The sequence below is a fragment of the Malania oleifera genome, chromosome 5 (genome assembly GCF_029873635.1).
Source record: "Malania oleifera isolate guangnan ecotype guangnan chromosome 5, ASM2987363v1, whole genome shotgun sequence".
NCBI classification, from domain to species: domain Eukaryota; kingdom Viridiplantae; phylum Streptophyta; class Magnoliopsida; order Santalales; family Ximeniaceae; genus Malania; species Malania oleifera.
This window is the reverse complement of record NC_080421.1, coordinates 107,491,293-107,609,681: the sequence shown is the minus strand read 5'-3', so window position 1 is coordinate 107,609,681 and position 118,389 is coordinate 107,491,293. Positions and strand designations below refer to the sequence as shown.

Genomic DNA, 118,389 nt, shown 5'->3' with positions numbered 1-118,389 from the left:
GGAGATTAAAAATATACCCTCTTTAAGAGGTAAACAATTACTATCTCTTCTGGAGATTAAATATAATGTCTCTTCGGGAGACTTATCTCTTTGGGAGATTGGTATATATATATATAGGCAGTATAGAAATAAAACCAGCCATTGAGGTGGTATTAATAAAAATAAATAAAATCGTCCATTAAGGCGGTATATATATAAATATATCAGTTGAGTAGAACATCGTTGTAACGTCCCGACCCTCTACGTGGGCTCAGAGTGCTACTAATCCATTCATTTACCTAATAATCTATATTCTAATGTCATGTACGTAGCAGAAAATATAATTATAATCCTCAATCATATTATACCAGAGTTTTCCTATACCTATCTACCAACCATAATAAATGAATCATCCATATCAGTTGGGTAGAGCATTGTTGTAACGCCCCGACCCTCTACGTGGGCTCAGAGTACTACTAATCCATTCATTTATCTAATAATCTATATTCCAATATCATGTACGTAGCAGAAAACATAATTATAATCCTCAATCATATTATACCAGAGTTTTCCTATACCTATCTACCAACCATAATAAATTAATCATCCACCTGTATTCAAAATATATACATATCCCTAAAAACATCCAGTATTCACAACCATTCCTTTCTTATCAACCTTAAAACATAAGACATAAAACATAAAATATTTACATTCCTAAAAATATTATTAAAATGTTTATACCCTTTTTCTTATATCTCCCAGAAATGTTATAAAACCTCGAGCTCTCTAAGCTCGATCTCGAGGAGGTCCTGAAAAAGATGAATTCATATTTGAGTGAGACACGTCTCAGTAAGGGAAGAAACGGTATATTAAAATAGCGTGTGGCTAACATGAGGTTCATAAATATCATTTTAATAACACTTGCAAAACGTTATCACAAACACTAAAATCATTCTCTAAGCCTAATCAAACACATGCAAAATATTTAATCCCATGAGATTACCCAAGGATAGGGGTGATTACCCGCTCATACAAGTAGTACCCCTATGCTCTGATACATTTGGTAACCCAAAGGTCGCTACTGAAGCATACCAGGGCACTCACCTTACTCAGTAAGCCCTCAAGTATTATATTAATCTCGTACTCACACAGTTCAAACAAAGGTTTACCAACGAAGAACCCAAGGATAGGAAAATCTACTTGCCCATACAAGTAGGTTCTCTTTGCCCTAATGTGTTATGCAACTATTGCTACATCTGATACAACTAGCGCACTCACCTTTCTCAGTGTTAATCTCAGCAGCAGTGAAGTATCAGCAACAACAGAATAATAAACTGATTTTGTTATCTGTAACAGCAATAGTTAAGTTGTTTGCTTAATTTAGTTATTATAGTTATTTTAGATGATTAGTTATCAATTTTTTTCTGTTTTAAATTGTTGTACATATACCTTTGTAAGCTCTCGAGCAATATACTATAGTACAGCAATCAAGAATGCTTTCATAAATTTTACATGGTATCAGAGAATTGAAGAATTCTGATTTCGAGTTTCTTCAAGATTTTTCAATGGCTTCTGCTACTGGTTCATCGCAGACAACATCTACTTCTAATTCTTCACAATCTGTGTCCAATCCAAGCACAACATTGGCGGATGAATATGCTAATAATCCTTATTTTCTTCTTGCGAATGAGAATCCAGGTTTTGTTCTTACATCTCAACCTCTTACAGGTCCAAAAAATTATATGAGTTGGGCTAGATCAGTGTTCTTGGCCTTGAGTTCCAGGAACAAGTATGGATTTGTGAATGGTTCGATCACATAACTAGATCCTTCTTCTCCTTTATTCAATTCTTGGAGTTGCTGCAACACTACAGTTCTTTCTTGGCTACCCAATTCTTTGAGTATGGAATTGAAAGCTAGTGTGATGTATATCAATAATGCAAAAGATTCATGGTTTGATCTTAAGGATAGACTTTCACAAGGTAATACACCACGATTGTTTGAACTTGAGAAATAAATCTCTCATCTTTCACAAGGATCACTCTCAGTAAGTTCTTATTTTACAAAGTTCAATACTTTATGGGATGAGTTTGTCAGTTATCAACCTTTTACCTTCTATTCTTACGCTTGTATTTGTGGATCCAAGGCTTCTCAATTGGATGTTCAACACAAGGAACATATTTTCAGGTTCTTGATGAGCTTAAATGATAGTTATAGCAATCTTATTGGTTAAATACTGCTAATAGAACCATTTCCTTCATTAAGCAAAGTTTGCTTTTTGGTTCTACAAGAAGAAAAAAGGAGAAATATTGGTCATGGCATTACTAGTTATAATCTTGAAGCAACTGTTGCTGCAATGTTTGTTAACCCCAACAAAGGACAATTTCAGCATTTCAATGGTGGTAAAGGAGGAGGGCATTCTAAGAAAGAAAGACCAATCTGTACCTATTGTGGTTTAACAGGTCATATAGCTGATAAATGCTATAAGCTTCATGGTTATCCTCCAAGGTACACACTTAAAGGAGGTCACAAAATTATGGCTAACCAAGTGGTTGGTTTGTTGCCCCAAATTGATCTTTAATCAGAAATCATGCCTCAGACACAATGACTTTCATCAAATATTTTTGGTGGTCCTTGGAAGCCAGACTTTACACAACAACAGCCTTCCTCTGCACAATGTCCAATTACTCAGGATCAATGTGAGCAGTTGCTTACTTTTTTGAGAAGTCATTCAATAATTAGATCAGGATTTGGTACTCAAGCTTCTCATCAAACTACATCTGTTTCAGCTCCCATTGCATCTTCTTAATCTTCTTTCCATGTTTGCAGCAGTTCTACTCCTTCTTTTTCATCTAATTTTTCAAGTAACCCCTTTTGGTTTCAATCAAATCTATCTCATTCCATATTTTCTGCTCCATCTCTTCATATACATGACTCTAAATCCAATAATTCGATCATAGATACTAGAGCTACTGGCCATATGGTCCATTCTATTTCTCAATTGACCTCTGTTACTTCTATTGTACAAACTTATGTCTATTTGCCAAATGGGGAAAAGGCCTTAGTCACACACATAGGCACAGTACAAATTTCTTCTACTCTCATCCTCACCGATGTTCCATGTGTTCCTACATTTAGTTTTAATTTGATTTCAGTTAGTAAACTTACCAAAAATCTTCATTGTTGCCTTATATTTCTTGATAATTGTTGTTTCATTCAGGACCATGCTCTATGGAGCACGATTGGACTGGGTAAAGAATACAATGGGTTATATTTGTTGCAAGATTCTATTGTGCATACTGCCCTTGCTGTCAATCATACTCATGCTAGTTATTCTTCTTTAGAATTATGGCATAATAGGCTAGGTCATCCTTCTTATTCCAAGTTTTCTTTGCTTAAAGATGATCTTAATGTAAATATTTCCAATAAACCAAAATGTTGTGATGTTTGTCATTTCTCTAAACAGAAAAGATTACCTTTTGCTTGTAGTAGTAATGCTTCAAATAAACCTTTTAAGCTAATACATTGTGATTTATGGGGTCCTTTTGCTACTTGTACTCTTGAAGATTTTAGATATTTTCTATCAATTGTGGATGATTTTACTAGGTGTACTTGGGTTTATCTAGTTAAGCAAAAATCTGATACTCAGTTTCTTCTTTCCCAATTTGCTGCTTTAGTTAAAACACAATTTAATACCACAAGTCAGACCATCAGGAGTGACAATGGCACTGAATTTATTCTTAAATATTTTTTTTCATAAAAATGGAATTTTACATTAGTTGGGTTGTGTTGATACTCCTCAACAAAATGCAATTGTTGAGAGGAAGCATCAACAACATATACTCAATATTGCAAGAGCATTGTTATTTCAATCCAAAGTGCCATTGAGCTATTGGGGTGATTGCATATTGACTGCTGTTTATTTACTCAACAGGATTCCTTCTAAATCTTTAGGCAATAAGAGTCCTTTTGAGCTTCTTTTCAACAAGTCTCCTTCTTATTCTCATTTGAAATGTTTTGGTTGTGTATGTTTTGCTTCTACTCTCTCTCGCAATAGGCACAAGTTTGCTCCCAGGGCTAGAAAGTGTGTGTTTCTAGGCTACCCTCATCGTATTAAAGGATATAAGCTTTTGGATATTGAAACTGATTCTATTTTCAAATCCAGAGATGTTGAATTTTATGAACATATCTTTCCTTTTAAAAAATCTGTTAATCCTTCTATTTCTTATTTGGATAATTTTGTTTTCCCTCATTCTACATTTGGATCTTATGATATTAATTTTATTCTTGTTTCTCCTTCTATTTCTTCACAATCTACTTGTAAGAACTCAAACCGTAATATATGAATTTAAATAATTAAGAGAAGGGTAAAATTGGAATTTAAGTAGGCTTCGTCGATGAAGGCTTAGTAGTTCTCGACGATGAATTTCAGGTGCTCATCGATGAGGAGAAGCCGAGAGGTTTTGGGAAACTAGGAATCTCAGGCTTATTGACGAGGTCACTGCTTCGTCAACGAGGTGTCTACATAGACTCGTCGACGAGGACAACTGAATCAAAGGTGCTATAAATATCAGTTTCCATTACTTCTTAGTTAAGAAATCTCATTTTCTCTCACTATCTCTCTAGAAACTCATCCTACACTCTCTCTCTCTAGATTTCTTCATCGTACGTCGCTGGAATCGTTGATCCAAAGTTACCACGAGGATCGTGGAAGGATTCTCTACAAGTTCTATGGATCGGATTTTCGGTTGGAGCATTTTCAGGTTTTGGCTCAAAATCGAGGTAAGGCTTGGTTTTCATTTTCGTTCTGGTAGTTTGGTAGAGAACATAGTTGTGAGTATTTTATGTACTGTGTTTTGTAGGTTTTGGAACTCGGTTCGCTGTTTAGGGGCCTTGGAGTTTGGGATTTGCCATTTGGGGGAAAGGTAAGGAGATTTGGTTCATGTGAGTTATTTTTGAAATCGAACTCGGTGTAACTGTGGTCCACGGTCCTGTGTGCATTTTGGTTACTCATTTGGGGGGATCTAACGGGTAAAACTATGGATTTTTCATGATTACAGTTTTGGGAAAAGGGGGGTATTGGGTTGCATCCCTGGTTTTTTTGGAAAAACTGTATGTATATGATGATTTATACTGTGTAAAAGGGATGGTTGTGCCTTGAATTTATTTAAACTGTATATGTTTGGAAAACCATGATTTTAGATTACCAAATGGGTGTGATATGTTTGGTTATATAAGCATGCATAGTTGTGTTTTGTAGAAAGCAATTGGAACTAGGTTCTGAGTTGTTCCAGATACTGAGAGTGTCTAACTCTATATCCGAGGGCATATGAAATTGCTAGGCCATGTTTGACAAGAGTGTATGGCTTTATATTGGAGGGCGTGAGCCTTACCGGCTGATCACTGAAGGGTGTGGATCCACCAGTTTGCTTCGGTATGATGCCATGGGAGCCTGGGGCTATGCCATGTGCTGATGGCGCTGCGTATTGTGGGTCAGCTACGAGTTGATGTAGAGTATCGTGGGCCGGCTTCGAGCTAAAGGGTGTGACGACACCAGGTTGCTTGATCATGTGTGTGTGTGTGTGCTTGTATGCACTGCTGTGAAATTATTACTGAAACTGCATTTAACTGTGTATGTGTTATGTATCATGATAACACTCGAATGCCACACACCGATATAACCTATATTCTTCCTTACTAAGAGGTGTCTCACCCCTGCTGTACGTATATGTTTTCAAGTCGTTTGGGTAACTGGAGCTAGCTTCTTGGTCTAGGGGCGTAGTGGTTAGTATACTGCGGATAGTGCTTGGGTAAGTGCTAGAACTTATGTTCTCAGGTTGTCATTTTGGGGTATGGTTGATAACTGGGTTTATGTGTTGTGTTATGGAGCTTGGACTCCTGTTGTATAGACTCTGGTATGGTACTATTTGTATATATATATATATATACATAGAAAAACCTTTTTCTAGTGCATATGTGATTTGAATGTGGATGTGTATTGGGTGCCTAGGAACCCCACGGGGTCAGACCCTCATTCATTGTACTGTATCTTTGGATGATTTGTTGGATACAAGGACAAGTTAGGTTACTTTTTCAACCCTGGGTCCCATTTTTGGGTTCAGGGTGTGATAGCTTGGTATCAGAGCTAACCAGGTTGTTAGGTCTTGTGGACTTGGTTAGGCTCAACTATGTGTACACACAAGAGCATAGGAGGTTAGATGTGGGTAGAGTTGGTTGAGGGTTGTTCCGTTGCTAGATCGGGACTTGTCGGCGGTATTCCATGTTTTTCCTAGAATGACGATTTCAGTAAAAGTAAGGCAAACCATTGATGACTTTCGTGTCAGTGTGATAGGACAAACCTGGACCTGACAAGTGATAGTTAACATGATTTGTGTTAGATAATTGTGTTAACAGTACATGTTGTAGGAGTCTTGATAGATCTTTATTGTGTTTTCAGAATGGAGCCCAAGGATAATAACTTGGAGAGTAGCTCCGAGGAGATGGCAAGCGATGAGTCTCCTTCCGTGCCTCGAGGTTTGACAAGGCAGCTCCTGCGGGAGATTGGGCAGAGTGTTAGGAGATGTGAACATTCTCCTACGTCTGCAGGGTGCACCATTGAGAGGTCCACACGCATGCATCCTCTGACGTTCTCTAGGGGACATAACCCAATTATAGCAGAGGACTGGGTCGAGAAGATTAAGAGGATCTTGGAGGTCCTACACTACACAGATAGGCAGAGTGTTCTTTATGCTACCTTCCAGTTATCTAGGGAGGCAGAGCGATGGTGGACTACCGTGAGTTTGTTGGAGAAGTAGAGAGTCGGCGTCTCTGATATGTCTTGGAACCGTTTCAAGGAGGTGTTCTTCGAAAGATACTTCCAGACCTCCACTCGCGATGTGCAAGCGGATGAGTTTTATGCTCTTTCGTAGGGAGATATGACAGTGCAGGGGTACGCTGCTCGATATATAGAGTTATCTCGCTTCGCTCCATGTTTAATCTCAAGCGAGTACGAGAAGACTTAGAGATTTGAGAAGGGTTTGAGGAAGGATATCCACAGGTTAGTGGGTATGCTTTAGATCCACGAGTTCTTGGTTTTGGTGGATAAGGCCACAGTGATCGAGACCGGCATCCGAGAGGATGAGGTGGATCAGGAGTCAAAGAAGAGGACAGTACCTTCTGATTCTCAGTCGGGATCTTGTCAGGGATCGTGGAAGAAGAGGAACAAGGGCCCGGGTTACCGTCAGAATACCGAGAGCCAAGGTACGCAGGCGAGTCAAATGCAGGATCGTTGTACCACGTGCCTTAGATGGCACGAGGGCGAGTGCTGGTCATTTTGGGGTAATTACTACAACTGTGCCCAGTCAGGCCACATGGCTCGCGATTGTCGTGTACCGAAGCGAGATAGGCTTGCATTTAGTGTGAACTAGGGTAGCAATCTGATATCTCGGAGAACTATCCCAGCGAATACAGCTCAGACCAAAGTATACTCTCTTACTCCAGCGGATGTTGAACATACAGGGAGCGTAGTAACAGGTACCTTATTATTACTTTCAAATAAAGCTTCTGTTTTGTTTGATTCTGGTGCGACCCATTCTTTTGTATCTGTGAGTTTTGTTAAACTGTGTGGCGTTGAGACCCAAGTCATGAACGAGGTATTATTTGTTGCTACACCATCTGGGAGTATATCATTCTATAGGAGGATGTTAGCAAACTGCCAGTGTTAATTCAGGGAAGGCTGCTACCGGTGAATTTTATGGTATACGATATGTAGGGGTTCGATGTCATTCTGGGGATGGATTGGTTGTTTTCCTGTTATGCTGTAATCGACTGTCGTAGGAAGGTAGTAGTTTTCAGACCTCCTAGGAGCAGGAGTATGAATTTGTGGGATCGTGTGTGCATTCGACGCCACAGGTTCTATCGGCATTGCAGGCGAGGAGGTTACTCTTGGACGGGTGTCAAGGGTACCTAGCTTGTGTGAAGGAACCGCTGCGGGATGAGTTAAGACTTGAGGATATTCGAGTAGTCAGTGAGTTCCTGGATGTGTTTCTAGAAGATTTACTGGATTTGCCTCTGGATCGTGAGGTGGAGTTTGCGATAGAGTTGTTGCGTAACAAGACACCGATCTCTAAAGCTCCATACCGGATGGCTCCAGCAGAACTTCAGGAATTGAAGGAGCAGTTGCAGGAATTGCTGGACAGGGGCTTTATTTGACCGAGTGTTTCGCCCTAGGGAGCTCCAGTGCTGTTTGTGAAGAAGAAGGAAGGGTCGATGTGTATGTGCATTGATTACCGTGAGATCAACAAAGTGACTGTGAAGAACTGTTACCCGTTCCCTCACCTTGATGATCTCTTTGATCAGCTTTAGGGAACATGGGTCTTTTCGAAGATCGACCTATGGTCAGGGTATCATCAGGTGAGGGTTCGATCTGAGGATATTGTAAAGACTACTTTCCGAACCAGATATGACCACTATAAGTTCTTGGTTATACCATTTGGGTTGACCAATGCTCTAGCAGTCTTCATGGATCTGATGAATAGGGTTTTCCATGAGTACCTAGACAGATTTGTAGGGGTGTTTATCGATGATATTATGGTATACTCGAGGAGTTCGGAAGAGCATGAAAGCCATCTAAGGTTAGTATTACAGATTCTACGAGAGAAGAAGTTGTATGCTAAGCTGAAGAAGCATGAAGTTTGGTTGAATCAAATTGCATTCTTAGGTCATGTGGTATCTGGAGATTGTATCTCAGTTGATCCTAGCAAGATCGAAGTGATGGTTGGCTGGGTGAGGCCGAAGAATGTGTAGGAGGTTTGGAGTTTTTTGGGACTGGCGGGTTATTATCATCTGTTCGTGGAAGGTTTCTCTAAACTGTCTGGGCCTTTGACTCAATTAACCAGAAAGGGATTGAAGTTTGAGTAAACCAGTGATTGCGAGCAGTGTTTTCAGGAGTTGAAACACTGGCTGGTTACTGCTCCGATTTTGACCATTCCTTCGGGGAATGATAGTATTGTGATTTATAACGACACGTCTCTGAAAGGTCTGGGGTGTGTGCTTATGCAGCAGGGTAAAGTAGTAGTGTATGCTTCTCGAAAACTAAAAGATTATGAGAAGAATTACCCTACGCATGATTTGGAGTTGGCTGCTGTTGTATGTGCACTGAAGATTTGGAGACACTATTTGTATGGAGTGCAATGCAAGATTTTCACTGATCACAAAAGCATCAGATACTTTTTTCACGCAGAAGGAGTTGAATATGCGGCAGAGACGGTGGGTTGAGTTGATTAAGGACTACGATTGCACCATTTGTTATCACTTGGGGAAAACTAATGTGGTGGCTAATGCGTTGAGTTGGAAGTCAGAGCATGCGACAATATCTGCAGTTGTAGCTCAGCATCATATCAGACGGGATCTGGAAAGCCTTGGTATGGAGTTGGTGTGGGTTGATCATCAGGCTTGTATTTCTAGTTTGGTGGTCCAGCCGACTTTGTTTGAACGTATTAAAGTTGCGCAAGCTAGTGATGCAGAGTTGGTTGAAACTGTGGACAAAGTGCAGCAGGGTTTGGCTACGGAGTTCAACATCTCAGAGGAAGGTGTGTTGAGATTTGGAACCAAACTATGTGTTCTGAATGATGACAAGATTAGAAGGACAATTCTGGAGGAAGCACATTGTTCTGTATTTACGGTACATCCTAGTAGCATGAAGATGTATTGTGACTTGCACGAGACCTTCTGGTGGTCTGGTATAAAGAGGCAGTTTGTTCAGTTCATGGAGCAGTATCTGGCGTGTCAGCAGGCGAAAGCTGAACATCAGAGGTCAGTAAGGTTGTTGTAGACTTTGCCTATTCCGGTATGGAAATGGGAGCACATTTCCATGGACTTCATTACTGGATTTCTGCCAGCTCTTCATGGGCAGAATGCCGTTTGGGTGATTGTGGATAGATTGACAAAATCTACACATTTCATACCGATGAACGTTAGTTACCTTTGGAGTAAGCTAGCAGACATGTATATGCATGAGATAGTTAGAATGCACGGGGTACCAGTGTCCATTGTATCATATCAAGACCTAAGGTTTACTTCTTGATTCTAGACGAGCTTACAGGAAGCATTGGGGATGAAACTTACTTTTAGTACAGCGTTCCACCCCCAGACTTATAGACAATCAAAGAGGACAATACAGATCTTGGAGAATATGTTGCGGGCTTGTGCGTTAGACTTCAGTGGTAGCTGGTTACAGTTTATGCCACTGGTGGAGTTCGCCTATAACAATAGCTTCCAAGCTAGTATCGAGATGACATCGTTCGAGGCTTTGTATGGTCGGAGGTGTCGATCTCCTCTGATGAGATTGGTGAACGTTAGGTGTTAGGACCTGAACTTGTTCAGCAGGTGTCTGAGAAGGTAGGTTTGATCCGGGATAGGATTAAATCGACTCAAAGTCGGCAGAAGAGTTATGCGGATGTTCACCGTCGTGAGTTGGAGTTTGAGGTGGGGGGTAAGGTATTTCTGCGAATCGCTCCGATGAAAGGAGTGATGAGATTTGGAAAGAAGGGAAAGTTGTGCCCGAGATACATTGAACCATTCGAGGTTCTTGAGCGAGTGGGTCCGCTAGCATACAAGATTGCACTACTCCCAGCACTCTCGAGGGTCCACGATGTGTTTCACGTATCCATGTTGAGGAGGTACGTGTTGGATCCTTCACATGTTATTACTATGAGGATGTGGAAATTGGGGATACTTTAGCGTATGAGGAGATACCTATTCAGGTTCTATACCATAAAGTTCAGAAGTTACGTATCAAGGACATATCTTTGGTGAAGGTATTGTGGCAAAATCACGAGGTTGAGAAAGCTTCTTGGGAATTGGAAGCAGATATGCCAGAAGTATCCACAGTTGTTATGAGTTATGTACATTACCCTACTTTATATTGGAATAGGTGGTTAGTCTTGAGGAATGTGTGTATTTGTGAACTTATGAGACTATTTATGTTTGTAACTACGATATTCCTCTGCCATAAGTAAGGGTATGTATATATTGTGATGGGGTTGCGTTGTAGTAGTCGCCAGTTTCGTTCTAAAGTTGTGTGTTTGTGTTTGAGTTTATAAATCAGAGATCAAATTTCGAGGACGAAATTTTTGTAAGGAGGGGAGGTTGTAAGAACCCAAACCGTAATATATGAATTTAAATAATTAAGAGAAGGGTAAAATTGGAATTTAAGCAGGCTTTGTCGATGAAGCCAGAGTTCGTCGATCAAGGCTTAGTAGTTCTCGGGGACGAATTTCAGGTGCTCATTGATGAGGAGAAGCCGAGAGGTTTTGGGAAACCGGGAATCTCAGGATCATTGACGAGGTCACCGCTTCGTCGACGAGGTGTCTACATGGAATCGTCGATGAGGACAGCTGAATCAAAGGTGCTGTAAATATCAATTTCCATTACTTCTCAGCTAAGAAATCTCATTTTCTTTCTCTATCTCTCTAGAAACTCATCATGCACTTTCTCTCTCTAGATTTCTTCGTCGTACGTCGCTGGAATCGTTGATTCGAAGTTACCACGAGGATCGTGGAAGGATTCTCTACAAGTTCTACGGATCGGATTTTCGGTTCGGGCATTTTTGAGTTTTGGCTCAAAATCGAGGTAAGGCTCAATTTTCATTTCCGTTCTAGTAGTTTGGTAGAGAACAGAGTCGTGAGTATTTTCTGTACTGTGTTTTATAGGTTTTGGAACTCGGTTCATTGTTTAGGGGCCTTGGAGTTCGGGATTTGCCATTTGAGGGAAAGGTAATGGGATTTAGTTTATGTCGGTTATTTTTGAAATCAGACTCGGTGGAACTGTGGTCCACGGTCTTGTGTGCATTTTGTTTACTCATTTAGGGGGATCTAACGAATAAAACTATGGGTTTTTCATGATTACAGTTTTGGGAAAAAAGGGGTATTGGGTTGCATCCATGGTTTTGTTGGAAAAACCGTATGTATATGATGATTTATACTGTGTAAAAGGGATGGTCATGCCTTGATTTTATTTAAACTGTATATGTTTTGGAAACCATGATTTTAGATAACCAAATGAGTGTGGTATGTTTGGTTATATGAGCATACATAGTTATGTTTTGTGGAATGCAATTGGAACTGGAATCTGAGTTGTTCCAGGTACTGAGAGTGTCCGGCTCTATATCCGTGGGCGTATGAAATTGCTAGGCCATGTTTGGCAAGAGTGTCTAGATCTATATCCGAGGGCGTGAGCCTTACTGGCTAATCACCGAAGGGTGTGGATCCACCAGTTTGCGCTGGTACAATGCCATGGGGGCCCGGGGCTACACCATGTGTCGGTGGCGCCGCATATCGTGGGTCAGCTACGGGCTAACGCCGGGTATCGCGGGCCGGCTTCAGGCCAAAGGGTGTGACGACACCAGGTTGATTGATCATGTGTGTGTGTGCATGTATGCACTGCTGTGAAATTAGTACTGAAACTGCATTTAACTGTGTATGTGTTGTGTACCATGATAACACTCGAATGCCACACACCGATATAACCTGTATTCTTCCTTACTGAGAGGTGTCTCACCCCTGCTATATGTACATGTTTTCAGGTCCTTTGGGTAACTGGAGCTAGCTTCTTGGTGTAGGGGCATAGTAGTTAGTATACCGCGGAATAGCGCTTGAGTAAGTGCTAGGACTTGTGTTCTCGGGTTATCATTTTGGGGTATGGTTGATAAACGGGTTTATGTGTTGTGTTATGGAGCTTGGACTCTTGCTGTATAGACTCTGGTATGGTACTATTTGTATATATGTATATACATAGAAAAACCTTTTTTCGCTGCATATGTGATTTGTATGTGGATGTGTATTGGGTGCCTGGGAACCCCACAGAGTCGGACCCTCATTCATTGTATTGTATCTTTGGATGATTTGTTGGATACAGGGACAGGTTAGGTTATTTTTTCACCCCTGGGTCCCATTTCTAGGTTCAGGGCGTGACACTACTGCTTCTCAATCCACTTTACCTATAGATTTTGAAAATCATAGCTCTTCCATTGAACATAATTCTTCTAACCTTGATTCAGAAAATTCTAGTTCTTAAGCAAATATTCCTATTAACCTTGATCCTACAGATACTCCATCTTTTCCTTCTATTCTTCTTGTTCCTTCTTTAAGAAGGTCTCTTAGATCTCATCATCCTCCTTCTTACTTGTCAGAATATTCTTGTAAACTTGTCAGTAACAAACCTGCTCTTGGTTTACCATATGACATTTCTACTGGTATAAGCTATTCTTGCCTTGGCCCCTCCTTTCATTCCTTTGTAATGGCTGTTAATTCTACACCCTCAGAACCTGCTTCTTTTCATCAAGTAGTTCAATTTTTTGAGTGGAGAGAAGCCATGGACAAAGAGATTGCTGCTTTGGAACTTAATAGCACATGGACTCTTACTACATTACCTCTAGGTAAATCTCCCATTGGTTGCAAATGGGTGTACATAATTAAATATCATCCTGATGGTTCCATTGAAAGGTATAAGGCTCCTTTGGTTGCCAAAGGTTTCACTCAACAACTTGGCTTAGATTACTTAGACACCTTTTCTCCTGTTGCCAAGTCTATTTTAGTACGGATAGTGCTTGCATTAGCTGCTGTGAAAGGGTGGTATTTACATCAACTGGATGTAATAACGCTTTTCTTCATGGGGAGTTAATTGAGGATGTATACATGTCTTTTCCACCAGGCTTTCACAGCAAGGTAGAGCATCTTGTGTGCAAATTAAATAAAAGTCTTTATGGATGATGGGGATCAACATGCCTTATGTATCCCTTTTACTGATATGATGACACATAGACGACCTCCCGATGTCCACCCCTTTGCTAACATGGTGACATGTGGACGACCTCCAGATGTTTACTATTGTTTATATCTATTTTGCAGAAACACATGAGATTAATTGAAGATCTTCTACTTCTTTGATAGAAGACTTTTTTTATGTGAAGACTTTTCTATTGTGTTAATTTATATTTTTCGTGGATATGTTATTTCAAGATTATTAGGTGCTTGAAGACCATACTTGAAGACCCAAGTGAAGTATTGAAGCAAAGTCCAACTTAAAACCCATGTGGGCCCCACATGGCTCCAATGGGTCCCACATGGTTTTGGTCTTCCTTTTGGAATATGTTAAATTTCAAATTTGAATTGTAATAATGCAAGACAACTAAGTTTGACTTGTGTGCTTATAAATTGGAGTTCCTTATTTTTTAGTAAGTATTAATTGTGTTTGGTTAATAGTTGTTGAAAGTTGTTGAGAGTTGTTGAGTATTTAGTGCTTTGTCTCCCAGGCTATGCCTATAAATAGCCTTCTTATTTTAAGAACAAGATACATGAAGTTGAAGTTGAATATTGAAGAAGCATCTCTTTGCTTGAGCTTAAAGTTTGTTCCTCTCCTTGTGAGGGAGTAGTGTGAGGCTACGACGTTCTCTCCGGAGATCAAGTGGTGAGATACCACTAAATTATCCAATGACTCCATCAACCCCTCCTCCATCTAATACTCTCATGACCCCCATCAACACCACACGGCCAGCATCTTTATACACCCACACGACGATCATCATCTACACTTCATTGTTGCGTTCATCTTGTGATTCAAATCTTGTACGAAGGACCTATGGTGTGATCTAACTACGTGTGGAACAACGTCAAGTCATCCAAACCAATCTCTTGGTAACTTCACGACTTATGTTTGAATCCTTTGCTATATTTAGTGAACCCTTGCTAGTAGATTAAAATCACATCTTTGAATAACCCATTTGATCCATAGATTGCAATATTGGTACTTGCTAGTTAAAATCAATTGTGTGAATATTAGTTTGCTAACATAGAACTTTTATTCTTGAATATTTGTAATAACAACTTTTCAGCATATAACTTGATTCCTTTGTGAAAGATCCAATTGGGACTTAATTGCTGGACAAGTCATACACTTTTTGAAAATCCTTGAACATGTGAAATAAAGTATGTTTTATTGTGTTTATGTTCGGATAATTAAATTCTTAAATTAAAGTGTTTAAGTGTATGTGCTTGTGTGAGGGTTGAATCGTAGGACATAGGTCGACCATTCCCGTCCTACATCAATGGACTCAAGCAGGCTTCAAGGCAATGGTTTGAAAAATTTTTACCACAATTTTGCAGATGGGATTTGTTCAATCAAAGTCTGATTATTCATTATTCACTCACACGTCTGGTTGTTCTTTCACAGTGCTACTGGTTTATGCAGATGATATTTTGATTACTGGTAACAATCCTACTTGTGTTGATAATTTGAAGCATGTTCTTGATGCTAAATTTGGTTTGAATAATTTGGGATCATTATGATATTTTCTAGGCCTTGAAGTGGCAAGAACTGATGAAGGGATAGTTTAAATAAGAGAAAATATGCACTAGAAATTCTGAATGATACAGGTTTTATTGGCAGCAAACCTGTTAAATTTCCTATGGAACAAAACTTGCAATTGTCCAAGTATGAAGGTAAACCACTTGCTAATCCTGCTCAATATAGAAGGTTAATTGACAAATTATTATACTTAACTTTAACTAGACCAGACATTACCTATGTTGTGCATAGGTTAAGCCAATTTGTATCTCAACCCAGGGAACCTCATCAGCTTGCAGCCAACAAAGTACTTTTAGTATATTAAAGGTTCACCACGCAAAGGAATTTTCTTCCCAAGTAATTCAGAGCTGCATATTAAGTCTTTTTGTGATGCAGATTAGGTTGGTTGCCTAGACACACGAAGATCTTTGACTGGTTATGCGGTTTACTTAGGTGATTCATTGATGTCTTGGAAATCAAAGAAACAAGAAGTGGTTTCAAGATCCTTTGATGAAGCTGAGTACAGAGCTATGGCAAGTGCAGCTTGTGAAATTACATGGGTATTACAATTGCTTAAGGATTTAAAATTTAAACATCCAAAGCCAGCCATGTTATCTTGTGATAATAAAGCAGTCTTATACATAGCTGCAAATATTGTATTTCATGAAAGAACAAAACATATTGAAGTGGATTGTCATTTAGTAAGAAACAAGATTGTGGAAGGTATAATAAAAACTCTTCATGTTGCAACAAATTCTCAGGTAGCTGATATTTTCACCAAGGCTTTAGGCTTCTCTTCTTTTTCAAGACTATCAGAAAGGCTGGGTTTGAAGGATATTTTTGCTCTAAGACAAAGTAAGTCAGTTTCTTTAATGCAAGTCACAAAGATTACAAGTTCTGACTTGAGGGGGAGTGTTAATCTCAGCAGCAGTGAAGTATCAGCAGCAGCAGAATAATAAACTGATTTTGTTATTTGTAATAGCAGCAGTTAAGTTGTTTGCTTAATTTAGTTATTATAATTATTTTAGATGATTAGTTATTAGTTTTTTTTTTTTTTTTTTTTTTGTAATTTGTTGTATATATACCTTTGTGAGCTCTCGAGCAATATTGTAATGACCCGAAGAATAATATGATTTTAATAATAAGAGGGAGAGAAATAGAAACAGAAACAGAAGGAAGCCGTAGACTTCGTCGACAACATTGCATTTTGGGGGATAACCATAATTTCAAGGAAATTGCCAGGACTTGTTGATGAATACAGGCCTTGTCGACAAGTGCACAAGAAAATTCGTCAACGAACACAGGGCTTCGTCAACGAGAAAATACCAAGAGAGGTTTTGGGGCAGCCTGAATTTCGTCGACGAATACAGGGTCTCATTGATGAATTTAATGAAGGGCTCGTCGATGAGGTGACGTGTCTCGTCAATGAAATCCCCAATTCTATAAATATGAAAATCCGGATTTTGACTTCCTAAAGAAGCTAAGTTTTTCCTCTCTCTCTCCCCTTCGGTTCTCCCTCTTTCTTTCGTCGATTTCGGGCCAGATCTTCATCGGATCAACAATCTGAAGTCACCACGACGCTCCTAAGGAAGTTCTCTCCAAATTTGCTGGAGCGGATCGTTGGTGAAAGTTAGGTGGAAACCATCCTAAATCCAAGGTAAGGCTTTTTACTCAATATTTGAATTTGTGATAGTTGAGAAAAGTGTTATACGCTTAGAAATATTGAACTTCAATACTGGGAGTTTTCATTTCTAGGGGTGTTGAATTGGGAACGTTGGAAATTATTCCTAAGTTAAGGTAAGACTTTTAAGCCGAATTTGACTTAACGATAGTTATAAGAAGTGTTAGGCACGTAGAAATATTGAAGTTTAATATTGGGGGTTTGCATTTTCAGGGTGTCGAGTTGGGAACCCTGCGGGCGCAGGGTAGAATTTTCTTAGGGGCTTTTCAAGAAGCAGGTAAGGGGATAAACTAAGCTAGTCCTTTTGAGAAAATGTATGTATATATGTATAGCATCTGATTTTTGAAAAATAAATATGTTTATATGAATCGATGATTTATGTTTTTGGGAAAATACTGTTGAAATAACGATATGTTGAATATGCGGAAAATCAGTTCAGTGTGGCATGAGTATAAATGTTGTGAAATATTGTTTTTGGGATGAGATTATGATATGGGTTTTATAATAGAAAAATCGCGGTATGGACCGAGATTTTATATATGTGGTTGTCGGCGTACGGGCCATGCTATGTTGTGATTTGCCAGCGTACGGGCTGTGCTATGATGTGGTTTGCTGGCGTACGGGCCATACTATATTGTGATTTTCCGGCATATGGGCCATGCTATGTTGTGATTTGCCAGCATACGGGTTGTGTTATGATGTGATTGTAGGCGTACGGGTCGTGCTATGATAAAATGTGTAATACCGGCGTACGGGCCGATGATTTTCATGATATATGTATATACGCAAAATGATATGAATAATCTGTTAATTAACAATATGAGATATCCATGTATCACAGTTTTAACATATGTTATATAGTATCAAAACATGGTTGGCTTGGTCTAGGCTAGCACTTGCATGGTACGGTTGCTATGTGTCCATGGTTTTTGTGATCATGATATTTGTGTTAACGCCATTGTACGGAGTGGTGTGAGATTGGATGATCGATGTGGTTATTAAAAAAAGTGTGCTGTTATCGCCCCTGGTGTACAGACCAGGTCTGGCAGACCCATCGGACCTACAGACTACTGTTTGACTTGGCAATGGTCAGCCAACCATTGTCAGGTCCCGCCTTTGGGCCACACAACCCAGTCATGTGGGGGTAATACATGACAACAGTCAACTAACTTACCAGGAATGTTTTTATGTTATTATTATGATATGAGATGAGATATGTTTATGAAATGCAGTATGTTCTGCCATATTTTGATATACATATGTTTTTCCATATTTGATAAACAATATTGAATATGTTATATATGATATATGTAGAACACAGAATACTCATGTTGCCACACACTGGTATTAGTTTATTTCCCTTACTGAGAGGTGTCTCACCCCTAAATCTTATAAACTTTTCAAGAGCCTCAGATAGGAGAGCGGGAAAAGCCCTGCTGAGCTAGTGTTGTGTATTTGCCCTTTTTGAAGGGTAAGTTTTGTAGGGACAATTAGATTTTTGAGGAAATGTCCCTAGGTCTTATTTTTGAGATGTATATATGGAAATACGGTGAATGTAGTAGCTTTGGTATTTGTGGTAAAATGATGGATGTTTTGTATTTACAATATTGTGAATATATATATTTCCTGCTGCTTAGGGTTCCGATTGTGTTATGATGTATCCCTGGTACCCACGGGTCCAGGTGGATGGTGACCTGCTGAGCTGGAATGTATGACGTTGATATTATTATTATTATAAAAAAAATGTGAAAAATGAGTAGGTCGTCACAAATATACTACAGTACAACAATGAAGAATGCTTTCATAAATTTTACACTCAACAAGCTCTCGGGCGAAGAGTATGCCCCGTCCCAGTTGTAACATATTCTATTAGCATAAATAATTCTAATATCATAATACATTATTCTTTTTGTCATTATTCAACCATTCACATGTGTTCATGTTTATAGCTTTAACATTGCATTACATTTCACTTTAAGTGACTCTTTCCCATTTACATCGTTCACATTTCACATTTCATTCCATTGTCATTTCATTCCATTTTCGTTTCATTCATTCGTACTACAATTGCTCTTTAGTCGTCATCAGTTAGTCCACATAGAAATGCGTTAGAATCTGCTAACATAACTCCTTTTAGCTGTCATCAGTTAGTCTACATAAAAATGCGCTAGAATCTGCTAACACGACTTTCAGCTGTCATACATTTACATAGTTGCATTAACATATACAAGCAGCATGGTTCATGTCATATTTCATTCTTAATGCTTTACTTACTTAACTTATATCTCATACATTTAACATATATTTGTACAGAACTTATATTTACTCATGTCGCACGATTTAGCAATAAAATTCATACATATTCCTTGTAAAATAAGTCAACCCACATTTAACATTTAAATACTAAAAATATAATTTTCGTTTCTTACATAATTTCCCAGAAAATACCTTTCACTTTCATCAGTTCATTTTCACATATACATAACTAAATAAGTGGTCTTAGGTTTAGAAAACATAATTTACCTGGTTGGTATTTTAAAATCCATACAAAAACATATACATAAGTATAACATAATTCATTATCTTTTATTTCATAAACCTGATTTAATATATAATTTCCCCTTATCTGATTTCTTGAACTACGCCAACAGGGACCTCGAAAAATGCCTGTGGCACTCACCCGAACTGTGAATCAAAAATCATAACTCTATTAAATTAATCCTAAATAAAATACTATTTTAATATTTCCTAGGGTCATAAATTCTAAATAAATAGTTATACTATCAAATATAACCAATTTACTTAATTCCCAAAATCCCACTCTCGCTTTGGAGTGGGGCCTAAAAAATCCATATTGAAAATTTATTTTAACTAAAATGACGACGATCGTGATTAAGATCTCGTGGTGGTGCTCGATCATCGATTTGACTAAAAATTTAAGGAAAAATTGAGTAAATAGGGAAAAGTTATCTTACCCTAGGAATGATACCTACGCTGCTTCCACGACAAATCAGTTTCAGTAAAACTTGACTCACTCGAAAAATGAGCAGCTCGAAAGCTATCCCAAGTATAGGAGTTACGTCGTGTAATATTAAGCTCAAGGGTTAGATCGTCTTCTCAGGGAATGCGTTTTAATCTCAGATTTTACGTTCTTCCAATCGAAATTAAAAAGGTAATGAACTCAGTTCAGATTCGGGGATTTTCAAGATTGTGGAGACTTAAATGAAAATACAAATTAAAGTCCTAAAACTAGCACGCACGGAATTAAATAACAGTAAAGGAAACCCTAAGCTACTCAAGGAAATACCTAAACACGCATTATTAAAGATGACAACTACAAATAAGGAATTAAAATACGTAGGAATGGAAACTCAATCAGATTCAAACGCAGACTAAAAACTGAACTTTTAACATTAATCAAGAACGCGAACTAAAATTAAATTATCAATCAACTTAAATGATAACGGGACACAATAAAAACACGAACTTTGTATGTTATTTTTTTTATTTTTTTATTTTATACTAGAACTGAACCAAACTTCACTAGATTAATTAAATAAACTAAAGCATTAATCAAATCTATCACTAAATAAATAAACAAGTTGCAGCAGTTTAAAATTACATCATTCCAAAAACTTCAATAAAAAAAATAACAATAGTCACTTGAATGATACTAAATAAGCATTTAAATATAGATCACTTAACCTTCAAAAAAACAAAAACATAATACCCAAATAAAATAAAGTAAAAGAAAAGAATAGAGAAGGAGAGAAAGAGAGAAAAACAGAGCACGTCCGCTGGTCGATTGTGGAGGCTCACGGGGCTGCTGTGTCCGGAGATAAAGCTGCTGATGTGCTGTCCTTTTGCCGTAGGAATTGTGTAGAGATGGAGGGGCTACTGTGTTGCTGGCTGGTCGTGGAGAGGCTGCTGGTGTTGCTATGGCAGAGGGCTGTGTGATCTGCTGGAGTCTCGACTGGTGTTGCAGAGGAGAAGATGAAGCTGCTAATGTGCTGTCCTTTGCTGTGTTCTAGCTGCCGGCGGGCATGGCTAGCAGAGGCTGCTTGAGGTTATGCTGCGGTGGAGATTAGTATGTGCAGCTGGAGCGGGGCTTGCAGCAGAGGAGATTGCAGAGGGAGTTTAGGGAGAATAGAGAGAGAGAGGAAGAGAGTGAGAGAGAGAGGAAGAGAGTGGGGGAGAGTTTAGGGAGAGAATTAAAATAAAAACAGAGGGAAAGAGAAGAGAGCAAGATGAAAAAAAAAACCAATTAAAGAAGAAGAAGAAGAAGAAGAAGAGGAGGAGAGGAGAGCCCTCGGGGCTGCCTGCAGAACAGGGGAAAGAAAAGAAAGAAATTTAAAGGAGGAAAGAAACTGCCCTAGGACCCGGATCCAACGAATTTGACCCGGCAACTTGACCCGAATTATTGTATTTTTTTGTTCTCTGTTCATTGCAAATTCTGCTCTTCTAGAGCCCGTATCTTACAAAATTCAAAACACAAAAGTTGTAGATAATCCTTTACTCTTTCTCTAGAAATTTGAATCGTCTCGATCAGAGCTCGGACGGAAAAGTTATGCATGAAATACGAACAGGTGTCGGTTTTGATTCCCGGGAATTTTGCTGCGACAAAAAATTACCAAAATCTCATAAATAGTGCAATAAAGTTCAAGAATGATGATTTTGGCACTTTATTAAAATATTGGACAATTTTGGACATTTAATTAAAAATATAAATCGTAAAGCTCGGGTAACAATGCCCAATTACGCAGTTTTGACGCGTAATAAAAAATGTCACTATCGGAGTTAGGAATCCAACGGTACCGTTCGTTTTACGATCGATTGAATATTCGCTAAAAAATGAAGAAAGAGAGAGACGGAGACGAAAGAGTGAAATGAGAAATTGAAAGAGAAAAGTAACATCAAATAAAATGCAGGCGACTGAAGGAAATGGAAATGGATTTCAAATTGAAATCTAATCTATCCTATTACATTTAATATATATTATTTTATATATATATATACTTTAACTTATATTATATAATAACCTTATGTATATATTTATATATTTTTATTTTAAAATTTTTTATTTTCCACACTATTCATTTTATTTGTTTAATTAATTAATTAATTAATTTAATAATAATTAATTAATTAATTAATAATAATAATTTTTTTCAGGTCTTTACAATCGTGCTGATAACGTGTTATAAAATAATACAAAAATAAATAAACGTGGATAATCAGAAAGTAATGAAGACAAGTAAAATAAAAAATAAAAATAAATAAAAGTGAGAACAGATTTACGTGATTCGGTTTATAATTATTCCACGGGCGGATGAGATCTGAAATCCATTATTTTAAGAGAAATTACAAAATATACCTGACTTTTGTACAAATAGCTCACATTCTTACATTACAAAATATTTTACTTTCTTTTTTCTCTCCTGCTCATTTCTTCTCTATTTTCTACATGCGCAATATTCTACACTCTGTATTTTACACTTTGCACTCTTCGTTTTTCCTCTTCTCAATCAGGTGATTTCTCTTTATATAGTCGTGGGAAGACTAAATAATATATTCTTTTATAATTAAAAGGGCAAGTGAGTTTGTCTAATAATAATAATGAATTCACATGCATGAGAAATATGAGGGAGATGAGGCAGGTATGTTGAAGACATGGATGGTGACATTCACCCTTTATTTCACAATGCTTAACTTATTTTTAAAGTTTTAAAGCTTATATTTAAAAATAAAAAATAAAAAAAATTATTAAAATGTGTAAAATAAATTTTTTTTATGTTAAAATTCTAAAATAATTGTAAAAAATAATTTATTTTTTATTTTTAAAATTTTTTTAATAAAATAACATTTAGAATTTTAAATTTTAAATCTTGATTTTGAATTTGTGTAGATATAAATTAAATTATAAAATATAAGTCACAAATATCTAAATTTCATGCTTAAAGTAACAATTGAGAATTTAGAGAATTACTTTAAAAAAATATTTAAAATTTTTTATATAAATTTTAAAAATAAAAAATAGAGATGACCTTCTATAATTTTTTAAAAAATTAAAAATAAAAATATAAAATTATTTTTACAACCAAGTAATGTTAAAATTATTTATTGCTACTCATTTATTTCATATAGATATTATAAAGACAAAAAAAAAATAACTAACTTTAAAGAATTTGTTAAAAAAAATTAAAATAAAAGAATTATTTTCTAAAATTAATGATTTCGGGCCTCCAGAAAATCAATTTTAGAAAATTTTTAAAAAGTTGATTAAAAGGTCAACAGGCTAATCTACCCAAAAGACTTCAAAAAAAAAAAAAAAAAACAAAAACAAAAAACCAAGAACAAGATAAACCGTTTTTTAAAACAGATAATTTTCGTAACCAAACGCCCCCACTCCCCCCCCCCCAAAAAAAAAAGGAGGTATCTTGATCCGCAAAATAAGATCATTTCCACGTGGCTTTGTTCTACTGGTTTGTGTACATTCTTTCCTTGTACAAGAGCACCAGATAATCTATCGAGCGTTAGTGGCCACGTTAACGTCCGTCCGTGTACGCGTATACCATTCTCCTTTCTTCCTTTTTCCCTGGAGATCGATCCTCTGAGCTAAGTAGAGCAGCTATGGTGTCTAAATCAACAGACTCTGCATCTAAGCTCAAAGTTTGTCCCTCTCCCTCTCTCTCTCTCTCTGGAGATTTTGTGATTTCTAATTCGATAAGACTCTTGTTGAATTTGTAATCTGCGAGACCTACGGCTGATTCTGCAATTTAATCGATTTTGATTTTTCAATCATCGATTATTTTCATCAGATTTGGTATTATATCACAATTTGATGGTAATAGTCTTTTTACTCTTGAGTTAGCTGGATATGATCATCGACTTGCTATCGAGGACTTGAAATTCGTGAGTTGTAGTTTATTAGAATTGTGCAGAAGGAAAAAACAAAATACGCACTTAGCTGGACTGATTAGTTTGAGTTTATTTTTTGCGTTTCTTTAATTTAAAGCGGAGTAAAACATGAGTTATCGAATTTCATCTTCCTTTCTCGTCGTTTATCAGCGACTGAACGGAGCATTAGGACAAGAGTTATTATGTTGTTTGGTTATGTATTATTTGTGATTAAAAAGACATATTTTTCTCTAATTCTCCCGATGGTTTTGAGATATGTGCATCTTTGCGTTTTCAAATGGTAGTTTTATTTTTATTTTTTTTTCAAAATTGCAGTGAACATGGGAACTGTTTGGTATTATTTTTGTTTTCTGTTATTAGTTTTTGTTATGATCGCATTATAGTGAAGAAACAAGTGGTGACGATTGTGATTTAACAATGCATTGGTCTATGTTGATAGTTTTTGTTCCTATCTTTGGTTTTGTTTGCAGTTGTTGCAACAAACGGCTGAAAACTAGATTTTTTGGTTTTTATTTGTTGTTTTTGCAGCATTTATTTGATATCCGTAATTCATTTTTGTGGATTAAATCATTGGGAACATAATTTTAATTGAAAAAAAGTAAATTAAAATCCTTAAAATTTCTGAAAATTTGAAAAAACACCCCCCCCCCTGAAAATTTGAAAAAACACCCCCCCCCCCCCCCCCGGGTTTCTTTTTCACCATTTCAGCCTTCATATACTATAGGATTGTGCTTGAGTACCAGTGAGTGAAATTAAAAGTATAATTATTAATTAAAGTAATTTTAAAATAATTCCTTTTTATATGATAGGATTCTTTTGCATTATTCGTTATTTTAATCACATTTTAAAATTGATCTGAACTTTAAATTTATTTCTAATGTTTGATATACTAACATTTGTATCAATAAATTGTGTATTACTTGAAGATGAAATTTTTTTAAATATTTAAGGATGATATGATTATTCATTGTTATTTGAAGCAAGGTCAAAAAGTCAAAAAATAAGCGTGCCTTCTATCAAGTTTTTAATTTGCTTCAATTTTGGGATATAACAAAACAAATTGTCCATCTTCAGTTTTTAGTTTCTTAGCTCTGATCTTAACTTTTCTTTTCTAGTTTTCATTTTCATAATTTTTTACCAAACGATCCCTCGGTGTTGTATTCAATGATGATTCCTCTTATATTTTAACAGAAATCACAGGGAGAACATCCATCAGATGCTTGGGGGGACCTAACATATAAGATATATGAGCTGAAAAAGCAGATTCAAGATGACAGAGTTATTTCAATTAAAGTAAGTCTGTTGCTGGTTATTTGGGTTCCTTAGCCTTTATGCGTAGGAGCCTTTTGGCTTGCTGAAAAATGAGGATCAATACTACCTTCTCTATTGTGTGTTTGTGTTTTCATTGCACAATTGTCTTTATTGGTACAATGCATTTGGAAAGGTTTGTCTTTGCATTTTAGTGACATAAATTGATGTCTACACTAAGTTCTATGTGAAACCATCACACCTGTATTTGAGTTTTAAAAATAGCTTATTAACAAGAGTTTTATGAGCCCAACCAAACGACATTGCTAGATAATAAGAATACAGTCAGCGTCATACATTGAACACAAAAGTCTGTCTTTGTAATTTAATTTTCTAGATTTCAGGCCAGCAGAACTCGAAGTTAATTTCAGATCCATCATCCGTCACTGTAAAGCTACCAAATGATAGGCTTAAAATTGTACAATTAATTTTAGTTCTAATTCCCACAGCCACAGCTCCACTCAACTAAAAACTGCCTATTATTTGTTTGAAAAGTATGCCCTAATGTTTTTTTGATGGTTAAAAAGACAAATAAAGGGGGAAAATGGATCCATTTTGAAACCATAGATTACTTTTTTATTTCTGTATCTGCTGTTCACATAATATATATATATTTTTATTGATCTGACGGAGAAAAAGGTAATATAAATTCAACAAACAGTTTTTAAGCTGGGTAGTTCTTGTTCTAGCATTCTACACTGAAAGGCCTTGATTTTGATGTTGCTGCAATATCTTTTGAAGTAAAATATATCCTACGATACAGAAACAGAAGAAGCATTTTTTTTCCTCAAGCCTTGACACCTTGTACATTGTTATATGCAAGCAGTAATTAATGCAGATCATCTCTTGCACAGGCAAAGCTTGAAAAGAATGGGAAGATACTAGAACAGCATCTCTCTCAGCTTGTATCAGGGACATTAAGAAAGGAGGTTCTGTTTACGGAGCATAATGGACTAGGCAAAATGCTCTCTTTAAGAATTGAGAAGCCTCTCTGTATGTTTAGTGGATTTTCTCAGGGATATGGGGATAAAGATTATGTTAGTGGTCAAGATGTTGTATCCTCTGCAATTACAAAGCTTCCATATGTTGAGAAGATACCACCTTATACTACCTGGATTTTTTTGGACAGGTATGACAGTTTTAAACTCCTTTATACTCGTATTTTCTCTAAAGTGTACGCTGACATGTTGTATGGTTGGAAGGCCTTTTATTCCCTTATGAGAGAAAATTCTAAAAAAATTTGCGGACAAAAATGAACTAAGTGATTTTTAAATTTCAAATGATGTGTGTACATGTGTTTTGAATGGCAATTTGTTCCTGATACCATCTTCTGATGCATTATGCATCCCCATTGAATAAGATGAAATAAGATAACTAATATCTCAGGGCCAATTATGAAGGCTCTATTGGCATATTTTAAGAATATTATAGTATATATGAGTTCAAATGGATGAATACCCTGCCATTTTTCTTTTCCTAATTATTGTACAATTAAATATTTCAACTGAAAAATTGATTTCTAATAGGGTGTAACTAGAATCTGTTAGCACTTAAGTTTGTTGAATAGTTCTCCATGTGTAGGAACAGTCCTTTGTCCTTTCTACATCTCCTACTCAGGTATATTACTCTATTCTTTTGCTATATTACTAATTGTTTACTTTGGCAGTGTGATAGTGTGATGTTCGTCCTTTAAAATGTAATTTTTTTCTTTTAAGGAATATTATATATGAATTCTAATGTTGGAATTTGTCTTCCTTTTTTATTTTTTGGGATGAAGATTTTATCCTTGCTCTTGTTTTCTCAAATGTGCCTTACACAGCACAGAAATCAGAGAATGGCTGAAGATCAGTCAGTAGTTGGTAGGAGACGCATTTACTATGATCAGTATGGCAGTGAGGCACTGGTCTGTAGTGACAGTGAGGAAGAAATTACAGAAGCAGAGGAAGAGAAGCATGAATTTTCGGAAGGTGAAGATCGTATCATATGGTAAGTGTAAATTACGCATTATACTTGAAAAGGTTAACTTATGCAGATGAGAAATAACCTGACTTCTTTGAGTGTTGCCTCAGACTGGTTGGAAACATTATCCTAATTTTTAGTGATCCATTTGTTGTAGAAAAATATATGTTGTTGCAATGTTTGTATGTTACATGTTCAAGTTGAAATTTAGTTTTGTTCTTAGCTTCTGCATTATTTTAACTCTTCAAGATAGTTATTCTTTTGTAATATGATATACTGTCACAGCTTATGAACCTTCCATCATTCCATGCTGGGAGACTGCCATTGTAGATTGTACTAAGATGGCGCCTAGTCTGCTCCATAGACTTGAGAACAGATGTAACTGTGACAGAATGGTTACGGGGACTGAATTTACTTGAAATTTTTGATGATAGAAGAATTTACTCGAAAGTATACAAGAGAGGTTCCTGTTTTGTTTTAGTTTCATCTTTACCCCAGCAAGAAAAGCACTGAAGTGAAAATTGTTTAGAAATGAAAATCTTCTAATTTAGAGAAGAAATGATATTAAACAGAGAAAAATAACGATGCTAGCCTGTTGCCTCTTTTTTGATCTATCTTGCTTCTCCAGATTCCATTGTTGTACTAATTTTCTCTTTGTGGGGCTAATGACCTGATACCATGCTTTCATGGTTCTCTTTTTCCAGACTTCTAATCTGTACTTCATCTTCATTCTTGAACTGGTTATATGGACCATAACAGAAAAAGTACAGTACAATCATGATTATATAAGTTTGTCACTTGGCAAATCATGCATTAAATTTACCAATACATGTTCTCTTTGGAGGCAGGAGTTATTTGTTCTACTTTTGCTTGTTTTCAGATTTAAACCTTACGCAGTTATACATTTTACCCTTTTGAATATTGTAGGATGGCATTTCATGAGCATGGTTCAAATGAGGGAGTCGTGAACATTGTGAGTCAGTGTATTGGGGGAACCACTTCAGAAATCCAGGTAACCAAAATTAGCTTTGGAATCTGATATATTATGATTCAGTAGATGTCTGTATCCTTATTTTTTCTTTCTGCAACATCATCATTGCATTTTATAACTTCTTTTTACATTTTATTTTATCTTGTTCCTATTTTATTGTTGATTGATGTATGCATTTTTCATGTTTGTAGGAGCGGTACAGTATACTCAAAGACAAACTTCAGGAGAAACAGGACCAAATTCTAAATGCTTCTGGAGAACTTGCATCTGAAAAGAATGCATTTCTGGAAAAGAGCCTTAGTTCTGCTTTAGATTCTTTTGATAATCTTTTCTGCCGTCGTTGCTTGGTAGTTGATTCCTGACTCTGCTAGTTTACGTCATTTTTTATTATGATAACTTTGTTCTATTCCTGTGACAGTATTCGTGCTTGTTTTGTTGCATCTATTAAACAGGTGTTTGATTGCCGTCTGCATGGTTGTTCCCAAACTCTTATCAATCCTGTAATATGCAGTGCCGTGTTCTTTCATTTCACTTCAATCTGATGTTTTATTCTTCTGTCCATCTAATAAGGTGTTTTGTCTGGCAGAGTGAAAAGCAGTCTTATTGGGCTGAACTTGAAGAGAATGGGAAACCTTGTAGTGATCAGTGTTACCTTCGTGTATGATTTTCCTTTTAAATCTTGATATGTCAATAAACACAAATTTTGATGTACATTCTTCTCTCTTTTAATACAATTCTCTCTCTCTCACACACACACACACACACATATTTTGTGAGCTGTTCCAATTCTTTTACCATGTACTTCTTTCTGCATTTTTCATGGATCTACCTCAAGTATAGAATAACTGTGCAATCCAGTTTAACAAGTCTGCTTTATTGGGAAAATATAAGTGAGCCCTGAACTCGAATAGAAAAATACGAGGTTGTTGGTGGTAACATCATAGACTTAGGTTCAAGTTCCTATATGGACTTGAACATTGTCCTCACATTTCTTTTTTGTGCTTTCCTTTCCAACTGTCCCCAAATCCCCCCTTTTCCAAAAATAAAAATTAAAAAGGAGAAAAAAAAAACAGAGAAAAAAAGAAGATTACTCTCCCACATTTTTCCTCTAATCCTCTCTCTCTCTCTCTCTCTCTCTCTCAGATATACATGAAATGTCAAAAACCCGTACGTCTGCCTGTGTACATATTTGATCTAGTGTTGAGTTCATTCAATCCTCAGTGTTCTTACTCTTGTGTTCTTTTAAATGACTGAAGTGTGATTTTATGCAACTTCGTTATAAATTTAAGCAAATAAAATTCCAGGATGACTGAAAATTACAAAATTTTTTTAATTTGGAAAAATTCCCTTAATGCAGTGAAATGGACCTTATATATATATACACACTATAGAAATTAACTTCGGAATTTTTGGTCTCACTTTCAAACACTATTCATACTTTTATATATCAAGGAAGAAGAACTTTTTAGCTTAAGGAAGAAAAGAGTGTGTATGTATATATATAAATTATTTCTTCTTCCTTGATATATAAAAGTATGAATAGTGTTTGAAAGTAAGACCAAAAATTCCAAAGTTATCTTCAATAGGTATGAATAATACGTAGGCAATTAATTTTTTAAAAAGTACGTCTAAACATTTCTAAAAAGAAATATAAATATGATAAGTTCTTCTTCCTTTATATATTTCTTTTTCTATCTTAAAAAATTAACTTTCAATAGTATTTTTTGTGTGTGTGTGTGTGCATAAGTTTGTGCATTTGTTGACGTTTTATAGGAACCTGGTGTCATGGTCGTAAATTTCTGCATTGAAATTTCTGCTTTTTGCTACCCTCAATATCAAAATGGCAGTCAATTTTTTGTTTTTACAAAATTTCCATCAAAATATTCACAAGTCATTCAAACTTTATAGAAATCTAGAAATTTCAACAAAATTTGTTGAAATTTTAATATTGAAATTCAAATTTATGATCCAAAACCCAAATTTAAATTTCTCCCTTTCTTTATCTTTTTATATGTAGCGAAACTAATGATTATTACGAGAAGGATATGAATTATAGCTTTTAAACTTTTGAAATTATACAAAAAATCAAACTTAGATATTAGCTATAACATTTTATTTGACCATTTATTTCTAGAACTATGCGTATTTTTGTACTAAATTTTTAGCTGATTTATGATTTTCATTTGGGTTAATTGAATATGTTTACTATGATTATTATGTTATAGTTGCTGCACCTTATACACAGCATTATCATCCTTGATGTATTTTGTTTATTATATTTTAGTTCTAAAATAATGTATTATTATGTCTCTTTATTAGTTTCTAAAGCTTCATAAAACAATGTCATGCAATTTTACTAATTTCCATTTTTTTTAAAATCAAAATCAATATCGAACTTTCCATTGAAATTTCTGCACTTTTGAAGCTTCGAAATTTTGGTCAAAAGTGAAATTTAAGACCTTGCCTGGTACCAAGGTTCCAAAAGATGACTAATTATGAATATTTAATATTTTTATACTATTAGTGGCTGAAGCTGGAATAAGTTTTGACATTGCAAACTTTTGTTTGTATTTAAAATATTTTCCTGAAATTTATGCCAGGATTGCCCATCTTTGGAAGGGTTTAAACAGGCTGCCTTCTGGTTTAGTTAGTTTATCTGTTCTACTGGCAATCATGGTGTAACCTTGTTCTTCTGTTGTCCTCTTGTTTTCAGAATTCCAAAGGAAGTTTGCTCAAGCCATCTTTAAATTGCTTACTTCGAGTAAAATTACTAATTTATACTCCATTCCCTTTTTCTTGAGTAGTACTCTGTCAACTGAGTCTGTAAATCAGTAGCCTTATTTAAAATCTATCCAGAATTGTTCTCTATTAGCTTTTAGCTGAGTTGTTACTCTCAAAAAACCGAGTTGATAAATGGTATGTTGAAACAATTAAACAATATGTTGGCTTCAACTACTAGTTATTGTAGAAAAGCTCAATTTATTCCTTAAATCATATCTAGTAGCTGTTTGGCCTGTTTACAATCAGACTATAGCCTGTAACTACCTCTTCTCAACTCAAGCTGACATGGCCATTGTCCAAATTGATTGGGCCTGGCTGCATCAATCATTTTCTCTCATTGTTGCACAAGGGTTTTTGTCTTTTTCTAAATGCCTTTAGCATCATAGGACCAAAAGTGAAAAGTGTCTTTTTCATAGAAGCTTGTTTAACTGTTTAATGCTCGCTGTTTGCCTAGCATATCCATCCATAGAACTGTCTTTGTAAATGATACTCTATTATATAGATAGGCACAAAACGAGTTATTGCTTTTTTTTTTTTGCATAAAATTGAAATAGTCAGGGAGTTCTATATTTTCCTTTTAATTGGGATAAATATGTACCTAAACACATGGCATTGCCTATTTCTGTGTTGCATCTATTGATTCTTTAAATAATTCAAATTATGATCATCTTTATTACTATAGTCATCATGTATCTTCTATATTCATCTGGCTATGTTAGGTTGCTGCCATTTCAGCGAGGGAAATTTTGAAGGCTTGACGTCCATTTCAATTTTCTTGCAGTTAAGATCCGTCAAAGATTTGCCAGAAAGTTCACGTATTAGTGCCTTGAATAGGATGGTCGAGAGTACAAGTTTAGAAGAGAAAAATGGTATTCCTGTTTCCTGTAACCCTGAAGAGCCAAATAGCAGTGATGGTTCAGAAACCATACCTGATGAAACATGCAATGCTGATAAAACTGTGCTTGTTACTTCAGAAGTTTCTTGCAATTCAGATGATGTTGCTGGAGCTCTAAATGCTGATAAATCTGTCATGGAATTATCCCTAAATGAAGGTATGGGAAAGCGGAAGGCCTTAGAGATAAATAAAATTCTAAAGCACTCAAAAGTTGACTCGGATGGTTCCCAGGAAGCTTCTCATAAAAAGCAGAAGAAGTCATTAGCTTTAAAAGAAGATCCTGTGGCTAATGAAAGTATAATGGTTTTGGATTCTGGGGTGCCTGAAAGCCAGGAATTTCAAATGACTGCCAACAGTGCTTTAAAAGAAGTCACTGAAAGTAAAATTATTTGTTCTGGTAGTGTTACATGTGCCGGATATGAAGCAAAAGATGCTGCAGAAGTGTCTCAAACAAAGCAGATACTTGATTCCATTGTAGGACAAGCTGAAAGTAACTCTGAGTGGAAACCTATTGAGAAGGAATTATACTTGAAGGGAATAGAGATGTTTGGGAGGAACAGGTAAGGGAATCTTAGTTTCACATTATTTCTTCCATCTCACAATTTATTATGTTGCTCACATGAAATAGAAGAAAATCTTCAATTTTTTTATTTATTTAGTTATGCAAGTGAGGACTTCAAGTTTATTTTTGTTCTCAATGAGCCATTTTTAATCTGAGCTGGAGGAAAAGTGTGCTTTCATGGAGAGGAATTACAATTGGCATTCAATTTGCAGGTTTCATCCTGCACTATAATTATTCACTACTGTACTCATCAATTCTTTTTTATTATTATTATTATTATTTTTTTATATTTATATGGTTGACTAATTTATTTGACACAATTAAAAAAACTAATAAAAATAAGATGAATGGAGGAAAAGCACTTTAATACCTATATATAAAAATAAAGGAGATATTCAAAATTGTAATAACTATCATGGAATTAAGCTTATGACTCATACTATGAAACTATGGGAAAGGGTAGTTGAACAAAGCTTAAGGGTAGAATTGAAGGTCTCAGAAAATCAATTTGGTTTTATGCCTGGGAGATCTACTACAGAAGCTATATATCTTTTAAGAAGATTAATGGAAAAATTTATGGAAAAGAAGAGGGACTTGCATATGGTATTTATTAACTTAGAGAAAGCATATAATAGGGTACCTAGGGAAGTTCTATGGTGGGTTTTAGGAAAAAAAAAGGTGTATGTAGTAGGTATATTGATGTCATTAAGGATATGTATGATGGAGTAATTACTAGTGTGAGGACTATAGATGGAGAGATTAGAGAATTTCCAATCACCATAGGTGTACATCAAGGATCTGCTTTGAGTCCTTATCTTTTTGCGATAGTGATGGATCAACTAACTAAGAGTATCCAAAATGAGGTTTCATGGTGTATGTTGTTTAGAGATGATATTGTATTGATTAATGAAATTAGGGGAGGAATAGAGACTAAGTTAGTTATGGAGAGAAGCTTTGGAATCTAGAGGCTTTAGGATAATAGAAATAAGACAGAATATATGAAATGCAATTTCAGTAATAGTAGGAGAAATATTGGAGACAAAGTTAAACTTGATGATAAAGAAATAAATAGCACTTGTAAATTTCGATACCTTGGATCTATTATGCAAGCTAAAGGAGAAATTGATGATGATGTAATGCATAGAGTTAAAGCAGGTTGGGTAAAATGGAGAAGTGCTTCAAGTGTGCTTTGTGATGGTAAAATTCCCTTAAAATTAAAACAGAAGTTTTGTAGGACGGCTATAAGACCAGTTATGCTATATGGATCAGAATGTTGGGCGACAATGAAATAGATATCTAAAAAGTAAAAGTGGTCGGGTTGAGAATGCGATGGATGAGTGGTATAACACTAAAAAATAAATTAAGAAATCAACATATTAGTAGTAAGTTAGGTGTAACTTCTATAGAAAATAAGATAAGGGAAGGACGACTCAGATGGTTTAGACACTTATAACATAGACCCCATAGTACACCAATGAAGAAGAGTGACTTAGTTATTTTGAGAGGCAGTAGAAGTGGTAGGGGTAGACGTAAAATAACTTGGAATGAGATAGTAAGGATTTAATAGCCCTTAATTTGTCAAAAAATAAATGATCCATGATCATATAAATTGGCAGAAAAAGAGTCATATAGTCGACCCCACCTAGTGGGACTTAAGGCTTGGTTTTGTTGTTGGTTTTTTTGTTTATTATTATTATTTTTATTCCAATCTTGTTTCTTGTTTGTTTGAATATGATGGTCCAATAGTCGATGATCCATTGTTATCCCATTTTGTTTAGATTGTTTTGAATAGTTCATTCATTTCTTTGTAAATTTATTCTCGTCTTCAAGTTATCACATACTAGAAATGGCCATCCTATAAACTTTAGCATAGAATGAAGGGTAATTGTGGTGTTATTTTAGGTGGTTGCCTATTATTTTCCATAAAACTTCTAATGCACAATATCATAATATCATGGTCACTGAATGATGCATACCATGTAGGATTATAGCTGGTCCTTGGGATACTAAATTACTAACCAAATTGACTTCATGACCGAAAGAGGAACATCTATGTTACTTCCTTTATGAGGCTATTACTAACCCCTGAAGATTTGGGTGTATGGGGTGCGGGTTGGTTTTGATTTTTATTTTTTATCACACGCACCCCCTCCCCCCCCCCCCACCCCACCCCACCCCACCCCACCCCACCAAAAAAAACCCTTTCTTTGTTCACTGTTTGAAGTATCTTTTGTCTTGCAGTCCTGCCTACAGCACTCTAATAGAACATCTTACCTGAGGAAAGAAAACAATGCAAGCTGTGACTTTACTAAGACAATGATTTCTGATTTGTGGGGATACAATTTCACATTTATTTGAAGAGATTAAATGCTTTTGGGGCATGCAAAGAAATTACAGTCTGTTACTTGGTTATTGAAGGAAGTATTCTACAAAGAACAGTATGTAAGAAAGGAAGCATGCAAAAGTTGAATAGAAAATGTGAAAGCTGAAGCAATCAAGTGAGCGAGGATGAGATTCTTTTAGTATAATTTAACTGGAGCAAGGATTCATGATTCTTTAATTCAATCTCTAATTTATGCACATTATATGAAAATATTAAGTTGGATATAATTTGCAAAATCCCGCAATGGTAATCAACTGCTCTGGAAAAATTGTTTAGGAAGATTACCAATTTAACCAATACTTTGGTATATTATTGGTAAATATCAATGAACGTGCTCTGTAATGCATACAGATGCTTTTATTTTGAGCAAATATTGGGCCCAAAAGAATGTAATAGATTCAGTTTGCAGTCGATAGATATCTCTGTCTGTAAATGAACTGTTTCATATTTGCCTTTTATGTTTGTGCTTAATATACAGTGATGATTTGCAGTTGCCTTATAGCCAGGAATTTGCTTTCTGGCCTGAAGACTTGCATAGAGGTATTTAGTTATATGTATGATGATCGAGCTGCAATAACTCACAGATCTGTTGTTGTACCAAGTTCACTTTTGGAAGACAATGGGAAAGCTGAAACAGATTATATGGTCAGCTCCACATTCTTTTAATTCATTTTAATCTTTTCATTTTTAAGGCAAGGTTGTTTTAGATCTAAGAGAGACACAAGACAATGTCTGTGGTACAATCTCTGAAGAACTTTACCAACCAAGCTAGCAGGCATTTTCTTTTCCTATCATTTTTGTTTTATGCTGCCCATCTCTTGTTGGCAGAGACAAGGGACTTTACTAATGATTGAAGTTCATAGTATGCTGAAGCATGAATAAATTATGTAAAGTGATAATTTAAAGGCAGAAGTATTGAGCATATGCTCAAAGTCCATTTCCATCAAGGTTGAATTACTTGGCAGTCTTGCCAAATTTTTTAATGTCAAATACGATGGTCATCCTTCATAGAAAGAATGGACTATGTTTTTACAAATACCCAAATGGAGCCTGATGTTCTCGAATCAATTAAAATTCATTTTATACGCTTGATTAAGCTTGGTTGGTGATTATGCTTTGAAAACAAGCCTATACACCATAATTGAATATCATGAAAACAATGTCTTGCCTCCAACACAATAAGTTAAAAAAAAAAAAAAAAAAAAAAAAGCCTAGCTAACTTGATTGCTGCAATTTAAATATAAAATTTGTCCAATCTAGTTGTGGGTTCTGGTACATAGAAGCTATCAATTTTTCAGTACTCATTTTTCTGCTGAATTGTGTTAGGAGCAAGAGGTGCCAACAAGATCACGATTATTACGAAAAAGGGGCAGAACAAGGAAGCTTAAATATTCATGGAAGTCTGCTGGCCATCCATCTATCTGGAAAAGGATTGCAGGTGGGAAGAACCTGTCCTGTAAGCAATATACACCTTGTGGATGTCAGTTTATGTGTGGAAAGCAATGCCCTTGTCTACACAATGGAACTTGCTGTGAAAAATATTGCGGGTATGTTAGATTTGCTTTTAAATGGTTGATGCCAAAGTAAATTAAATGGGTGGAGCAATTTTTAGAATGTTCGTGCCATTTTTGATCAAATGACCATTTTCCCTGATCAGTGCACACTCATGAACTTACTCATAAATTGTAGTAAAGCCTCAAAAAGAAACTGAAATTTTTTTATTTTTGCTCTGTGTTCTTTTATTGCAACTAAAATGCATCTACATGAATCTGAAAATATAAGAATTGTGATTCATCAAAGTAGCTATTACATCTTCAGGTGTTCAAAGAGCTGCAAAAATCGCTTTAGGGGATGCCACTGTGCAAAAAGTCAGTGCCGAAGCCGACAATGCCCATGCTTTGCTGCTGGACGCGAATGTGATCCAGATGTTTGCCGGAATTGTTGGGTTAGGTATCCACTTTCATACCTTAATAGCATCCAAGTATAGAGCAGAATAAACTGCTTTGAGTTGGCGGTCTTGTTTGAAGGGCACTACCCTTATCTTTGTAAATTTATTTCATTAAGGGCCTGTTTAGTTGTGGAAAATTGTTTTTATTTTCCATTTTTAGTTTTCTAAAGGATTACAAGGAAATTCAACTTATTTTTCAGTTTTGTGACATATGTAAAAAATAAATTGGAAAAAATAAAAAGTTTTCCTGCTCTTCACTTGCGGAAGTTTTACTTTCCATTTCCACATTTTTATAATTATTTGAAAAATGGGGGAAGTTTTACTTTCCATTTTACATTTTTATAATTATTTGAAAAATTAAAAATGGAAATTAAAAAGTGTTTTCCACAACTACAGGTCCTAAGTTTCTCATAACCATTCCAAGTTCATTGCCCCTTTTGAGTATCACAGGATACATCCCCACGGAGCTTCTGAATGCTTAGATCGTATTTGTTTGTGTGTTTCTTATTTTGCGTGTTCACATAACTTGCCTTGTTTTAATAACCAGAGTGATTTTAAATTGTCCATGATAATGCTGCTCAAAAGAGTGCTTTCCTTGGAAAATGGATATTCTAACCTTGGGGAAACATTTTGCTTCATACTGATCATGGAAACTGTAATGCCTAGCGAAAAAAAATGTCATGAAAACTGCAAAATTAGCAGGATCGTTTGGAACTTTTTATAAAAGTAGTTTGATATTACTTATTATAAGTACCTTTTCATATAGTATTTTTTTCAGGAAAATATTTTTAAAAAAATAATATTTTCCTTAAAAAATGTAATTTGGAAAAGTGAAATAAGTACTTATTTAAATGTAAACCAAACACAATTTATTGGCGCAAGTACTTAATTCAAGTACTTTTCATAATAAGTACTTATCTTTTAAGACGTTCCGAATGGGGCTGTGAACTTAGCGAGCTACTAAATATGTTTGAATTGCACATTAGTTGTGAATTTCCTGTTTCATAGACTGGCATTGGGTTGACATTGAGCCCTGATATTTCAACATTAATGATGGTGAAATTATCAAACATATACACAGGTTTGTTGAGATATATTATATCGTTTTTACTCTATAAGTTTGAATACTAAGAATTATCAAAATCTCTTTAGCTAACTGGACTGGGTCTGAATATATGGAGCATGATTTTTGTGACTACATGCAAAGGGGTTGTTTAGATTGATGAAAAAAGAATGTTCATTTATTTTGTAAGGAATAAGCTGACTGAGTCAAGCTGACACGTCACTTGACCCATGAACCAGCAGTTCTTCCAATTCAAGCTTTTTCATGTCGTTGTGCTTAAAGACAATGTTGGCACATCCAGGAAAGTGCTGCTGATTATTTTCCATCTCAGTGCATGGATTTCTCTTTATCTATCCAAGTTCTCTAAACAATTTCTTGCTTTCTGTGCAGCTGTGGGGATGGCTCATTGGGCGAGCCCCCAAGACGAGGAGATGGTCAGTGTGGAAACATGAGGCTTCTTCTAAGGCAACAACAGAATGTGACTAATTATGGAAGCTTTTAAGTTTCAATTGTTAGTTTGGAAGCAGTTTACTGACAAAAAAACTCATTCGTTTTATTTCCTTATTTCTTCAGATCCTCCTGGCAAAGTCTGATGTTGCTGGATGGGGAGCCTTTATAAAGGTTGGTAGACAGAATTGTTTTTTGTTTTGCTTGCTACTCCTTATTGAATTGTCCTTTTGGGGTGGGAGAGGACTCAGTTCATTGTACAATGTGATTTCAGAAACCAGTAAACAAAAATGATTATCTTGGAGAATATACTGGTGAATTGATATCTCACAGAGAAGCAGATAAACGTGGGAAAATTTATGATCGTGCAAATTCATCGTTCCTTTTCGACTTGAATGATCAGGCAAGTGAACATATTGTTGCTGTTAATGGTTATTTAGTCATGTAGCTTTATTATTAATTGTTAGAGTTTGGTTTGTAATAAATGTAAGTTAGGGTATTATGGTCATTCCAATTGTGCTTGACATATATTATAAATAGAGGGAGAGACCTATCATTGAGTTTAGGTCTTCCATTTTACCCAATTATTCAACATGGTATCAGAGCATGATTTTGAAACCTAAACCCTAAGTGCTATCACCACCATCAAACCAAAGCCTAAAACCCAAAATCCACAGCATGTCAAATCAACACCAAGTGATAAGATATAGGCATCGATGGCCATCGTAAGCCTGATATAATAGCATAATTACATAAACATGCAGCCAATGGGTGTAGTGGAGCTAACAAAAGAAACAAGAACACTGGTTTTTCTTTGTGAATGTGGAAACGGACATATCAAGAAGCATGCATCCAAGTTGGCCTTGCATCGGGTTACCACTCATAAAAGCATCCCACCTATTTGGCATGGGGTTTCCATGCACATAAAAGCATCCAACCGACTTCGCATGGGGCTACCACGCATATAAAAGCATCCAACTGACTTGGCATGGGGCTACCATGGGGCTACCATGCACATAAAAGCATCCAGCAAACTTCGCAGATTTTTCAGCTATACTATAACCCTAGAAAACAGCCAGCAGCAGCAGAAAGTCTGACCAGTCGCTGGAATTTTCTGGGCGACACTGCCAGTTCGAAAACATAAAATCCACTGTAGATTTGTCAAAACCAACACCATAGTCACCCTCAGACACTGCCAATCTGACCCCCACTGAAATCCCACCTCCAGGCAGTGTCTCACACACCCTCATGCGCTAGATGAAGGCTGCCAGGGTCAACCCCACACGCCAACACGTGAACTTACAGGCATGGTTTTGACCTGAAATGATCCAGTGGTGATTCAGTCTCTTTATTAACATGTTTTTGGAGTTTTTCGTGATGTTTTTTGCCCAAAGATCTCACCTTTTTTTAATTACTCAAGTGCAGCACCCAAGGAATGGTTGTTTGATGCTTCATGAAGCAGTTTTTGAATGGTTTTTGAGTTTATGGGTCTGGAACAGTGGGATTTTCTGTGTTTTTTGATTCAATGATCTAATTATTTCCATATATCAAAATATCAAGCTGTTGGACATGTGTTTTTCTCAAAGATCCAATCTTTGTTTAACCATGCACTCGTGGTAATTTGTCAGTTGTTCAGTGTTAGTAAAAGTCATTGGTGACTTTCTTGGAGCAGTGACAGTGCTCATAAGCTGTTTTTTGTGAGGCTATGGAAGTGTTACATAAGTTTGATGATTTCTCCATGGTAGTTTCAGTGGTTCACTTCTCCAATTGTTTCAGTGCTGTGAGTGGCTTTCTTAGGGCTGTGTCTGAGTTTCTTGGTGCTGTGGCAGTCTGGTACTGATTTATTTGGGACTTTTTCATGGTTGGTCACCTTGTTTGTGGTTGTTCTGATTGTTCCAACAATTAATCTTATAGTCATTGGTCTGAGTTTGTGAATGTTGGGATGGAGTTTGCAAATCCCAAAAGTATGGTTCCTTCGTTAATCACTTGTTTGAGTGAACCACATATTGTGACCATATCAGAGGAGTATTCAAGGTTTCTACAGTATCAGTCGTCTCAACAAGCATCTTCTCACATTGCATATTTTGCCCAAAAAGGTAATCCTACAGTTTGTATGTCATCTGGTTTCCCAAAAATATACCTCAAGTTACTCTTGCTGATGGGTCCACTATTGTTGTTAAGGGGATAGGAACAGTAAATCCTATTCCTTCCATCTCTCGTTCTTCTGCTTTATACATTCCTAAATTTCCTTTCAATCTTATGTCATTTAGTAAGCTTACAAAGTCACTAAATTGTTCTATCACATTCTTTCTTGATTTTGTGGTTATTCAGGACCTGAAGACGAGAAAGACAATTGGCATAGGACATGAGGCTTGTGGACCTTACTACTTTGAGTCACCTTCTCCACGCATTGCCTACACAGTCACAGCTACACCACTTCAAATCCATTGTCGCCTTGGTCATTCATCCTTGGACAATTTGAAACAGCTAGTTCCTACATTGAGTTTTGTGTCTAATCTTGAGTATGAGTCTTGTCAATTAGGCAAGCACCATTGTGTTCCCTTTGCTTCCCGGGTTGACAAATGAATGGTGAGTCCTTTCATGCTAATCCATTTTGATATTTGGGGTCTTAGTCATGTCACATCAAAGTTGAGATTACAGTACTTTGTTACATTTGTTGATGACTACTCTAGGATGACTTGGTTATACTTAATGAAAGATCGTTCCAAGTTGTTTAATACCTTTTGTGCCTTCTGTTCCCAAATAAGGACTCAATTTGATATGCCAGTCAGGATACTTCATAGTGATAATGCTAAGGAGTACTTCAATACCCAATTCAATACTTATATGACTAGCTCTAGTATGATCCTCTCAGTCCTCTTGTGCCTACACTCCATAATAAAATGGGGTTGTAGAGTGGAAAAACATATATATTCTTGAAGTCACTCGTACCCTATTGTAACAAATCAATGTCCCCAAAGTTTTTTGGAGGGCTGCTGTGCTCACGACTTGCTCCCTCATCAATAAAATGCCACCCTCTGTCCTTGGTGGTAAAATCCCATATTCAATTATCTTCTCTAAGGCTCCTTTGTTCTTCCTTCCCCTTCCTCCTTTTATATTCGGTTATGTGTCCTTTGTCCATTAGTTAACTCCAGGAATGGATAAGTTAGATCCTTATGCTATAAAATGTATCTTTTTGGGCTATTCCTATACTCAAAAAGGATATCAATGTTATAGTCCTACTTTACATCAATTTTTTGTCTCTGCTGATGTCACCTTCTTTGAGTCTACACCATACTACTCCGATTCCTTGAGTTATGTTGACTTTAATGAGTCTCTTCCTCTGCCTTGCCTTCCGGATTCAAACCTAGTATCTATGCCCAATCCTCCTACATCTTCATCCAGTTTGAGTCATTCTCATCGCTTGGATCATCCCAATTTACAAGTATACACATGGTGACTTAAGGGGGAAGTGTCTCCTCCATCTTCTACTACTGTGCCTCAAGTTCCCTCATTGGATGATTTTATTTCCCATGATGTTGATCCTCCTATAGTTGTTCGAAAGGTAAACGCACTTGTACCCAACATCCAATCTCTAATTTTGTTTGTTATTATTTCTTGTCACACTCTTATTACTGTTTTGTTAGTACTCTTATCTTTCGTTGCTTATCCAAAATCTATTTCTGAAGCCCTATTCCATTCTAGGTGGAGGATAGCAATGGTTGAAGAGATGCGTGCACTATATGATAATGATACTTGGGATTTGGTACCTCTTCCTCCTGATAAGTTTGTGGTTGGTTGTCGCTAGGTGTACACTGTGAAAGTCAATCATGATGGTTCTGTGGCTCATTTGAAGGCCCGCTTTGTTGCTAAGGGGTACACCCAGGTGTATAGTTTGGATTACTGAAACACATTCTCTCCGGTCGATAAACTTGCCTTAGTACGTTTGTTCATGTCTTTAGTCACCACTTGTCATTGGCCTCTACATTAGTTAGATGTGAAGAATGCTTTCCTATGTGGTGATCTTGATGAGGAGGTAACCACCTGGGTTTGTTGCTTAGGGGGAGTCATGCTTATTATGTCAACTTAAGAAATCATTTTTTGGATTAAAACAATCTCCAAGGGCATGGTTTGGCCATTTTGGTGTTGTAGGACTTGAGTTTGGCCTTCATTGGTGTGTAGTAGATCACTTTGTTTTTAATCATTATACTCCATCTGGCAAGATTTTGCTTATTATGTGTATGAATGACATTGTTATCACTGGCGATGATGATTGAGGCATCCAAGACTTGAAGCTTTTCCTACTGAATAAGTTTCAAACCAAGGTTTAGGACCATTGAAGTACTTCTTGAGTATAGAAGTATCGAGATCTTGTACAGGAACTGTATTGTCACAGAGAAAGTATGTTCTTGATCTTTTAGATGAGACGGGGCTGTTGGGATCCAAACCTATTGATACAACCATGGATCCCAATAGTAAGTTAGTGTTAGATATGGGTGATTTATTGCCTAACCTAGGTTGGTATAGAAGACTTGTTGGAAAGTTGAATTATCTCATAGTCATTTGACCATATATATCCTTCGCAACAAGTGTAATGAGTCAGTTTCTCGATTCCCTGAGAACAAGTCACTAGGATGCATAATTTGTATTTTGTGATATCTCAAAGGTGCACCAGGGAGAGGTCTCTTATATCAGGATTGGGGTCACACTCATATTCAGAGATATACAGATGCAGATTGGATTGGGTCACGTTTCAACCGAAGATCCACAATTGGGTATTGTATCTTTGTTGGTGTAATTTGGTGTCTTGGAAAAGTAAGAAACAAACTATGGTGGCTAGGTCAAGTGCTGAGTCATAATACAGGGCTATGGCGCACACTACATGTGAACTTGTTTGACTGAAGAACATATTAAAAGAAATAGATTTTCTACACTCTCTGCCTATCGAGTTGATGTATGATTGATTGCCATTTTATTTGAGGGAAACTTGCATAGAAGCTCATTACAACCACTCAAGTGAAATTCGAGTTTTAGCTTGTTGATTTGTTCGCTAAAGCGTTGGGAGGTGCTCGTGTGAAATTCATATGTAACAAGCTAGGAGCATATGATACATATGCTCTAACTTGAGGGGGCGTGTTAATGGTTATTTAATCATTTAGCATTATTATTAATTGTAAAATTTTGGTTTGTAATAAGTGTAAGTAAGAGTATTATGGTCAGTCCGATTGCACTTGACATATATTATAAATAGAGGGAGAGACCTATCATTGAGTTCAGGTCTTCCATTTTACCCAATTATTCAACGGTTGCAAAGGTCCACATTTTTCTTCTCAATAGTTTTCCCATGTTGCTTTACGATGACTTCAATTTGAGCATCAATTTTGATAAACTGTTTTCTTTTTTTTCATGATTAGGCATAGATTAGCTCTAAACATTGGACCAAATCGGAAACTGCTACAGTGGGAAAAAATTATTAGAACACATTTCTAGACTAATGTGTATTTTAAGGAGCATTGTAACTTATTATGAAATTTAGAATTCTATTGAAATTGCTCGAATTACAACTGTGTTGTGTAATTTTAAAGTTTTCTCCCCCAAATGCCCATAGTATGTCAAAAGCACTTTGGTTTTGGAAGTGATTCCATTTTGATGTTTTAATTTGATTAAAGCAATGTAATTTCACTGACTATAAAGCACCAAAAATGTTTTCATTTCATGCATATAATATTTTTGTCATCATTTCTGCTATGCAAGTATATCTTAGTACAAATTCCAAAGTCTTGTTTGTCATTACTACTATTATTTTATGATCAGTGAAACTTGAGCTACATTTAAAAGTTAACATTTGAAGATGATGTGATTGTATACTTGTATTTTTTTATTTTTATTTTTTTTTAAAAAAAGGGCGGCACCTCCTATCTTTATTAGAAAACCCCTCACTTATGGCGGAGGAAAACCAAGGTTCTAGCAAAGGAAACTACGAATAGGTAAACACGAAACGAAACAAGAACGAAACGAAAACAAAACAACACATTAGACTCTTAATAATAGGAAGACCAATTTTGTCAAGACGTATCAAGCCTCAAATAGCAACTCGGTGATGTCTAACTAAAATTTTCAACCTCCTCCTTGATCTTCCCAAACGTCTTACATTCCACACTAGCATTGTGTCAATCATAGATTCAATTTTGAGGGGCGGGTAATCACCCGCTGAGAATGACGCACACCTTGTCCTAGGTGGTCCTTCAATGTTGCCAAAGAAACTTGTAAATTCGAATCAGAGTCGTAAAGTTTGTTCTTACTCAACGGACGTAGAGGACTATCAATGTCTTGGTTTGATGCATAAGTAGGCGAAGATGTCCCATCTAATTTTGGGAGTTGAACACACTCTAATACTACCTCCACGTTCCCCCCCTGCACCACCTTACCCCACTAGGTTCTCATCCACTCCCATTATCTTCTCCTCCACACGTGCACAAATCAAGGCTTGGTCCTCCTCAAAATCCACGTAATTCTCCTAATTCTCCAAAGTAGCTTCCTCCACCTGTGTCTCATTAGTCCTTTTATTTTGAGCATCAGGAACAAAATTCTCGTGCCTTGATCCCTCTTCCTCAGTATTGCCATCCTCCTGTTGTATAACATTCTTTACGTTAACGGTACTGTCCTTCTGCACTTCACCTTCCTCCTGCACTTCAAATATCACTGGCAACTTTTCCACACCTCCTGACTGTTCTAGTTCCTTCACATGAGACTCCATAGCCTTCGGCTCTTCATTAATGGGTGTCTGGAGGCCTGTGTGTCCTGCTTCCTGTTTCTCCTTTTCTCTCCACATCTTCTTTGGCACACGTGTAATTTCTTTATCCCTCCTGCCCTTATTTTCTCTAGCTTTGCAAACTACCTCTGTATGTCCTTGACAACAGCATTTGGAACAATAGAAACCATGCTTCTCATACCGTACCTCCTATCAAATCACTTTATTATTTGAAACAACAATGGGGAATCCCTGTATCGGTTCTTCTTGAAGGTCAATCTCTACACATATCCTTGCACCATACGTTCTAGTCCTATTCAATGTCGCATTATCAACTTCTAAAAATTGACCAAATTTGGATGCTAGGATTTGAAGACAATCCGGGCGATACGTATGGATCGGTAAGCCAGGTAGGAATATCCATTGGGGAGCCAAAGGAGACTCCTTTTCTAGATCAAAGTCTTTCATCCAGTGAAACAACTGAAACGAACACCCATCTATTACTCTTCCTTCACGGGGCCATGCATGTAGGGGTGAGCAAACGGTCGGTTCGGTGAAATTCGGTTAATTAATCGAATTAACCAAAAATCTCGGTTAACCATTTCCGTTAACTGAACCGACCGAATAAGGGCTATTAACCGAACCTTGCCCGACCGAATTACTTGTTCGGGTAATTCGGTTAACTGAATTTAACCGAAATTATTTAAAATTAATTATTAAAAATAGAATATACTTACAATTTTTTTTTTTAGGAGTATGAACGCAGTAGCAACTCAGGGGCATAGATTGATCATTCTAGCACAAAATTTTTAAAAAACAAATCCATAGAAAAACAATTCCCATTTGTAGTCCTCACTAGTTTAACAAACTAATCAACTTGAAAGGCATTTAGATGATGTCAGTAGCACGCAATGACGAGAGTTACATAAATAAGTTGGGCCTTGATGTCTTGTATGTTGTCTTGAGCTTTTTGGTTGGAGGCCTAAACACCTTAGAAATCAAGGGGAATTTGATTTTTGAGTTGTGAAACTGGTTGGTGCTCTTCCTCTTGCAAAGCTTTGCAGGAATGGTGGCTGTCTTGATAATTTGGATGCATGGAAACCTCACCCTGTGGCGTGATGCCATTTCAGTGTACATTTGTTCAACAACTCCGTTAAGAGTTGTGTCTCTGTATTCCTTGTACATGTTGTGAGAACCAATTCTGCTCTGATACCGCAGCCATATCCCATAGTTCTTGATCTTGGTGGGATTCTTCTCAAAAATCTCATTAATGGCAAGAATTTGTCCATTGCTCTTCTTAACTTTCTTCAGCTTCCTCAAAAAATACCAGAACTTGGATCTGGCGTGAACTTCATTGGTAGCCTAGAGTTTCATTTGGTAGATCTTCGGATGCTCATGTGCTTCAGAAGAGAGCGCTCGCCCCACCACCTGGTACTGGTGAAACCTGAAGGCAACCATTTCCGCACCAATTCTACACCTGCCATTACCCAATTTAATTAATTATTAAATCGGTTAATCGGTTAACCGAATTTATATTTCCTATTAACCGAACCAAAATCCGATTCACCGAATTTTGGTGAAGCCCAACCGAACCGACCGACCCGGTTTTTTTGCCCGAACTGAACCGACCAATTTCTGTCGATTAAATCGGTTAATTCGGGTTTCCCTGAATTATGCTCACCCCTACATGCATGCACAAAGTCCCTCTCATATCTCAACTGTACAAAAACATGGTGACTGTCCATGAAACTAACCGTTGGAATTTCCAATAACCCCCAGGTTTTAATCACTATAATTTTGATAACATCTATTGAGGGCCTAGAGTGTGTAAATTTCAGGATCAAAGCAAACCGAAATTCTTCAGCTGCCTTTGTCATCTCCATCTCTATAAAAATGAAGCCCTTCTCTCCATTGATATCCACAGGATAACGCATTGGCATTTTGAAGGTAGGCACCACCGTGTTTGTTACCATATGAGAATACGTATTTTTGTTGGTATATCCAGGTTCAAAAGTCCCCACCAGTGAGGGAGTCACCGGTGGAACGGTCGCTGCCATGGCCAACCTAGGAAAGTAGCAACAAACACAGAATTCCTCTTCTGCCCAAATGCTTTAACCCAGAGCCCCTATTGCGAAGTAGTTGAAGAGAGACATACCTAATTGAGGATGTTTTGGGTACCGGTAGAGGCGGCGAGGTGGAAATCTAACAAAATGGCTTGCCGAATTCAATGTCCTGGAGATCCTGTAGGCGGCGAGATGGGCGACCGGCTTTGGTTGCGGCCAGTGACACAACTCTTTGGCGAATCGCGCACAGCAGGAGGAGGCTGGGGATGTGGGATGTGAGCGGGAAAGAGGGTTGGGATGCGTGGGATCTTTTGGGATGGGCAACCGGCTATGGCTGCAACAGGCGGTGGGCGGCGAGCAGCTCTCTGGTGAATCGTGCGTAATAGGAGGAGGCTAGGGTTTCCTGTTCTCCTCCCTCCCTAGTTTTTTCTCTAAAGACTAAAGAGTGAGAATACGCTTTGTATACTTGTATTTGTATAATATATTTTGCATTGTAATTTCAGATTATTATTGCCTAAATTTCAAGTTGTGTTATGAGTAACAGCCATCACACCTAGCCAAGAAAAGCATTATATTATCATTTGTTATGGTAGTTTGTAAATACTGCAATTCTGATATGTTTAGGTGCCCATTCTTATTACTATAGAGGAGAGCGAATTATTCCATAAGAGCGACCATTGTAGCCTCCATGACTGTAACTTGGTCTAAAAGCAGGCCCTAGGATAATGTTAAATTGCCATACTGACATGCTTAAATCCTTGTATTTTAAATTAATATTGGATGCTTAAAATTGTCAGTTTACAACTCAAATCCATTCTATTTGCAGCCTTTTGAATGATATTGCTCCTGGCATAGCAAGAGGAAAATACTGATATTCCCTCTGCATGATCAAGAATTTTTTGGTGGCATATATCTAGTTGCTGCCTGCACAACCGATCAATGCAATGCAATAATTTCAGAAAACTTAGGCAGAAAGTCCTTAAAAATTACTACTGCTTGGCGACCTATTAAATCTGCTTTTTGACTTTTAGTAATGTTTGGTTGCCCCTGAGAAAGGGGAGGGATGGAATAGTTATAATATAGTTTACAATAAAAAAATGCAAATGAACATGACAAAGTTTGTGCTATTCCAACCAACATAGAGTAGTTGTTGTTAAGGAATAGGTATTCTCCTGTTTGGCAAAGAAATCTGGGAAGTGCTCGGTTTGGAACTTATGGGATTTGTGGGAAGAACTTATGCTAGCATTAATAGACATATAGTTCAAAGTGGAACATGTTTACAAAGAGGCGAATAAAAGTGCAGATTTCTTTGCCAAACAGGGTAAATCTGGTATTTCTTGATCATATAGTTGTCAAGATGATCTTCCTCAGCAAGTTAGGGGAATGATTCGATTGGACTTGTTGGGTTTTCCTTCTTTGCGCTCATGATGTTTTGTGTTATTACACTTTTAATGGTTTAGTTTCTTAGTTTTTTTGGTTGCTGGTGTTTGGTTTTTTGGTTTGGTTTGGTTTATGTTGGTTAAGTTAGTTTTAGGGTCTTGGAATTTGCTTTTGTTGTCCCAAAGTCTCAAAATTGTAACCATGGTTTTCCTCCGCCATAAGTGAGGGGTTTTCTAATAGAGTTTAGGAGGTGCCGCCCTCTTTTACAAAAAAAAGAAAAAAAAGAAAAAAAAAAAAAAGGAATAGGTATTCCCACGGTGAGATTTGGGAATAATTATTCCTAGTGTATTCTGCTTTGGTTGGAATAACATCAACTTTATCATGGTCATTTGCCCTAAAATAGCAGACTTAGTTTTGTAAATTACTATATTTCTACACAATAGCTGTTCTACTCTGCAAACAAACACGATTTTAGTTCTTTCTTTTAATCCCTTTACCTTTAGTTTATGGCAGTGCTCTAAATCATGTCTTTTCTCTATTCCTCAATAATCATTTATTAGTTGCGCTTCCTTTGCATAGTGGAATAACATGCCTTTTCACTATCAAAGTTCGACAATATAATGGCTGGGATCTAAAAGTAGCTCCCTTTGCAGTATGTCCTCGATGCTTACCGCAAAGGAGACAAGCTGAAATTTGCTAACCACTCGTCGAATCCAAACTGCTATGCAAAGGTAGAGAAGTTCCATTTGCTGCCATTTTGAATTAGATCTTGTTTGAGCTAAATCTAAAATGAAGGCTTTTCCAGGTTATGCTGGTTGCTGGAGATCATAGGGTAGGCATTTTTGCCAAGGAGCATATTGAAGCCAGCGAGGAGCTCTTCTACGATTATCGATATGGACCAGATCAAGCTCCTGCATGGGCTCGTAAACCTGAGACTTCAAAGAGAGATGATTCATCTCTCTCCCAAGGTCGACCAAAGAAGCACCAGTCCCATTGATAAACCATTCAGAGTCTTCTAGTGTAAATAGCAGCAAGCATGTTTCCCACACCTGATGCCAGTTCTAAATTTGCCCACCTGTTACGAATGTCTGTCTTCTACATATGCAAAACTCATATTCTGTGTATACATATTTACAAAACATTATGCAGAGATCAAACAGTAAGATGGGGGCAATAAGCCAGAAAAAATTTCTGGTAATTCTCCTATTAATCCTCCAGGAATAAGAATTTGATATTGCCATTAGAAGGCATCTATTGCTGTTTTTCCTAGTAATAAAAATGGTAATTTTTTTATTTATGTTTACATAATTTTATGGATTTCTTGTTATTGTTGTTGAAGCATCGATAATATATGATTGAATGACTTGTTTTACGTGTAAAATAAGCTTTGTTTCGGGAGTAATTAGGGCATGTTCAGTTGTGGAAAATGATTTACTTTTTCTCTAAATTTTCTAGAATTACAAACTTGTCCTTGTTTTCAATTTTTCAAAATTTGTATTGAAATATTTTATTGTTTTCTAATTTTTGTAAATAAAAGGAGCATTATAAAATTAAGCTTAAAACAAAACTAAAATTATTTTCTAGGATTGAATAGGCAATTTTATGTTTTTAGTTTTTTAAAAATGTTAAAACTTTTTTAAGTTATTGAACATTTGTATAGAAAAGATTGAAAACAATTTTTTTTTTAATTTTTGTTTTCTAGCCTTTTTACAAATGTTAAAACTTGAATGTGGCTTTTTTTTTTTAATGATATGAAAAATTATTACAATCAGTAACAATTAAAATCTTAAGTATTATTGGGTTAGTTTGACTACCTGAATTGGTTTTTGCCAATTTACACGATTTTGACGGTACCATTTGATAAGTTTGAAAAATCTTACGGGTACGTTTAGTATTGAGAACAATTTCATTACACTTATATTTTTGAAAAAAATTATAATAAAAAAAAAGCAATTAAATTTTTGTTTTTATAATTTTTTTATGAATTAAATGAACAAAAATAAATAGTTTTCTTACTATTCACTTATGGAAATAATTTTATATTTTATTTTAAAATTTTCAAATAATCACAAAAATGTCACCTTACTTTTTAGTTTTTCAATTTTATATAGAAAAACAAAAACATCTTTCTATTATTATTATTTTTTTTTCAGTTTTCTAACTCTTTGCTTTTAATTCAAATCTTATGCTTTAATCAGTGTGGATTATGTATGGATTCTTCTAAATCCATACAAATCCAAATTCAAACCCAAAAATCTATGATTCTAAATATTACCTTATATAAATTTTGAAATTTTGAAAAAAAAAACAAGTTTTTTTTTTTTTGTGTGTGATTATTTTGTATCTAGAAATAAAAATACAAAATTTTTTTTTAAACAAACTTTTTATTTTACACTTTTTCAAAATGAATTTTGAAAAATTAAAAACTAGGCTAAAATTTTTATAATTTTTTGACAACTTAAAAATGGAAAATATTTTCCACAACTAAAGATCTTAAATATTTTTTTACCTCATTTCATATTAAGTCTATTCTAACTCCATATATGCCACTAATGTTAACGAGATACTCCTTACTAAGTGCATTATTTGTCCTACATTTCAGGTGGCCTAACCACCTTGGTCAGTCATCCCAGACGAATTGTATTAATTTCTAAGTTTATCTTTAACCTTATATCATTCATCTCCCTTAACATTCTCGTTTTGACAAGTTTTACTTTTTAGATATATTGATTCGAGTTGGGCAACATTTTGATCGATAACAGAACTAGTCTTGTGGCAGTTCAAAACTTTCTTTAATTGGGTAGGTCCAAAAAACTTCTCTATTTTACCACTTTAACTCCATGTATTACATTTTCTTTCGCTTTTCCTTCAACCTACATAAGAAATCCAAAATATCAGAGTCTGCTATTGCTATTAATTTCTTAACTGGGAGGTTTGAATTTTTCTAGACAATATCATCTATAAATGATATACATTGTAAACTCATTTTTCATATTTCCAATAATCGCATTCATCACTAACACAAAAAGATAATAATTCAAAGCAGACCCTTAATTTACATTATTATGATTGGAATTTCCCTAAATTTCCTTGATCACATTAATATACTTATTGCATAATCAGTTTTTTTTCTTCTAGAGTCCGTTATAGAACTTACGCAAATACTCTATCCTAAAAACAATATATCGTCCCTCTTTTTAATTGATGTATAGTTTCTGTTGTTGATTGCCTAGGCATAAAACCAAAGTAATTTTCTAAAATTCTTATTCCTAACCTTAGTCTTAAAGCAATTATCCTTCCCCAAAGTTTCATTATATAACTTGTAAGTTCAACTCTATGTTAATTATTACAATTTTAAATATCTCTTATATTTTGGTACATAGATATTAAAGCGCTTTTCTCTATTCATATAACAATTCCTTTGATCTTATAATTGAGTTAAATAAAAATTAGTCATCCAAACATTCTTGTTATCGCCTAGGCATTTCCAAATTTCAATTAGGATGTGATCGATCCTATTTTTAATGTAAATTTAAGTTCATTAAGTTCACAAATAAATCTCAAGTTTTTAGTATTTTCCTAATTTGTCAATTTTAAGTGTAAGTCTTGTACTCTGCTTTCATAGAATAGATTATTAGGGTAAGTTCGTCATCTATTTCCTATATCTTTTTCTTTAATTAAAACATTGTCATCCTCATTCTTTATACATTTGTTATCACTTAAATCCTCACTCTTTCTTCTCTACTTTTATTAAGTTAAAATATGTCTTTTTTTTTTTTTTTTTCCCTTTTTTTCTTTTTTAATCTAGTAGATTTGGTATATAAAATGTTTAGCTTGTGCATTATCAGATTTTTTATTTCTTGGTATCTTTTCAATGTCTTTTATATTTCTATTTTAACATGTCCTAAACCACGTTCTTTTTGTCCTTTTACACATCTTGATCCTGTAATCAACTTTCTTTACTAGTTGAGGATCCTCCTCTAGACGCACCTAACTAAAACCTATTTTTCTATCTTTCTAAAACAAAATTTAAATCCTAACTTCTTCAATTTCTCTAACTTTTTCGCCTGCTCAATTTCTTAAAGGAAGATTATGCTAATTTTCCTTCAATCATTATGTTAATTATTTTCAAGATTTTACTCTAAATATTTTTATGCTCCAAGTTACTTATCTAGCCCTAGTTTCTCGAGCTAGCTTTTTGTTTTCTTCCTCACATCCAAAAGGTGCAAAAACCCTCACATATTTGGATGCTGATATGGTGCATTGCTTCAGGGCAACGACCTCACCCACCTTTTTTCCATTTTTCCGCTACAGGTGGCGTAAGTGCAATGTGTCACTTGTAAAATATGCTTCAACAAATAACTATCTTTTGACTTTATTTTGATTATATGTAATAAAAAAAAAATGGTTCACAATTAGAACAGACGCTTAATTAGTTTATTGGATAATAGTTGAATTAACTTAGAAGGTTATGAGTTTTCCTCTTCTCTAGCTTCTTTAGAATATGGCAACCCACATGCATTGTGTTGGTCAACATTTGTTTTTCTTATATCTTTTTGTCGTAGTGGTTGAAGAATGGGGGTGAGGGCGGAAATTGACTTGCTACCTAAGATTTTGGATCAATTGCAATTTTCAAATTCTCAGAGTTGATTTTGACCAACTGTCCTTGAAGAGAGATCCCTTGCCACATGCCATAGCTGTCAACCAAAGCCCAACTATGATTCAAATGTACACATATTTTTTAGCCAAAACTACATTGTCAAGTGCCATGGGGAGTGTTGAACATTTCTAGTGAAAACTATTGCTTCCACAATGTTGAAAAATTGGAAGTTATTATTTTGCTACCAAAAAACTCCCAAAATAAGTAATAATATAATATTTTAATTCGGGTTATTCTTCCTCGAATCACTTACTAAGTATTTTTTATTTGAAAACACAAATGCACATTCTCATGATACTTGCATGTATATAATGATGATGATGATGATAATAATAATAGTTGCAACAACTATAATCGTTTAATCATAAATTATTAATACTGAAAACAGAGTGGTAGTATTACTAATTTAATAGCAATTATTAATAGTAAATAATAATAATGTTCATAATAACAAAAACAATAGCAACAATGGATTCCATTCCAGAGCCAACGAATGGTAGGAATAATTTTGTCTCATTAATTTAGATTTCTTATGAAAATGTAGGATTACTTGAGAGAGACTCGGTTTTGGATACCCATTTTTTGGGATATCTTGCATTTTTAGGAAATACAAAATACCGGTATAATTATCGTGGGTTTCCAGAGCGAGCATCGACATTCAAAGACTACATTTTCAGTAATCTTTAAAGATAATTGGAGAAAAATACTAAGCCACTGTCTCTGGCATTTAAATACCAGATGTTCCAAAACTCAGGATAAGAACAAGTGGGGAACTCAATTTGAACCGAAAAAACTATTTACATTTTAACATTCTATACACCAACCGGCAAGTGGGAAGAAATGAAAGAACGTTTTCAGTCCTCAGCTGAAAAGAAAAAAACTACTACATCAGTCTACTGTGTGACTTCTTTTGATCAGATTGCTGCAAGTAAAAATACAACAATTCATTCCAGTTGTCTGGAACACCAGGAAGACACCAATGACTGCAGTCTTCAATACTTGAGGGGCCCTTTTTCCCAGATTTTCTCCCATATACAGATGGATGGGCATCTATCCTATATTCTGACAGAGCAGTCACATTCAAGATGGTTACTGGGGTTCTCATCTGCCTTATAACCTCTTCTGTGATTACATTCTTTTCAGGGTACATGGTCCTAGTAGTTTCGTCAAGGGGTTGAGTAGCTTCCTTACAATGACCACCAGTATTCCATTCACCTCCCCTATTCAGTAAACCAGATAATATTCAACAACTGATAAGAAAATAATGTCATGTTTGGTTTACAGAACGGGATGCAAGGGCAATAGAATGGAGAAAAACTTGATTGGATAACATCAAGAAATCAAGTTATAAAGTCGATTCCATTCTGCCCGATTCCATTCCATTTCTACATACCAAAGATATAGTAAGACATGTCGCTTTTGATTATGACAGTTGAGTGGAATGGAGCAAACCTGAAATGGGAGGGTGCTGAACTCCGGAAGAAAACTTGGGTTTTGCCTGGATTGATATGCTTATCGACCCATGATGCCCAAGTCGTCATAGCTCTTCTGAAAGCTGTCAAAACATCAAGATGCGGATGAAGTAGGTTTCCTTCCTGGTAGTAATTGATCCTGTAATAACAGCAGAAGCTATGAAGACTTGGGTTTTTCCGTGCTCATTATTAGATAGTTACATTCTCCCTATGTCAAGGATCTCAATTTGGATTGCTCAGCCAAACACTCAAAATGGCTATAGTTCCCATCTGAGATCCATACTCCACCTTACTTGTTCAATAGGTTGGAAGGACCTTTTTTAATATATATATATATATATATGATGATGCCTAAAATTCATACAACTTCATCGAAGAACATAGATAATTGAGTCATCTTGCAAATAAATGTTGAATTAGAAGGTTAAAGGCTTAAAGCTTAAGAGGCTAATACTTAAAAACAAGGAAGTGCGTCAACCAAGAACACTCCAGAATAGAATCGCTTAGGAATATCACTCACCCAGTTTGTGTTTTGTAATGAGACCACCAATGTGCAGTGTTGAACACCAGAATATCAGCACCTTTCCATCTCGATGTGCCCCGATCCATGGCGTCAATTCGCAATGTTTGGACCCGCTTTTTACCTATTCTTGTCTTGCTTTCATGAACTAAGAAATGACTCACGTAGTACTCAACTGTGCACCTATAATCCTACAAAACAAAAACAATCTTTGAAGTACTAAAACCTGCAGGTGCCCAGGAACACAGCTAAAGAAGATGAAATCTCTGCAGAATTACCACAAATTTGAAACTATAGCTCCCCTTCTCCTTGGTGATTCTCCGGCCACGAGTCTCATAAACCCTCCTGGGATCTTTTACAGCCCCCATTAACAAACACAGCATGGATTCCCACTGGTTCCTATTAATTGAATCTCCAACAAAAATCAGTCTTTTCCCTCTGATCAAGTTCAGCATATCTGCTGCATTGAACCTATAATGCAACCCCAAGATTCTTGAGAAGGAAGTTGTAAACCATACAAAACTAGGAAATTATTTGCCAAATAAATAAGTCAAATAGACTGAAATTTTAAGGAGTACCTTGGAATGTCACAATCTTGTGGCTGCCACCTCCATTTCATGTAGTCTCTGTTTAATCTCCCATTACCCTCACAGTTAAAACCCTCATCTATGAAGGGACATGAACTGTTTGTGTACAGAGGATAGCTTCCATCAAAAACCCACCTCCCCTTTGTCACATCACATTCCCTCGTCTTCTTCTCTTCAATTCCTTCACTACTTGAAACCCCACCATTCTCGAACGATGAAGCATCAAACACACTCTGATTCCTAGTTGAGAAATTACTATTTACAGCATCAATTTCTTCTATACTCAAATTACTGGTTGAGAAATTACCATTCATGGCTCCAATATCTTCTATTTCACCATCAGCAGCTCCAGGTTCACCTTCCTTTCTCTGAATCCCCACAACAACTGAAATCTCAGCAGCAAGCCCAGAAATATTTTCAGGTTTAGCTGAAATTTCAGCAAGCCCAGAAACATTTTCAGGTTTCGAGATCTGGGCATCGATAAGAATTGATCCTTTCAAACCACTGGCCGCGTAATTTCTACTGAACCCAGCGGAGTTCTGAGCACCGATGGGTTTGAGAAGCAAACTGAGAGATGCTTTGTTGAAATGGAGATGAGTGTCATGAGAAATTAAAGGAGTGGATTTGATGACCCAGATGGAGAAGAATGAGATGAAAGTGAGTGAAGAAGAAATTGTGAAAGAGAATACCAAGAATCTGGTGGGTTTGAAGGAGAAACTTCTCTGCCTCTCCATCAATAATCCTATGCTTTCTTTTTTCAGTTGACGCAAGTAAAGAATAGTCTGTTCATGGGTCGGTCAGCCTCCCCATCATCAAAACAGTTAAGAACAGATCATGGGGAGGAGGCTGCATTTAAGGCATCAGAGCATCAGAGAGTGGCGACTGGCGAACAGAGTGGGAGAGAAAAAGACGCTAAGGGGAAACGCCAAAAGAAAGAATAAAGAAAATGAAAAGAGAGTGGCAGAGAGAGGTGCGGTGCTGGTCACTCAAAGACACTGCAGTTACAAAAAAGAGGTCTGAAATTTTCAGAGGCAGGTGTTATATATATATATATATATATATATATATATATATATATATATATAGATGTATAAATTATAATATATCTACCATTGCATCAATTTAAAAATTTAAAATAAAAAATACCATCCTCAATTAAGATCTGAAATTTAAATTCTTTTCTAAAGATTTCACATTTCATTATGTTTGGGAGGAGAGAAAAAAAAAACCTTCTTTATGATTTTAAAAATCATACACATTAAAAACCTTCTCTATGATTTTAAAAATCATACACATTTCTTCTAATATTTAATTTTGAAATATGTATTTAAGAGTATAAATTTTGAACTTTAAATTCAAATTTATGTAAATTGAACGTAGATCTAGTGGGATAAACTTAGATTCATTTTATCCAAATTCATGTAAATTCAAATTTTGTATTTCTCCTAAACACAAATTTATAATTTATCTAATTTTTTTATCAAATAAAATTTTTAAAGTTTTGAAATGAAATATTCATGTAATAGAGTATTAAAATTTTTGGAATTTTTTTCACTGAATTTTAAAAGAAATGAATTCTCTTTTACTTGAATTTTAAAACAAATTAAAAAATAGCTTATTTTAATATCATCTTGAAAAATCTATTTTTTTTCTTTCACTTTTTTAATTAAAATAAAGTATAGATAATAAATAAATTAAATATATAAATAAATGAATTAATGTATCTTTCTAACTCTTTTGCAAATATTACTCTTCATAAAGTGCATAATTATCAAAAATCTTAACTTATTCGTAAAGTATAAAGTACATATTGCAAGGAATTGTGTATTTATTGACAATAAAATAGTTTAATATTACGAGGAATTGTGTATTTATTGACAATAAAATAGTTTGATTGATAATAGAAGAACAAATAAATATAAATATGAAATTTGTGCAGAATCAACTTGCATGTAAAAATTTATTCTGAAATTTTGATGCTTTAATTTTCTTTTAAGAAATAAAATAAATAGAAGATTTAATAAATAAAAAAAATGCTTGGATAGATAAATTTTTATTGCACCCATTTCCTTTTCATATTAATGAGAATATTTGATGCTGAACGAAACATAGAATTTGGCTGCCAAACAAAGATTAGGTTAGGAAAGTTTTAGATAAATTTAATGGTGAAAATATTTTTTTTGTATTTTAATTTTTTATTTTTCAAAGATTAAAAATGTCACGATGTTTTTAAATTTTTTTAACAATTGTATTAAAAATTCCCGAATAATAGAAATATAAAAATTACATTACATTTTTTGTTGTTATTCTTAAAAAAAAATTGAAAAAAGAGAAAATAAAACAAATTTTCTAACAAAACAAAGCCCTAGAAAAGGAAGAAAACTACATATCTTAATTACTATTGTGTATTAGGATTTAAGGGAGGTATTTACCAATTACCTAGTTGAGTTAACTATCTGATATTATTGCACCCAATTTAAAATAAAAAATAAAAAAATAACATTATTTTTTCATTAATGAGCTAATTTAGGAAAGAAGAGCAATGGGCTTTTTTGGTGATGTGAATTTATTTTTATCTAGGGTTAACATTTGAGGGGTTGGCTTTTGAGTTTTAGGTTGCGTTTGGGACATGAAAAATATGGAGAAAAAAATTTATGGAGATATGTTTGTTTATATTTATTTATTAAGAAAAGTGAGAAATAAAATATAACACATAATATATTAATAAATAAAATTTTAATTTTTTGTATAATTAATATTTAATTTATTCATATTAAGACAAGCACTAACATGTATTGAATGAGCCATTTCATTTTTTCTTCTTCTTTGAAAGTAAATTGAACAAAAATTGCGTGAAAATAATAATATAAAACAGTTTAATTGATAATTATGGATACTAGACATTGCCAAATTTGACTATTAAAAAAAAAAAGTTGTCACGTGACGAGTGACGTCATGCTGACATCATTAGTGAAATAAAAGAAAAAAAAAAGAAAAAAATGAACCACGTGTCACCATTGTGGATGAACACATGACCCACTACACTCAACCGAGCTAAACTTAGTTCAACTGGTTGAATCGATCCAATTTCCTGAATTGCTGGCTTTATTTATTTATATATTTATTTATAATTAATTTTTAAATTTTAAAAATAGGAAAAATAAAAAATAAGAAAAATTAGGAAAAATATTTTTAAAATAAGGAAAAATAAAGAAAAAAAATGTCTAAATTATTTTTCGCTCAAAATAAAAATATGAAAAAAATAAAAATACTAAAAAATGAAGAAAAGTCTTTTAAAATCTCAGAAAATTTTAGAAAAAAATGTTGAAAATTTTCAAAAAATATCTACAAAATTTTGAAAAAAATTTTGGGAATGCTTTTAAAGATTCTTTTGCTTAAAATTGTGTGTGTGTGTGTGTGTGTAAGTCCCAATGATTTTAAAAAAAGGATAAAAAAGTATTTCAGACTTCACTTATATTAGTTCTTAGGGAGATTTATCTAACAAGATCCCATCGTTTGGAGGTCTTATTAAATATTCCTAAATTGTAGTGTGATTTTTATTATTTTTTTAAATTTTATTTATTTATTTATTTATTTATTTTCTTATTTATTTGTTTGCTTACTTTAAGGGAGTTAATTGATGACCATTAAATCTAAGTTATGGATAATTCATAATTAATTAGGTATCTTTCGTAGAACGAGTGTGTATAGGGTGTTGATATCTTCCTCTCACATAACTAAATTCCCGATACTAACTTAGGTAAAAATAGACCAAGACTACCAATTTCTTGACTTAGGATTAGCCTACAAGACCAATCAACGACTAATAATTAGGTGTTTTAACCGCGCCTAAGTGAAATAATAGGTTAGTGGCGACTTCATCAAAATTTTTAATATTTATTATCCCTTACCATCCCGGGGACCTCGTTTGTCGGGACGTTGCGACAGTAACAAACAATGTTGAGGATTATATCATTAGTACAAAAACACATAATTTAGAAAGTTAAAATCATAATAGCACAAACACACACACAAAAAATGTTCAAATAATTAGAACACATTAAACAAATTGTTCTTTGTTGGTTTCAAATTGACATGCAAGTATGCATATTTCTTGCTTTCTTTTTTTTCCCTATCGTCAAATCCCTCACCTCTTCCCAAACTCATTTCCACTTTCTCAGGGAATTTATTGCTTTCTAATCACACATTCTCATGGAATTAGTATCCTTTTATAAGATGATATTAGTGCTTTAAGCAAAGAACAAATTCCAATGGCGTCATCAATTAAAACATACCTAAACAACATATAGAGAACATAACACAGATATCAAATTTCATTTTCAAAACAAGCCTTATAAGACTGAAGCAATATATACGGGTGTGTGTATGACACTTCCCTTCAATTGAACAAACATTTCAAAACCTAAACCTGCAAATTATTTTCAAATATATTTGAACAACATATACACATGACTATATCAACATCAAATTGTTGGGTTATTTCCTTCCATGTGGTGAAAAGCCCAAGTGGGCTTTATTAATAGCCTAAAACTCAGTCCTTTAGTGTGATAACCTAAAGGAAGTTATAAAAAGAGAAGGGAGAGGGGAGGAGTTATTGAATTTTTGAGTCCGATCTCTGTTTTGATGTTGACGAAACACAGTGAACTTATATGTGTATTTAACATATAAACAGGTCCATATTTGAGATCACACATAAGGGACAGGAAAAATGGAGGTCAAAACGGATCTTAATACACATATACCTGGTGTACTCCATGAAATGAAGAGTAAGAGATCAAGAAGAAGACATTTTGTTGTATTGTATTTACTTTATAATTTGTTAGTCTGTAATAATGGCCTGTAATATTTGCATATCATGTATGATGGGGTGTATATGCTCAATGACCATAGATTGACCTTAGGACCCCATGCACATAATGAAAAATCCTTTAAAGCTAAAATGTCACATTTATACAAACATGGATAAAACTTAGGGTCATAATTAGGGCCAAATTGTGTTTTTGTATAGCCCCGGTCGATCGAACCCCTCTAGTTATATTCATCTTGGTCGACCGAACACTCTGTTGGCTAAAAAGTCAAAATGTTGACTAAGTCTTAATTGACCGAACCATTGGCATTATAAATGACTTGGTCAACCAAACCTGTCAGAAGTCAACATTTTGACTTTGCTCGGTCAACCATTCTATTTTGAGCGTATCATCCTAAGTCGACCGAACAAAAAGGTGTCTGACTCCCCAATAACTTGGTCGACCAAATGTGTAGTTCAAATTAGCTTGGGTCAACCGAACCTAGATGACTAGTCGACCAATCTTTGTCTTGGTCGACCGAACCCATGAAGGGTTCAAAATCACCCTGAGACGGTCGACCAAACCTATAGTTTAAAATTATCACGATCAACCAAACTTATAAAAGTGGTCAACCGAACCTCTCAGGTTGGCAAAATTTTTATCACAGTTAAATAGGGTTAATTTTTATTAAACATAATTAAACAAATCTCAAAATGCCTTTGATGTCCGCAACGGTTATATTTTTGACAAAAAACTATATATACCTCCTTATTTGCTAAGATTAGTGTGAGATTAGCATATCGATTAACAAATTTTTCTCTGAAAATTTTATTGGGTTAAATCTTTCATACTCCCACCTTTTACAAGAATATTGTTAAAATCTTTTTCTCATACTCATTTAATTACATATTTTTTAGAGAGATCATTTTGTTCTTCACATTCATTTTGTAAGCTAACAACTCTCTCATACTTGCATTGTTTGATATTGTCTTTTGAGAGTTAGCTAAAGTTTTCCCATTGTATTTTATTTATAAATATATCTTGGGAAAACTCTACATTTGCTTAACAACTTGCATCCTTATTGCAAGTTAAATAAGCTTGCTTTGTGTTTTGATGAAAATATTTTTAGCAAACTTAAACCCTAATATCCATTGTGCTTGATATTTGAAAAATACTATTGTGATATTTGCTCAGGGTTATAGAGACTCTTTGACTATTCATATTGTGAATATATTAACTTGGATCAAATGTCTCACTCACTCACACATATACATATAGATACACATATTGTTGTGAGTTGATATACTGATTAAATAAGATTTCACTTAAGCTTAATATCCCATCATACGTGAGTGTATTGAGGATACTGTTGTACATCATCTGCTTAGTTTAGAAGCACATTTGTTTGTACATAAAAATTATTTGGTTGTTTGTTGTATTCCCGATAGGTTGTTGGACGAGGGAGACTAGCCCTGTGAATAATCCTAAATTGCTTAGACTTAGATAGGTGAGCACCAGACAAGTTCAGATCGACTCGGTTAATAGAACTAGGTGCACCATGCTGATAAGGTGTTGTAAACGGTGTCGCTCCACCCATAAGTGAGCAATTAGTGGAATCCTTTTGCTTGTGAGCTTGAGGCGGTGACGTATGCAGTATTGACCGAACTCCGATAACATATTTTGTGTCGGCTTTCTACTTAATTTCCACAATTTCAGTTCCACACATGTATGCTAGTACTTGAACTGCTGTGAATGTTTTAATTGCTTTAAATATTTGCATACATATTTATTTGGGGAATATTGAGCTTGCTATATTTGTCTTGATCATTGGCTCAGTTTTATATTAGTGGGAAATTGGCATTTGCTTAAAAAGAACCTAGGTCACTAAATATTGGTTGAGAATCTAACCTAGGTAGAAATTTTTAAATATCCAATTTACCCCCCTTTTTGGGAATACACAAATTCCAACAAGAGTTGTTACTTCTCAAAAGAATTAGAGAAAAATGTGATTTTTCTCATGCTGCCCAGATTTCATCAAGAATCCGATCCCATTTCGTCCGTCGTCCGATCGAGCTGAAATTTGAAGGAGAGGTTCACGACTGAAGGAGTTACAATCTGAACAGTGGAGGTCAAATTTTGAGCTCAAGAATTGGGATTTGTGACCATGAACAGAAACTGCGATTTTGGTATATTCTCTTCAATTCTTTTTGTATTTGCCAAGATTGATGATATCTTGATAAGATATATTTGTAACCTCTAATTGCAATTAGAGAAGACTTTGTGTACCTATTATTTGGTTGACAGTGGAGATTTCGACTGGACTAGGTCCCGTGATTTTTCTTCCTCACACTAGGGAAGTTTTCCACTCCCTTTCCGATTATATGGAGGGAATCGCCATCCCGACAATCAAACAACAAACTTCAAGTTTCTCATTTGGTAGTGCCTTTGTCAACATATGAGAACCATTATCATCAGTATAAACCTTCTTAAGTTCTAGTAACTTATCGTTCAACGCATCTCTGATCCAATGGTATCATACATCAATATGCTTCGATCTTATATGGAAATTGGAATTCTTAGCAAGATGAATAACACTTTGTGTGATACCTCATGGATGAAAGGCTTAAAAGACTAAATGTTACTATCCATATCAACAAGGTGCACCTTTCTTTTTGGGAACCTTCTCATAAGAACTCCACGGTTAAACGTGCTTGGCTTGGAGTAATCTTGGGATGGGTGACCACCTGAGAAGTTTTCTCAGGAAGTGTGTGAGTAAGGACAAAACACACTGAAAAAGACACGTGTTGGTTTGTGGGGCCAGTCATTAGTTTGATAAGGCCCGCCCCCTATTGTCTGGTCTAGGTGGAGAAGGAGAGATGCAGTGCTCCCTGGCAGATCCATGTTGGGGCATTACAAATGGTATTAGAGCCAACACCTAGCCGGAAGTGTGATGAGATTCACATCGCCTGGGTTTGGAAATGTGGGTTCGCAACGAGGACGTTGCATTCTATAAGTAGGGGAGAATGTGATACCCCATGGATAAAAGGCTTAAAAGGCTAGATGTTACTACCCATATCAACAAGGTGCACCTTTCTTTTCGGGAGCTTTCTCATAAGAACTTCACGGTTAAGCGTGCTTGGCTTGGAGTAATCTTTGGATGGGTGACCACCTGGAAAGTTTTCTCAGGAAGTGTGTGAGTGAGGATAAAACACACTGAAAAGGACACGTGTTGATTTGTAGGGCCAGTAATTAGTTTGATAAGGCCCACCCTCTATTGTCTGGTCTAGGTGGAGGAGGAGAGATGTAGTGCTCCCTGATAGACCTAGGTTGGGGCGTTACACTCTGACTATCACAAAACATCACATACCTTTGCTACTTAAAACCAAGTTCTTTCAAGAACTTATTTGCCTATAGCAACTCTTTAGTCGCTTCCGTTGCTGCAATGAACTCTGCCTCTGTCGTAGAAAGAGTAATACACTTCTTAAGTCTTGATTGCCAATCTATAGCCCCACTTGCAAAAGTTATCAAATAGCCCGAAGTAGACTTATGAGTATCCACATCCCCTACCATATTTGCATCTGTATAGCCAACTAACAATGGTTGTCTATTTCCCAAACCAAGTCTCAAACTGGAAGTGCCTTGAAGATACCTTATGATCCACTTCATTGCATTCCAATGCTCTCTTCCCGGATTTGTCAAGAATCGGCTAACTACACCAACTGCAAAGGCTATATCTAGTCTTGTGCAAACCATTGTATGCATCAAACTTCCTACAGCTGAGGCATAAGGAACTCTTTTCATGTCTTCCTTTTCCTTATCTATAGAAGGACATTCCTTTGTACTTAGTCTGAAGTGGGCACCAAGAGGAGAGCTAACCACTTTAGTTTTGTCTATATTGAACCTCTAAAGCACTTTCTCAATATGTTGCTCATATGACAAATAAAACTTCTTGGCACTTCTATCACGAGCGATTATTATTCCAAGAATTTTCTTTACTGGCCCCAAATCCTTTATAGCAAATTACTTACTCAATTGCTTATTCGACTGGTCAATCCTTGAAGCATTCCTGCCAACAATCAACATGTCATCCACATAAAGCAGTAAGAAAATAAAATCATCATTAGAAAATTTCTGAACAAATACACAGTGATCTGAAGTTGTCTTCTTGTAGTCTTGCTCCCCTATAACAGACTTAAACTTCTTGTACCACTGTTTTAGTACTTGTTTCAAACCATATAGGTTTTTCTTCAATTTGCACATATAATCCTCTTTCCATTTCACTCTGAAACCCTTTGGCTGCTTCATATAAATCTCTTCCTCCAAATCACCATGAAGAAAGGCAGTTTTCACATCCATTTGCTCTTCCAAGTCAAGACTAGTTATTAAGTCGAGTACTATACGGATCGATGACATCTTTACAATTGGGGAGAAGATCTCATTAAAGTCAATACCTTTTCTTTGACTAAACCCTTTTACAATCAATCTAAATTTGTACCGTGGCTGTGAAGAGAACTCATTTAGCTTCTTCTTGTAAATCCACTTATTCTCCAAAACTCTTTTTCCTTTAGGTAGCTTCACTAACTCAAAGGTGTGGTTATCATGCAATGACTGCATCTCATCTTGCATGGCCTTAACACACTCTGTCTTGTGTTCATCTTCCATGACTTCTATAAAACACTGGGGCTTTCCTCCATCAATCAATAACACATACTGTTCTGCTAAATACAGAGTGGAAGGATGTCAGTCTCTGGTTGACCTCCTGGATGGAATCTCTGGTGGAATCTCTGGCTCGATCAATTGCTCATCAGTATCAACATCTCCTTGAACCTGTAAAGGAACATCCATATCACCTCCACCCTGGTGGTCATTCCGAACATCATTCTCAACTTGAGATGGAAAATTCTTCAAAGGAATTGGATCCAACATCAGTCAAACTGTCACCTTGCTGAGATATAAATTTCTTTGCCTTCTCAATATCCCGAATCGTCTGATCTTCTACAAACACAACATCTCTACTTCTCATAATTTTCTTCTCAACTAGATCATAAAGCTTGTATCTAAACTCATCTTGATTGTAGCCAAGGAATACACACTTTCGCGTTTTCTCATCAAGTTTGGACCTTTCTTCTTTTGGAACATGTACAAATGCTTTGCACCCAAAAACACATAGGTGATTATAGGAAATATCCTTACCTGTCCAAACACGGTCTGACACATCAAACTATAGAGGACACACAGGGTGTAAGATTCAACACATGAACAACAGTGCTCAAAGCCTCCCCCCAAAAGGATTTTGGCAACTGGGCTTGTGAAAGCAAACATTTCACTCTCTTAACCAGTGTTATATTCATCCTTTCTACTATGCCATTCAACTGAGGAGTTTTCAGAGGTGTCTTTTGATACCGAATACCCTGTTGTCTGCAATACTCATCAAATGGACCATAATACTCTCCACCGTTATCAGTTTGGATGCATCTCAGTTTCTTCCCTATCTATCTCTCAACTAGGACTTGAAATTTCTTGAACTCAGCCAACACTTGGTCTTTTGAATTCAAGGTATAAATCCATAATTTCCTTGAATGATCATATATGAAGGTCACAAAGTATCTGGAGCTACCAAGTGTTCTCGTCTTCATAGGGCCACACACATCTAAATGTACCAAATCCAATATCTCTGACTTTCTCGAATGAGGGGAATTCTTGAAGGAAACTCTGCTCTGCTTCCCCGACAAACAATGAGTACACCTTTTCAGAAGTGTACTTTTCAGTCCACATAGTAGACTTTTCTTCCCCAATAGATCTAATCATTTCTCACTTATATGAGCTAGTCTCTTGTGCCACAACTCTGTTGTACCATTATCCTCCATCAAATTAACAATGTCGTTGGAGATCTTTGCTTGTAAAACATATGCTTCATGCCTTGAGCCACAACCATATCACCCCTGGTGAGCTTCCACTAGCTATCACTGAAAGCGCTGCAGTACCCTTAGTCATCAAGTTTACCTGCAGAAATCAAATTCAAACGACTGTCAGGAATATGCTTCACATCTCTGAGAACTAAACTCGTGTTATTATTTGTCTTCAGATACACATTCCCAATTCCAATGACTATAACCAAGCTATCATTTCTCATCTTTACTATTCAAAAGTCACCAGATCTATAGGATGTAAAGAAATCCTTTCGAGATATAGCATGAATGGAGGCACCACTGTCAATCACCCAACTGGTCTCATGGTATGCAACATTTATCATCTCATCATCATAAACAATGAGGAAGTATGCAGGAGTGGTGGTAGCAACTCTATCATCAGCATCTTTGTCATCTCCATTTTTCGTTCCATTCCCTTTCTCATTCTTGTTTTCTTTCTTTAATTGCCTACAATATTTGTTGATGTGCCCTTTTTTCCCACAATGATGACACTTAACATTTGCAATCTTGTTGGACTTGCTTCTGTTGTTATCTCTATTCTTCAGACCTATGCTTTTACTTCTCCCCCTCCTTTCTGTAACCAAGATCTCTGACTGTGAAAAGGATCTTTGTATTTTTCTTCTCATCTCTTCATTTAGCAAACAACTCTTAACCATATCCATTGTGATTACACCTTTTGGAGCGGAGATTGTTGAGAATTCTACTTGTGAGCTTGTCCCACATTGAAAAATTTGAGTGGATGATAGGTGCTTATATACATGGTTGGACCCAAGACCTAAGCTTTCAAGTCAAGTTGGTGCTCACTCATATGTATCAAACATACCTATGAGCTCTTCCAGCTCTAACAAGTGATAGGTGTTCACCCATGGGTATCAAGCTCACCCATGGGCTCCTCTGGTGCTAACACAAATTTCATTTATAATTCTAAAAAAACTATATGCAAATTTAAGAACAAGATTTTGCTTAGCAGAACCCAAACATGTATCAAATCCCAAACGCTGGTTCATCCGGCGTTTATTAAACCAAAAATGTTGGTCTGTCTAGCATTTTTTAATTGGAGCATGACGTGGTAGATTAAAAAACACTACACAAAGAGGGGAAAGAGGCTCCATGCAGCAAAAAATGGCGACTCCGACTAGGAGGGTCCGGCCGAAGAAACAAGGAAGAAGAGGAGGGGGGTGTCAAAAGACATTGTTTTGGCCTTCCCTGATTTTTTTCCCCCCTTAAAAAAAAAAGGAAATCTTTAAAACAGTGTCGTCTTATTAAGGAAAAGGTACGCGCATGCATGCACCTACATGTGGGCAATACGCGTGGATGCGTTACTACTTTAATTTATTTTTTTATTTTTCATAAAAATCAAATCTAAAATAAGGGATGTTCACATTCCCGCATTCTACTTCTAAAAACATTATAAAATTATAAACTTAAAAAGTATATTAGATGGTCCAAGATTTGTGATGCTAATGTGTTTCTATTTCCAAAAGTTTTGAAATTGATTCTATATATGAATGGCAGTATCTCAAACAAGTGCTTGTATAGAAAGGGTAGATGCTTTACAGTAACAGTCACACTTGAGCATAAACCTCAAGGCTTAAACACATGCATTAACCAAAATCCATCATGATGATTTTCATACATCAACTTAATTACTGAAACTAACCACCACCCTTAAGACTAACTTCGAATTTATGCCTCATTTTTAAAAGATTAATTCATTGGATCATGCTGTGCTGCCTAATCCTGGGTGATTATGAAGAACTTGACTTAATAAATAACGAGTCACAATTTAAGGATGCAAGCAATTGTACTTATACAAAACATGACAGGACTCTAATCAAACAGTTTAACCTAATAATTTCTCACTTCGTAAAAACAGCCTCTACGAGGGCATGCTTCTTGGCGGGGTACCCTAACCCGACCAAGTGACTTACGTATGCCTTCCCATCCTTCACGGTCGTCGCCGTGGCCACCCGGTGCACGGGTCCGACGAACTTCCCGACCACGGTGGCGGTCTTCCACCCGTCGGAGCTCTCCACCAAGGTGGCGGTTGGGCGCGGGGGCCCCGCGGCGACCACGAGTTTGGTGGGGGACAGTAGCTCAATGCCATCCCCAAACGACAGCGTACCTTCTACCTCGACCAAATTGACGTCGCGTTGGTCACCCTCTCCCAACCCAATCTTGAACAAGTCGCCGGAAGAGGTGTGGATGACTAGTAAGAACCCATCGGGATGGTAGACTATCCCGTTAAGCCCAATAAAGCTTTTGTACCACTGTTTTGGGCTGAAGAGTGGGCTTTGAATGATGGACTGGAGCTGGCCTTCTGGGCCCACTTTCCAGATGCGGTTGTTTTTGACATCCGTGACGTAAGCGTTGCCTTCGGGGTCCACTGCCACGTCATCAGCGAAGGACTTCTCCCCTATGCGGAAGTTAGAGAATTTAAAATTTTCCACTTAAAGAATGAAAATTAAGAGATGAAGGTATCATTTAATATATAAAAAATAAATGCAAAAGTGTGGTTTTAATAATAAAAACTCGGAAATCGTGTAAAGTAACGCGTGCTCCTCGCGGCTCCTTCCTTTCTGCGTTCAATAATATTTAAGTCAAAAACAGACGAGGGGTAGTCTTAGTCCAAGTCCTCAATATTTTTTTTAAAAAAATTTTAAATTAGTTATTAAATTGCCTTTAATAAACAAGCTAGGTTTTTGGGTGATCCGTTTAATTAAAGAAACATACTATTTTTTATATTTTATATTTTTTAAAGATATTAACAAATAAAATAAATGAATGCTATTATATATATATATATATATATATATATTATTTTATATGAAATATTTTTTAAATTTTAAAATAAATAAATTAAACTTTTAAACAAAATTTTAATGAATAATTGTTTAGTAAAAAAAAAAATTTAAATTTATATATTAGTCATTCGCCGGTAAATAATTTATTTCAAACCTAAATCTATTTAATCCTTACCTTCAAATCCGGTCCACTAACCGTTTTATGGCCGACTTTTCATTAAGGTAACTAGGTGCTTGCCAAGACCAAAAAAATTTTGGAGCCTCTAAATTTTTTTTAATATAATAATATTAATATTATTTATGAAATTTACATATTTGGTGGATGGAGTGATGTGCAACTGAAATTATTTGATATATTTAAAAATAATAATTTTAAATAAAATAAAAGAAAATATTAAGATTCTCTAATTAAATCATTTGCTTATTACTACATATTGTGAAGAACTGCTGCTACTGTTATCAGCCCTATGTGATGATTTTATTTTTTATTAGTTAGTCCGGTCCTTAATATTTGTTTTTCAATTTTAAATTAGTTATTTAATTGTCTTAACCATGAAAATCAGTAGACTATAATGATTTAAAATATTTAATATATATATATATTTTTAAAAAATGTCAGGGTCTCAAGTTTTGTCTTGAGAAAATGGTTTAAATATCAACGTTATTAAATTATAAATAAGTTTTGAAGAAGAATCTCTGCAATGCAAATTAACAATTAAACCCAGAATGATCACAGCCGTCCAAAAAATAATATAGAATAGGATAGGAACCTGGGCTACTGAGCCGAGTGAGGAACAGCCGATTCCACGTGTCCAAATCGTAGGCCGCGACTGCACTATATGTGTTCCTTATCACGTCGGCGATCGCCACAACGACCCGATTTCTCGGGCGGTCAACGGTGAGTCCGAGGGTAGAGTTTCCGGCGACGTCGGCGTCCTTGACGACGGTGATCTCGTCGAGAGCAGTCTCCGGGGAGTGATCCAGTGGTAACGGGATCTGGCCCAGGCCGCCCTCCATGAAGGAGACCAGGAACCGACGGCCCTGATCGTCCCACTTGGCGCACTCCCGGAGCCACCCCTGGCTGCGGTAGTGGTACACGTGCGTGGCTGGCTTCCCGCGTTCCTGCGATACGATGAAGGCGACGGGGACGGCGGAGATCAAGAGGAAGATCGGGAGGAACTTCAGGGAGCAGCATGGAAACGACACCATTTTGAAAGAGAGAGAGAGAGAGAGAGAGGCAGGTGAGGCTACTGAAACAAGAGTCTTTGCTCGACTCGTGTGGTTATTAATGAAGGAAGAGGCCCTGTTTGGGTTGCCAACGATGCTCGGAAAATTTAAGAGTAGACGGTGGTTTTCATATTTAGCTATTAAAAAATAAAAAATATTAAATTAATGAATAAAATTTAAATTTTATATATCTTTAACATTTAATTTTTCTTAACTTTTAATTATATTAGAACTTTTTTTTTTCATTTTAAATGGTATTTAATATAGAAAGAAAATATAATGAAAAATAACTTTTATTTTTATTTTTCCTTTCCTTTTGCTAAATAGAATTCTTGATCCCAATTGTCCTTAATTTGGTCGAATTAAGAATTTTAGTTGGAAAAAGAAAAGAAAAGTGAAATAAGAAGACAACTCTGTTTTCACTATATTTTTTCTTAAAACAAAATACTACTAAAAATGAAAATTTATTTTAATATAATTAAAAGTTTAAAAAATCAAATGTGAATAGTGTGTAAAATTATATTTTTATTGATTAATTTGGTATATTTTTTTTGTTTTCTTTTTTACTTTTCTTGATAATCAAACATAAAAAAATGAATTCCCACATATTTTATTTTCCTTCTCTAAAGATTTTCCAAGTTCCAAACAGACACTCTAGGATTTTATTTAAACGTACTTAATTGCATTTGGGTTATAAATTTTATTTGAGAGAAAATAAAAGCAAAATAAGAAGTAATTTTTTATAATATTTTTTCTCTCAAATATTATTAAAAATAAAAATTTGATTTTAAAATAATTAATATTAAGGAAAATAAAATGTTACTACAATAAAAAATTAAATTTTATGTTCCTTAATTTAAAATTATCATGTCAAAATTTAATGATTTAATTTCCAAATATAGCAATTAGCGAGTGTATAAGATGCCCATTAATGAAATCTTATTAAAGAATTATTTTAAAAACTTGAATAAATTATGATACGCCAACATAAAATTTATCTATAATAAATATTTTGTGCACAAAGTTCTCTCTCACAATTATGTTGTTGGGTCATCATTCATTAATGAACATTTTAAAAGTATATTCTACTATTGTATGCTATGTATTAATGACAGTCCAAAATTTGAAAATGTGGGTAAAGGAGAAGGTGAGAATTAAGAAATTATTAAAGTCCTTACTTATAATTATGTAATTAATTAATAATACAAAATTTACCTTTTTTTTTTATTAGATAGAAACTCCAGCCACCAATAAACTTTTCGGACCTCCTAATGCGGTACCAAACCTACGGATCAGCGTCTTCCGTCCCCAGGTCTCGCTGATTAAGGTAAAGTTCAAAATGTGGACACGGCTTCCGTACATTAGTTGGACGTTCGGCCAACCCAACCCCCGGGACATATTTCCATTACCATCCATTGTTCCCGCTGGCTCACAGAGAATTTTCACCATCCACGGTCCCCATTGACTCATAGAGCGAACTCTCACCATCCACGGTCCCCGCTGATTCACAGAGTAAACTTACCATCCATAGGTACCGTTGGTTCCGTGAGTGTATCTACTTGGAATTAAACCTCCGATGCTTCTTCTTACATGATGATGCATTTCCACCGTACCATACTCGGGGGGGCACAATTTACCCTATTTATAGTTATGTCTTGAAGCAATTATTATTTTCAAATTTGGGTATAGTAACAAATACAAGTATAAGCAAATGACTTGATTTATACTAAAATCTAAAGCATTAATACTCCATATAAATAATTATGTCATTAATTAATTGTATTTATTATTACACTCTCCTCCATCTCTTTAAGAAAAAATTTCCCCTAATAAATTTAAAGTTTTTTTTTTATTAAAAAATATTTCTTATCCAACTAGACGAAACTTTAATGTCTTTCTTTTTCTCGAAGATACTATGACAAATTATAGCTAAGCATGAAAGGAGAAAAGCATGCCCTTAAGCCAAGCCTCAATCACAAATTAGAGGAAGGTTTTAATAAAATGAGGGTTTGCCTTTTTTACACTATTTTCTTTAATTTTGAGTTGTTCATTACCGGCAGATGATGATCACGAACTAACATATGAAAAAGAAAGTTTGGAAATATTACTTAAAACATTATAATCTTGATATTCGTTAGCGCCTAGAGTTTTTTTTTTTATTTTTTTATAAAAAAATATAAACTATTTTTAGATTATGTTAAGAATTGTTGAAAATAATAAAATCAGTAGTCTATCCTCTTCTCGATAGATCTTCTTTTCTAAAATTATAATTAAGAGTGTCATGTGTGTGTTTTTTTATTTTTTTATTTTTAATCTTGTAAAAATCAAAATTGCAATGAGACGGAAGATAATTAAGTATCTTGTGAATTACTTTATTATACGTATTGAGAAATAAATTGCTCAAAAGTTCAATAATGATTTGATAGTTAATAATTTTTATGCTATGAAAGAAGTAGAATTTATAGTCTCTTTGTTTTCCTTCTTTTATTTAGGAGTTATTCATTTCTTTTATATTATTGACTGAAAGTTACGCCTTTTAGTGTCTATTTGTCTTCTTATTTATAGATATTATTTTATTCTTCATCAATTGTAGTCCCCCACTCGTAAATTTTAAAAATCGCCTTCAAGCTTAATAATACTTAATTTTCACATTATTTTTTGCTCAAATCTTGATTATTAAAATAATCTATTTATCAATTTTCGAGATCGAATTCTATTCGTGGTGTCAACGAAGTGGGAATGGCAATCCCTAAATGAGAAAGAAAGAGTTTTGAGAAAAAAATAGGATAAAAACAGTTAAAATAAGGAGCCACCGCCGTTTTTTTTTTTTGGAAAATGTAGGGGAAAAAAAAAACCTTGAAAAAGGTTCGTGAAAATTAGTACATTTGTGCAAAGGGAAAATGATTAGCCAATTATCTCAGTGATGATCAACCTTTTAGTAGTCTAACGACACTCGTTCGCAAAACGATTACCGCAATTTAAGTAGATATTGTCTTCAAAAAGAAAAGAAATAAAATATGAAAGAGAAAAAACCCTTTTTGGTCCTCTAGTGATGGTATCGCTATCCGAGCATGTTGGAAATAGTGTATTCCCAAGAGGGAGGGAGCGTGAATTGGAATTTTAAAATTTTTCTCCTAAGTTCAATTAAACTAACAGTAGTAATACACAATCTAAGGTCTTCCTAAGCAAATACCAATTGTGCAGATAAATGTAATATGTAGTAATTAAATCATGTGCAACATTAACAAAATATCGAATATAACATACATGCGTAAGAATATAAAGTGCAAGAAATTAAAAACAGACACAATATGTTATTGGGGTTCGGCTAATACTGCCTATGTCCCCGCCTCAAACTCACAAGTAAGAGGATTTCACTAATTGCTCACTTGCGGGTGGAGCGACACCGTTTACAACACCTTATCAGGATGGTACACCAAGTTCTCCTAACCAAATTTGAACCAGTCAGGTGCTCTCCTAACCGGGTCTGAGCAAGTCCGAGACTATTCACAGGGATAGTCTCTCTCTTCCGTCAACCAGTCAAGAATACAACAATATTCAAATAATTTTTGTGTACAAGGAAATATACTTCTAAACTAAGCAGATAATGTACAACAGTATGCTCAATACACTCATGTATGATAAAGATTTATGCTCGAAGTGAGAATGTGATTTTCACTAAAATAATCTTTGAATAAAAATATATATGATCAGTGTTCAAAGATTTTATGCCCAAATAAGAGATTTCTCTAAAAATCTTTTTCTAAATAAGGTGTTAGAGAATTTAGGGTTTATGGTTCAAAAATGTTTTTGAAGATAAACACAAAGGTGCCCTTGAATCTTGCAATGGAAGTGCAAGATTCACAAGTAAAGAAAATATTTCTCCACAAAAATGTTTATCAAAGAATAATGTGGGAGAAATTTGAATAATACTCTAAAAATGTGATATGGCAAATGAATTATATATGAGAATGAAAGATATTTGATTTGTAAAACCAACGCCCAAATAATGTTTAAAACAATGCTCTCTTGTAAGATATATCAAAAGAATAATAAAAGAGAGTGAAAAATTAAGGATAAAATTTGAGAGAGTTTTTGGGCTAATCAACTTACTGATTATGAAAAATAAGGGGGTATATATAGAGTTTGACAAAAATATAACCGATGGGGACACAAGGGGTATTTTTAAAAATATTTAATTATGTTTAATGAAAAGTTAACCCTGTTTAACTACGGTAACAATTTTGTCAACCCGAGAGGTTCGGTCGACCATATTCAAGGTTCGGTCGACCATATTACTAAGTTTGGTTGACCGTGTCAATTTTGAACTACAGATTTGGTCGACCATCTCAGGGCGATTTTGAACTCTTCATAGATCTGTATCGACCCTCAATAAAATATAGCATAATAAATAAAAATGGTCAACTCGAACTCGTGGATAATGGGGACACCTGTCAATCACAGCGGAAACCTAAGCAGCAGTAAACATAAAATCCAAATCATCCATCCATAAAACATAACATCAAAAGCATAACATCAGAGTTTACTACATCTCCAATTACTGAACTTATATACAACCATTAAAATATCAAAATGACCCTAGGATCATACAACAAATATCTACTGATCCTAGTACAAAGCTTACCCTTCTAGAAGGGAAGTTCCACTCACTCAACGGCAGCCTTGACCCGCCGGTTTATCTGGGTTTCCTGAAAAGTTAATTAAGTTCGTGGGTGAGACACTTCTCAGTAAGGGAAAATAAACTAAATACAACAGTGTGATAACATGAACATTTAAAGTGCTTATACATATACAATACATTTCATAACTCTGGAAATAATCTTACTATCATACTGGATAATCATGTACTTTTATATTTGTCAATAAATCATAACATACATAAGCATCTGCTATAACTGTAATACTGAAAATATACCCAGGATGAATAGTTAGCTAATGTCATGTATTACCCCTCATGACGGGTTGTGCAGCCTGAAGGCTGGACTCGACAATGGCTGGCCGACTACTGCTGAGTCAAATATGTCTGTAAGTACGATGGGCCCACCACACCCTGGTCCGGACTGCCAAGTGGACGTCCACACTCTACTGAAAGCCACATCGACTATCCATCTTTCATCCCCTCGTGGGATGGTTAGCACTAATCTGACGTAGATATTTGATCTACAATATAACTACGGTACTGAGCCCTGAACTGAACTAAATTAACATCCTGGTTGTAATAACATATAATACATGAACATACGTAACATCATCATAGCCTCGTGCCGAAAACATAGATACAACCTCGTGCCGAAATCATAAATACATGGCCTCGCGCCAAAATCGTAAATACGGCCTCATGCCGATAATATAAATACATGGCCTTGCACCAAAACATGAATACGGCCTCGTGCCAACATTGTTTTAGGTATATACATTTTGAAAATAATTCATTTATCATACATTCGTCAAAATGATCGTAACATAACATATCTTTTCATAATACCTGAAATCATACTTCGTTCATAAAATCTTTCATATCATAATATGTTCACATAACATAATATTCATACCACACGTGCACTGTATAAAATCATACTTCTTATTCTAAAATCATAATTCTCTGGCATCTCATACATACATATATGTTTCATCATAATAGCAGTATTTCCCAAACGTACATTCCATCTATAATATACAAGTATAACATTTGCTTTTTTGAAAATAAATTTACTCATAATTAATAATAAATTGCGTGGAAAATAACTATTTTAGTTTATTCCCTTACCTGACTACTGAGAAAGCCCCTAAAATATCCTAACCTGACCCCCGTATGACTTCCTGATCAATACCCTGAAACTCAAAACTCTCAGTATTAAACATCAGTATTTTCATGCGTACATCAATTTCTATAACTACCATAAAGTCTACTTTGGCTTAAAAAGCCTTACCTCAACCTAGGGATGATTTCCAACTTCATTTTTCCAACGATCCACTCCGGTAAACTCGCAAAAAACTTCGCCAGGAGCATCGTGGTAGCCTCAAATCTTCAATCCGACGTAAAACTAGCCCAAAATCGAAGAGAGAGAGTGAGAGGGCCGAAGGGGAGAGAGAGAGAGAGAGAGAGAGAGAGAGAGAGAGAGAGTGAAGAGGAAGCTTGCAAATGAATAAAAATCGGATTTTTCATATATATAGATAGCAGAATTCGTCGACGAGCCCGACCTTCGTTGATGAGTCCTTCACAAATTTCGTCGACGAAATCCACTCCTCGTCGACAAAATTCAATCAGCTCAGAAACCCCCTCTCGGCATTTTCTCGTCGACAAAATCTTTAAAGCCTTAATCGAAGAAATCCTGTGTTCGTTGACGAAGTTTGGTAGCTTCCCTTCTTTTCCCAACTTCCATTCTCCTTTCTTTTATTATTTAAATTCCACTTTTAAAATTCGGGTCGTTATAGGTTCAGTCGACCATGACTAAGGTTTGGTTGACCGTTTATATGGTTCGGTCGACCCAAGCTAAAATGAACTACAAAAACAATCGACCAAGCTATTGGGGGGTCAATCACTTCATGGTTCGGTTGATGAGGGACGATACATTCAAAAACTAAACAGTCGACTATGCGAAGTCAACATGTTGACTTCCCAATGGTTCGGTCAACCAAGACATTTATAATGCCAATGGTTCGGTTGACCATGCTTAGTCAACACTCTGACTTTTTAGCCAACAAGGTATTTGGTCAACCAAGCTGGTTATTTACTAGGGTGGTTAAGTCGACCAGGGCTATTCAAGAACCTAAATTTGATCCTAAGTTTTATCCCTTTTTGTATAAATGTGATAGTTTAGCTTTAAGAGATTTTTCATTATGTCCATAGGGTCCTAAGGTCAGTCTAAGGCCAAGGCTTTTAAATTAAGCCCAAAAAATTTGGAGTCGGTCGACCTTTATAAATTTCATTTTAGCCCTAATATTTGACCTTAACCAATTAGTTATTTAAGAAAAGAGTTTCTGTGAAAAGTATTGGTCCCTAGGGTCAATCTACGGTCATCTTAAACTTATCATCTATATCATGCACGCAATGCATTAATTATTACAGACCAAATATAAAACTAAATGCAATACAATCCAAATAAATATCTCCTTCTTTGCTCTTCTGTCTTTCGTGGAAAACACTAGTTGATGTGAGCTTTAAGGTCTTCTGGCTTCCACTATTTTTTCCCTTATGTGTGCGCTAACATATTAAGTCTGCTCAAACACTGGATACACATATAAGAAACTGGTGCTTTGTCAGCATCGAAATAGAGATCGGATTCAAAAACTTAACAGAGCACTCCAACACGGTTTCGAGAAGGTCAAAGTATTACTCTAAAAAGGAGTTGGCCTCAGAACCCTAAGTTTTAATTGAAACATGATGGTGAAGGATGATAGGTGAATAAAACAATTGGTTTGAAAACGTCGGACTTGTATTACTAACCTAAAAAATTAAAGTTTTAGAAAAGAGGATCAGACTTGTATTATCAACATTTAGACGGTGAGTGAAAATAGTGATTTTGAAAATGGGAGATAGAATTGAAAAATGTGATTAAATGCATGGGTTTTTGAAATTCTAGGATTTCACCATCAACTTTTTAAAATTGAGAAAAATACTGAAAAATATATATATATTTTTATATTTCGGAAAAAAAGGATTAGAAAAAAGGAAGATTGCAACATTAATGAACAAAACATGGTTCATTTGGTCTAATTTTGTTAGTTAGAGTCAAAATTCTTCTCAAATTATACAACTCTCAAAAGTTAAAACTTCCATCATGCCTAGGGACAAGAGAGAAGAAAGTCCTATACAATAAAATTCTTTCCTTTATCTCGTCATCAACTACAAATATACTGTGAAAATCAAGTTAAAGAGTCCTTTTTTTTTTAAAAAGATTTTTCACCCTTTTTCGTATTTTTTTTAAGATTTCAATAAGGACTCGATTAAGTAATAAGAAAGCACAGACTAACATATATACACAATCACAGACACACATCTATGTACATATAAACACATAAAATAAAATAAAAAACACACACACACACACAAGAGCTTAATTTAGTACTTTTCATAACAAGTACTTAATTTTTAAGATGTTTCAAACTGAAATTATCCTTTCATTCCTACCCATTCTATCAATTTTCTTTAGATGAACCTATTTTGCTTGTTGGGCTAGTTTTGGAACCATGCAGGCAGTACTAAAAGAGAAAAATGACTTGTAATACTATATTCATTTTATTTGATGTACATTTATCAATAGCTTTTTGTCTTTTCCTGTAGATCTTACCATCGAATTTTTGTATCATGTTAAAATGAAAAATGTTCTATGATTGACCCATTTAGAATAGTTAAAAGAGAAACAAATTAGGAGAGGAATTTAGAATCATTGGGTAATTTAAATTACTCAAAAGGCTTGTAAGAAAATGATTGCAGGCATTAGTTGGGCCACATGAATCTATGCTATAAGATATATTATCAAATTATTAGAGTTAACATGATTGAGGTAAAGAACAAAACCCATGAATCCAAAGGTCCAATAATTGAGAACTGGGCAATGAAGACGATGTGATACTCTAATGTTTGTTAGTCCATGTTGATGACTAACCAAAACCTCAGTACATGCAACCATTCAACATACGACTCCTTACAGCTTGGCTATGCATGGTGAATCAATAGATGTCCTCAGGAGATTTTTAACAAACACTTAGTAGACACCATTCCAAGATGAACATTTTGGCTCTAATCAATTCGAAAACAGTCTTACCCTTAAAGGAGGCCGTAACAAAAAAATTCGTAACTTTAAAATAAAAGACAAGAAAATTAATACAAAATTTTGATTTTATATTGAATGAAAGATTAAGTACGATCATTGTGTATTTTTACAATGAAGTATAGTGTCCTCTACTTCAATCTCGTTGAAAATGAATCCACTTAATCGAGATCTCATGGAGTGTTTTCCTAAAGAGAATGGTATAAAAGGTGAATTTGTTTAATATCTAATATGTTTGGTGAGATCTATCAATTTGAGGGCTCGAGGTTGTTCTCGAACAAGTTGATGTTGGGTCTTTTGGAGGATCAATTTGACAATCTATGGAAGTTGGGCTTGTTTGATATTGGATCAATTTAAGAAAAATATGTTGATTTGAAGAAGTTAACAATTCTGTAGAAGATCGATTCGTGCTCAATTTACGTGAGTGCGAGTCCAATTACGAGCAATGGATGCTTGGAAGAAAAATTGATCACCCGAAATTGATGAAAATTTGAGTATTCTTCAATTGCTGAGGTTGCGGAAGAACAAAAGTTTAGTCCTTGACTTTGTGTTTGCCATTTTCTTTCTCCAAGCCAAGCCCCTTCTCCTTTTCTTTTTCGTCTCGGGAATCCCTTTTTGAGAAGCCAACCAAAGTTTTTATAGACCAAGACTAGGATTGGGTTATATCCCAAGAGCTCCCATGTCTTACCATGTGTCCTTTGTGCATAAAGTTTGGGCTAATAGGCTAGCTAACCATATTTTAATTGGTTAAGCCTATATCCCTCTGTTAAGCCCACCATTCATAAGGCTCAATGAGAGTTTTTTTTTTTTTTTTAATTTAATTTGAGTCCATTAGCATAATTAGCCAAATGATTATGTATTTTAGTTTGACTAATTAAACTATTAAAAAAAAAAATTGCATTGCAAAGCCTTTTATGTTTACAAAGGCATATGATCTAGCAATGGCCCTTTAACAAATACTCAATGATTTGTATTGGGGTTCAGTAAAATGTAACATAAAATTGTAATAAAAATTATTCAAATTCAAAATCAGATACCTATGCTGCCAAACGCAGCAAATGCATACTTGGTGGGAACATGGAAGCAAGAAAGGGAGGACACACCTAAGGTCCTTGGTCATCATGCTTACTTTAATTGATCACTCCTGCCCTATACCTAAATGAGAAAAAGATCATACAAAAATATGTGTGTTGGTTGATGGAAATTATAAATAGAACAACAGGATTGTGCCATCTCCATCAACTCTTCTGTACACCTGAATGATTGAAAAATTTGAACAAATGACTTCTACTAAACAAACCTCCTAGGGAATTGGTGGCTAACATAGTTGTTGGAACTAGCCAAGACAGAGAAGTCCCTTGAATGGTTCAAGGATTGAGAGGCCAAGCTCAACTGCCATGGAGCTCTTAGGGAATTTACAGGTGACAGCAGAAGAATTTTTTGGTCATCTTAGTCCGAGCCTAACTGCAGTTAGCCATCTGCCAGTGTTGTTTTTCGCTCTTGCTTTGGAATTGAAGTCAATTGTGGCCTTTTCCCTTTCTATTTTTTTTTTTAACTTTTATTTTTCTTTGACTTCCTTGAGCCTTGGAATTGAGATGCTTCCTAGTTTGGAGTTAAACCAAGTTGCTCCTCACTTCCTCTCCTCCTCATTTTTTCCCCCCATTCCTCTCTTACTCCTTTGAATTGGACAAAATTACATTAAATAAATTTGCATAAATTCAAATCGTCAAATATCAATTTACATGTTTGATAGGTAAGAATGAAAAGAAATCAAGTTTTTGACTTCTCTTTTCTGATCATAATTCTGTTAAAGCATTCAGTTGTTTAGTCCTACACATACCCTTCAATTGGCTTATGAAAGACGAGCCAGGCCTTGTATAGTTGTTTCATTGAATAAATTTCCACCACGCAATCATGTGTCAACATTCTTGCATCAAGGAATCATGTGAAGTTTTTCTTCTTCTTAAATTTCATCCGATGTGAAGTTTAAATCTTAAATCCAAATTTGAACAGATGTTTTATATTGAATTCTTCTGAATGCATACTCAAATTTAACTTCAAATCTATAATACCAAATGTTACTTGGCCTATTCATTCGTTTCATCTTTTGCATTTAGTATATTATATCATGTCTCCAAGCAATTGCTTATGGGTCATTCATCGCTTAAATTTTTAAATATAATTTTTAGATTTCATCATAAAAATGTTAATTCCTATACTATGAACATTCCATTCCTAAAAATTGATGTTCCACAAACCAAACATAACCGTAGTTTTCTTTTTATCCAATCCATTGAAGCTGATCTAAATATGAAACAATCCTCCAAGGAAAAAAAATGTTTTAATCCAGAACTTACCTTTTGGATTCAAACCTCATCACCCCTTACCATGAATATGTTTTTTTACATGTTACACATAACTGCCTGCATGTATTGGAAATGGACGTCAAATTGGGTAATGGGATGAAGGCAAATGATGTACATTACTAAACTGATGTTATTGCTCTAATGACTATCTTCCTTGGGCTTATGCTCTGGCTCCCACACCTTTCAGAAATGGTTCTGACTGGGATCTGCATAAGAACATCTTCCCCAAAGAAAAAATACATATACGTGATTATTTATTCCAGGCAAGAAAAATATGCAATATATTATGAGCTCTGTTAAAAAAAGAAGTCGCAATTATTTATGGTGTATGCATTTCTCTTTACGGACAGTATATACATAGTTTTGCACAATATGATGGAAATGGCAAGTCTTTTTGGGGCTTGCCGAAAAACTAGAAATCAGACCAAAGCCTATCCCATTAATCTTACTTCAGTCTAGGTTTCAATTTTTAATTTTACTTGTTCACTTTTTGTTTCAGTTTCGGGTTTAGTCGTGAAATTGAAACCAAACTCACGACGACGATAACAACAGATTAAGCTTCGAGCCTAGTGGGATCAACTATATGAATTCTTTTCTGCCGATTTATACGATCTCGGACTTTTTTTAACAGTAATTAAAAATCTTTACCCACTATCTCATTTGTATTTATTTTAGGTTTACCTTAACATTCTCATTTTGGTAATTCTTTGGATTTGTTGTTTCTTAGTCACCCAAACATAGCTGGTTTATAGTCATCCTATAAAACTTTCTATTTATTTTAAAGATATTCTGCAATCATACACCACACCAGAAGAACTTCTCTATTTTTCCAGACCTTTTCTAACTCTATGTATTACATCTTCTTTGATTTCTCCATCTTTCATAATAGATCCAAGATATAGAAATCCCCTAGTGCTATTAATTTCTTACCAAGTTTAATCTTTCTTTCAATATTCCTCCTAGCATGAAACTACAATTGATATAGTGTCTTATTGTTCCTATCCTAAAACTTCTAGATTATAAAGCTTCTTGCTATAATTCTAACTTTGATTCTGCTCCACATCTAGTTTCATCAATCAAAATAATATTCATCTGCAAACGTACATCATGCAAACTCATAATAAGTTCATCCATGGCTTGTGCAAAAACCAAACTAAAAACCCAAAAATAAAAAACTTTAAAATCTAAACAGACTTTTAATTTTATTGGATTTTATTTGAAATGACATACCAGAAACACCCGGATAAACTTTATGAGATATTGATGAACTTCTGAGTTGCATCCAATCAACTCGGGTTTTCAGGCCTCATCGATCGTTTCATGGCATAGACAAACTCAAGCAATAATCTAGAGAATAACATGAGACTGTTGCCTTAATTTCACACATTAAAATTATAGTAATATTTTCACAAAACCCTAACAAATTCCAAGCACAAAGTAAAGAAAATAAATAACGGTAATCTCAGTCACGATCTTTGAAATTTCTTCAAGTATCCTTTCCTTTCACAGTTCTTGTGATCAGGGTTTTTTAACGTTTCTTTAATGGAGCTTGCTTTTTATTTTTTGTTGGAGGTATTTTTCTCTTTTGAACAACTAGCTTGTTATTATCCTGTCTTTTAAAGACTACAAATCAAATATGGAACATAGTAACTTTTACAGCTAGAGTCCACTCCTATCCAGTCAACTTTATCCACTGAACAACACACTCTAAAGCCCCTAGTACCTACAGTTTCTAAGCAATTCTTTATTAAAGGATTGTCTCCATGGTTGTCAGAAGAGTGTTTCAGTCAGCTTCTCTCCCTGGATCTCAAAGATACATTACTCTTATTCCCAAGGTGGATTGTCCTTCAAACCTGAAACAACTCAGACCAGTCTTATGTATGTGGCTCATAAAATTATCACCAAAACTCTAGTTAATCACATTAGGTCTCACATGAAATAGGTGATCTCTTCACATCAAAGCAGTTTTATCATAAACTGGGAAACCACTGTCATCAGTGGTTCAAAAAGTGCTCCATTCCAGAAGAAAATAAAGGTAGACCAGATGTCATGGTGTGGAAAATAGACCTTGAAAAAGAATATGGAAGAGAAACAAACAGGTTCCCAACAAGCTGGGTCTCAGTTGTTTGAAGTGGTTAGGTGTTGCAATTCCTCTTCCAGGTTTGCATTGATTCGGAATGGGAAAAGGACAGATTATTTTGAACCTGAAAAAGCACTAACGCAGGGAGGGGACCTGCTCACTTCTTACATTTCTGTGTTGTCCACGGAAAAAAATTGGGCATTTTTGTTAAAGCTGTTCAGGAGAAGAAATTGAAGTCTGACAGTTTCCAGAAGAGGACCCTCACTTACCCATTTGGTTTTTGCGGATGACCACATCCTTTACTCGGATACTTCTGTCAGAAAAGTTGAGGTGCTTGAATGCCTCCAACCATGCTGTGACATTTCAGGACAGAAAGTGAGTATTGCCAAATCTAAGGTGTATTTATCCCTCAGCGCCCCAATAAGGCTCCCAGCAGGCTATTGCTTGTAGAAACAACATGCAGCACACAACAAACTTGGGGAATACCTCGGAGTTCCTATCCTACATGAAATAATATTTACCACGGAAAGAGAGATGCTTGAAAAGAAGCAAAGCAGACTTGCTTTGTGGAAAGGCCAACGACTCTCTCGCAGGGAGAGCTACAATAATTCAAGCTCTATTAGTCTATTACCTCCATCCCTCTGAATGCCACACAATTTTTCTGCATTCAAACATGCAAGGCCATGGATCATGAAACAGCTACAATGGCCAGATGTGGAAACCTCATCTCATGAAATGGAGCATGCAACTCTTAAGAGCTGTGGGGGATTTGTTTTAGAAAGTCTAGAGCTTATGAATAATACTTTATTTACAAAGCTAAAGAGGAGAATGCAAACAAACACTTCTATCGTTTGGACCCAAGTCCTTGAAAAGACACTTAAAACCGACCCGATGGAATGCACTAGGAACCAGGAAATTTCTTAGACTTTGAGAAAATATTAAAATGCAGGAACGGATCTCCTTAGGAAGGCACTGTGGGAGAGAGGGTAATGGGCAAAACACTCTTTTCATGAAAGATTTTTGGTTCCACGGTAAACCTATATCCAAGTTTCTTTTAAAAGGACAAGTCACAGGCAACACTACAAAAAAAGTACTAGACTTCATATGTCACTGCAAAAGCAGTGCCGATTAACATTTTATAGAGTTTCTGCCCTGTAGCCTTTGTTTATAATATCCTTGGTACAAAGGTGGGGGCAAGCAATGCCACAGAAGATGAGCTCATGTTGAGCCCTGCAACTAATGGTGTAGTCTATGGGTAACACAGGCAGCACAGGAAGGTGGTATTGTCAGAGACAATGCAGAATGATGGTGTACCCTAAGGATAACCCAGGCCTTGTTTGTGGCCTAAAACATATGAAGTTCTGAGATTAAGCTCTGTTCAAAATTTAAAACTGTAAAGAGGAATGGATTTTTAAAAATAAAACAAAATAAATCGAGCACAGGTGTTATCCCAAAAAAAAAAAAAAAATGAGAACCCATTTTTTAGTTTTACCTGGTTTTCAGTTCGGGATTGATTTATAAATACATAAGCTGCATTAGTCCAGTTGGGCTATATTATTATTTTTTCCTAAAAGCTGAACCAAACAAACCAATGTTCAGCCCTATGCAATTGTTTTGTTCCAGAATTTCAAGAATTTTCTCATAAATTAATAGAAAAAGTGAAATAGAAAAGACAAAACTAAAGACTCCATCTCCACTCAAAATTAAATGAACTTATTAAAGATTTGTTTCTTTTCCTATTTCATTACCAAAATTTAAACTGAAAAAAAAGAAAAGAAAACAGCAGCATGAAAGAGATCATGAAAGAATAATAGAGATAGAGATTTAGCACTTTTAATATTGAATATACATGTAATAGGTAAAGAAATTACCACAATAATGACCGTGGTGTAGACTGAAGTTCGTTGAGCTCGAGATCAGCCAGTTCTGAGCTGCCTCCCCCACTGGCAGTAACTACTTTGTTTTCAGAGTCTGCAAGTCCTTTGCTTGCATCATCTTTGCGTACATCAAGATTTGCATCTACCTCCAAGGTATTTGACAGGCAGTACTTCTGCAGCCACCTGTCAGTTTCCCAAAGGACATGCATGATGCTCTCTCGGGCAGAATAACCATGGCTCTCGAAAGGAAGAATCACCAGACGGCAAAGAGCACCATGACCTTTCAGAGCATTAAAGAAACGATCTGACTGCAACAATTGCAGATCCAAGTGCAGCAAAGAAATAAAGTCAGAAGAGATGAAAGCAACTTAAGGAATAAAACAGCCTAAAACTAGAGACTTAGATGAAGGAATTTATTGATTATTCTTTTTTTTTGGGGTGGGGGGGGGGGGGGGGGGGAATAAAAGACACATGAAAACTGATATTAAGACGTGGAAGCAATGATGGGAAAAATTATATAGTAGTCAAATGGTAATAATCATTATAAGTTGAATCAAGAAAGGGCCTTTTCTTTTACCTGCATTGTTAAAGTTCCTGGATTATTGTCCTCTTCCCCATGAATAAGCAAGATAGGCTTGCTAATTTTGTTAGCCGACATGAAAGGACTCATGTCTACATAAGTAGAAGTAGCTTCCCACAATGTTCTGTCTTCATTCTACACCAAAGAAAACATGTAGAAACAGTGAATATAGAATATAAGAAATATAGAATTCTTCAACAATTGGGAAGCATCAAAGGAACTTATTTTTTTTTTTTTACAAAAAAGAGGACTACCTGGAAACCAAAAGGGGTAAGCGTCCTGTTATAAGCTCCAGAGCGAGCAATTCCACAACAGAAAAGATGAGGTGCATGTGCTAAGAGGTTTGCAGCCATGAATGCCCCATAGGAATGACCCCCAATAGCAATTTTCTTTGGATGAGCCACCTTAACATGCAACAAAAATGCTCTAGTCAAAAAATCTATAATCAGAACCATGCTACTAAAAATTTAACCATAAACAATATAGAAGAATGAAGAAGCTTACTCCACGTCGGATAACTTCCTCTACTGCAGCCTCTGCACTTGCAACCAGTTGTTCTACATACCTGATCAGCACAAATTTGATTTATAGTTCACATGGAATACTAAGCTATTGCATTTTATGCCAGAGAATGATTAGTCTCTTCCACAAAAGGTTTCTGCTAGCTATGGCCATAAAACCAATAATTATGCCTATTTAAAGCACTCACAGAAAATAAATCAAGACCACTCAAAAGAAAGGGAAAGAAAAACCAGAGAGGAGAAATTCTCCCTTGTAAAAGTTTGTTACATTTTTAAATATTTATAAATTATTAATTAAATTAGAAGTTTTTTAGAAAATAATGCACACACAAATTAGAGTTTTCTTTCTCAAACCATCTATGATACTGATTCAATTGGGAACAGACACTAAACATCAAATCACTACTGTAGCAGCAAAAGTTACCTAAATATCATAACATTCTGAATGGCTGTCAAAGGAAAATGCATCTAGGTAAAAATGGCACTATGATAAATCCTTTTTGATGGAAATATGGAGGACTTGAAGAAATGGCAAGAGACCATGGATAATGTAATCAGATATAAAGTATTGTTTAACTGACAATCCCGATTGATAAATAATTACACATGCGACCAATTCATACAGCCACGACGCAAACTCCCTAACTGGATGACATAATAACTGAAACTAAAATCTAGATGACAATTAGCGGTTTCCTCAAAATAAAAGATCATGAAATGATCTGGAGAATGAAAATGGGAAAAAGATGCTGAAATTCTCGTCTAATAAAAAGTAGAAATAAAAGCTGGAAAGGCAATGTCAAGGAAAGAAATGAATGCGAAACCAACATGGAGAGGGTTTTTATTATATGTGGAGTTCCAATATCATTTTCACTTTCTTTTTTTTCCAAATTCCAACAAATATATTTGTTTCCCAAATATTTCTCCAAGCAATTTTCCAAACATTACCAAGTCCTCTCATAGCCATTAGCAAATTCATAGAAGGGTATCTCTTCCCTACCAATAATGAGGGAGAGGGAGTATCTGTTAGCAATATAATAAATTTATAGTCAGGCATCAGTGTGGTATCCTTCCAAGTAGAATGAAGGATTCAGTGAAAAAGTAAATTTGGTCATTAACCATAAGGACAAAATATTTATTAATTCATAAATACAGTTTCACTTTTATCAAGTAACTGAGACAGAGAACCCACATTCTTATAAATTTGGGTCATGGATTGATTACCTATCATTTGCCTCTTCATCACCCTCTCCGATAATAGGAATGGTTGGTCCAGATAAAATAGCAAATCTACAGTTAAATCAATCACAAATCAGTCCATGATGTCAACAAAACTAGCCTATAGGAATAAGTAATACTGAAGAAAATGAGTGAAATAAACTGGAAGGAAAAAAAAGTGCATGCCTTCTAGCCAGCCAAAGAAGTGCTGATGTTGGGCCTATGCCTGCAAATTCATTAGGAGAACCACGAACTTGCCCAGCAGCATCCTTGCTTTTAAATTCTCCAGGGTAGGACCAGACCAGACATGGAAGAGAACCATCTTTTGAAGAATCATATCCAGGCGGCAAATATAATGTCGCGGTGAGTTGAACCCCATCCTTCCTCTGGTACCTGATCATCTCTTTCTGTAGTGATGACAGTTGAGGGTATGGATGTGGAAAATTTGTAATTTGGGATGCCTTCTTATCTGGCCATCTTTGTAAATAATATTGGGTGTTTTCAGTTTTTGACTCCTTAGAAGCCAGTATTTTCAATTGGTTAATATATAAATCCCCTTCATTCTGATCAGACATCAAAGCAACAACAGTTTCATAATACTTTTCCTTGTCACTCTCCCATATTCGTTCTTTGCAGCCTGTATTTCTGAAAAAAATTGTGTTAGACCACTGTTGTACCATGTAGGGGGATGATGGTAATTTTGAAAAACTTACATGTCAAATAAATCAAGAAATGGAATGTTCCCTTCTGGTGTAGCACCACTTCCATTCAGTAGAATATATGTGCTTTCGTCTTTTTCCTTCTTTATCTTCGCAACAACATATGTAGCAGCAAGTGTTCTCCTCAACATAGGAGAGCCAGGATCAGAGTATACGTCTTCCGATGATCTATCAAATAGTATGCGCGGACTCACATCTTCAGATCCAGGAGAAATAACCCAGGTTTTTGTTCTCCGTGTTTTATACCAAGATTCATAAACTAGAGCCAGTGAATCATCACACCAGGAAATTCCCCTATACAGACAAAAATATCACAAATCAGATTAAAATTCTAGATTATCTCTGTAAGCAGATTACCAAAACTAAAGCTATAGCTGAACATACAAAGACTGCGTAACTTGCGGTAACCCAGCCATGATTTTGAAATATACAGGACAAGTGCCCACTTTGATGTCTAATGTGCTCATCAAACTCTACAATGTAAAATTTTTATTATAAAAGTCTCAAGAGATCCAAAATTTATGAAATAGAAGTTATAGAACTAATGCAAGGCATGGAAGTTGGACCCATACACATGTAAGCACACTAGAGCGCAAACATATGTGTAGTTTGTACAGATTCTAAGTTCAACATTCCTTAGCCCCTGGACCAGGCTCCCACTCACTCTTCTAACTTCTGATCTACTACCAGAGTATTGAGTGTTGGATATGAATGTTCAAAACCCTGATAAAGTTCAGCAACTATTCTGGTTCAAAAAACCCAGCACACCAGATTCATTAAAATTGTTGTACAGAAATTACTATTATTTTGTGCTGAAAATGGTGTTACCTAGCTTTTTCAAGAAATTTAACATAAGGCTTTTTTATAGGAAAATAAGCATCTTATTTAAGGAAAAAAATACAAAGCAGATGACCAGTACTCCACTCAAAACAGAAAGAAGACAAATATAGAAACACAATTGAGACAAAGCAAAACTCAAAACAGAAAAAAGTATAACAAAGATAGCCAGTTACTCTGAATATAAGACAATAGAACTCCTGCAAACGCATGAACCTTTCATGCTGAAAGAGAGAAGCATTGAAAACCAACTGGCATAACAAAATCATTACTCTTATTTCCCCAAAAACATGTCAAAGAAATTAGTATGAAAATAATACTAGTGATATAAGGTCTGGTCCAATTCTTCGAATAGATATTATCATTCTTTTAGACATTCGTTCCATGACAGAGAAAATCATATTCTTCTGTCAGGAAAACTAGTACTGAAAGTTCATTCACTGATTCACTAAGCAAATATATAATCAAATAAAGAATCAAAATATAGGGTAAATTCGGTTTCGTGTTATTTCTGTTTCAATATTTTGATATGCATTTGTATCTAGTTCATTTCTGTCTTCTAACGAATAGCCGAAAGATAGTGAGATTTTCTGGACATGTTTCATGTGGTCAGGTCTTTAAAAAGGCATGAACGGAAGCAGAGACAAATATTCAGACGTATAATATAAAACTATATGGATAGAACAAGCAAGTTTACATTTTCTTAATACATTCCCAAAGCTGACAACACAAAAGAAACACATCATTTGATGTAACATGCACCAACAGTCATTCATCTGTCAGATAATTATGAGATCAAATAAAAAAGCCATCTCCATACCCATATCGAAGATCAAGTTTGTGTAAGATTGATGGCTGTTCACCTTCGAGCAGCTCAGCAGGTTGCATGTATATTATATCACGTGGAGAAACTTCCAATTTTGCATCACCTCCATCTTGTGTCTCCACCCTAGAAACCCAACAGAGTTAATATACATGACTAAGAAATCTACATGTGTGTATGCATACCGATGCATGAATAGTAAAGGCTATTAAATATTGTAAAAGCATTGTGTCATGGAACGTAAAAACAAATACCACAATCAAGATAGTATAATAACAATGACAAACAACAGAGGCAATAGGTCCTTGTGCATTAATTGAAATATAAGAAAACAAATGGACAAGCAAATACTAATTATCATAGAAACGTTAATAGACAAAAAATGTTGAAACTTTTGAAGCTCATTTATCTGACCAAAGTTACGCTGTTTGATTCTACCACGGCTTCCCTACTAAAAACCAGAAATAGAAAAGCTAGCAACTTGTTAGGTTAATATTTCCAAAGCTAAAATAAATTAAAAACCTAATTGAACAAACACTCATTTTCGTCCTTGAATCATACATAAAACAATTGAAAAATATGACTAAAATAATGACAAAACAAAAGACACAAAGTTAGAAGATTGAAATTAACAATAATTATTTTACTTAATTATTATACTTCAAAACACTTTTTATTGCTACAAAAACAATTGTATTGTACGTGACAACCAAAATACAGTAAAAATATTTTTTGAATAGCTTCTGTAATTTTCATTTTTGTAAGAAATTTTAAGGGCATATATTTTAATTATAGTTCAAACTCGCATGGCCATTATTTTTTAATTTTAATAAAATATTATGTATAAATGGACGATTTGATCCACAAGAGTGAATCTGGATATTATGGGGGGGCATTTGGTTTATGACATCAAAAATATTCCTGGAATTATATTATTGAGAATAGCATGCCTATCTCATGGGAATATTTTTTTTTATTTGCATTGTAAGATTCTTATCAATGTACACAGGATTCCCACGCCAATGTTTGGTTAAACATAGGAATCTTGGCTGGTATTTTAAGAAGATGACCATTATACCCTTAACATGGGTAAAAAATATATGGAAACCAATTATATTTTCAACTCAAAAATGCTATTAGTATGTACTTAATTAAATTTACATCCTAAAATTTTCAACAATTATAAATTTTAAACATTCAACACTTAATAATTGATTAACCGAAATAATTGAGGACAATATAGTGTCTAAATATTAACTATTATATTCAATTTTATAAACAACCATATTACTTTTATTTAGCAAATTCAAAATGTCAATTAAAATGTTACTTAAGATAATTAACACTTTTACTAGACATTTGAAATGTTGTCTAATTAAAAAAAATTAATTAAATTTTTTTATTAATATTTGTTCAACATTTTTAATATTTCTAATTAACAAATTAACTAACATTATGTTAATTAATATTTTTAATTTCCAATTTAATATTTCTAATTAAAATTTCAATTCTTTTAATTAAAAATTAATTAGAATTTAATTAAAACTTTACAATTAACATTTTATATATTTTTTATAATTAAAATATTTAATATTTATGCAAATTTAAAATTTTTACTATTAGTTTATTAATAATATATTATTTCAGATATAATAATAGAGTGTGATCATATTATATTATATTATAAGGGCATTATTGTCCAAAAGCTAAAATAGTAAGGGCAATTTAGTCTCAAATGCAGGATTTTTATAGGGATAGGATTCTCATGAAACTTACTCGTGAGAGGAGGCGGAATAGAATGCCCATGTTTTATGAGAATCCTTTCATTCTTAGGAATGTGAACATGCTGCCACGTCAAATTTCCATGCTCAAACTAAAGTAAGAATGGAATGTCATGGGCAGCACATTCCTGGAAATCTTGACAGGTGCCACAAAATAAACGCCCCTAAAGTACTATAGCAACAAAAAAGCTGAAAATTAGTTTTCAATTTTTGGGAAAACAGTTGAAAACCAACAATAGAAAACTAACAACTCACACAAAAACATTTTCATAATTTGTTTCTTTGTTGTATTGCAACAACAACAGAAAACAAAAAATAGAAATGACTCTCGCCCATATTTTGTCAAATCAATTAGAGGAGGGGGGGTTTACTTTTTTTGAGGGGGTAAAAAAGAAATATATTAAGAGAAAATAAAAATAAAATATGAACTATGAGTGCATAAGAAGTCTTAAAAAGAGGAGAACCAAACATGAGAGGGTTTTACAATTGAAGCCATTATTTCAATTTTTCAGTATTAAGCAGTTCACAATATTTGAAATTGTCAAATCAATTAGAGGAGGGGGAGTTTACTTTTTTTGAGGGGGTAAAAAAGAAATATATTAAGAGAAAATAAAAATAAAATATGAACTATGAGTACATAAGAAGTCTTAAAAAGAGGAGAACCAGACATGAGAGGGTTTTACAATTGAAGCCATTATTTCAATTTTTCAGTATTAAGCAGTTCACAATATTTGAAATTGCACCAATGTGACAACTAATATCTTCCAGATTAGACCAGAAGCAAAAAGAAATTTTTTATAGTATCAAGCAATTTCCAATATCTAATAGTTAGGCCTAGAATTGACATAATGTCTTCTACATTAGATAGAAGAAGCATAAATAAATAAACTGAGGAAAGAATTTTCAGGTGTATACCAATAGAGTGTTGACGGCTTATCAGCTCTCCAATTAATTGAGCGCATCCCCTTACGCACACTATTGAATGCAATAGGAATGTCCTCTGCAAGCGGCAGATCACAAAGTTCCCTAACAAATTTCCCATCTGTTGTCCAGATGTCAACCTTCTTGGGAAATCTTCCACATGGTACAATAAATGAGTATGGCCGGTGAATTGAACTAATCATAAGGTACTTCTGATCAGGGGAGGGGTCTATTGATGTATAAACAGCTTGTGGGCCAATTTCCTTCACTGTCCCATCTAAAGAAGCCAGAACAAGTTGTGACATAGCATAGTAGTCAAACAAATCTTCATCGTATTCATCCTTCAGAAGATCCTGGAAAGTTCTAACTTGAATGACATCTTTCTGCTCATTAGATTGAATTTTTGGGCCAGAAGGAACTAGAGGTTTCTTTGGAGGTTCCCCTTGAGATAAAGGGATGGTGCATACTAGTAGTGTAGAATCATCTACCCAAATAAAACTGGGAACAAAAACAAAAAAAAAAAAAAGCATCAGCCAGACAAAGGACGAACAAATGAGCCTCCATAATAATAATAATAATAATAGCATAGAGAAAAACTAATCCTACTTGTCAAAAACTGCATTTAGATAGGTATCAGGTGACTGAAATAAAGGTCCAGCAACCCCTGTTTCAACATCAGCGACCCAAACTCTTAGCTTGCTACTATCATTGTCCTCCTGAACCACAAAATGTTTCAAAAATTAGAGGAATACGTGGTGAGAGCAAAACAAGAATGCATAAAACTAGCAATTCTGATTAGCATGAATCATGTGAATTTACTGATAGTCTCCAATTTTGGTTTCTCTCTCCCTCTACCCAACTAGCGAGTTAATAACAAATGTTCATGGCAATGATTTCAGTTGAATCTTGAGACTGGATGAAATAGGGCAAGTTCATTTTATTTTCTTCATGGAGCAAAATACTATAGTAGTTTTTCCCTGGAAAACAGTCCAGATCAGAGGCAAGTTCTTGACCAGAGACTGGAGAAGGTTTGGCAAGGTGGTTTTGTTCTCTTGTTGGAGCAAATCATCAAGTGAATTGTTGCATCAGGATCTTATTGGTGTCAACTTACTGCTTTTGAAGTGTCTTTTCTCAAATTTTCTGTGCTAGAAGCGATTTACTCAACAGAATAAATTCAGGAAATTTGTGTATTGGGTGATGTACAGGGCAACAAGTCAAGAGTTTGTGAAGGGCTTTTAATGGAGAGATTTTGCTGGGAAATTTGACTCAGTAGTGGACTCAAAGAAAGTTAGGGTTCTAGCACAGCAAGCAGAAGTTTTGCCAATGTGAAGAAGAAAGTTCAGTAGAGTTATGTGGTCAAGGGTGCAATGTGACCATCAACCTCCAACAATGATCGTTTATTGGTTTTTACATCAAATATGATCAGACAATGTAGTTTTTGGGTGACGAAGGTGAATGGAGTGAAAGGTGGTCAGCTACTAGGATTTCCATGTGGAATGGCAATGGGAGAAGAAGAAGATTTGAGTGAATCTGGGCAGAATACTGGATAAGGTTAAATTATCTTCAACTGAGACCCATCAGGTACACAATACAAGCAACTTAGTAAAGGATGGTATTCAGACTCAACACAGCTAGTCAGGACTCAGGGCCCATCAAAAGGAAATCACTAATAGTAAACCCAATTCTTAGTGAATTAGCTGTGGTTGCGCTCTGATGGTAGGGTTGTAAGACACTTGGAGCAGTTGGGTTCCCATCACTTTGTTCCACTTTCTTCTCCAGAAAAGGGAATCTCTCTAGTTGAATCGGCTATAGCTCAGCAGGGAGGTCTTAATGAAGCAGAAACCTAGCAACCGCTGGATTTAGATGGGGAGGGAAGTGTTAAAAGTCAGGGTCATATTCCAAGCTCAAAGTCATATTCATCAGTTCCAGAAAGCGGATTCGTGGTGCAACTTGAAGAGGTAATAGATTGTGTTGAGACATCGACTTCTTATAACTCTCTGATGAATGTTAGTCTTGCAGCAAAGAGAAAGGGTGTTCGGAATCAAGGTTTGATGACAATAACGAAGAACTGCATGGTCAAGTTGTCAAGGGAAGGGAGATGAACCACCTTGCTAAAAAAAGTTAAGGGAACAACATCAGGTGCTAGGGATGGTAATAGTTCTTTCAGCAGTGGAAAGCAATCAGCTCAAGCTGGATCCAGATAAATTTACTTTCAATGAGTAACAATGCAGGCAGGTGTTGAGTTGAGGAAAGTTTGTGATGGAAAATGACGTAATTCTAAGGGGCGGCTGTCAAAAATTTATAGCGTAATAATATGGTAGCTTCTCTGTTGTGAAAACTGCAATTGGCGTGATGGTAAGGTCAGATGAGAAGGTTAGTGAGGGGGACCAATTAAGGGTATTAAGGGTGAATAAGAAATGGGATGATGAGTCAGACAATGAGAATGATTTTATGGCGAATTTGCAATGCTGGGGTACTATTAGATGTGTTTAGTGAAAAGTATGGGTATGCGTACTCAACTATTCATGTTTCAGTGACTCCTTTAAAAGGTTTAGAAGGTGTCCCTATTTGTGAGGTGACAGGATGGCTAAAGAAAAGCAAATTGTAGATCACAAAAGAAACAATATTCTGCTTACCCCAGGTTTCTCCTACAAAGGATGTCAATGGGAAAGATACTAAGGCTCAACAAATGCTAGGTGAGATGGGTTTGTGGTTGTCTGATCATGGAGGGTCTTAATTTGAAATCTTCAATAAATTATGACAAAAATTGAATAAAGAGGGCCTTTTTTATTTAGGTTGTGCTAGGCTCCTTTTCATTTTTTGTTTCTTTCTGATTTTCTTTCGAGGATAACTTGTCCTCCCTTTGATAATTATCCTTTTTTTTCTCAGTGGACTTCTTTTGCCATCCAAAAAAAGGAAAAAAAATAAATTGAATCACACTATTACAGTTATTTACAGGTAGCGTATGAGGACTGACTCTGTTTCAACCATATGATTTCCAGGATTTAAAAAATATATATAGACTAGCCCCACAGCTAATTACCAATGAAATAACATATTCATTTAATTCAAATCATAATTCAAATCAAATTATGCTTCAAGTCTCATCATAATTTATTAGTGAAAGTGAGGCTGGGCATGAGAGCACATTAATCTAATGAGAGTGTCTGAGAACTGAGCATACAACATGAGAAATATGATTTCACATCAGCAGTTGGGTTGGATTTTTACCTCCTCAACTCGGACACTGAAGGCTAAATGCTGACCATCATGTGACCTTATTAAGAGAAAAAATAGACACAATGAGAACAGAGAAAGAGAAAGGTAACATTGGCAAAAGTAGGGGGAAGACATTCATGTAAGCAAGAAGCTCATCCAATAAGGTTCAACTGAGTACCTCATGCAAGGCAAAGCCAAATTCAAATTACATGATTATCTGATCATATTGAATCTATTTTGCAAAACTCAAGAGTTGAAACTTCCATAAAATAAATAAATAGAATGAGATAATAGGAATTATTTGTTTCCAGTATGATTGAAACATAAAAACATTAGGAAGATTTTGAGGAGCAAAGTATGAAAAAATTTAGGGAGATTACCAGCTAACAAAATTTAGCTTGGCACCACTAGGGAATCCATGCACTTCTTTTTCTGGCCCTAGTGTATCATCATCCATTAATTGATGGATCCCAATACCTGTGTAGAATGACCTGAAGATGAACATTGGGATCAGAAGCATATAAACAACAGCTTAAGTTCAAGAGAATTGGAAACAAAAAATACAAGACCAAATGAATATGCATGATTCTTGGTATTTCTACACTTCCCTTTTTAAACTCATCCTGCCTGGAAAACCAGTCAGGCACAGAAAATGACGGTAGCTGTTCAACAGGTATAATCCAAAAAGCTTAGTTAAAAAATTCAAGTGACCAGATGACAAAATTCAGCTAGCTGGTGTGCATTCACACCCCATTTTGGCTTATATGGAATCTAAAACCACTTGAGGACCATACTTAGCATGGGACTCGTAATGATGAAGATGAAATAGATCTTCAAATTACTATAACCACCACCTAATGGAACATAGGCATGGACAGTCAAATATCAGGTCCAACTGTCTAGAAATAATGGAACAAGTACTCCTCAAAATATACATAATTAAAACAAAAAAAAAAATTATATTATTACTAACATCCGACTTCTTGTATTGCATTTTCCATCAATACGTATACCGGCCAGCTTTTCCTCTGGTCTTGCTAGCTCCACCAATGGAGGTAAAGCTCTCCGCTTGAGAAATAGTATTTTATCTCTCAGGGGTGAAAATGATAATGCAGGAAGGGGTGGAGCATCAACAATATCTTTAATCTCTGGAGGAGGAAGACGGTATCGACCACCCAGTGCCAAATTTCCTACACCAAGTGAAAAGAAACATGAATGCCAAAGATCAGTAAAAAATTACTTGCACCAACTGGATTAAATTCATTAGGAGTACATACACGCAATTGCATGCAACAAATTAAGTATGCACACAACAATAGGTGGATAAAATAGCTCCAATTTTCTAACTGTGATAACACACAACATAATAAGCACACTATTAAGAAGGTAATTTTCTAGTAAAAAAAATGGGTTTGTGTATAACATTTTTAAAACTGAAGCGAGTAAGCATGGAAGAACACCACGCTAATGCTACTGTGGCTTGATGATCCAGTAACAAAGCAATGTTATCCAGCGGTTAATCTTGTGTCATGTATCGGTACGGTTTTATAATGATGCAGCACGTATCTCCTCTCGAAATGGGAAGGAAAAGGTGGAATTTGTTTTCTAAAGAAGAAAGACTATCAGAAAATTCCCCAAAAGCAAGTCATTCAATATGCTTAAATGCATAAATTTTCTAAAATTGAACTCAAAATTTCATGATTCGCAGGACACTGCCACACTATTCAATCTAATTCATCAAAGCACAACAAACAAGCATATTCAATAACTGAAAAAGCTCAGACGTAACAGCTCTAAGAAAATAAATCCAGCTCGCGATCATCCAACAAGCTAAAATCCTCAGAAATATTAAACAAAAAACAAACTCGACATCAACTCCCCAGACGAAATCGATGAAAATAACGAAGGAGTTGTTTCATTTTCCTCCTTTTCGCAGTACCTTCATCCTTAGTCGACGCAGCATCAGCAGCAGCCGCAGCAGCAGCAACAGCAGTAGAAGAAGAAGCAGAGCCGTTGGAGCCTCCGCCTCCGCCTCCATCTTCTGCAGTAAGCGCGCTGACTGGTGCGAGATTGAGAAATCTAGAAGCGATCATGGCGGTGGAATTAGCGGGATTCCGAGAGCAAGTTATTCGAAGGTGCAGATGAGTGGAGATGGTGGAGGAACGGGTGAGGTTTAGTGAGAGAAGAAGAGGAGGAGGAGAGAGAGAGACGAGAGAGATGCGATGGTAGACTTTGGGAAGACGGATCATGATTGATTAAAGTGTGCACCGCCGTCTGCTCTATCCGCACTGAATCACTCACTCTTTAAAAGTCTCTACAGCTTTTTAAAAATACATAAATAAATAAAGTATTTTTGCTGATAGAAAAATATACTCTCTCTTTAATTTTTATTATAAGAAGGTTGGAATTTTTTGTGAAAAATTATATGTGGGGGTTTTAATTATGATTTATCGAACATAAATCATAATATTGCAGAAAGATCATGAATTGATTAAAAAAAAATACTATGCAGTGTTGGGCGAAAATAAAATTAATCAAAAGAAAAAGTAATATAAGGCGGTCCAAAATAGAACTAGCTAGAGAAATTAACAATTATAATCGTGTATTAATTAATCTTGAATAATGTGAGTAAGAGAAATCTACAAAGGAAGAGTAAAGAAAAGCAAATAATACATAAATTAGTTGGTGGACCGTTTAAATTTATACGAAAAAATATTTAAAATCAAAACAACCATAGAGATGGAGGATGAGAAGTATGAAGGTAATTTGTCATAGAAAAAGTCTAAAAATATTTTATGGAAACAAAAGAAAACATAATTTGAGTATTTAAGAAAAAAAAAGATTAAGAGGAAGAAGTGTTGCTTCATATATCTATCATTTTCGTAATTTTTTTTTTTACAATAAATCAATGAGACTCGTGGACAAGTGCACAGAGACAGAGACACTGAGAAAGAAAGAGAGCGAGAGATATCAGTGATTCAAATATTATGATATAACATTGTAGTAAATAGTAGTTGTGTGTTTTTTGTATAGATTTTATCAAACATTTTGTGACGCCCTAAACCCACCCAATGGGGCCTGGGTGTCACGTGTTTCCATTTACCTGTATTTGATACTATAACATCAATTGCGCAACAGAAAAAAAAATAAACTAACATTAACATACTAGAGTTTTATATACATAACCCAAAAGATAGCATCCTCCGACATTCGGTATTCAAATATATACATTTCTGAAAACTTAAACAAAACCCAAAAATATACATCAAAAGTCTATACCCTCTCTATCACAAAAATGCTATGCCACTAGGCCAACCCCGAGCTCACTGAGCTCGATCTCTTGGAGGTATTGAAAAAGATAAAATTTCATATTGGGTGAGACACATCTTAGTAAGACAGAATAGATTAACACTAGTGTGTAGCTATCATGAGATTTGTGTACAAAATATGTAATTGTCATTTACAAATTAATCCACAATTATAAAATCATTCTCTATCCCTACTCATACACATGTAGCATATTTTACTAACGAGAGTTCCCAAAGATTAGGGTGATTACCTGCCCATACAAGTAGCACCCCTCTGCTCTGATACCTTATACAACCTATGACCACAACCGAAACATATCAAGACACTTACCTTACTCGGTAAGCCCTCACGTGAATAGTTTATCTCATATTTACACACATTCACACAATTGTTTACCAGCAAAGGTTCCCGAGAATAGGGAAGATTACTCGCCCATATAAGTAGCTTCCCTTCGCCCTAATACGTTATGCAACCTAGTATGGCTATATCTGATACCTATCAAGGCATTCGCCTTTCTTAGTAAGCCCTCGAGGGAAAAGTTTACCTCGCCCCAAATAAATATAATACTACAATATATAATACATTTAATACTACAATTCATATTCATCAAGATTGAGACTTTACGTATCATCGTCCCTTAATACAACCTTACACATTAATCGCCATCGGGGCGTTACATATTCCCGTCCCCCCAGACCTTTCATAATAATCACACATCACATAAATCTCACTTCACATTTCACATTCACATTTCACTATTCTCATATTATACGTGGGTTAAATTAACATTTATGCATTTAGAACTCACTGCCAGATGGATAATCTCTATCATGCTTCCCCCTATGAGGGGTTGTACGGCCTGAAAGTTGGACTTAACCCTAGTCGGCCCACCAGAGCTAAATCAGTAACAACCTCTATAGTATGTAAGTCAAATTGGTTGTTCACATACTAGTCTAAACTCTAGAAGGGACTCAACCCTTCTTAGCCCAATCGACCATCCCGTCTCCACACTCTTTCTAAGACATGTGGATGCACTAAGCTTTGCAGAAACCACGCATAATAGTACTGTGTCTCACTATGGTTCGCCAGAGTTCTCAAATCATACATTGCAATTTAACATTTACATCCTACTTTGATTAAACAATTCACATGTAGTATATATTTTCATCATATTTCAGTATTTCCAACATCTCATAAATATATTGTATTTCACAATAATTTCATTTAACTCATGCCACACAATTTAAATAATACTCATAATTATATCATCAGAAATAACAAAAGTATGTTGTTTTTGTCCCACATTGGTAGAATACTTCCACATTAGTATAAAAGATTGTTTTGAATTTTTTATATTATTTGTCCCACATTGGAGAGAAGTATTTTTTAGACTTGAGGTTGAAGCTATATAAAAAGCTCAACTCTTCATTTGTAAAACACACCTCAAAGTTGTACTTTGTCAAGAAGTAGTGGATTGATCATCGGCGCCCGAGGACGTAGGTAATTCTATACCGAACCTCGTAAATTTCTTGTCTTGTTTTTTTTATTGTTTTATTATTAGTTTCTACATTGCTTTAATTTTCTTATATATTCAATAGCAATAGTTGTAGTATTGGTGTTTGGCACAAGTGGGGTGCCCGGCACAACAATTGGTATTAGAATTAGGTTGAATAGTGTTGATATGGAGGTGTTCCTCTATTAGGATCCTTGATTCCACGTTTGATGCCTAAGAAAGACCTTGTCTAAGCGAGTGCTCAGAAATCATTGCGGCTCAGTCGCTCCCTGGAGGTCAGCCTGGTCAAAGTGAAATTTTATAGGATAAAATAGAGTAGACACAGTTGGTACGTACTATTCATCCTAGGTCTTTTGCTTTGTTGGTTGCTATTGAATATATAGAAGATGATAGAAACTAGTGCAGCAGTAGAAGAAACTTTGTCCACAAGAACTCCAACCCCTTTGGCTTTGATATCATCATCGAAGACAATAGCTAATGCTCGGTTTGAGGTGAAGAAATTTGATGGTACCAATAATTTTGGTATGTGGCAATGTAAGGTGATGGACATCTTGTATCAACAAGAACTAGATATTGGATGATAAACCGGTAGATATGGGTGACAGAGATTGGGAAAAGATCAATCGTCAGACATGTGGTACGATTCATTTGTGTCTCGCCAAAAATCAGAAATATTGTGTTATGAGGGAGACATCTGTAAAGAAATTGTGGAAGACATTAGAAGATACATTTACGACCAAGAATCTAGAAAATCGGCTCTATTTGAAAAAGAAATTGTTTCGCTTCCGGTATCAACCAGGTATTTCAATTAATGACCACATAAATGATTTCAATAAAATTTTGGCCGATTTGTTAAATTTGGATGAAAATGTGAAAGATGAGGATAAAGTCATATTGTTACTGAATTCTCTCCCTGATGAGTATGAACATTTGACGACCACTTTATTGTATGAGAAAGATAAAGTTACTTATGATGCTGTTTGTACTGCATTGATTAGTACTGATGTAGAAAGAAGGATAAGAGGGTCCATAAGGAAACAACAGAAGCACTAACAATAAGGGGACGTTCTCAGAGTCGTATGCCTGGAAGGAAGAGTAAATTTCATGGGAGAAGTAAATCTCGTGGGAGACCTGCTAAAGATGAATGCACCTTTTGTCGTGAGAGAGGGAATTAGAAGAAAGATTGCCCTAAATTACAGCAGAAGAATAAGGGAAAAGCACATTCTAATGCCAATATAACCAATGATGATAGAAGTGAGTCAGATTTTTCTCTTGTTGGAACATCTTTGTCACATTATTTTGGTGAGTGGATTTTGGATTCTGGTTGTTCCTATCACATGTGTCCCAATAGGGAATGATTTTCTAAGTTTGAAGAATTAGATGGTGGGGTTGTTTTTATGGGAAATGATAATACTTGTAAAACAACTGGAATAGGATCAATACAGTTGAAATGTCAAGATGGAACTATTAAGACCTTGATTGATGTTAGGTATGTTCCAAGCCTAAAGAAGAATCTGATTTCATTGGGTGCCTTAGAATCTAAAGGGTTCACTATCACTTTGAAAGATGGAACCTTAAAGATTAAATCAGGTGCGCTGGTGGTGATGAAAGGAATAAGGAAAAATAATTTGTATTATTTACAAGGTAGTACAGTTATTGGCTCAGCAGCTGTTGTTTCTGAGAAAGATGTAGGTTCAGATACAACCAAGTTATGGCATATGCAGTTAGCACATGAAGGAGAAAAATCTTTGCAACAATTAGTTAAGTGAGGTTTGTTAAAAGGTGCAAGGTGTGCAAACTTGAATTTTGTGAGCATTGCATTCTGGGAAAACAAACTAGAGTGAAATTTGGCACAGCAATCCACCAGACTGAAGGTATTTTAAACTACATCCATACAGATGTATGGGGGCCCACAAAAATGGTTTCGTTGGGTGGTATGCATTATTTTGTCACTTTTGTTGATGATTTTTCTAGAAGAGTTTGGGTGTATTCTATGAAGCATAAAAATGAAGTGTGTGATATTTTCCTTAAGTGGAAAAAATTAGTTAAAACTCAAACTGACCAAAAGATTAAACAGCTCAGATCAGATAATGGTGGTGAATACAGAGTGACCCTTTTATGAAGGTATGTTAGGATGAAGGTATTGTTCGACACTTCACAGTTCGAAATACACCACGGCAAAATGGGGTGGCAGAGCATATGAATCGGACTTTGCTGGAGAAAGTTCGATATATGTTTTCTAATGCTGGGTTAGACAAAAGGTTTTGGGCTGAGGCTATTAGATATACGTGTCATCTCATCAATCGTCTACCATTATCTGCAATAGGGGGAAAAATACCCTATGAGGTATGGTCTGGAAAGCCTGCTAGTGATTATGATTCTTTACATGTATTTGGTACTATGACTTATTATCATGTTAAAGAATCTAAGTTAGATCTAAGAGTCAAGAAAGCAATATTCTTGGTGATAAGTGCAGGAGTCAAAGGATACCGTCTTTGGTGTCTAGAGACGAAAAAAATGATTTTAAGTAGAGATGTAACTTTTGATGAACTTGCGATGATGAAGAAAACAATACGCAAGGAGTCACAAGTTGAAGAGAAAACCAATGATACTCAACAACAGGTGGAGGTTGAAACAATTTTGGGAAACCTAGTGAGAAATGAGACTACATAAGGTAACTCTCCAGTTACGATGGGGAATAGTGTACAAGAAGAGGAGATTTCAATTTGAGAATCTTCACAGAAACAAGAATCAATTGTTTCTCAAAGGCCAAGACGAGAAATTCGAAAACCTGCTTGGTATACTGATATGGTGGCCTATGCACTTCTAGTTGTGGATGATAATGTTCCTTACCCTTTCAAAGAAGTAATGAGGAATCCTAAATCAGACAAGTGGAAAAAGCAATGGATGAAGAAATGCAATCTCTTCATCAGAATCAGACTTGGTAGCTAGCCCAGCTGCCCAAGGGTAAGAAAGCAATTGGTTGTAAATGGGTTTATGTAAAGAAATAAGGATTTTCATATGCAAATAATGTTCGCTTCAAAGTTAGATTGGTAGCTAAGGGCTACGCACAGAAGGAAGACATTGATTATAATGAGGTATTTTCTCCAGTTGTTAAACATTCTTCCATTCGAATTTTGTTGGCTTTGGTAGCATAATTTGATTTTGAACTAGTTCAACTCGATGTAAAAACTGCATTTTTACATGGTGATTTGGAAGAGGAAATCTATATGACTCAGCCAGATGGATTTCAGGTTGCTGGAAAATAAAATTGGGTATGTAAACTGGGTAAATTGTTGTATGATTCAAAATAGTCTTCAAGATAGTGGTACAAACGATTTTATCAATTTATGATGGGTTAGAAGTACATCAGAAATAAACATGATCATTGTGTTTATTTTCGCAGACTACAAAATTGATCTTTTATATATTTACTCTTGTATGTTGATGATATGTTGATAGCTTTAAAGAATAGGGAAAAAATCAATAAGTTGAAAACTCAGTTAAATCAAGAGTTTGAGATGAAAGATCTTGGTGAAGCAAAGAAGATACTTGGCATGGAGATTCGCAGAAACATAATGAGAGGAAGAGTTAGTTGTCTTAGAAACAGTATTTGAAGAAGGTAGTATAGAGTTTTGGCATATCTGAGCAGTCAAAACCAATAAGCACTCCTCTTGCTCCTCATTTCAAATTTAGTGCGACTTTATCTCCTAAATCAGATGAGGAACGTAAGAATATGTCACAGGTTCCTTATGCAAGTGCTGTTGGTAGTCTGATGTATGCAATGGTTTGTACTAGACCTGATATTTCACAAGTTGTTAGTATGGTGAACAAGTATATGCATGATCCGGGTAAAGGACATTGGCAAGCTGTGAAATGGATTTTGAGATATATTATGAATACGATTGATGTTGGTATAGTATTTGAAAAAAATAATACTATTGATCAACGGGTTGTTGGATATGTGGATTCGGATTTTGCAGGTGATTTGGATAAACGTCAATCAACTATTGGATATAATTTTACATTTGCTAATGGTTCAGTGAGTTGGAGGTCTACCTTACAGTCTACCATTGCTTTGTCTATAACAGAAGCAGAATACATAGCAGCTTCAAAGGCTGTTAAGGAAGCTATTTGGTTGTAGGGTTTACTTGAAAATTTAGGAGTTGTTCAAAAGCACATGGTTGTATTCTGTGATAGTCAGAGTGCTATTCACTTGGCAAAGAACCAAGTCTACCATGCACAAACGAAGCATATCGACATTCGGTTTCATTTTATGCGGGATATTATTGACGGAGGGAAGATACTTGTTCAGAAGATTGCTACAACTGAAAATCCCACATATATGTTGACCAAGATTGTGACAACAATCAAGTTCAAACATTGTTTGGACTTGATCAATATCATGTAAGTCTGAATAATTTTGGAAGGCGCCGATGATGTGGAACTCCAAAAAATGTTGGTGACTGAAAAATTTGTTGAATTTATCGTCAAGGTGGATATTTGTTGTTTTTGTCCCACATTGGTAGAATACTTCCACATTAGTATAAAAGGTTTTGAATTTTTTATATTATTTGTCCCACATTAGAGAGAAGTGTTTTTTAGACTTGAGGTTGAAGCTATATAAAGAGCTCAACTCTTCATTTTAAAAAACACCTCAAAGTTGTACTTTGTCAAGAAGTAGTGGATTGATCATTGGCGCCCGAGGACGTAGGTAATTCTATACCGAACCTCGTAAATTTCTTGTCTTGTTTTTTTTATTGTTTTATTATTAGTTTCTGCATTGCTTTAATTTTCTTATATATTCAATAGCAATAGTTGTAGTATTGGTATTTGGCACAAGTGGGGTGCCCGACACAACAAAGTCAATCCATGTTCATCATCAGTTTTACTGAAAATATACATCAAATTATCTCCACAATTTCAGAAAAACTCATTACTTTAATCATTCCATTTTCGCAAGTAATAACTATAGCCCTAGTCTAAAAAATATCAGTTTAAATGGTTGGCTTTCATTACTTGTAGGATAATAATATTAATACGCAAATAATTTCCATTTTAACAGGTGAAATTTCAAATCAACTGGCTTAATCTATTTCCCTTACTTGATTTCTTGAACTACGATAGTAGGAACCCCAAAATGATGCCTACGGCGCTCACCCGAACCCTGATTCAAAAACCCTAGTTTATCAACTCAAACCCCAAATCAACAACTATTAAACATCTCCAAGCTCATACACCCCTTTTAAATAATCATATAGTAGACTAACGGCTCATTTTTACCCTTACCTCAACTTTAGGTAAAGCTTGAAAAAACTCCGTTCGAGAATCCACTCTGCTAGACTTGTAGATAATTTCCCGTAGATCCTCGTAGCGACTTCCGATTGTCGAATCAGGCGATGAACGACGAGAAAATCAAAGAGAGAGAGAGAGAGAGAGAGAGAAAGAGAGAGAAGCGTCATTTTAGAGAGAGAAAACGAAAGATTTCAGGTTGCTTAATGAGTAAGAGATGAAAATTTCAATTTATAAATTATTGATTCAGCCAACCTCATTGACGAAATGACATCTTCGTCGACGAGTTACTGAAGGACGTTCGTCAACGAAAGAAGGACTTCGTTGACGAACCCAAATCCTGAAATTTCTATTGCTCAGGATCTTTTCGTCGATTACACCTGAACTTCATCAACGAACCATAAAAGGACCTTTGTCGACGAAAACAGGAGATTCATCGACGAAACCTACTATTTCTTAAAAAAAAAAAAAATTCCCCTTTTTCATTCCTTCATTATTTTCCATAAATAAATTTTTCGAATCTCTACACATTTTCTATTGTGAATCAACTTCTACACTCTATTTTTCAACTCTATGATCATACATATTTAGACAACAAATAAAACTTAAAATAAAAGGAAAAAGAGAGTTAGTACAAACTATAAATGCTTGCTTTCCAAAAGGACCTCCCTATATGCTTTTTTTTTTTTTCAAAGTTTGGACCCACTTTGATTCTAGAAGATATGAATTCCATTTTTTCCCTTATATTCTATTCTCACATTGATATGTTGTTTCACTCTTTCATGTTCATTACCTAACTTTACCCTCGTTATAATTTTTATTCTGCCAAAGCCTCAAAATTTTCATCATGAAATCCCCATCCAGATTGCGAATTAAATACTTAGATCACTTAATTCCCAAGTACAACCATGTGAATGTCAAAAATCAATCACTTACTTTACAAATCATATATATTGAAAAGACAAGCTTTCGGGATGGATACCAATTAACTATTATATTTTATGTGTCTGTGTATTTAGGACTTAAAAAAATAATTTAAATTAATGTAATATAAATTTGTATTGAAATTTGTCCAAAGGCATCAAAATTCAAAACTTATTGCATCAAAATTCAAAACTAATATTCGAAATTTGTACTTCCAAATGTAGCGGTAATGGAAATTAAGAAACACTGAAAAATAGATAAGGACAAAAAAAAATCATTTAATATAGAATATATATTAAATTTCCTTGAGAAACTCAACACTACATTTTGAGTGGAAGATGAAACGAGGGAGAGGCTCTTTTATTAAAGAGCATATCTCAAGAGAGCATAACTATCTTGATATAACAATATATTTGTCCAATTTCTATATTTGGGAGAGGTTTTAAATTTAAATTTATGTATATTTGAAAAAATAAATAAATAAAATATAATTTTATCTAAATTCATACAAATTTAAATTCGAAACCCGAAATTTATGCTTCCAAATACATTATAAGTGAATTTAGTCCCTAAACAATAAGTGAACAACGTATTAATATAAAATAAATATTCATATATTATTTTTGGATGAACTTCAATAAGAGCACTGTGGCATTGGTCAAAAATGGAAGCCAACACTGCCAAAGAAACACAGTTGGTAAAAGAGAAATGCATACTTGTAGAAAGATTATCAATATTTGTTACTTTTTTTTCCCCCAAATTCTCTCAATTTATATAGTTTCATAAGTATGATTATACATTACATATTACATTGCAAAAAATGTCCTTTTTAGTGACAAGTATTAGTGACCAATTAAAAACCGTCACTAATAATGCATTTATAGTGACACAAAAATAATTCTCCGCTAATAGTTTGAGTACTCGTGACGAAAAATAGATTTTTTATTAGTGATGGTTTTGTCTTATTAGTGACAATTTTATTTTGTCACTAGACTATATTTTTGTAGTGTTAATTGGTTTTAATCAAGAAATGAAAGTTACTTGACTAAGAATATCAAAATGAATGAGTAATGACTCATTGTGAGAGGAGTTACCTACTTGATGTCTATTGCAAGTGGAAGGGCAAAAGAAGTGATAAAAGAAAAAAAAAAATTCTACATTTTATTTTTCTAAAATATGTTGCAAAAATTTTAATTTAATTAAAATGCTGAGTTATGACTCATTTTCAAAGGGATTATTAACTTGAAGTTATTACAAGTGTGTGAGGTTTCATGTGAAGGACACGGGGATAGACTTCAAATGGATAACCCCACTAAATATGAGTCATAACTCAATATTTTAATTTAATTAAAATCTTTTTTTTGGGGGGGGGAGGGGGGAATCCTTCTTCCACTATTTTGTACAACTTAGGGCAAAATCCTTCTAAGTTTGTTTTTTATCTCCAATTACTAAGAAAAAAATAATTTTTTATTTGAAAAAGGGATAAAATTAATTTTAAAATCATAAAAAATGGAAAAAATAGTATATATATATATAATTTGGGAAAGTTTTAAGACATAAAAATTAAAATAAATAATTTTTTTTAAATAATTAATTAAAATTTTGGATAAATTTTGGGAGTTTTGATGTAATGACCTGCTTAATTAACTGAGTTTTTTTTTTTTTTTTTGCAATGATATTCTACATGCTCTGATACCAAATAATTAACCTAAGCAGCGAAAAGCATAAATCATATAGACATAACCATATGAAAATATATACACAATACAAAACCAATACCAGAGTACTACATGTTTCCCAAAATATACACATATCACTGTTCCCAAAACACCCTTAACTAGCTAGGGTATACAAAATCATTCCCAAAAATATACTCACTCTCCACTGACAGGGCACTACTGAAGCCCTTCTATCTGCAAGCCTGGTCTGCTCACCTACTTGGATCACCTGAAAAATGATTCAATACTCGGATGAGCCAACGCTCAGTAAGACGAAATATGTTATTACTAGTGTGTGGCAAATGAGCTACTATATCATGAAAATCTGTTTTCAAATAAACATGTATAACTGAAAATATAAATAAAGTATAAGTGATAAAATCTACCACCCTCATCCCTATTGCTTAACATGACAGTATTGGAGATTATTATTCAAAATACTTCTAGTATAAGTAAGTACGTTCCCTGTTTCTGTAAATCTATACATACATAATAATAACTAAAAATGTTCCCTGTGGATATCTATGTGTCATGACTTACTCCCTCATGACAAGGTTGTGCGGCCCGTAGGTGGGATTTACCCTGACTGGCCAACCAGGAATAAATCACTATACTCCATCGGTCAATCTGTCCACCTTAACCCATATCTGATGGGGAGCTTGTCCTCATCAAGGGACTAGGTGATCGACCTACTACCACATATTATCTAAATAGGTGGTGCACTTATAAAGTAACATAATATCTGTAGCAACGGTACCGTGCTCTGTAACTGCATAGTCCAACAGGGTTTGATACTATATAATGTATTTCTATATACAACTATCTGATTTACCATGATTTTGAAATAATCGTAATAACCATGATGCTGCAAAAATTGTACTGTAATTCATACGTCATAATACTGAGAACTGTATAATCATAAGACTGAAACTGCATAATCATAATACTGATATTCTTATAATCATGTTACTGAGATTCAAAAAATCATGGTACTGAAATATCGTAAAATCAGGATACTAAAATATCGTAAAACATATCTTTGTACTATATTTATATTCACAAGTCACACGATACTTTAATACATAATTTTCATCATTTAATAAACTGTATAATATTTTAAAAATACCTAGCATAGCATATTTCCCTTACCTGACTACTGGAAAGCCTCTATGGGATACTAGCCTAACACCCGCAGGGTCTCCTACAAAACACCCTAAAAAAATAATATTTGTCAGAATAGAATATCAGTATTTTTCTGCCTACATCATTTCCTATATCTATCATAAGGCCAAAAATAGGTTAAAAGGCCTTATCTTGAATTTGGGATGAAATTCAACTTCATTTTCCAATGATCCACTCCGGCAGACTTGTAGAGAACTTTGTCAAGAGTGTCATGGTGACTTCGATTTGTCGATCTGGCGACTGGAGGGGCCGAAATCGAAGAGAGAAGGGAGAGAGTGACGTAGAGAGAGAGAGGAGCATTGAAAGTGAATAAAAATTTAGTTTTTAGCTATTTATAGGGCTAGATTCATCGACAAGACACGTCACTTCGTCAACGAGTCCTTCATTAAATTCGTCGACGAAACCCTGTATTCGTCGACGAAATTCAGAGCAGCCCAAAACCTTCGTTCAGTATTTTCTCGTCGACGAAACCCTGTACTTGTCGACGAAGCCCTGTATTCGTCGACAAGTCCTGGAAATTCCTTGAATTTATTATTATTATTATTATTATTATTATTATTATTATTATTATTATTATTATTTCCAAAATGCGATGTCGTTGACGAACGCGGAGCGTTCATCGACGAAGTCTGCGACCTCCTTCTGTTTCTGTTTCCATTTCTCTCCCTCATTATTATTTAAATAATATTATTTTTCGGGTCACTACGTTTGAAATTTGAGAAAATACCCAAAAAAATCATAAGCTTGAAAATAAAATGAATATAAAATTGAGAAAAATCCTTCAAAACATCATAAGAGTTGCAAAAAAAAAAAAAATTTAAAATAAATAAAAATAGTGGAAAATTTATAGAGCATTTCTTGACTTTTTTGAGAATTTTTTAGTGTATTTTTTTTCTTGGTTGTTTTAACCATTTTTCGGTGCATTTTCTGTTTTGATCATTTTCTATTAAATGATTGAGTGTCTTTTCTTGATGTTTGTCTTCGTTGTGTTTGTGTATGTACATGCACGTTTCCTTTAATGAGCCATGATTATTTGAGGTATTTGAATTTCACTTATAACTCGAGAGGCATTAGATTTAGTATAATTGAGTTTACTCAATGATTCTATTAGACCTTTTGATTTTGAACGCATTCTTTCTACTTATTGCAGTTAACTTCTTTTTGCATGTTAATCGGTAAATCTTACTTATTTTAAATAAAATGAAAGAATCAAAAGTCTTGATAGTTAAATTTGAAGACAATCTTAGATTAATCAAGTATCATTTGATGAATACCTTTATCTCGTATAAATGATTCCTGAACTTGATTTTAGTGATGTAGATCTTGAGTACTTGTAATAACCCAAAAAAAAAATGTGTAGAATAATAATAATGGTCATTTAGTTAGTATCAAAACGAAAGTGTTTTTCTGTTAAAATCCTTGATTCCATGTTTGATGTCTAAGAAAGATCTTGTCTAAGCAATTGCTCAGAGACCATTGCAGTTCAGTCACTCCCTAGAGGTCGGTTTGGTCAAAATGAAATTTCATAGGATAAAACAGGTAGACATTATTTGTATACGTAAAAAAATGCATAAAATATTATTTTGACTGATATAATTTGTAGAAATATATGATAAAATAAAATAATATAAGTATCCTATGCGGGGCCCACATGAGTCCCGAAGCCGTGTGGGTGTCCACATGAGTCTCGTAACTGTGTAGGGCTCATAAAATCGTATAAGGATTATTAGAGTTACGTAGGACCCATTAGGGTCTCAAAGTTGTGTGGGGCCCACATGAGTTTTCGAAATTCGAATTTAATTTTTTTTCAAAAAAAAAAAAATATAGCTTCAAAATAATAACAATGATAATAATGATGATTTTTTTTATAGAAAAATATTTTTAAAAATAAATAATTAATTAATTAACTAAATTAATTAAAAATTAATTAAATGTGAGTGTTGGCAAGCACTCCCATTTCCCCCACATGATCTCCATCCCTATCCCATACTTAACCCATACCTAATCCGTCTCATGACCATTCTTTAATTTTAAAAAAATTATAATTTCACCATTCTCCTTACACTTTTATAAATTCTATTTTCTTTTCCAAAATTTTCCTACAAATAGGAAGCTCTCAACCTTCATTTTTCACAAAAAATTTCAAAGAAGGAGAAGGATTAGTAAGTGAAAAGAATTAGTGGTGGAGAGAATTTTTGGGTAAATTCTCACTCACCCACTCTTTCCGATCTCATTTTTTTGAAATATTCATTGTATTCGTAGCACAAGGTAAAAGAAAATGTAAGTAAATTTGATTATGTTAGATTTTCATTTAAAATTTGTACCCGAGTTTATTTGTAAATAAATTTCAATTATATTACTTAGTTTCATTAAATTCCCCTAAGTTTATTTTTACGCATATTTAATTATATCAGTTTTAATTTTTAATATTTTTGCATTTATTTTTGGGTTAAGAAATGTTCTAATCCACTTGGATAATTTTCAGCATTTCTTTCTATTCAAATATATATAACACAAAAATTGTGTGACATGAGTTTATTTTTACGTTGCATGTTTCATGAAAATATGAGTAAATATGAGATTTTCACAATATTATTTTAAATTGCATAAATTATAATAAGATGATTTTAAAACCTTTTATGACAAAGGAAGTTCAAAGTTATAGATGCTCGGTACCATAACCTAAAGTTTAAACAGATCAGAGTGCACCCATACTGTTTACAGAGTGGTTTTATATGTTAGTAAATTTCTTTTAAATGCACACTTGGTTCCAGACCAGGACTTAATAAGGAAAATCTCACTTAATGATTATGTACGTTGATTTAGTTTGGTTGGTCAACTAGGTAAGTCCAGTCTTCGGACCGCACAACTCAGTCATGGGGGTAAACATGACTTATGACTAACAGGCCTAAGAGTGGTTTTTATAATATATGTCTATACATATTTAATTACGTGTACATAGTTATTGATGATTTGAAGGAAAAATATATGTTTATATGAAAATGAGCATTCTTGTGCCTAAATGATGATCTAAAGAGGAAAAGTATGTATATGTATATAATTAAATATTTTTACAATTTTAAAATTAAAAGTTTAATTTAACAGTCACAGTTAATAGTTACTATTATAGTTGATGGTAAAAGTTTTATGCAAAAAATTTTAAATTTACATTTATTTTAAAAGCAGTTTTGAAGTTATAGTATTAAATATTATTTTACGAAATTTTAAAAGCTCATTTTAGCCACACACTAATAATAATTTTATTTACTTACTAAGCGTTGTCTCACCCCAATTATATTTTACATTTCAGATAACTCTAAAAGACATATCAGAAATCAAGCATAACAAGCATGCGGATGAGAATAAAAAAATAAAGGTTGATTAGAAAAATTAGTATGATGTCAATGCTTGTGTAATTTCTTTTCTTTTGGAATAATGATTGTAATACGGTTAATTAGTGTTTTGGTTTAATAATAATTGAGTTTATTTACTTCCGCTGTAAATCAATGGTAAAAAGTAAATATCTCAAATCTTTCAGGGTTGGGGTATTACAGTTCGGGTTTCCTTAGCCTTAGCTTTGATTTAGAAACTTATTAATCGGTAGCAATTAGATGATCTAATCACATTTAGATAGATTAATAGTTAGAAGCAACTCGTTGGATTTTATTAAGCTCATTTTCACCGTCCCCATTGTCTTTTACACTTTTAGTACCCCAAACCTAACATACTTTATATATTTTCATTTTCGAGATTGCAATTCCTTCACATCGAGGTCCTTCCGAAACTTATCAAATGGTATAATACATTTGAATAAAGACATAATACAATTATATTATCACTTGACAGTATTTTGGAATTTTTATATGAGACTATATATATTATAATTGAGCATTGAAACCTTAAGATAGTTATCATTTGATGATAGTAGAAATTGCATAAGGATTTTATGGATATAGATATATTGCCCAATCACGTAAATTTGTTATTTCTTTCTCTATTTTTCTGTATTTATTTTTTTATTTATTACATAGGAACTTCAGCCATCAACGAACCCTTCGGACCCCCTGGTGCGGCACCAAACTTACAGATTAGCGTCCTCCGTCCCCAAGTCTTGCTAATCAAGGTAAAGTTCGGAATGCGGACACGGCTTCTATGCATCAGTTGGACGTCCAGCCAACTCGACTCCCGAGACATATTTCCATTACCATCTACGGTCCCCGCTGGCTCACAAAGCGAACTCTCACCATCCACGGTTCCTGCTAACTCACAGTGTAAACTCTCACTATCCATAGGTACCGCTGATTTCGTAAGTGTATCTATTTGAAATTGAACCCTCGATGCTCCTTCTTACTTATTGATGTCTTTTCACCGCACCATGCCCGTGGGGGCATTTATTGTTTGTATCTTTTCTTGAGAGTGATTCCACAACATAAAAAAGTTAAATATTATACCATTCATTTTGGTAAAAGTATTAATTATATTTTTACTAAGTACTCAAAATTTATTTATTTTTAACAATTCCATTTTACATGAATCTTTTAATAAGTTTTTTTTTTTTTACTTTATTTTCAAAAGTCAAGAAAGTGAAATTAAACCTAAGCACTTTCTAATAATGTTTACAACAAATATTTCAAAATTTAAATTTAAACTTATAAATTTAGATGAAATTTAAAATAAATTTACAAACTAAAAAAAATTTAAAGTCAGAACTAGGGATGACATAATTGGGTTAAAACTAAATTAACCGAGTAAATTCGGTCAGTTCGGTTAGGTTAAAAATTTATTCAATTCGATTTGATTTTCATTTTTGTTGAATTTCATTTTTTTGATTTTTGATTTGGTTTTTGGGTTCGATTATTTCGGTTATCCAAATTAATCAAATAATATAAATTAATAATAAATAATTATATATATAATATGTTAAAATATTTTTTATATATACTAAAATTTTATTTCTTTTTATATATTATATATATTAAAATTATATATTATTTATATTTTATATATATTAAAAATCTTTATATATATTTTAAAATATTAAATTGATTAAAATCGGTTAACCGAAATTCGGTTTGATGAGTTTTGAATTCGGTTAATTATAAAATTTTGATCAATTCGATTAAGGAGATTTTTAAACTAAAATTTTTTGATTAATTAATCAAACTCACCTCACCCTCACCCCTATTCAGAATAAAAAATAAAGGCTTCTTTCTTCAACAAAAACCACTCTCAAGAAGAAAATGTGAAAAATATCTGGCATCAAGGGATGGGATTTTTTTTAATAAAAATATCAAAATAAGCCTAACGTGGCAGCCTCCCATTGGTTGTCACCTGATAAGAAGTGTGCGTTCCCAAAGCATTTCCAGCTCCAGTTATATTGCACCCTCTTCCAAACCAAAACCCACACTCCAAAAAATAATAAGAATAAAAGATAACAGAAAGAAGAAAGAAATGGCATCATCAATATCCGGCATGAGCCTCTCCGCCCCTCCCAGGGTCTTGGCCAGGGCACCAGACGCTCCGAAGGTCCGGCCCGTCTGGTCCCCGCAGCTGAACCGCCCGTGGAAGATGTCTAAGGGGTTCGGGTCGGGCGCGTTGCGACTCCGCCCTGCGGCCGCCGCGCCGGATAAAATATCGGAGAAGGTGGAGAAGAGCATAAAGAACGCGGAGGAGACGTGCTCGGACGATCCAGCGAGCGGAGAGTGCGTGGCGGCGTGGGACGAGGTGGAGGAGCTAAGCGCCGCCGCGAGCCATGCCCGGGACCGGAAGAAGGAGTTCGACCCGTTGGAGGAGTACTGCAAGGACAACCCGGAGACGAAGGAGTGCCGGACCTACGAGGACTGATTACGGGCGTAGGTTTAGCTTCTTAATTGAATTTCTTATGTTTTATTTATGCTTTGTTTATGTGAGATTAGACCTGTCATATGATGAAAGCTAGTCATGCTTTATATATATATATATATATATATATATATATATATATATATATATATATATATATTACCGTAAGGTTAATTTGGTCATTACACAGAACTAGCTCTTTTTGTTACTCTATTAATAATTTTATCTACCTCTGAAAAAATAATTTTTTATTATTAAAAATAAAAGATGTGGATGCATGTTATTATTCATATTTGGGCACATTTATCAGCTCCCTCGAACATTTTAACGATGTATTTAGAAAAATAATTACAAATATTTTTATTTAAAGTTCGATGGAACTCATTTAATACTCAAAATTAACAATTCGCAAGTTTGACTCGACTCGTCACATGGGGATGTTTGTTAAAATTAAGTGTATAATATGGAATTCGAATCTAATTTATTAAATCAATTCAATTTTGGTGTTGGTTTTTTTTTTTACACTTATTTTTCATAAGGATAAAATTCAAAAAGAGACCTTCGGATTTTCCTCTTATTGAAGATTCAGCTATACATATTTTGAGAAAACTCAAAGTAGTCACCAGATTATCTAATGACTTATCGACTCACTTACTTTTAGTAAATCGATTTAGACATAACATAATCTCTTCATATCTCCTTCAAATTTAACAAGAAAAAAATAGTTATAATAAACTAAATATAATTAGTTATATAAAAAATTATGTCGATGAGATAAAACAAATGATGATGTAAAACTCCTTATGAGTTCATAATAAGGAATTGGATGAGGAATTAATATTTCCATATTTGATGATAAGAGTATCTATTCATTTTTTGGTACATCTTGATAAGGAATATGTAATGTAAAGACCTGAACCCGATTGGATTCTTATATATAAATTTTTTAGTGATTGCAAAAAAATATAAATTATTTTTATTACCAGAACACTAATTAGTTTTATTATAAATATATGTCTCAACTATTAAAATACAAATTTCTAAAATTTTAAAATATATAAACATATTATAAATTATATTATGCTAATTTTTTTATTCTACTATACTCTTTTTATTTCCGCCCATGCACTTACTATGCAAAATTTCTGGTACACTCTTCAAAATGATGTGGCCAAAATGAGTTTTTCATAATATTTTAATTTAGTAAAAAAATATTTAATATTATAACTGCAAAATTGTTTTAAAAATAAATATAAATTTAAAAATTTTTATATAAAACATTTACTATCATCTATAACAGTAAAATTTATAATTATATATTATAACTGTTAAATTGAACTTTTTAAATTTTAATACTATAATATAATATTCAATCATGTATATATACTTTTCATTATTAAATCATTATTTAGGCACAAAAATGTCTACGTTCACATAAACATATACTTTTTCTTCAATTAATCAATAGTTCTGTATACGTAATTAAATATGTATATACACTTACTATAAAAAAAAAAAAATCATCTTTAAGCCTATTAATCGTAAGTCATGTTTATCCCCATGACTAGATTGTGCGGTCTGAAAATTAAACTTAACTGGCTGGTCGGTCAAACTGAATCAACATACATCATCATTAAATGAGATTTTAATTATAAATTCTAATTCGACCAAGGTGTGCACTCAAGAGAAATTCACTACCATATAAAATCTCTCTGGAAACAACGTAAGTGCATTCTGATCTGTTTAAATTTTAAGATTCAGTATCGAACATTCGTAATTTTTTGCATCATCTGTGTCATAAGGGATTTTGAAAACATCTTATTATAAAATTAATTTATAAAATTACAATAATATTATGAAAATCTCATTTTTATTCATATTTTCGTGAAATACGTAACGTAAAAATCAATGCATGTCACTTTTACTCATATTTTCATGAAATATGTAATGTAAAAATAAACTCATGCCACAATTTTTGTGTTAAGAATATTTTTTTGAATAAAAATTATTATTGTAAAATACCCAAGGGTTTAGAACATTTCTTGACTTAAAAATAAATGCAAGTATATTAAAGATACAACTGATATAATTAAATATGTGTAAAAATAAATTCGGGAGAGTTTTATGAAAATAACTAACATAATCAAAATTTACTTACAAATAAATTTGAGTATAAATTTTAATTAAAAATCTAACATAATCGAATTTACTTACAAATAAATTCGAGTATGAATTTTAATAAAAGTCTAACATAATCAAGTTTACTTACAAATAAATTCGGGTATGAATTTTAATAAAAGTTTAACTTAATCAAATTTACTTACAAATAAATTCGGATATGAATTTTAATAAAAATTTAACATAATCAAATTTACTTACCTCTTACTTGTACTACGATCACAACGAATATCTT

At 34.7% G+C, this 118,389-nt stretch overlaps 5 protein-coding genes and 1 pseudogene across 13 annotated transcripts; 2 read left to right on the top strand and 4 right to left on the bottom strand.

The window, feature by feature from the left end:
- The first annotated feature begins 23,541 nt into the window (after positions 1-23,541).
- Positions 23,542-49,745, top strand: LOC131156775 (histone-lysine N-methyltransferase EZA1). 7 transcript variants are annotated; one of them, XM_058110716.1, is made up of 18 exons: positions 23,553-23,672; positions 25,113-25,214; positions 26,084-26,358; positions 27,054-27,215; positions 28,116-28,200; positions 28,371-28,526; positions 28,632-28,679; positions 28,766-28,837; positions 31,742-31,829; positions 31,935-32,415; positions 35,292-35,445; positions 36,127-36,347; positions 36,619-36,750; positions 38,202-38,289; positions 38,385-38,432; positions 38,533-38,661; positions 49,106-49,183; positions 49,258-49,745. In XM_058110716.1, exons 1-18 carry the CDS (start codon positions 23,634-23,636, stop codon positions 49,447-49,449), a joined length of 2,550 nt encoding a protein of 849 aa, XP_057966699.1. In that variant the 5' UTR covers positions 23,553-23,633; the 3' UTR covers positions 49,450-49,745. The 7 variants fall into 7 exon arrangements, with proteins under 7 accessions (XP_057966697.1, XP_057966699.1, XP_057966703.1 ...); XM_058110714.1 differs by having other exon boundaries at positions 23,542-23,672; positions 31,742-32,415; XM_058110715.1 differs by having other exon boundaries at positions 23,577-23,847; positions 31,742-32,415.
- On the bottom strand, positions 45,866-46,467 carry LOC131156776 (large ribosomal subunit protein eL20-like; annotated as a pseudogene).
- Positions 49,746-53,868: 4,123 nt separating the features above from the next.
- Positions 53,869-56,710, bottom strand: LOC131156774 (protein trichome birefringence-like 6). The gene is made up of 5 exons (XM_058110712.1): positions 55,683-56,710; positions 55,383-55,575; positions 55,105-55,295; positions 54,565-54,723; positions 53,869-54,332 (listed from the first exon to the last, which is right to left on the bottom strand). The coding sequence occupies exons 1-5, from the start codon at positions 56,423-56,425 to the stop codon at positions 53,996-53,998; spliced, it is 1,623 nt and encodes a 540-aa protein (XP_057966695.1). The 5' UTR covers positions 56,426-56,710; the 3' UTR covers positions 53,869-53,995.
- Positions 56,711-68,177: 11,467 nt separating this feature from the next.
- Positions 68,178-70,641, bottom strand: LOC131156773 (uncharacterized). Its single transcript, XM_058110711.1, has 2 exons — positions 70,004-70,641; positions 68,178-68,845 (listed from the first exon to the last, which is right to left on the bottom strand). Exons 1-2 carry the CDS (start codon positions 70,440-70,442, stop codon positions 68,289-68,291), a joined length of 996 nt encoding a protein of 331 aa, XP_057966694.1. The 5' UTR covers positions 70,443-70,641; the 3' UTR covers positions 68,178-68,288.
- Positions 70,642-81,503: 10,862 nt separating this feature from the next.
- On the bottom strand, positions 81,504-98,556 carry LOC131156772 (probable glutamyl endopeptidase, chloroplastic). 3 transcript variants are annotated; one of them, XM_058110710.1, is made up of 15 exons: positions 98,137-98,556; positions 97,171-97,387; positions 96,578-96,688; positions 96,210-96,255; positions 93,585-93,694; positions 92,973-93,476; positions 90,274-90,402; positions 88,611-88,910; positions 88,084-88,542; positions 87,904-87,969; positions 86,663-86,723; positions 86,413-86,562; positions 86,156-86,293; positions 85,573-85,886; positions 81,504-81,841 (listed from the first exon to the last, which is right to left on the bottom strand). In XM_058110710.1, coding segments are annotated over exons 1-15 (2,916 nt in total). In that variant the 5' UTR covers positions 98,447-98,556; the 3' UTR covers positions 81,504-81,840. The 3 variants fall into 3 exon arrangements, with proteins under 3 accessions (XP_057966693.1, XP_057966691.1, XP_057966692.1); XM_058110708.1 differs by having other exon boundaries at positions 81,504-81,827; positions 98,137-98,480; XM_058110709.1 differs by lacking the exon at positions 81,504-81,841 and having other exon boundaries at positions 85,505-85,886.
- Positions 98,557-115,395: 16,839 nt separating this feature from the next.
- Positions 115,396-116,165, top strand: LOC131156771 (calvin cycle protein CP12-1, chloroplastic). The gene has a single exon (XM_058110707.1). It carries the CDS (start codon positions 115,587-115,589, stop codon positions 115,977-115,979), a length of 393 nt encoding a protein of 130 aa, XP_057966690.1. The 5' UTR covers positions 115,396-115,586; the 3' UTR covers positions 115,980-116,165.
- The last annotated feature ends 2,224 nt before the right edge of the window (positions 116,166-118,389 follow it).

Coding starts and splice junctions, on each gene's coding strand:
- LOC131156775 (XM_058110714.1), top strand. CDS start 23,634: ATGGTGTCTAAATCAACAGACTCTGCATCTAAGCTCAAA. Junction 36,348..36,618: donor TGCTGTGAAAAATATTGCGG/GTATGTTAGATT, acceptor TTACATCTTCAG/GTGTTCAAAGAGCTGCAAAA. Junction 38,433..38,532: donor GATGGGGAGCCTTTATAAAG/GTTGGTAGACAG, acceptor ATGTGATTTCAG/AAACCAGTAAACAAAAATGA.
- LOC131156774 (XM_058110712.1), bottom strand. CDS start 56,425: ATGGAGAGGCAGAGAAGTTTCTCCTTCAAACCCACCAGATTCTTGGTA. Junction 54,724..55,104: donor CATTACAAAACACAAACTGG/GTGAGTGATATT, acceptor CTGTTATTACAG/GATCAATTACTACCAGGAAG. Junction 54,333..54,564: donor TCAGCACCCTCCCATTTCAG/GTTTGCTCCATT, acceptor TTTACTGAATAG/GGGAGGTGAATGGAATACTG.
- LOC131156773 (XM_058110711.1), bottom strand. CDS start 70,442: ATGGTGTCGTTTCCATGCTGCTCCCTGAAGTTCCTCCCGATCTTCCTC. Junction 68,846..70,003: donor CACTCGGCTCAGTAGCCCAG/GTTCCTATCCTA, acceptor ACTTCCGCATAG/GGGAGAAGTCCTTCGCTGAT.
- LOC131156772 (XM_058110709.1), bottom strand. CDS start 98,446: ATGATCCGTCTTCCCAAAGTCTACCATCGCATCTCTCTCGTCTCTCTC. Junction 97,388..98,136: donor TGCGTCGACTAAGGATGAAG/GTACTGCGAAAA, acceptor CACTTGGTGTAG/GAAATTTGGCACTGGGTGGT. Junction 85,887..86,155: donor CAGGAACTTTAACAATGCAG/GTAAAAGAAAAG, acceptor CAATTGTTGCAG/TCAGATCGTTTCTTTAATGC.
- LOC131156771 (XM_058110707.1), top strand. CDS start 115,587: ATGGCATCATCAATATCCGGCATGAGCCTCTCCGCCCCTCCCAGGGTC.